The sequence below is a fragment of the Echiichthys vipera genome (assembly GCF_963691815.1).
Source record: "Echiichthys vipera genome assembly, chromosome: 15".
Lineage (NCBI taxonomy): Eukaryota > Metazoa > Chordata > Actinopteri > Perciformes > Trachinidae > Echiichthys > Echiichthys vipera.
The window spans coordinates 11445301-11587245 of record NC_139840.1 but is presented as its reverse complement, the minus strand read 5'-3'; the positions used below and the strand labels follow the sequence as shown (position 1 = coordinate 11587245).

Below are 141945 nucleotides of genomic sequence, written 5' to 3'. Positions count from 1 at the left end.
TTGCTTGCTTTCTTCCCATAGCATAAAAAATGTCACACCAAAGGTGGGCGCCCGGGAGACTCACGATGCCATCCGGCGGGCATTTGACGTGTGGCAGGGTGTGACTCCCCTACGCTTTGAGGCCGTTCCATACAGCGCACTGGAAACTGGCAGGCGTGACGTGGACATCACAATCATCTTCGCTTCAGGTTTTCACGGTGACAGCTCACCCTTCGACGGGGAGGGGGGATTCCTTGCCCACGCCTATTTCCCGGGCCCAGGCATAGGAGGGGACACACACTTTGACTCAGATGAGCCCTGGACCCTTGGGAACCCCAACCATGATGGTAAGTGACAGAAAGAGTGGGTTTAAACCTACAGTAAATTTAGAGAGCGGGAGAGAAGGTGTTAATGGTGGGAAGAAGTAAGATAAGGCTACAAAGGAGTGAGGAACGCAAAAGTAGGGAGATGCTACCGCAAGGACATTTTTAGAGGAAGAGATTAGGATTAGGAAAGGAAGTAGAGAAAGGAGGTTGTTAAATGCAGAATGTTGGCAGGTAAATAAACAAGTAAAGGGGTATAAAAAGGAATGAGTAAAGCATTGAGATACAGAATAAACAGTAGTCATCAGGAGAGACGGATAAGGACTGATGGAAAGTAAAAAGTGGAAATACGGATGGCGAGACAGGAGGGCAATATAACAGTGATGGTATCACAGGGTAGTGGATGAGGGATGCTCAACCAAAAACAAAGAATATGGAGATGTCTTTGATCAGGCTGTGCTCTGTAAATACGCCCCACCCCATCTGTCAGGATTTTGATGTTTTTTTTCCCTGCATAATAAGCTCTTCAGATGACAGGACAGAAAGCTTTGCTATTTTAAGACATTGGTTGCTGGCACATGATTATGGCCATTCTGTTTTTAGTGAATTTGATGTATACTTCAAGGTTGTATGCCTCAAGAGAGGGGACAGAAAACCCAAAAAGTGCCAGATATACATGTATCCATCCATTACAAAATGTGAAAATAATGTGATTGTTGTTATGTTATGTTATGTTATGACATGTTATGATATGTTATGTTATGTTATGTTATGTTATGTTATGTTATGTTATGATATGTTATGTTATGTTATGTTATGTTATGTTATGTTATGTTATGTTATGTTATGTTATGTTATGTTATTATGGGTATGTGGTAAAGTTAGCTTAGTTTCTAATTGGTTATAACATGTTGCGCTGTGTTATTTGTTTTGTTATTTGATATTATGTCATCATGAGTATATTAGGGTAAATTAGGTTAGATTAGTATGGATTTAATGTTAAGTTTATGATAGGTTAAGTAAGGTTATTATGGATTATGTTATGTCATGTTATGTCATCCTATGTTATGCTATGTTTATAATAGGTTAAGGAAGGTTATTATGGATTATGTTATGATGTGTTATGTTATGCCATTTTATGTTATGTTATGTTTATGATAGGTTTAGTAAGGTTATTAAGGATTATGTTTTGTCATGTCATGTTCAGAATCAGAATCAGAAATACTTTAATAATCCCAGGGGGAAATTGTTTTTTGTTTCAAACTCCAGCTACTCAAACAACATATTTAACAACAACAATATTATACAGATAACATATTTGTAAAAACTGAAATATAAAACAGTACATATATAACTATATATATAAAAGATATCAATATTACAATGGTAATGTATATACAGATCAAACATACTGTAATAACGTGCAAAGTACGGTACAAATGTGCAAAGAAACAGATAGTAATGTTATATTGTGTTATGTTATGTTGTGGGTAATGTTTATGATAGGTCAGATAAATTAGAATATCTCTCATGTTATATCATGTTATGCTATGTTTTGTTATGTTTTGCTGTGTTCTGATCAGTTATATTAGACTATGTTATGTTGTGTTATTTCATTTTATTATGGGTACATTAGGTTCGTTAGGTTAGGTTATTACGAGTTATGTCGGGCGTTGTTGTTCCATCTTATGCAATGTTATATTATGTCATGTGATATTTTGGATAATCGTATGATAGATCCATATGGCCCGCATATCATGTAATGTGGGCCAACCTGCCAATGTGGATTCTGACAGTGTGCAGCATCCCAGAGAGGGAAATAAGATGCCTATCCTAGCTCTCCATCCACACACACTTTAATTGCTTTACCTACTGGGCGCCAGGCTTGTCAGAGCACCACCAGGCTGCTAATACCCATGTACCATACACTTATATTCCATCGTCCCATTAGTGAAAGAGGAGGGTAACAGCTAACATTGTGTTTGTTCTGGGAAACTGCTTGCCACCCATCAGCTCCCCTCCCTCTCACTCTTTTGTTCTCTTACTCCAGTGGTAATTGTCTCAGACTCCCAAGTCAAATTCATGTTCATCATTGCGCAATTTCCCATGGCTATCCATGTGGAGTGCTGAGGCTGATTCTGAAAAGCTCCTGTTTCTGCTTATGTGTGTGGGAAGCTGTGCAACCTTTAATGGGCTTTCACAGCGGTGTAATTGTAAATGTTGCATGTTGACATGTGCACTAATGGTAGCTCCGACCTGACTCCTGGGAGTCTTTATGGGACATTTTTGGTTTGGTGGAAGAGGCTAGTTGTGTTAGATAAATGGGGGAAGGGGAGGTAGAACCTTTTAGCTGCTGGCTGAGGGTCAGTGGTTGGTCTGTTCAGCGCTGCTAGCAGGAGTGGATATCATGTTTTAAAGGGCAACAATCTCCCGGGGACAGCTTCAGTCACAAGCTATACGTAAATGGCATACTTCTTTCTAAATCAGGTCGACACTATGAGCTGAATGCTGCCCAGACACTGACCATGGCAATTTTCATTTTTTTTCGTTGTCTGTATGTTTTTTAAGTCTGATACAGACTAGACTCATTATGTTTCATTGTGCTGTTTGTTCAGGTTCATTGTATGAATGTTTGTATTTTCACTGTTCTCTGAGCTGTAGCTCATATGGGGCGTATCTTCTCTTATGGAGAAGAAGAAGAAAAGTGTCCTTTCAATTGACCCCCAATAGCGTTTAGTTGCACTACATTAGCTCAACTGTTGAGTTATATCTGTTCCCCTCAGCCTCCCCACGTTGGGCGGCTGATCCAACCACTGTGCCACTGGCCGCCCCAATGTCACGGTTTGAGTAAAAGCTGTAGTAAACTGCAGTCAGTTTGCCAGATATTCATGATTATCTCGATAATGGTTATTCACCACGGTCAACTAATTGTGAGCGTTTGTTATAGCGATCCACATTAAAATATAAAGTCCCATCCCTACTAAAGAGTGTGTCTGTGCCTGGGTGTATGTTTTCTTTTTCTGTTTCATCAGGTCACACTGAAGCTGTGTTTGAAACTGTCCCCTATCACAGAACTGGAGCGCTATATTGTGTGTTCGCCATTTCATAGTGGTGTTCGAATTCTCAGTGGTTGATTTCATTCACCAAAAGTCCACTATAAAAAAAAACACAAAGCACAGCTGATTTGAGTGTACGTACGATTTACCCTTCATTTTGCTCCCATATACCACAGTACAATGCCTTCTTGTTTTCCCGCAGGAGAAGAAGAAGTGTAGCTTCTGAAATCTCGTTTGCTTATTCCTTATATAGTTCAGTATTATTTAAACACTATATAATAGTGGAATAGTGAGTGAGGGAATGAGGGAACAGTTTCAAACACAGCTCCACTTCTTAAATATATTGGATGTACTGTACTGTATACCATTTATGATGGAGTGTTTTTGTATTCTCAATGTCCTCTTCCCCTCTCCAGGTAATGACCTATTCTTGGTTGCGGTTCACGAGCTGGGCCACGCCCTCGGTCTGGAACACTCTAACGACCCCACTGCTATCATGGCTCCTTTCTACCAGTACATGGATACCGAGAACTTCAAACTACCTCACGATGACCTACAGGGAATCCAGAAAATCTATGGTAACCCTTTGTTTTATACAGTACGTTAGTCTCTCTATTTAGGATTTAGAAATTGAACAAAGACAAACATCTCTTTTTCTGTGAAGTAACAAAGTTATTAGATAGAGCCCTTTAGACTGAATGAAAAATGTTGTTCAAACTGGTTTTCGGAGCTAAATAAAAAAAATATTATTAATATAGAAGCCCTGCAATGACTTTAGTCACTATTACTGTTGCTGCTGCAATATCAGTCATATTGGGTTGATTTCCAATAAGCAGCATTTGTCAGCTGTTAGAGAGGACAGCCAACATGAGTCAACGAAAAAATAATCTGTGCCAGCATTAAAGGTCAAAAAACAGCGAACACATTTTAATCTCTCAACAGGGACAGTCACAAAAATAGTTACAAATACAGAAAAAGTTTATAGAATTTGTTTGTCTTTTTAGGTCCACCAGATAGAGCACCGCAGCCTACCAGGCCCCCACCCACAGTCCCTCCTCCTCGCTTCCACCCTCCCTCGGACCCTCGTAAGCATGACCGCCACGCCAGACCCCATCGCCCTCCACAGGGGGCCAAGCCCTCCAACCCCAACTCCAAACCCAACATCTGCGATGGAGGCTTCAACACCCTGGCCATTCTCCGGCAGGAGCTTTTTGTTTTCAAGGTAAGGTAGATCAACAGCCTAAGTGAAAATGCTGGTTTTAGGCTGTTTGGGAGGAGGATGATGATGATGATGATGATGATGATGATGGTGATGAGAGGGATGACAATTCTACCATATCCATTTCTATAGGACCAGTGGTTTTGGAGGGTACGGGACAACTCAGTAGTCCCTGGCTACCCCATGCAGATCAACTACTTCTGGAAAGGCTTGCCTCACAAAATTGATGCTGTGTATGAAAACAGCGAAGGGAAGTTTGTCTTTTTCAAAGGTAATCATTTTTTATTTTATTTATAAAAGAAACTGTGGAGTTTATGCATTGGTGGAGGAAACGCACCCAGAAATGTAGCAATGCACAAACAAAGATGAGGAAGGAGACTTGCAAACTTCCTGCAAATAATGTAGGATTTATAATATTTAATGAGGAAGGAAATGCATTCAACACATAATGCATTTAGATGAAAACACTGAATGTAAATTACAAACCTTTTTTAGATATTTTATTATATTTTTCTTTTAGAATCAATTTACAATCATAAAATAAGTCGAGTTAACCACAAAAAAGAGAGAAAAAGTCTCTAAAGAAAATAAAAACAAGTCACCCTTTAACTCTTTATTTTGTGTTATATGCTGTATAGCCGTTATGATATTTTAAACTACAATAATGTAATAACTAACAAATGTAAAAAAAACAACAACACTTTTACTGCATACCACCTACAAGTGAATGTGTACGTGTGAGCCTGTTGAACATACAATATCTTTTATCATATAGCAACACAGCGGGTGACTTTGAGGTTGTTTTGTGTTCTGTATGGTAACAGAACGGGTTCAGGTCCTGCAGCCATCCGTCCATCAGACAGATTAACATGACATCTGTCACCCAGTGGGATCAGAGTGCCTCATGCTTTATTTATTTACTCAGGGGGACTTAACTGCATGTGTGTGTGTGTGTGTGTGTGTGTGTGTGTGTGTGTGTGTGTGTGTGTGTGTGTGTGTGTGTGTGTGTGTGTGTGTGTGTGTGTGTGTGTGTGTGTGTGTGTGTGTGTGTGTGTGTGTGTGTGTCTGTGTGTGTCTGTGTGTGTGTGTGTGTGTGTGTGTGTGTGTGTCTGTGTGTGTCTGTGTGTGTGTGTGTGTGTGTGTGTGTGTGTGTGTGTGTGTGTGAGAGAGAGAGAGAAAGAGAGAGAGAGAGAGAGAGAGTGTCTAGCTACTTACTGCAAGCACACCACCACAGCAGCTCTCCTCACTCTGCCTGAGGCACTTATGATCAAACTGAATAAAATGCAACAATAAGCTGAAAACAATGTCTCGACGGAGTTGCCTTCAGAGCATCATCTTGCTCTTTATTGTATTATAGATAACACTGCATAGATTTTCTGACATTTCATTTATTTTGTAAATGAGGTGATACATCTGACCTTTGAAATGAACAGAAATGAATAGACTCATTGGAGAGAGAAAAATACACAGACAGACACACACACACACACACACACACACACACACGCATGCATGCATACACACGCATACACACAGACAGACGACTTGAATGAGATGAGAGCCAGCAGTGTTTTGTCTAGTGCGATTTTTGAGGTCATCTTTATGATAATGTCTTTGTCCCAGAGTCTAACGCAGTGTGTGTATTTTAGGAAACCGTTTCTGGGTCTTCAAGGACACAACTCTCCAGCCTTCGTACCCTCAGGACATCTCACTGTTCGGGAGCGGCATGCCCACTCAGAGTATCGAGACAGCTGTCTGGTGGGAGGATGTCGCCAAAACCTACTTCTTCAAAGGAGACAGGTCTGTGTTGACCGATTACTAGCACGGTTGAAATCTTCTTTTATATATATACACATATACAAGTATAGTATGTTGAGGAATGGATCCTACAAACAAAAGAAAAAATCTGTAATTTCCTCTTTATCAATGCAACTTGTCTGTGTTTTGAACATTTAATGATTTTCTGACTGTTTCCCGTGAAATATTTAATAATTGTGCAGTTTGTTGATCAATGCATCTTTAGTTTTGACATAGATTAGTTTGCATCCTTGAAGCTCTTTAAGATGCCTATTTTACCGCTGGAAAATGCTGCTTATTATTGGCATTCACAACATTATGACCCAATTTTTGTGATGGGTTGCTGATTTTTTCTGGATATTATTTATATTATTTTGTCCCCTTGCATACATGTATGATTTATTTGTGGTTGTAGTTAGTAGTTACCTGCTGTTGGAATAGAATTGAAACCGGGATGCCTTTTCCAAACAACCAAATCAGAGAATGTGCTGTTTATCTCTGTGCGTTGCAAGGGTCTTAAAGTTTGAGAGTATGCCAGTGTGACTCACATGTTTGTTCAGCTGTCATGATAAATCATATCCTAAGAGGTCAGAGGACTCTGTGGTGAAAGATGACAAAATGCTTTGTCATGATCCTGTCATCGCTCAACCTGCTGCTGCTCATCCTGACAAACAGGACGTTCTGTCCATCGTCTCAAACATGATTTCATCACTCTATCTGTTACAGAGTGGTGATGGTTCCAATTCAAAGAAATGACAGTACATAGCTAGATTTATGTGTGTGACTGACAGTGAATGACAAGCAGATCAATCCCAGCAACCACTGAAACAAATTCAGTCAGTCAATTGGATAAACACAGTATGTTTGTGATAAGAAAAATTATTGTTTTTGGTCCGCACAATTTCAAGCCGCAGGAAATCTGTCTGTGTGGGAGAGGGGCCAGACCTATCTGCCAGAACAAATGAAACATGGGTTTGGTGGATAGTCTGGTGTCCAGTTTAGGGAAATGACCAGTCTCTCATGATGATTTGGATGCTGGTGACAGTTGACAGGGAGAGTGTCAGGACGTTAGTAGCTTTTGTATGCAAGACTGACAAATAGATCTTGTGCTTCAGCATTGATGGGTTGTGTAACAGAGTCCAGTTGTTGGAGTAATTCAACTCTCATTACTCTGTGCTGATTTGTGTGTGTGCATTTGTGCATACTCAAAAGAATGTGTAATGTCCTCCTACTTGGGACTGACCCAGATCAGCACAACATTACTGCAGGTGTCCAACAAGGGTACATGTCACTGACTGTATTTCCGTCTGTCCTGTTTTAGGTACTGGAGGTACAATGAGGACATGAGGACCATGGATCCAGGTTATCCCAAACCCATCACCGTCTGGAAGGGCATCCCTGACTCTCCACAAGGGGCTTTTGTGGATAAGGCCAACGGTATGGCAGATTTATGGACCAGTTTTACGCACTAGCATCGCATAACCTTTGTTTGTAAGACACAATGGTGTATAAAAGATCAAAAGCAACACCTTCACATACTGTACGGAGATATAGTTTGTCTGGTATGTGTTGCTATGGCTTTAGTCCTGAATGCAACATGATAGAAAGAAAACGGGAACAGGAAGTTGACTGAGCAGCATCTGTTTTCTGGTTTAATTTTCAGATTTGCCATTTAAATATTTAAAACAGTGTAAATGTTTAAACGCGTATTAGAGGTCAGAGCATCTGCGCACATTAATTCTTCATGGCATGCAAAAGGAGACTGATAACCAATGGAAAAAAAAGATCTCAATGCATACACTGCTGTTAGGCTCTACACTTTCTAGAGCTGCATCAATTAGTCGATTGAAAGACAGTGCATTGTTAACTATTTTGTTAATTAATCGTTTTGTTGTTGTTTGTGTCATATATTATAGCAAATTAGATCTTTTTTATAGCCTAATAAATGAATATGACTGAATGAGAATGATCGCTGCAGCGGTAGAGCAGTTCAGATCAGTAAAATAATATTTCTGCAAGGTTGATCTGGAACTAATTAATTGTTTTTTTACTTTAAAATATTCTGCGCCATAACCATAATGTTAAATTTGTATTTTAGTCCTTTTTATCTCTCAATGTGATCTTGTACCACGATTTATCAAGAGTTGTCATTGCTACAAATGATAATTGATACCTTTCTGTGAACTCTGTAGAAAGCCCAAAAGATTAGCCTTATTTCTAAACAAGCGTGTTTACATGGAGATTCATTAACACATTGTTTACTTTCCTGCACTATAAAATGATACATGCAACTACGCAATACTTTCTCTTTACAAAGTTAAACAGATAGATATACTTTTTTGAACTGGGGTTGTATGAGGTCACTGTATTACCTACAGTAGATATCAGTGTACACTATATTTAGAATATAATATTCCACCCTTTCCAACAGGCAACTGAAGCTGTTATTTTTGCTCTCTTCAAAAGCTACCAGACTCCACTGACAAAAACTGTAATTTTATGGTACAGATCACTCGAGTTGCTGGTCTACTGCTCCCTCAGTTGGTTAGTACAGTAGTGTTATTGTGCGACTTCTGTGTTTTAAAAGGTTAGTTCTGGTAAGCCTGTGAATGTTTGTCATTTGTCCAGGTCATCGTTATCACCAAAGCAATTTCAGTCAAAAGCAACTGGACTTGGTTATTTGTCTAGGAAGACGTTTTCTATGCAAAAGTAGAGGAAACCATCGCTAAACAGAGGAGGAGGTCTGAGACACCACTTATCTCCAATTTACAATGCAGCCCTTTCATCCCTTCCCAGGAGATTCAACAATCTAACCTAAAAGAACAACTGTTCACAAAAGGCCTCCTGTGACTCCAACGACTGTCGTTTAGACTCAATAGAGCACTAACGAAGTCGAAACAAACTTTGCACCAACGACTGTCCCTCTAACGACGGTCGTTGGCACTTGGAGCACAAAGGGTTCCAGTGACATCATCGACCTTGTGAGAGGTTAAATACCTGGATCTCCACACCAGTTAATTGGACCAGTCCCAGCCTGGTCAGATGCGTACATGAACTGATGAAGCCTCTCGGATGAGAGCTGAAACGTCTTCCTGGACAACCAAGTCCAGTTGCTTTTTACTGAATTTGCTCTGGGGATGGTTAGTTCTGATTTACCAAAGTCTCACAATAACATAAACGGACTAAATGATCGATGCAGTCGCAGACCAGTAACTCCTGTGCTCTGTGAGGTAAAATTATTTTTTTGTCAAAGTAGTCTGGTGGCTTTGAGGAGAGCATGGATGGATATAACAGCTTCAGTTCCATTGCTTAGCTTCTTTCCTGCTTCTCCAAACTGAAGGGCCTGCTTTAAAAAATCTGACCAATCCCTTTAATATATATGTAAGTAGATCTGTTGTGTCCCACATTACCTCTCTCTAGGCTTCACCTACTTTTACAAGGGAAAAGAGTACTGGAAGTTCAACAACCAGATGCTTCGTGTGGAGCCTGCCTACCCGAGATCCATCCTAAGGGACTTCATGGGTTGTGATGGTCTACCTGCCGACCCAGACTGGGACTGGAACCCCCCGGTGGCGGAGGAACGCCACTACGACAACGGCGACGTGGACGTTGTCATCAAACTGGACAGCACGGGGGGCACGGAGAAAGCAGTGGCCATTGCTATCCCCTGCGTCCTGGCGCTGTGCATGATGGTCCTCCTCTACACCGTTTTCCAGTTCAGGAGGAAGAGCACACAGCGCCACATACTGTACTGCAAGCGCTCCATGCAGGAGTGGGTCTGAGGGCCTGTTATCACACTGTATAGAGAGGGGTGTAAAGCTCTGATAGAGGGCTAGTTATTACTTGAAGCCCTGAGTACAGTAATTGGAAACACTGTAAAGGGTACAGTACATAAGGATTGCCATGTTGGCAGATTTTAAAACTGCTCGAACAAGCTGCAAGGAAGCGAAATGATCAGCAGAACTCAACTGAAGACGGAGTGAGGGAGCCACATCTCCTGTGTCCAACTAATATGTATGTATCTGCTATGACTTTTTTTCTGTATCTCGGAATGAACTCAATTAAGTGAGACAGAGTTAAGCTTCTGTAAGTGGGACCTTTGTCTATCCTCGTCTCTGCACGCCATTTAAAAAGCCCCTGTCACTTACTTCAGTGGACAAATTAGATATAGGCTTCTACTTTACTTTTATTTCTTAATTAAATCGCTCTGAGCTGTGCTGTTTTTCATTTAGGGTCCCTGTAAAAGATGATTCATTGTGTGGAGGACTGATACACAAACCAAATATGACCTTTTCTTCCAAAGAGGATTACCGCTCAATGTTGATTTTGATGGGATGTTTTGTTTGGTTTTTTCTTCCTCCACGGATCGAACATTGTGGCATCATACTCAGATATTCTTTCGCCATTGGTATTCACATCCACCCCGTCTGCTCTGTAATCTGTGGGGATAGGAAGCAGCCATTAGTAAGAGCTAGGAACTCAAGGCTGTTGTGGCAGTGTATCTCCAAAACGGGGGCCAAAAACCTCTCTGCAATATTTATGAGACTGCCTTAATCACAGATTGCTTAAACTCCCTTCTCTTTCTCTCGGTTTCTCCGGTGTGGAAGATAGATACTGAATGACACTGTAGGAACAGTATATAAAAGGCATTCGTCATAAGGCAACTTCAAAACCAGTAGTTCAATACAGTTTGATCCACAACGGGTTCATTGCTCTTGAAAATGTGCTAAGCAGTGCTAAATACCTGATGGCAAGCAGGCTATCAGCTTTCATTTACTGCCTCACCGGAGAATATGAGAGAGAAAGGGAAGGTTAGTTGTGTGTGTGTGCCTGTGTGTGCCTGTGTGTGCCTGTGTGTGTAAGAGAAAGATACAGTAATTATCCACACTAGATATGTGCTGTACTGTATTGTAGTGTCCGTTATTGAACAGCTAACATCCTGCTTCCCTTTTTTTTCGTGCTAAGTTTGGACACTAATACTCCAAACAGTGTCAGTCCATGCATTTTAATAGCTTTTTTTCTTTTCTTTTTTTTTTTTACTTTTGTACAAGGTTTGTAAGTTTACATAATATTTAACATAGCAAAGGACAAAAAGAGGTCAGGGATAAAAAAATAAAAATAAAAAAAAGTCTAATTTTAAAATGAGACACATACAGTAATTCTCATCATCTCTTGTTATCATATAGGCACATCAGCCTTGTATCAGTGGCCAGAGCTTTTGCTCAGATTCTTCATCTTCTCACGCAAGTTATTGCAAATAGGTTTTAAGGAAATGCAAATTGAAACAATTGTTGTAAAGAAGAAAATACATGTCTAAACATAAATAAGAATGAATTCACAGAAATAAAGAAACTCTGAAATTCAGGGGGAAAAAAGTTCAACCAGTTTGGCCTGTGTGCTTAGTAATGGAACCAGGCTGTTGTATGCACTGTAATTGTAATTATCAATTATTAAAAAAGAAATAAATAAACTTATGGGTTATATTAACAAATTACTAATAATGTTTATTAAAGGTACTCTAACATTGGAATTAACAGGCATATTAGAAAAACCAGAACTAAGTCTGATGACAAATATTTTCTATATCATGATCGTATGATGCATATATATACGATATCATGCATACACCATAATGTTTCAAAGAGTTTAATCAGCTGACAAGGAGAAACAATTAAGTGATATAAATCATAAGAAAACAAACTCTCTAAGGTCAGATGGAGCTAAACTGAGCAGGAGCGTTTTCTGTCCCCATGTATTGTGTTATTAATGCAATACGCACACTGGATCTTAACGAAATATATTGTCGCGCAATTGCCTTTGATTTCTGCCCTACATGTAACAATGTGGTTGTGTGGCGTAGCCTTTCTCAGAGTTTGATGGATGACCTGAATGTGAGCTTTCATGATGTGATTTGTTTTTGTTTTTTTTAACTGTACAGGATATCTGACATAATCTTCCGTTGATATCATGGCGATGCCGTTTGATGCCATATCACTGAAGGAATTAAGGGACTTTAAAATGTCTATAATCTATGAATTGTCTGACGAGGGGTAAATAGGTTGGACCCTGATTGAGGGGTAGAACCTTGATTAGATGTGGTTCTATCTTGTCATCGCTTGGAAGGGATAAAAGCAAAACCTACAGGCAAAACGTGTCATTATTAAACATAGATGTCACTCTCACATGGGTTATTCAGACACTCTTGTCCTAGGGCTGCACAATTGATCGCAATTCACTGACCTGGCAATATAAACTAGTGCAATATCCAAATTTGGGGGGGGTATTTGTGTCAACATACCATTCTGAATTAAGTATTGGGGTAATGCAGAGATTCCTCGGCCTGTAGTTGTATTCTAAACATGTGTTTGGTACAGCCATGTACGTTAATATATTTTTCAATGAAAATAAGAATAATGATAACAATTCCCTCCAATATCTTAATAATATCGTCAGAATTATCATAGATAGTTTCTTCATATGGTGCAGCCCTATCTTGTACTATTCAGTCTCTCTCCTGATATGGTTAAATGAAGCGACTGATCAGCGTTGCAGGTTTCTGTTGGATGTATTGACAGATCCAAACTGTCCTCTTTTATAAACCATGTGAAATTACTTGCTCCCAGGCAGTCCTCCCTCTTCCAATCTTCAGGTGATTGTCAAACTGCTGAAAGACAAAAAAACACACATTTTAATGGCAGGACCGTCTTTGTTTTCCCTAAAGCAGTGCTGAATTGCAGCACGTATCAGTCCATGTTGATCCACGACCACTGTAATTTAAGGTGGAGGCAAAAACTTGGCTCTGTGTTGTGAGTGACGTCTTATCAGTTTGTGTTTCAGTGAGGGTCCGGTGGCTCCAGAGAGCGTGAATTAAGGACGGCCAGCGAGGCGAGTCTGTACTGTATTTATTGCCGTATTTATTCCTCTGTGCTCAGCACTTGAAATCTTGCATTGCATTGTACCGAGGGCAAGAAGCTGTCAATAAAGTGGGTTTGAAATGCAATGGTTTTTTTTTCTAGTCATACCACTACAGAGTAATCCTCCTCCTGTTACTGCCTCGGCAACAAACAATTCATCTTGTGCGAATGCTTTTCCCGTCTTTGAGAGGTAAATCACAAACTTGAAAAGGTTACATATTTAAAATGCTCTTTCTTTTTTAACACTTCATTCACTTGAAATACCTTTTAGATATCGGCTGAGTGTATGCGGGAAATCTCAATGATCTGACCTGCCCCTGTTTATCTCCAGACTCCTGCAAGCTTTTTTTTTTTTTATCTGCCTTGACACACACCGCTAAGCATTAGGGCTAATTTGGCATGTCGTTAAAGGAAGTAAATGGGGCCGATTAGACAGCAATCGATACACCAGAGAGGCAAACGTGCGGAGCAGACATGGAGTGTTTTGCAATCATTGCAGTCAAGATCTGATACACAAATACATGCAATATATACTTCAAGGCATAGTGTATGAGAATTAAACATATGGCAAAAATATGTACATAAAGACAGAGTGTATATTGTCTGCTTGGGAGAATTTTGTTTTGAAGCCATTCATTCCATGGATAAAGAAAATGCTGTGTGTTGTAAATAAAACAAGTGCATAACAAGTGTCTCTTTGTTTTTATCGTTCATCACCTCTAATCATCTTCTCTAACAAAGTGATAGCCTGAAGGTGCACGGCAGTGGTATTTATTCCGGAAACTTGGATTTGTTTTTGCACGGTATATATTTATTCACACTGGACAGAGAAAATAACAATTGACCTTACTGTTGTGTAAAAGTTCAGTACAAAAAAGAGTTCAATATACATGAAGGAAGCCAACTTTTGGTGGGAACTGGCACACAAATCAAACAGCACAAACTGTTCTGTTTTTTTTGTAGGCATTGATCTAAGACAGACAGGAAATATGATGTGTTTACATGAAAAAAAAACTACAGACAAAGCATTAATATTGATACCAACATACTGGACAGCTCAGTGTGCGGGGCCTGTTATTCATTGTTGCATGTTGCTGATTTCTTTGAGGGGCACATTGCGTCGTTGCAGATCTCTCTGTAGCCCTCTGCATCTGTCAGTCCGCTTCCTTTTTTGAATTCAAAGAGAAATAAAAGTGCACAAACACACATTAGGCAACCAATGCACCTTTGAGTATTAGAAAAAAATGCTTTACTGTAAGTATGCATAAAGAAATAATCTTATACCGTAGATTAGATTGTAGATTAGGCAGTAGTCATTTGGACTGGTGCCATTCCCAGACCTTGTTGTAGAAAGTGACTGTGCAAATGCAATGTTAAGAGATGTTAAAATCAGGTAAGATACATTTTTTTGTATTGTCTTTGATTGTCAACAGAGCAAACTTACCCTAATTTTGCAGAAGTTGGGGGCTTCAGGAGGGGTGAACGCGAAGGTAATTTCAGTAGTTTTGCGGGTGCTGGGGGATGTGTGCCTGATTTCAAGGTATGAAGGGGACTCCCTCAACAACTTACATAAAAAAAATACACAAACATGACATTATTTTTACATACTTAATATCTAAAAAGTGAAGCTCCTAATGCTCTTTACTTGACAAATACAATTGTGTGATGTATTTAATGACACAGATAAAATGGATACAATTGTTCAACAATGTGGAGATGTTCTAATTACCTCGTACCGGCACTGCTCTTGGCTGCCCTTACACTTCTGTGTGCTCCAAGCCTTCACCTGGTTCACCAGAGCAATTGCAGGTTGAGTACAGGGACACTTAAAAAGCCTGTGACGGAGAAGGAAGTATATGACAACCAATTTAGACTGGCCGACATTACTGTCTTTAAGAGGCTTGAAGGAAGCTGGAGGGATATGATACTGGTATTATATGAATCTAGGAGAGTTAAATAGTGCTCCAAATTTAAGCAAAGGACAAACTGGCAAGCCCATTTTTAAAGGGGCCCTTTGACCTCAAAATATCTGAATGAAAAAGGGTTCTACGAGTACAAGTACAGACAAGTACAGACATGCCCTCTTTATGTTAATCCTATGCAGTTATATTTAAAAAATTAATCCTGTTCTGATCTAAAATTATGTATTTTAACATTTCTGCAATCTTGGGTCCCTATAAGCTGTTTTGGAATCACATTAAATGCAATTGTTGCAGAAATCTCCGCAAAGTTTTTTAATACTGCAAGAAGTCCATTTTTTTAGGCAGTTCCAAAACTGTTTAGAAGTACCCCAGTATGCAGAAATATTAAATTACACTATTTTAGAATAGACAAAAATAACACAAATCACAGCAGAGGATTTTCTATCATTTTCCTGAATGTCCTGATGTCTTAATCTTCATTTCAATTGTCAAGTACCAAAAAAATTGTTTGATTTAGCATCAAATTTTGTAGCACATTGTATCAACCCCAAACAAATTGCTGCAACAGCTTTTGAGACATAAGAATAGCCATCATAAAATTCCATCACAATTTTCTTAGCCCTTCGACACTCTAAACTCTCCGTGCTGCATCTCAAAATAAATTTCAACCTCTCAGCTTTCAGATGATACCACAATGTGGCAAATACTGTGGACCTGCTATATCTCCCTAAAGATCCTCCACCGCCCGAAAAGACAAAAAAAATATATATTCGGGTCATAGAGGATTAAAACAAACATTAAATATCTTTATAACACCTTACCATGCGGCTTTGCATGTTGACTGGTCGGAGGCAGCAGATTGGAGATGCAGGAGGAAAGCTGAGGCAGTGAGCAGAGCTCTGACACCCATCGTTGCAGTTGTAGAGGTGGTGTCTTCTACAGCCCCTCGCTGTGACTCCTTTTAAAGGTCCCATGAAATAAATAATTAACCAACAAGAAACAAAAAAACAGTGCATCTCCAGTGGTTAACTAAGGCCTCACATTGGGTGTAACTAAGGAGTGAAACCAATGAGTTCTGCCTGTCTTTTCACAACTATTATATCCTGCCCCTGGGGAACTCCGCCGGACTAAGGGCCTATGTGACGACCATGTAATCACAATTTACCCGTTTGATTTCAGCTGTGGACCTTTTGCTGCATGTTATTATTCATCTCACACCATCCCTCTGAAATGCACTTCTCAGTCATAGCCAACTCCAACCCCAACACTCTTTCAGCATTCAAGTCAGCCCTCAAGACTCACCTTTTCTCGCTTTGTTTTAACCTCTTACCTTTTTTTGTTTTCTGGTTGTTTTTGTTTTGTTTTGTTGCTCTTGTCAAAGCATCTTTGAGCACCTCAAAAAGCACTATATCCATTATATGTATTATTATTATTATTATAAGGATTATTATCCCTCCTCTCATTTCATCTGTGCTCTCTAATGTTGCCCTAAAATACTTAATAAATTAACTAATGCTATAATTACATGAGACCTATAAGGGTTCCATGGTACCTAAAGGTCACCCTAAGAGATTCATGTGTTTTATGTATCGTGGCTATGTGGGCATTGTATTTTGTGTCATTTGATATTTCGGCACAATTCCAATGCTCTGCTGCCCGGGGACTTAAATTATCCCGTTAAGTGAAAAACCAATAGGCTCTTAATGGTTGAGAAAAAGACTTGAACTGACTGGATGCCAATCAAAAAGATTCTGATGGCTTTATTGATCGGACTTTTCAGTTACACTGATTTGCAGAATGAAGGCCGAGACACACATTATCCAGAGGTGTCACTGGTGACTGCCAATACTTTCCACACTGTTGCGTGTTGAGAATGAAATAATGAGCTGGAAATCATATTTATTTGCGCTAAATGGATGATGCTTGTCAGGTAAGGAGCACAATGGGATGGCCAAAAGCAAGAGATGTGTCAGATGATCTTTAAGCAGATTCCTCCTAACAAAAGGGTTGTCACACACATAATTATAGACAATTGACTGACTAATCACACAAATCAGGCATGTCATACGAGTCAAGTTTTCTTTTTCTTTGGATCAAGCCCTGACTGGCAGGTCACATTTTAAACAGCCATGAAGACACATGGTGTCCTGACACCAGTCAGCCCATTACTAACACAGGGCTCACATCAGGTTCAGATCAGATGTCTAATCTTATGTGTAATCTTGTGTTTTGGGTGGGAGGATGTACAGTACAAGTTAAACGTCTATAATTACTATGTGTTGTTTTATTGTCAGGGACTACGGGCAGAAAATAGCAATTTGCCTAATATCACGGCACATTTCATTTCTTCTTGTTTTTTTGTCGTTTTTTATTTTTATTTTTTTACCTTTTTATACATGAAGATGTACCAAAAAATGTTAAATACACACCTGCCTCAGTCTACAACCCACTTGATGCATATCATATAACCTTCAGTCATCAATACATCATACTCTGTACAAGTCAAACATAAGATCACATATATATTACATGGGTAACCACAACATTCTTGAATCCTGACCTCTCTCTAATATTCACAAATGTACTTGTGAAACCAAAACGGGTGTTAATGGAAAAAAACAAAAAACAACTATACAATTTTAAATAATAATACAAATAATTAAGCAACCAAAAAGCCACATATGTAAATAAAAATAAACAAATACAATCTTAAATGTTTAAAACAAAAATATGTATTTAGAGATCTGGTATCGCTTGCATTATTAGTTTCCATCTTCTCTCAAATCTTTCTAGTTTCAGTTGTAGAGTGTGGTCTATACCTACTCTGTAAAGTGTCCTGAGATAACTTTTGTTATGATTTGGCACTGTAAATAAAATTGAATTGATCTGAAGTGTAGTATTCAGGGCTCCAGACTAACTTTTTCCACTGTGGCACTGTGGCCCCCAACTGGAAATTTTAGGGGCACACACCGTAAATCAATAATAGATGCAGAAATTCCAATATATTTTTGCTGTCACTCAGTTCGGGAACTGCTGACAGATGGCAGAGACACTCTGTCCCAGCCCGTCACATATGGAGACTATAGCACCTGTTTGTGTTACGGTGCAGACAGCAATATATCTTCTCACACTGCTTACATATTGTTCCTGTCTTATCTGTCACTATGTTGCTGTTGAGCCTCCTACAGATTGATATGGCAGTAAAATTCAGTCACACACTCTCAAATTTTGGTCGCAAAATGCCACCTTTTGGTCGCAGTCTGGAGCCCTGGTATTGCTGTATTTTTTTCCATGATAAAAACCTACTGTTGTCTCTGTCAGATCTTCGGGTAGTAGCCCAAGTATATACAGGGTTGGGCCAAGGTGTAGATAAATACCGAGAATTCTTTTTATTTCCTGCTTTCACACATTTCCAAAAGTCTATGATCTTTGGGCAATCCCAAAATATATGAGTGAAGTTCCCCACCATGCCACAATTCCTCCAACATAATCTGATGTTTTACTATATTTTGCGGTGACAGATGGGGTGTTAAAGTAACGCATCTTCACTTTCCAATCAAACTCCCTCCATGTTGGACTGTTAGTTAATTTATGTCCAGATCTGAATTTTCAGTTTTCTCCCAATCATCATCTGTTGTTATCACATTTGCCTCCTATTCCTATCCTTCTTTAACATCCATATTGTTGTCTTGTTGTCTTATTGTAGTGCTTTATATATTTTAGAGTCTTATTCTGTAAATGACATAAGCATTTCTTCAACCTTGGTTGGCTTTTTGCTTGTTCTTTTCCAGTCGCTATGTTTCGGTAGTGTCTCAGTTGCAAATATTTATAAAAATCATTATTTGGTAAATTAAATTCCTGTTTTTATTTTTCAAACGATTTCAAAATTTGCACTGTAAATTGTGCTGTATATATATTTACCGCTTGTTAGTCCCTTTCTCAAATCCTGCATCCCTATTGCCCGGTAAAAATGGTCTGGATTTTGGGATATTTTTGTAGCTTTACTTCCAGAGCTTAATATATTTAATTTCTTTTGTATTGTCGACCATATTTTCATTGTTTCTATAATCATATAATTTTTAATGTTAAGCTTCTTTTGCATCGACCTGGTTACAAATGGTAGTGACTCCAAGGACAAAGTAGGCAGGCCTTTTGCTCCGTCTCTACCCATACTGCATCTCTGTCTTTAGTTATAGTCATAATTTTAAGAGCTCTAAGTTGAGCGGCCCAGTAATAGTTCCTTAGATTTGGTCAATTTAGCCCTCCCTTATTTTTGAGGGCTAAAAGTGTCTTGTATTTAATTCTTGCTTTTTTTGTTTTGCTATAAAAAGTTTCACATACTTTTGTCCAGCGCATTAAAGGTGTAGCCAGAGATCCAAACTGGAAGTGACTGAAACAGGAACAATAGTCTTGGCAAGATATTCATTCTTATTGTTTCTACCCTCTCAATGAGAGTCAGGGGTGAACAAAAGATTTTTAATCTCCTTTATCAGTTTTTCATAATTTGCATCATTTAACTGTGAGACATTAGCACTAATGCTAACACCTAGATATCTAAACCCTTTGTCGGTCCATTTAAACCCAACCCTTTCTTTTAAGTCTGCTGGACACTTACCTGAGATCACCATAGCAACTGATTTGCTTTCATTATTCAAATATCCTGAAATTTCTCAATATTCTATAAGATTCTCCAATAGGGCTGGTATTGATAGGGATGGATCATTTAAAAGTATTACTACTTCATCCCTTATTCTGATATTTGACTGTTTTGTTTTATTGATTCGGCTTCTGGTTCAATACTTAAAGAGAACAACCGTGGACTCAAACAATCACCTTGTCTGACCCCCCCTAGAGGTAAGAAGAAATCTGAGCATAACGCTTCCCATTATATTGATGGTGTTACCTCCCCATTATCATTTATTTGAAAGTGTTCCTTTAAATTCTGCTTTATTTCTGTTATTACACTGTCACTTGGCAGAAGAGACACATTCATCCTCCTATATCTGAAAAGGTACTCATTACCTAGATCTATGGTTTGGGTAACAGGTGCATGTTCACTTATAGTAATATTTTCTATTCCACATTTCAATAATTTGTGTATATGTTGCTGTGATACATAGAAAACAATCTATTCTCCAATAGCTACAATGCAGGTTTGAATAAAATGTATAGTCTCTCCTCTTTGGATTGTTATCCCTCCATGGATCAGTAAGGCTAAGCTCTTCAGTCATGTTTTCAATACTGTATATTTTTTTATTATGCTTGGTCCCTGGTATGGGGGAAACCTGTCTAAACTGCTATTTTGTATTGTGTTAAAATCACACCCCATCAGTAACATCCCCTTTGCTTAACTGGTTATTACTTTAGCTATCTGATTAAAGAATGTCTCCTTCTTCCTCATTTGGGGTATATATGTTTAGTATTGAAATAATCATATCTCCTATAGATCCTACAATCATTACATATCGTCCAGTATTATCCTTTTTCAACCTTAATTGGTGTGCCTTTACCAATTAAAATGGCTACCCCTCTCTTTTTGCCGTATGAGGCATAGAATACCTGGTTCACCCGTTCCCTTTTTAATTTTGTATGTTCAGTGTCTGTCAGATGTGTCTTTTGTAGTAAAGCTATTGGACATTGTAACTTCTTCAGTTGGCTCAGTATCGTCTTCCTCTTAATGGGATGGTTCAGACCATGTACACTGTATGACACAGGATTATTCATAGTAGTACCAGATAAGACCTACGAGCTCTACACCTCAAACAAAAGTAAAAAATAAAACAAAACCTTGCATAATAAATAAAACAAGAAATGTACATCCATCATAACCATGATCAATGAAAAACAGGCACATGAACGTGACCCAGAGCCCCCAACAACAATAGCTCAAGTTACAAGTTTTCCTAAATGTAATGTTTAAATATGCAAATTAAGTATTGTTTTATAATAAAATAAGTTATTTGTAAACGTTTCTAGAACAGAAATAATTAAGCCAGGTTTGATATTCCATTTTCATTTTGTTGACATGTTAGAGTCAAGGGTTTTCACAGAGGGGATTTTGGATATATCTTTTTTAGAACTCCCTAAATTAAAAAAACACCCACCGGCATCAGCCTTAAAACCTAAAAACATTTTTGCCACGTTTAGTAATAAAATGTTGTATAAATCAGAATATAAATGATATATGCTCTCTGTGAAAACACTTTAGAATATAGATAATAATGAAACTGGAAGGTGCTACTGAAGTGAAGATTTCTGTCTGACAACATTTTTTTTTCGAGAAAACAGCCTGAACAACTACCTGGTGCAAACAGGCACATTAAGACTTTTTTTTTTCAATTACAAATGATCTAAAATTGTATGCTTGAATATAATAATGAGTGAATTTAGGAGAAAATCTATAGATGCAAATGGACAAAGTGTAGTAAAGTAAAAACCTAAATATGCTTTGAATGTTGTCTGTATGTCAAAGAAGATATGTTACGAAAACAAAATAGCTCATCTCTCCTTCTCAAAAGTGCATGTGCAGTACGCCTTTAGTTTTTGGTCCGTCATTGTATAGTGGATATGACTTTCCACACTGTTGCCTGTTGAGAATGAAATAATAAGCTGGAAATCACATTTATTTACAATACATATATGACGCATGTCAGGTGAGGAGCACGATGGGATGACCAATGACAAGAGCTGTGTCAGATGATCTTAGAAAGATTTCTCCAAATGAAAGGCTTGTCACACACATAAGCATAGAGAATTGGCAGACTAAACAGAAGAATCAGGCATGTCAAATGAGTCAAGGGCTTTTTTTCTGTCTTTTTCTCTTGGGTCAAGCCCTCACTGGCAGATCACATTTTAAACAGCCATGGCATGGTCTCCTGAAAAAACATTCCAACAAGGTAATGGTTTTCAGAGGTGATGGTAAATGTCAACCCTTAATGACAAAGGTTCACATTGTGAGTGAGTGAGTGAGTGAAAAAGTATGGAAGGCCAACCGGTTCAAATACATGGGAATTCTAACACGTTCACAACATGTTGAAAACACCAGAAAAGAGTTACATCATGTTGTTTTATAAGCATGTGAAGTAAAATGGATCTGGTTTTCTTTAGGGTTTCGGTTGCGTGTATTAGTGGTGATTCCCATAATGTGTTGGCATCAAGCTAACAGACATTAAAAAAAAAAAAAAAATATACACTAAATCAGTAAACGGACTAAGCATTAATTGTTTGCAACGTGGTTGTAGCAGTTATGCAAGCTATTTGAGTTATTTCTTGTTAGGATGATATCGTGACCACAATGCAAATTCCTGTTAATGGTGCATTGATTGTAATGCCAATTTTGGTAATCAGTGAGCTAACATACTTTTAAATATTCTCCTCTCTGGTAGACAAAGGGTGCTAAAATAATCCTCAGGTTTAAATCTAATGTTTCTGGCTACAGGCAACATTCATAATTGCCATGGCGTGCCCTGTTTAACAAAGTGCATGTTTAAAACATTAATAAGTTGTTGCATGATTATCCCCAAAGAAATCCAAGAGGCTTCATCAGTTAATTTATGCATCTGACCAGGCTGGGACATTTACACATCTGACCAGTGCCAGCCTGGTCAGATTTACGTATCTGACCAGTGCCAGCCTGGTCAGATACGTAAATTAACTTATGAAGCCGCTTGGATGAGAGGTGAAACGTCTTCCAAGACAAATAACCAACTTCTTTGGGGATAACGATGACCTGGACAAATGAGAACATTCACAGGCTTCATTAAATAATCATTCCTCAATTATTTGTCTCAAACAGTATCTCCACTAGTCATAGGATGTGCTACGTCAATACACAACAAATATGACCCAAGAGAAACATTTAATATCGTGAAAATCACATTATACGTAGACCTCCACTATCACTGTAACAATCTGGTCGCAATTAAACACAGTGATACAGTACGGGTCATACTAGGTTTAAACCTATCTTATTATTATATTTCAAATTGGTTTAACTGTGTTTGAGGTGTCACTTAACTCCTTTTTCAAAGATAATTAATAAAGACCAGCTGCTTCATGTGTTTGTGGGTGAATTCCTATAGGTGCGTATACTTGCGAAGTGTCCATGGCTGAAGTCACAAGATTCTTTAATTACATGGTAGTATGCAACAACAGTCGTCATAGTCATTTACAGGACAGAGGCATTTTGTTAGGTCTATATTTTCACTGTCACAGCGACTACATGAATAACAAATGATATGCATGAAATTACTGAATTCTTCATTAACATTATAGAGTCCCTGATGTCATGAATGGATCAGGAGACAAAAGGCCCCTTGACACAGACATGTAAAAGGCCCCCCACTCCTACACACTACATAACTACACACCCAAATTCAAAGAGTCTACTTTTAGTGGTTTTGTAGTAATTTGGGTCTCTTTGTAGTCCATGTGCACTTATCTTTAAATGGTTTTCTACGTGGTCGTTTTGTTTCTCTTTGTGTCAATTTTTAGTTGTTTTGTATTTCTGTAATTATTTTGCATCTCTGTTATTGTTTTGCAATGTTTGTCTCTCCGAATGCCAATGTTGTAATGATTTTGCATTTATTTTTAGACATTTTAACTTTCAATGTTGTCATTTTGTTTCTCTGTGGTAATTTTGAATCTATTTTTAATCATTTTGCGTGTCTTTTTCATAATTTTTTTGTCTCTTTGTGGTCTTTTTTTAGTCATTTAGCATCTCTTTGTGTTGGTCTTGAATCCCTGTAGTGATTTTTTGTCTCTTTGCTGTCATTTTTGGTTGTTTTGTGTATACTTGTGGTTATTAAGCATCTCTTTGAGATCATTTTGTCGTTTTTTTTTAGCAATATTTTATGAATCAGAGCCCCTGACATCACAAGCCCATGACCTTATGGGCCCCTGGGCCTGTGTCTGGTATAGGCCCGTTCAGCTATCCACGCATCCAAAGGGCAATTGGTTTTGCAGCATAGAGTCCAACGTAAAGCAAACATGAAATAACATTGGTCAGAGTAGCACAGACTCAGCAGCACTCCATCACTGACAAGCAAACATCGGAACAGCAACAAGAACAATACATGATGACTATCCTGTCATCCCCCTACATAAAAATATGACCAGCATAGCTAAATCAAATCATCCCTCAGCAACAACATAATCAGAAAAGTAGGCCTGCATATTCCTGATGGGCGAACTATCTTAGTTTAACAGGACGTTGGATGAATGAGTGTTTCTATCTGTCTGCCTCGACTGAGGGAAGTGTGAAGTGGGTGTCAGATGGTAAGGAGACAGGATGGAATTTACCCTCTTCACCACCTGACTGTCAAGCAGCTCGGACAAAAAAAGTGACTCTAAAGCTTTGTAGACTTGAATAGATGGATCTGAAATAAACATTTGTCAAACTTACCTCTTATATTAAATCATGCAGTAAGTTTTGTTTCTATTTCTGTGGCCACCCGCATATAAGAGGTAGTGAATGTAACTTTAAAGTCATCAACAGCCATGTTTATTTAGAGACACAATGTGCTTACACTGGATAATCATTAGACCTGAACAGTTTTCATTGGAAGTAGTTTCTATGAGATACATGGACATTATTTATAGTATGTTCTGGTTTATCCATAATAAACCATTATTATTATTATTATTATTATTATTATAATAATACTAATAATAAAGATAGTGCGACTTGTTGAACACTCATGGGGGAATTGCTGGGTCTCTTTGAATAATGAATGAATCAAAGAGAAGGGGTCTTAACCTACTCTATATGTAAAGTGTCTTGACATAACTTTTGTTATAATTTGGCACTTAAATTGAGTTGAATTGAATTGGATAGAGGTGGTTGCTGTTGCATGACTTAAATGTGATATTTCAAAGCTGAGAGGGCCACAAAGTGTCAGTTACCTTCACTGTACTGAGTTGGCGATCTCTGAGTATAAATATACATGTATCTCGAAACCCCTGCAAAAAAATAAAAATTTGCAAAGATGAGTGAGAAAACATTTTATTCTTTTTTATTGAGGTGAGCTGAGAATGTGAAAGAAAGCACCCCATGAAGAAGGAAAGCTGACGTCTGAACATTGTTTGTTAAGTGTCCTGTGATGTTCTTATTTCTGCAATTGAAAACGAGAGGCATGTTCCTGTGAAATTAAAGACAATGAGCACAAGACTGCCAGGTCAAACCCCTTAACCAAATCAATTTCAAGGATCTATACTGGGACTCATGACAAGCCTGATATTCTGTATAAATGTGCTTGCAAAGGAATCAGTCAGCACCCAGCACACACTCACCAACACCACTGCTCTACAGGAGGAAGGAAGCTGCTCCATTTCAACCATGAGGACTCTGCTGCTCGCCTCTGCTCTCTTTGCAGGACTGTTTGTCTCTCTGAATGCCGTCCCTGTCACTGTTCCTGTCCCTGTTCCTGCACATGCCTTCTGCAGCACACTGTGGTGAGTTAGGATTGCTGATCTGGTTCTGAGGTGTAGTCTCTTTCAGCATTTGTGTATCTGAGTGTCAGTTAAGACAATACATTTTTGTCAGGAAAGTTCAATACGATTTCAAATGAAAGCTTGAAACATTTGACTCTGACTTCTTGATGCTCTTTCTCCTTTAAAGTTGAATGTGTCAAAGCGGTGTTATTCCTCTATTTCTAGGCTCTTTGCAACACCTTGTGCTGAAATCAGCACCAAATTAGTTCAACAGATTCAAGCCTTCAGCCCTGAGTATATGGTAAGAACTTATCTTCTGTTTATGTAAATAATGTGTTAGATGAGGAAGAAAAATGAACGGAATTCAAATCTAAAATAATTACGAAAGAAATTAAAGCATTTAATGTAACGATGTGTTGTTTTTTCCTGTTCCAGCTTGTGTCAGCCACCCCTCTAACTATCAAAGCCAACCACACTTCCCTGGACACCACCATGGGACAGGAGAACATCACCATCTCCTTGAGCCCCACTTTACTGACCGGTGGCTGCCGCGTGTCTGTAAGTATTACTGAGGCTCAAAGTAAACAGTGACTAAAGTGATACAATACAAGGTTGTAATGGGTATTAAATAATACATTTGTAAGTATCAATTAAAGTTATTCACCTGCTTACTTAACAGGGCCGGTCCACTTCTCTTGGATTCACCAGCCTTCTCGACAATGGAATCAACTACTGTAACCTCTTCAACTTGCTGTCAGGTGAGTTCAGGATCAATTGACAATATGATTTGTCTCGCTCATGCATGCTTTTCCTTTTATAATTTAAAAATTCTGGTTTTATTAATGCCAACGACTTTTAAGCATGACTGTGGAATGGTCTGATTTTCCTCCATTTGTGTTTGTGAATGAATGTTTCGATTGTAGCGAGCGGCCTCAACTCAGAACCAGGCTTCATGGAGATGACCAACGAATGGGCTTGCCTGGGCTACGGACTCGCCACCTGTAAAATCCAACAAGTCTAATATTGACATTATGTCATGTGATGATTTTATCATATTTGAATAAACTGTTGTTGTTCTACTTTTGTTCTACTATTGGACTGAGAAAAAAAACAATAAAGAGTTGCCAATTTAATCAAGATCTGTGTGTGTGTGTATTTCCATCCTGTAGCTGAGCAAGGAGAGGGAGCCATCCCTTAGAAAAGACCAGATCCACATTATTCCCTTTTCTTTCACCCCATCTCTTGCTCCTCTCCTTTCCCCAAGCCTTAGGTTTGTCTGAATGGATTGTTCAAAATAGATAAAGAGAAATGTTTTTCTTGTTTGAAAGACAAATAAAGGCTGGACAGGTGGTGTAACGACCTCTTTCTTCCACCTTCTTATTTGTGTTGAATTGCTCAATGGATATTATTCTTGCTTCAAGTGCAAGCGGCTCAGGGTTTCAAGAACATCAGTGGTCAATAGTTGAATTAAGCAATAAATCACAAGAGGTTGTGGTTAACAGTGATTTTAGAAAAGCTATGAGGTGTGAGAAATGGACTCAAGGGCCTTACTGCTTTCCTGAACAAGTGATTACATAAACCTGGCAATGTTTCATAAAATAAACACAAAGCAAGAAAAAAATGCAATATCAGCAGAATGGTTGCCAAGCACTACATAGATGCAGAGGGAAGGATGCTTTAAGGTTTGGGTGGTTATTAACATTTATTTGGATGTTATCATTAATTGTGAACTATTCCAACAAAAACCTCATTGCTAGTGATGAACTCGGGATCTTTCACCAGACATAACTGCTGAAAGCACAGGGTTCACCTTTCCTGTTTTTCACAGTGGCATGAAAAAGAAAAAGCTTTAGCTCCATTTCGGTGATTGAATTACAATCGAATGCCGGATCTTTTGTGGGCACAAATGAACACTGTATGTAACCTGACTTTTAGATGAAAACTTTAAAAAGTATTACAATTAACACGTCAATTAATGTGAGAGGTCAAAATCAAAATGAACTATTTTTCATGGTGGTTAGAGACATCAATTAATGTAATGAACTGCATTAATAGAAAAAAAACCTAATATAATTCATACTATATCCAATTGGTATCCTTACACCTCCAGTACTAGCTGATAACCAAGGCTATGGAAGGAGATGTGGACACCAGTCAAAGATGGCAGCACTTTGGGGGTATGATGCATGCGCAGTGGAGCTGCACTGTTGGAGGGTTCCAGCAGATGGGGCTACAATGACAGTGATGGTTTCTTCTGAGGTGCTGTTTGGGTGCGCTGGGCTGTTTCTTCTTCTATTTCTATGATAGTGCACCACCTATTGAGCCTCATGGCAATTGCAGACCAGATTTTACTGATTGTGTGTCATACACACAATGCGCCTCCATCTTTGATTGGTGTCCTTGCCTCCTTCCATGGCCCTCTTTTACCTCCCACCTGGATAGCAACTCACCAAGCTCTGAGGCCTCTACTTGTGGGTGGTGAGGGAGCATATTGTCTTTTTGGATTTAGCCCAAGTGCTGACCATCAGAAACTCATCTGTGTGCTCCCCTCCCAGGTCTGGCTATAACAGGGTGCCCTGGTATTCGCAATCTGACCACAAAGTGTAAATTCTACTCCAAAAAGACCCCCAAAAAACTAGTCCATGATTTATCCGTGTGATTTTCTGAGCAATTCCTCAAAACTGACGAGGTAGAAGCCAGGAGAGAGATGGAGAGTGGATCGTCATCGATCGTATCTATTTTTTCTTCCCAAAACAACATTATCCCTGTCCAGATGTTTGGGACAGTCACTTAAGAAGAAGGGACGTGGATCCAACTAGAGTCTTTTCTCAGAGATGGCTCCCTCTCCATGTCCAGTTGCAAGATGGAAAAACCCTCATGCACATACACTAAGAGTGGGATTATTACATTAGCAACTTTTTATTGTTTTGTTTCTCAGTTTATAGGTAGGGGTATATACAGAATATATTCAAAAACGTGACAAAACAGCAGTTCATTCAAATCTAACAAAATCATCACATTACATAATGTCAATATTGGACTTGTTAGACTTCACAGGTGGCGAGTCCGTAGCCCAGGCAAGCCCATTCATTGGTCATCTCCATGAAGTCTGGTTCTGAGTTGAGGCCGCTCGCTACAATCAAAACATTCATTCACAAACACAAATGGATGAAAATCAGTTCAGTCCACATTCATGTTTGAAACTCATTGACATTAATAAAACAAAGATGTCTCTGAAGTTTATATTTTAATAAAACAAAGAAGCACACAAATATATAATATAAAAACGGATCATCCGGGATAGTGTCAGACATTACAAAGGAAAAGCCTGCAGGGGCGACACAAGTTGTGTTATCAAGTGATCCTGAACTCACCTGACAGCAAGTTGTAGAGGTTATTGTAGTTGAGTCCATCATCATCTGCTGTTACTGTTCAAACAAAGTATTATTATTTGGTTGTGAAGGTGTTCAAACCCACTAAGTAAGTCAATAATAACTGTACATAAACCTCTTTTTAAATTAGCATTTGTCTTCATTATTTGCCATTTATTATTTCTATTGACGTCCTCATTCATGTGATGCTCTTAAGTATTTGTATAATTGAAAAGTAGAGGCATGTTACTGCGTCATTAAAGACAATGAGCCCAAGACAGCCAGTTCAAACCCCTTAACAAAAACAATTTCAAGGATCTCACATGTGAGTTCCTGGTGGCCAGCGCTAACCTCCATGGGGCTGGATCCAAAAAGACAACATGTTCCCTCACCACCCACAAGCAGAGGCCTCAGGGCTTGGTTAGTTGATATCCAGGTATCATCTGGTACTGAAAGTGTACAAATACCTTTTATTTTTATAATGCATTACATACATTTAAGCCACTAACCCCAATGAAATACTTTTACTACCATAATACTTTTTAAAGTTTTCATTAAATGTGTTTAAAGATCTTTGAGCAGAGTAAGTCTGGTTACATGTGTTCATTTGTATTTCCTTAATAAATCAGCCAAGTCTTTAAGCATGCTGCTTTCCAATGGGTCTATATCTAACGTGTGCTAATGTTGCAGTTTTTTCTTGCTGTGTGTTTATTTTATGAAACATTGCCAGGTTAATGTGATCACCTTTTCACAAAAACAATAAGGCACTTGAGTCCATGTTTTACACTTCATAGCTTTTCTAAAATTATTGTAAACCACGACCTCTCGTGGCTTATTTCTTAATCCAACTAGAGGGCAGTGATGTTCTTGAATGGACTGACTCTATTGCAGGAAAACCTTGGACCTCTCGTACTTGAGGCAAGAATAATATCCATACAGCAATTCAACACAGCTGTGGAGGTGGAAGCCAGGGGATTAGATAAATTATTAGATGCATTTGCGTTTCATAATATTGTTTGTTATTTCCCTTGACACCCTGGTGTTTGTGATGTTCTTAAGTAGTTAGCAATTTATTTGAGTCATGTTACTGTGTCATTAAAGACAATGAGCACAAGACCCCCAGGTCAAACCAAATCAATTTCAAGGATCTTTACTGGGACTCATGACAAGCCGGATATTCTGTATAAATGTGCTTGCAAAGGAATCAGTCAGCACCCAGCACACACTCACCAACACCACTGCTCTACAGGAGGAAGGAAGCTGCTCCATTTCAACCATGAGGACTCTGCTGCTGGCCTCTGCTCTCGTTGCAGGACTGTTTGTCTCTCTGAATGCCGTCCCTGTTCCTGTTCCTGATCCTGTTCCTGTTCCTGTTCCTGTTCCTGCTACTACTCATGCCTTCTGCACTGTGCTGTGGTGAGTTAGGTTCTGAAGTATTGAGTTCAGTGTGATTTTTAGTGAAAGCTTGGCCCATTTGACTCTTCCTGTTTTCAAACTGTGTTACGCTGCTTTTCAGGCTCTTTGCAACACCTTGTGCTGAAATCAGCACCAAATTAGTTCAACAGATTCAGGCCTACAGCCCTGAGTATATGGTAAGAACGTATCTTCTGTTCTTGTAAATAAGAGAAATCAGATCTAAATTTGTAATGAAAGAAAATAAAATAGTTAGTACAACGATATTTTGTCATCGGTTCCAGCTTGTGTCAGCCACCGCTCTAACTATCAAAGCCAACCACACTTCCCTGGACACCACCATGGGACAGGAGAACATCACCATCTCCTTGAGCCCCACCATACTGACCGGTGGCTGCCGCGTGTCTGTAAGTATCACTGAGGCTTAGTGAAATCTGTGATCATGTTTTATTTAGAAAGAAAGATTATGGACAATAACCAGCACCAACTTTCTTTTAATTCATGCACGGCCACAGGCAGAGTCCACTTCTCTTGGATTCACCAAACTTCTCGATGGTGGACTCAACTACTGTAACCTCTACAACTTGCTGCCAGGTGAGTTCAGGATCACTTGATAACATGAATTATCCCAAACATGCAGGTTCTTCATTTTGTAAATGCAAAGTCTGACGCTACTTTGGATGAACAGTTTTCATATTATATATTAATGCGCTTCTACTTTTCTTTATTAACATATAAACTTCAGAGACATCTTTGTTTTATTAATGTCAATGAGTTTCAAACATGACTGTGGACTGAACTGATTTCCATCCATTTGTGTTTGTGAATGAACGTTTTTGATTGTAGCGAGCGGCCTCAACTCAGAACCAGGCTTCATGGAGATGACCAATGAATGGGCTTGCCTGGGCTACGGACTCGCCACCTGTGAAGTCTAACAAGTCTAATATTGACATTATGTCATGTGATGATTTTGTTCGATTTGAATGAACTGCTGTTGTTCTACTTAGGCCCAGTTATATCTGACTAATACTGGATATTCTGTACCCCTGTCTATTAGACTGAAAAAAACAATAAAAAAGTGTCAATTTAATGATGATGTGTATGTGTATTTTTCCATTCTGCAATAAAGTCAGCCCATTCAAGAAACTTTCAATGGTCTGTATATTCTAACATTCTCAAAATTTCAATCGTGGGATTTCTTTTTTTGACCAAGGCTACAGGGAGTTTACAAAGTGAAATTTCACATCCAAGTTACACTCACGGAGGCAATGATTTTCCACTGAGATAACATTTGTCAAGGTTAAATTTTGAAAAATATTAAAATTAACTTTTTAATCTGTAGTTGATGCGGGAGGTCAAAACGCGAACAGGGAGTTATGGTCAGTGGCATAAACTCAAGTTATGCAAGGTGCAGTAATAGAAAAACAGCACACTATACATTTAATCTTGGCAATATGCCAGACCAACTATACCTGATTATCGTTCCCTTCCCGACTGATAGCACATTTAAAGCAATTCTTATCTTTCTGACATTCCTCCTCCTCCTGTTTTTCACAGTGGCATGAAAAAGAAAAAGCTTTAGCTCCATTTCGGTGATTGTATTACAATCGAATGCCAGATCTTTTGTGGGCACAAGAGGTCTAAAACAGTGAAGAAGTCCCAGCTTCGTTTCATCATCCATTTTAAGATTTGTTCTTTTTCATTTCAAAAAATGGATGCAATAAATGGAGGGAAACATCTGAGATGCAACATCAATTCATTAATGAGATACAAATGAACACCGTATGTAGCCCGACTTGCTCTGCTCAAACATCTTTAAAACACATTTATATTAAAACTTTAAAAAGTATTACAATTAACACGTCAATTAATCTGCAGTCGATGTGAGAGGTCAAAATGAAAATGAACTATTTTTCATGGTGGTTAGGGACATCAATTAATGTTATGCACTGCAATAATAGAAAAATAACTAAGAAAATTCAAAATATATCCAATTGGTATCCTAACACCTCCCGTACTAGCTGATAACCAAGGCTATGGAAGGAGGCGTGGACACCAGTCAAAGATGGCAGTGCTTTGGGGGTATGATGCATGCGCAGTGGAGCTGCACTGTTAGAGGGTTCCAGCAGATGGGGCTACAATGAAAGTGATGGTTTCTTCTGAGGTGCTGTTTGGGTGCGCTGGGCTGTTTCTTCTTCTATTTCTATGATAGTGCACCACCTATTGAGCCTCATGGCAATTGCAGACCAGATTTTACTGATTGTGTGTCGTACACACAATGCGCCTCCATCTTTGATTGGTGTCCTTGCCTCCTTCCATGGCCCTCTTTTACCTCCCACCTGGATAGCAACTCACCAAGCTCTGAGGCCTCTACTTGTGGGTGGTGAGGGAACATGTTGTCTTTTTGGATTTAGCCCAATGGAGGGTAGTGCTGACTATCAGAAACTCATCTGTGTGCTCCCCTCCCAGGTCTGGCTATGATAGGTTGCCCTGGTATTCGCAATCTGACAACAAAGAGTGAATTCTATTCGAAAAAAACAAAAAAAAAACGAATCCATGATTTATCCGTGTGATTTTCCGAGCAATTCCTCAAAACTGACGAGGTAGAAGCCAGGAGAGAGATGGAGAGTGGATCGTCATCGATCGTATCTATTTTTTCTTCCCAAAACAACATTATCCCTGTCCAGATGTTTGGGACAGTCACTTAAGAAGAAGGGATGTGGATCCAACTAGAGTCTTTTCTCAGAGATGGATCCCTCTCCATGTCCAGTTGCAAGATGGAAAAACCCCTCATGCACATACACTAAGAGTGGGATTATTACATTAGCAACTTTTTATTGTTTTGTTTCTCAGTTTTTAGGCAGGGGTATATACAGAATATGTTCCAAAACGTGACAAAACAGCAGTTCATTCAAATCTAACAATATCATCACATTACATAATGTCAATATTGGACTTGTTAGACTTTACAGGTGGCGAGTCCGTAGCCCAGGCAAACCCATTCATTGGTCACCTCCATGAAGCCTGGTTCTGAGTTGAGGCCGCTCGCTACAATCAAAACATTAATTCACAAATACAAATGGATGGAAATCAGATCAGTTCACATTCATGCTTAAAACTCATTGGCATTAATAAAACAAAGATGTATCTGAAGATTATATTTTAATAAAACAAAGAAGCACACAAATATATAATATAAAAACGGATCATTCGGGGTAGTGTCAGACTTTACAAAGGAAAAGCCTGCAGGGGCGACACAAGTTGTGTTGTCAAGCAATCCTGAACTCACCTGACAGCAAGTTGTCGAGGTTATTGTAGTTGAGTCCATCATCATCTGCTGTTACTGTTTAAACAAAGTATTATTATTTGGTTGTGAAGGTGTTCAAACCCACTAAGTAAGTCAATAATAACTGCACATAAACCTTTCTTTAAATTAGCATTTGTCTTCATTATTTGCCATTTATTATTTCTATTGACGTCCTCATTCATGTGATGCTCTTAAGTATTTGTATAATTGAAAAGTAGAGGCATGTTACTGCGTCATTAAAGACAATGAGCCCAAGACAGCCAGGTCAAACCCCTTAACAAAAAAAAATTCAAGGAGTTCACATGTGAGTTCCTGGTGGCCAGTGCTACCCTCCATGGGGCTAGATCCAAAAAGACAACATGTTCCCTCACCACCCACAAGCAGAGGCCTCAGGGCTTGGTGAGTTGATATCCAGGTATCATCTGGTACTGAAGGTGTAAGGGTACCAATCAGATATAGTCTTCTTTTATTTTTGTAATGCATTACATACATTTATGCCACTAATCAAAATGAAAATTAGCTGTGTATTCTCATTTTGACTGACATTAACTACAGATGAATTAAACATGTTAATTGTAATACTTTTTAAAGTTTTCATATAAATGTGTTTAAAGATCTTTAAGCAGAGCAGGTCTGGTTACATGTGTTCATTTGCATTTCCTTAATAAATCAGCCAAGTCTTTAAGCATGCTGCTTTCCAATGGGTCTACATCTAACGTGTGCTAATGTTGCAGTTTTTTCTTGCTGTGTGTTTATTTTCTGAAACATTGCCAGGTTAATGTGATCACCATTTCACAAAAACAATAAGGCACTTGAGTCCATGTTTCACACTTCATAGCTTTTCTAAAATTATTGTAAACCACGACCTCTCGTGGCTTATTTCTTAATCCAACTAAAGACCACTGATGTTCTTCAATGGACTGACTCTATTGCAGGAAAACCTTGGACCTCTCGTACTTGAGGCAAGAATAATATCCATACAGCAATTCAACACAGCTGTGGAGGTGGAAGCCAGGGGATTAGATAAATTATTAGATGCATTTGCATTTCATCATATTGTTTGTTATTTCCCTTGACACCCTGTTGTGTGTGATGTTCTTAAGTAGTTAGCAATTGATCATTTGAGTCACGTTACTGTGTCATTAAAGACAATGAGCACAAGACTGCCAGGTCAAACCAAATCAATTTCAAGGATCTTTACTGGGACTCATGACAAGCCTGATATTCTGTATAAATGTGCTTGCAAAGGAATCAGTCAGCACCCAGCACACACTCACCAACACCACTGCTCTACAGGAGGAAGGAAGCTGCTCCATTTCAACCATGAGGACTCTGCTGCTCGCCTCTGCTCTCTTTGCAGGACTGTTTGTCTCTCTGAATGCCGTCCCTGTTCCTGATCCTGTTCCTGTTCCTGTTCCTGTTCCTGCTACTACTCATGCCTTCTGCACTGTGCTGTGGTGAGTTAGGTTCTGAAGTATTGAGTTCAGTGTGATTTTTAGTGAAAGCTTGGCCCATTTGACTCTTCCTGTTTCAAGCATGAATGTGTCCAAACTGTGTTACACTGCTTTTCAGGCTCTTTGCAACACCTTGTGCTGAAATCAGTACCAAATTAGTTCAACAGATTCAAGCCTACAGCCCTGAGTATATGGTAAGAACTTATCTTCTGTGTGTGTAAAAAACAGAAATCAGATCTAATTTTGTAATGAAAGAAATTCAAATAGTTAGTGCAACGATATTTTATCTTCTGTTCCAGCTTGTGTCAGCCACCGCTCTAACTATCAAAGCCAACCACACTTCCCTGGACACCACCATGGGACAGGAGAACATCACCATCTCCTTGAGCCCCACCATACTGACCGCTGGCTGCCGCGTGTCTGTAAGTATCACTGAGGCTTAGTGAAATCTGTGATCATGTTTTATTTAGAAAGAAAGATATGGACAATAACCAGCACCATCTTTCTTTTAATTCATGCACGGCCACAGGCAGAGTCCACTTCTCTTGGATTCACCAAACTTCTCGATGGTGGACTCAACTACTGTAACCTCTACGACTTGCTGTCAGGTGAGTTCAGGATCACTTGATAACATGAATTATCCCAAACATGCAGGTTTTTCATTTTGTAAATGCAAAGTCTGACGCTACTTTGGATGAACAGTTTTCATATTATATATGAATGTGCTTCTTTGTTTTATTAAAATATAAACTTCAGAGACATCTTTGTTTTATTAATGTCAATGAGTTTCAAACATGACTGTGGACTGAACTGATTTCCATCCATTTGTGTTTGTGAATGAACGTTTTGATTGTAGCGAGCGGCCTCAACTCAGAACCAGGCTTCATGGAGATGACCAATGAATGGGCTTGCCTGGGCTACGGACTCACCACCTGTGAAGTCTAACAAGTCCAATATTGACATTTGATGATTTTGTTAGATTTGAATGAACTGCTGTTGTTCTACTTAGGCCCAGTTATATCTGAACAATACTGGATATATTCTGTACCCCTGTCTATTAGACTGAAAAAAACAATAAAAAAAAGTGTCAATTGAATGATGATGTGTATGTGTATTTTTCCATTCTGCAATAAAGTCAGCCCATTCAAGAAACTTTCAATGGTCTGTATATTCTAACATTCTCAAAATTTCAATCTTGGGTTTTCTTTTTTTGACCAAGGCTACAGGGAGTTTACAAAGTGAAATTTCACGTCCAAGTTACACTCACGGAGGCTATGATTTTCCCCCCGAGATAACATTTGTCAAAGTTAAATTTTGAAAAATATTAAAATTAACTTTTTAATCTGTAGTTGATGTGGGAGGTTAAAATGCGAACAGGGAGTTATGGGCAGTGGCATTAACTAAAATTCGGCTCTGCTTTGCTGCTATGGCGGAGGCTAATGCAGCTTCATCCGGAGCTAAAAAGAGATGAGATGGTCTCCAAGTTTCAGTTATGACTTACTATAGTTTTTTAATACTATACTATTTGTGCAAGGAAGATTAGCGTTAGCGTCAGCACTAACGTCACCGGTAGTGTAAACAAATCAGCGGTTTCACTTGGGCAGCTCACATTCTCAACGCACGCGTTGGGGGAGGAGGGAGAGTCAAAGGTCAGGCAGGGGGAAGAGGGTGAGACTTTGTAGGGAGGCGCAGTTGTTCATGTTCAAATTTGTGCTGTGCAGCATGCCAGAAAGGCAAGAATAGCTTTATCCGCCAGTTTCCAAAACTGTGGATCAGCACACAAAGGCCTCTGCTCTCACCTAACCTCTCGCTCGCAACGCGTTGCACGGCCTTGACGTCTCCTTTGAGGATGATGTGCCTACATGGCTAGCCTGTTTGCAAGGGGAAAAAATGGCATTGTACTGTCTTGCTTTCAACTCCACATAACAGACATGATTATTTTAACCCAAACCAAAACCTTTCTCTAAACCAAACCTGATAGTTTTCATGCCTAAACCAAGTTACGTTAATCGTTTTAGCTTGATTGAACTCACAACGTTACAATCACATGTTTAAACTGCACCATCAAAATCGGAGCTTCAAAAGGTGTCGGCATGTGACAAGTAAGGGAAATGAGAACATTTTGCAGCTGCAAGGAAACGTTGAGCTTCAATGTATCTGTGTTTTTGTGCAGATGCCAACATTTTACCCTGGCGACTGGGATGACAAAGCAGCAGTGGGGTGATAACGTGTTGTCTTTGAGGACTTAACCCAAGCCCCCACCACAGCGACTTCTTGGTTGATCCAATTAGGAAGTGCCAAAAATTGCACTTCGCCGAGTGTCCACTGGGGGCAGGTTTCATAATAGATCAATTTCTCATTGACCCCAATGTTAAACAGTCCATTTTCACAGAATAATTAAACCTGTTCAAGGCCTGGTACAAACAAACATTATAGTCTGTATGTTTAGTTCATCTCTCCATGACAACACTGAGGGGGGTGAATTTTTTTGTACCCGGCTAGTTTTTATTTTATTGGAGGTTAAAGTGTATGAATAATTAGGGGCGCAACCTCTTGAGTGAGAGCTAGCTGCTAGTCCTCAATTCTCCTCGAAGATACACGTCAGCCAGAGGGTCGTATCTCCCTCCCCCCAACGTCACATCAATGCCCTTTTTTGGTAAGAGAAAATGAGGTGGAGTCACAGTCTGACAAGATGGCGACTCCCATATGTGAGTAGAATTGGATCAGATTGAGAGAACTGTCCTCGCCTTAGAGGCTACATACATTTTTTATACAGTCTATGACTTAACCCCATTGAGTGGCCCTGGCCGCCAGCAACTCACATGTGAGCTTTAAGAGAGTGCCCCGGTTTTCATATTGAAGGTGCTATGTATATTATGTGTGTGTATACACCTTTTTGATCCTTTGAGCACTAATTAAACACAAGCACTGCAATTATGGTCACATAAATGAAGGATAAAGGATATCTTAAAAACCCAAAGCAACAATAATCCTGTCCAGCTACTTGGAACAGACCACTCAGACAAACTAAAGACTTGGAGAAAGGAAAGAAAGAAAGTCATGGGGTGAAAGAAAGGGGATCTAACTACACACACACACACACACACACACACACACACACACAAACAGAATAAGGAAATAGCTTGTTTTTTTCTCAGTTTATAGGCAGGGGGTATATATGGAACAATGTGCGATTCAAATGTCACAAAATAATTACATGTACATGATATCTGTATTAGACTTGTTAGACTTTACAGGTGGCGAGTCCGTAGCTCAGGCAAGCCCATTCATTGGTCATCTCCATGAAGCCTGGTTCTGAGTTGAGGCCGCTCGCTACAATCAAAACATTCATTCACAAACACAAATGGATGAAAATCAGACCATTCCACAGTCATGCTTTAAAGTCCTTGGCATTAATAAAACCAGAATTTTAAATTATAAAAGGAAAAGCATGCATGAGCGAGACAAATCATATTTTCAAGTGATCCTGAACTCACCTGACAGCAAGTTGTAGAGGTTACAGTAGTTGAGTCCACCATCGAGAAGGCTGGTGAATCCAAGAGAAGTGGACTCTGCCTGTGGCCGTGCATGAATTAAAAGAAAGTTGGTGCTGGTTATTGTTGGCAGAGAAAACACACCAACCAAAGGAATTATTTTACTTTTGCAATAAAACATTATCACAGACTTTTTATATATAATTCCTGATCACATCTTGTTGTAAAGTTAAACTACAATTTTAGCAAACAAACTTACTGATGAGCTTCTCTGATACTTACAGACACGCGGCAGCCTCCGGTCAGTATGGTGGGACTCAAGGTGAAGGTGATGTTCTCCTTTCCCACAGTGGTGTCCAAGGAAGTGTGGTTTGCATTGATAGTTAGAGCGGTGGCTGACACAAGCTGGAACAGAAAAAAACAACATCATGCTTTAGTTTCTTTCATAACGATATTAGATTCGATTTCCATTCATTTTTCTTCCTCATCTAACACATCATTTACATAAACAGAAGATAAGTTCTTACCATATACTCAGGGCTGAAGGCTTGAATCTGTTGAACTAATTTGGTGCTGATTTCCACACAGGGTGTTGCAAAGAGCCTAGAAAAAGAGAAACGTTTGGATACATTTTTCCTTGAAACAAGAAAAAACAACACTTAAAATGTATTTAGCTTTCGTTTGAAAATGAACTCTCAGAAATCCAAACTTACCAGATTACTCGGCAGTAGGCATGGGGAGGAACACTGACAGAAACAGGAATGGCAAACAGTCCTGCAAAGAGAGCAGAGGCCAGCAGCAGAGTCCTCATGGTTGAAACGGAGCAGCTTTTTTCCTCCTGTAGAGCAGTGGTGTTGGTGAGTGTGTGCTGGGTGCTGGGTGCCCATTTATACAAAATACCAGGCTTATCATAAGTCCCAGTAAAGATCCTTAAAATTGAATTGGCTAAGGGTGTGACTTGTGCCTTGTGCTTTTTGTTTTTTATTATCTTTGCCATCCCTAAGCTCGAAGGGAGATCATGTGTTCCGTTGTGTCTGTGTGCGTGTCTGTCTGCAGCTTATCTTGCATATTCCTGAACCTGACCCGTAAACCAAATATATCTTGTGAGTATTGATGATTGTATGCAGGATGATACATGCCTTTCATTTTCTTTTTCTTGATTATTTCTTTTTTTTATCCAAAGAGTACAACTGATGATTGACAGTAAAGGTGAGAGACAGAGAGAGCGGAGGGATGACATGCAGAAAAGAGCCGCGTGTCAGTCAAGCCAAAATAAAATGTTGGCATTGTACCTTTCTGCAAACCCCCTATATGTTGACTCAGTGTTTTTCTGAACCACTGTAAGCCCATTCTTATTCCCTACCTGTCACTTACCTACACTTTTGATGCTTTGATGGTCACAGTTTTAAACATATAATTAACGTTGTGAATTCAAACATTATTAATGTTACTTAGGTTTAGGCATCAAAACAACATGGTAAGGTTTAGGAAAAGATAATAGTTTATGTTCAAATAAGTACATCCATTACATAATCAAGTTTCATTTTGACATGGGACGGGACAGGAATGGAAGAGGACACGAACTGCTGTCACGTGTGTGTGTTTGTGTGTTTGAGGCCTGTTATACCACTTGCTCTGTATGTGTAATATCAACGTCTATGATTTCACTCTTGGGTCATTTGAAGGGCCCGGTAACATTGCATCCAGACATAAACGTTTGATGTCAATGTTTTGTGGTTTGCAGAAATGTACAACATTTTTTTTTCTGGTGACCAGACTGATGTTCATTTGTTTGGTATAAAGTACTTCCAATGCGTGAGATTGTGTCCAGAATGGTGAAAAAGAAGAAAGAAAGCTGACTTGTATTAGGGCCAATACAACAATTTTTTCGACTTTGAATCTCTTTAAATCTGTGACTTTTTTCCCGTAGATTTGCCACTTTGATTTCATAAATCTGCAACTTTTTTTCTCAAAATATTACAGTCTGTATTTTATTTTTTTTCATACTTGGCCCAAATACGCTGTCGTACACCGGGACTTCATTGCCATCCCTGTTTTACCAAGTATTTATAAAATGTTTTTCCAGGGGCATATAAATGAAATAACGTGATGACTTTAGGTATTTGTACAGTTTAAAATAATAGGCATTTTATTGTGTAATTAAAGAAAATCAGTATCAGACACACAAATCATGCGCATAAACAAATCAATTTCAAGGATCTTTTCTGGGACTCATGACAAGCCAGATATTTCGTATAAATGGTCTTCTGAAGGGAATCTGCCAACAACTGGCACACACTCACCAACACCACTGCACCACAGGAGGAAGCAAGCTGCTCCATTTCAACCATGAGGACTCTTCTGCTCGCCTCTGCTCTCTTTGCAGGACTGTTTGGCTCTCAGAATGCCCTACCTGTCACTTTTCCTGTTCCTATCCCTTACCACGCCTTCTGCCGAGCACTGTGGTAAGTTAGTATTGCTCATCTGGTTCTGAAGTGGCAGCTGCTTTGTGTTCAAACGTGAATTTGTCCCAACTATGGTACTTCTCTTTTTACAGGCTCTTTGCAATACCTTGTGCTAAAATTCGCACCAAAGTAGTTCAACAGATTCAAGCCTTCAGCCCTGAGTATATGGTGAGATAAGATGACGTTTCACATGGGTACAACATATTTTTTTTATTAATTAATATATTCAGTATAATAACATGTTGTTTTCTTTTCTAGCTTGTGTCAGCCGCCCCTCTAACTATCAAAGCCAACCACACTTCTATGGACACCCCTGAGGGACATGAGAGCATCATCTTCGCCTTGAGCCCCACCGTAATGGCAGGTGGTTGCCGTATGTCTGTAAGTATCAGTGAGGCCCATTCTTTAGCAGTGGCTTCTATATTTACAGTGTATATATATATATATACTGGGTGGGTATTTGCCAACAAAGCATCTGTCTTCTGTCTACTCTGGAACATTATAATAATGTTACAGGCATAACTGACAGATATAGACTGTTCTCTTAATATTTCATACAACGGCAGGCTTGGCAGACTTTTGATTGCACTTTTGTCAGTTCACAACTTTACAGAACCCACTTTGTTTTAATTCATGTATTTAATGATCTACTGACATATCTGAAAAAGACAGGGAATTATGTTGACAGATCATTTTCAGTACAATAACAAAATAAATCCTTTCTGTGCTCGCATTCTGGCAACATGCATGTTCTCCCCGTGTCTGCGTGGGTTTTCTCCGGGTTCTCCGGTTTCCTCCCACAATCCAAAGACATGCACGTTTTAATTGATGACTCTAAAATTGCCTGTAGGTGTGAATGGTTGTCTGTCTCTGTTCGTCTCTATGTGCCCTGCGATAGACTGGCGTCCTGTCCAGGGTGTACCCCGCCTCACGCCCGATGTCAGCTGGGATCGGCTCCAGCACCCCCGCGACCCCGACCCCGGGATAAGCGGTTGAAGATGAATAATAGAGTTGTTAGGAATAGTGTTTAGATTGTACTATAAATTAGCATGTATTAATTAAGGTTATTTACTTACCTACAAGGCCCAGTCCACTTCTCTTGGATTCACCAGACTTCTTGATGGTGGACTCAACTACTGTAACCTCTACAACTTGTTGTCAGGTGAGTTCAGGGCCACTTGACAACATGAATTTTCCTTCCCATGTGTGCTTTTCATTTTATAACATATAAGTGTGATTCTACTTTGCTTTATTATAATATAAACATCAGGGACATTTTTGTTTTATTAGTACCAATGAGTTAAAAACATGAATGATCTAATTTCCATGCATTTGTGTTTATGAATGAATGTTTTGATTGTAGCGAGCGGCCTCACCTCTGAACCAGGCTTCATGGAGATGACCAATGAATGGGCTTGCCTGGGCTACGGACTCGCCACCTGTAAAGTCTAAACAGCTTTAATGTTGACATATTAACATTCAACACATCATGTCAGGATTTCGACTAATCTACTGTATGCATCCTTGAGAATAATACCAATAAAAAAAATTGAAATTTTATTATATGTGCATATGTGTGTTTGAGTTTTACATTTTACATTTTTCGGACAGATGATTAAACGCTTTGCATTCTGCATTTTTTTATTATAGTGGTGAGGGTGGTGTACGGGGGATTTTCAGGGGCAGGTGGCAGGTCAACAGTAGATACCACATATTAGTGGTATACATCATCTGAAAGCTGGTGAGCTGAAGAATAATTTAAGATGCAGCTCAGAACAGTTGGCATTTCTGTAAAGGGGAAACTTATGGGTAACCATTGAACCAGGCTAGCTTGACGTGATTGGTACAAATGGATTCTTTAGATCATCCAGTTTCAGAAGATATCAACATATTTACTATAGCTTAAAAAGTCCACCATAGCCTCTGAAGACAAAAAGTCCACAAGCTGTCCGGACGTTAATTCATACTGTTGCTACAATAATGCCCTCTGATCCTTAAAACATATACCTTTGCTAGGTAGTATCATAGAGTTTTCATGGCATGCCCTGCTGATACATTGTTGGTTTCAATGTAAATTCATTCTTTTAGGCTAGCACTACTAATGCTGAGGGTAATTAAGGACAGGGAATGATGAAGTGGGTTTACTCAGCAGTGGCAGGACATTAAGAGACGGATAGAATAGCACGTCATCCAGTTAAAGTGGGGCAACGCAGACGATGAAGCTCTGATACTTCCTTTATGCAGTCTTAAGATGACACACTGTTACTTAGATTTGAATATATGGAATTTTGCTGTTAGATGACAGGCCAACCAACAATTTTCCATTCTTTTAGTTGTTTACAGGGCTGCTCTCTCCTGGTAAACAGCCTCTTTTGCTTCTTTAGCCTAAGAGACCCACCAATTACCCGTTTTCTGTGTTTTTTAGGGGGGCATGGGATCTTTAGAAGTGGTGTATAACATCTGAAAGATGAGAACCTGAAGATTCATTTAAGATGAAGCTCAAAACCCAGTTCACATAGAACCCACTTTCAATTAGATTTTGAGGTGAGACGTCAGGGGACCACTTTCAAAATGGCCATACCAGTTTTTCCCTCTGCAAAATGCCAAGGTACAAATTAATTCCTTTGATCATCTAGTTTCATATGATCCCAATATCTCCACTTCAGCTTTAAAATGGAGCCCGCTTAAGCCTCTTTAAAGGCAGTAATGTCAGCTGAGACCGCTGGCATCACTTCGTGTCTCGTGGCAAATATAAATAGAATGAATAAATAGTAAAATAAATAGTATTGCTGCTTACAGCAATGCTGTGTGTATGTGTGAGTGTGTGTGTGTGTGTGTGTGTGTGTGTGTGTGTGTGGGGGGGGGGGTTATATGGTTAGACTCGTCTGGACTGAGTGTTTGTTTCTGAGACTTGTGGTTCAAAAGTTACGTTTTTTTTGTTAACCATTTGGCCAAATTGCACCAAATTCGACATAGCATGTCATTGTGCACCCAACAATACACCCACCAAGTGTGAAAAAGATGGACAGATAGATGAACAGCTCTGGATATAAATGCAAAGGATGCAGACAGATATTCCTTGCCTTATAGTTAGAAAAATCTGTATATAAGGATATTTTTCCAAATTTAACTTTTGGTTTTTGCTCCACACATGTTTCATATTTTGAATAAAATATTTTGTAATACCAGATCATCCACCTCAGACCCTGGGCATCACTATTACTTGCATCATAGTAAATAACCTATACTGTAACACTTAACATACACATACGCAAAACTCTGCATTATCTCTAATTGCTGTGACTAAAGGCATGAGAGAGTCTCATTGCTTAAAGACCAAAAGTTAATTATCTGATATGATCAACTTCAGTCTACTGGCCAATCTTATTGGCCATTGTGACAAGCCTGTAAATCTGACTTCCTTGGCAATATATCTACTCAGTCACAATCTAATATTTTGCAGTGATACTTGAATCTCAAACAACTGGCACACTCTCCCTTGTCACGTTGAAGAGACCCACCTCGATGCAACCATGAGGCCTCTGCTTCTGATGCTGGCCTCTGTTCTCGTTATAGGACTGTTAAGCTCTGAAGCTGCCAGCCCTGTACGTGTTTCTGTTCCTTACAATTCTTTCTGCAAAACACAAAAGACTCACTAATCGGTCTTTATCACATGGTTTCTTTGTGTCTTTGTATTCAAGCACAGAAATAAAGGATGTTACCTAGCAGTGCCAAACATTAGAAATCATGAAAGCATCAGTTGGAAGAAAAGTATTGCGATTTTCTGTCATTTCACAAATAATGTGTCCATACTGTGATAATTGCTCTCTTCCTTATGACAGAATATCTCTTCCATGTACTCGCTCGATGTGATGTAATATTTCTTCAGACTGGCCTCGATATTTTCCCAGGAATTTGTGTTTGACATGCAGATGACATGGCCGGTCCATCTAAGTTGGTACTGCAATACTGCAGCGGTGATTCTGGCCATGTTGGCCTTTTAAAAGCATCTCAACTCAAAGTGATTCCTTGTTTCTGTAGCTGAACAACAGACAAGCTGATCTTTTTTCAAACAATAAACTACGGTAGAAAATAACTGAACTGACGGAACTGCAGGCTAACAGTGTGCTACCTCATCGGAGTCTCGTGCATTGACTCTCATAAGGGTTTTTTTATCCTCCTCGGCTCACGGCTTATTGGGTTGAACCTTGATTTGCCCGTGACTACCAGGTCCGCCTGCGGATGTATCTGCCTTTATCCGCGGCTATCTGCTACTCTTTGCTTCATGTTTACTTTATTTTTTGCTACCAACTCTCTCTGTCTGATCTGGTCTGCTCTACGCAAGTCAGTCTCGTGTCTGAGAGAAAATGGTCTGCCTGCAGGTGCAGATTTCATGCGATACGTGACCTAGGTTCACGGGGGAAAAAGTCACTAACGGGGCAACCTTTTATATGCATCTATGAGAGGAACACTGCCAAGTACTGAAGGTTTACCGGAACTGTCGAAGTGACAAATACAGTGTTAGTAACTTTTCATGCTGGTTACATATGCAACAGCCAGCCCTAGCACATGCAGCATGTTTCAATCATCCATGCCTCTACTTTTCACAATCCAAGGCATGTTTTTGATACTATGAAATGCAAAAGTTCTTTTGATAGTTGGTCCTTTTTGGAAGTTAAGTGTCACATTCAGATTTTATTATACGACACACAAGTCATGACAAAACATTATTCAAAGTGCATTCAACAGAATACAAATGTAAGATACAAGCATTTGTGCATGTATAATGTTCTTTTTCCTGCTGTTTCTGTTGACAAAGATGTCACCATCATCGTCATCACCAGATAATGAATTCACTCGCTTTTATATTCTGTAAAATTGTTATATTCTGCATGATGGTCACAAGTCAAATGACTTTTCTCACTTGGATAGATACACTCAAAGGGAAACATCAGAGTCAGGAGGCTTGACAGTCAGTGGAAGACAGCAGGTGGTTTTGCAATTTCCCAGCTTGGGATCAATAAAGTATTTCTATTCTATTCTATTTTATATACAGAATAATAAAAAATGAAATATGCTCCGCAGCAGCTTTTAATCATTTTTGTTCACTCACTCACTCACTCACTCACTCACTCACTCACTCACTCACTCACTCACTCTTCTTCAACCACTTTTCCCTATGGGTGGGGTGGGGGTGGGTGGGGGGGGCTGATCCCAGCTGACATGACATCCGGCGTAAGGCGGGGTACACCTTCTGTAGCCAATCTATCACAGGGATACATTTTGTTATTCTTGCTTATTTATATAATGAGTGATTATTTATATAATGACTACAAAAAACATTGATATTTCAAAGCTTCCTCGTGTGAAACTGGAAACATGCAGGCTACCAAAAAGCCCACAGGAAAACATAACTAACCATCAGTAAGCATAATAAATGTTATGTTACGCAAACACACTACTCCCCAAACATGGTTTCTCTCTCTGATATCCAGCTGTAACCAAGTGAATGAACACATTTGCATAAAATAACAGTACAGTAAACCAGTAGTACTCTTTTGCCATGTGTTGTTTAATTTCCTGCACAAAACATTCCCTATATATCCTATTTTCCTACCTTTTATGTGTGATATAGTTGAACTGGAAAGGAAAGGAAGAGCACATGCATAGATAGTGGCAAAATAATAACATGATTGAACTGCACATACATGTTATTCCCTCAAGTCCAACAATATTATTAACATGAACAGTGCTAAAAGTGCTAAAAGGCTATAACACAAGTTTGTGATGTCTAACGTGTGGAGCTGCTCCATAGACGATGAATTGTCAAAGATGTTATACGGTGAATGACGCTCCCAGAGGAATGTTCTGAGTATATGGGGACATTTTATGTTTCTGGAGAACAATACGATAGAATAAAGCTGATTGAGGTATATGAAAATGAATCTCTCATTCATTGTTGATGGAGCAGCTCCAGACTTCATAACTGATATCATAAGTTTGAGACTTCTCTGGTTTCTGGCTTTGACAGAGACTAACTCAGGTTCCCAAATGTTAATTGAACTTACCCTGGCCATGGAAATAACATTTTGGCATTCTTAATTTAGGTGGTGTTCCCCTTTAAACAAAGAAACCAGAAAAACAGTTTGGTTAAACATGTTGTATTATAGCATTTTCCCTTCCAAAGAACCTGATTGTCTGACGTCATTATGTCGATGATTGGCCTGAGATATTTTTTCCCCATGTGGTCCAGCTTGTGTCAGTCACACTTACAGCTATGATCTGGATATTATTATTATGGGCAGTCATGGTCGATATTTTAACTTTCAACCATATTTGAGGCCGGCTGCAGGCTAAACGAGGTCTAGAAATGACAGGCATTTCTTTTGAGAGGGAAATCAATGAAAATGGAGCATGGATAATTGTTATAGTGTTCACAAGTCTTGTGAATAGCGTGACAGAACGTAACGACAGAGTTTTGCACAACGTGCTTTTGTATGAATAATCAGTTTTACAGTCATTCGCAGGGAAGCCTTTTCACCTCACCCTGTTTAACAGTCTGGTTAAAAAGAGGAAAGAAACAGGCACACAAGTTTCTCCCATTGCTACTCAAGTTAAAATTACCTTTTTAAAGTCTTGTTTTAGCATGACATGATGACTACACTTGGGTCATGTGTTGTTCAAGTTGTTCTTTAGGCACTTACAGTCTTCAGACCTGATAGTGCAACATTTTTAAGTGTTTTTTGGAGCTTTGTACAAATCTTGTGTGTACATGTGATGTATTTTCTAGATACTTGATTCTGTGGTTTACTCTGCATTATTGTTTATATACACAGCCACACAGTCATTCACTAACACGCTGAGTATATTATTATTTAATTATCTGTACTGATCTTTTGTTAGTTTGTCTGTGTTTATCCAGTATATATTGTATGTGTATTCAAACCAAGGAAGCCGATTAGGACCAAGGGACCCGACCTATTTGAAGGTGTGTCTCTGTACTATATTTTTTGTCTGAAGAAGAACTTGACGCTCAAAATGTCCCTTGGTGGTAATTAAATAAATTGATGTTCATGGAATCTAGTGTGTGGAATCTACTCTTCTGTCTTTTACATGCATTTAGGGCCTGAATGTGCATATCTATGTAAATCCCTTCACACCAGACTCTTAATAGATTTTTAAACTGATATAATGAAATTTGTTTGATTTTTTTTCATGCAACTTCTAAGAAATAAATGTGGAGGACTATCAATTCTCCAAAACAATATAAAACCCCATAAACCAAACTTTATTTTTTGCACCATAATGTGAACTTTTACCCTAACTTGTGCATCCTAAACAAGGTGTCACAGTAGTTGCATACATGTAACTATCTTTAGTTTAACTTTAACTTTTCATATGATTAGCCATTGGAAATGGTATGACAGTGTCATGTGTGACGACGGAGAAGGGGACCCAAATGCAGACAAGGAACTCAGGAGATGGTATTAACAAATTTAATAAAACTTATTTACAAAAAGGTGCACTAACACAAAGGAAAAACACGAAGAACTAGATACAAACTGACACGATGAATGGACACAAGAGGAACAGGTACACAGGGAGACACCAGGGTAAGTAGAGGTTATGATCCGGCACTGAGTAAGGCTCAGTACCGGATTGATATACAGAGTGGCAGGTGATTAGTGCCAACAAGTATCACCTGCCAGGAAAACAAACTCAAACCAGAAAACAGAAAGAAAGCACATACAGAAAAACACAGACAGAGGGAGACAAAAAACAACGATTAAAGAGGAGAGGGAGAGACTGTCCAGAACCAATCACAACAGACAGTTAGTGTTCTGCTCACATCTTTGCACATCTGGATTCTTTTTTTGTTTAGTCTCTTGCAACATGTTCTTTGACGTTCATAAACTTCCCACCATACTTCAGGCTCAGAGATGTTGGCCACAATAATGTTATTGCGTTCAAAGTCTTACATTTAGTCAAACAGTAACATTTCCTGGTACTTGCTATATAGTTTAATTGTTAACATGCTTTAGCAGCCTGTGTTAGTCACTTCCTTAAGTGGCATAGGTGCCAAATATTAACTACTTTATACACTTTACTGTAATTACATTTAATCAGGTCTCATCATGTCAGTTCCACAATATTATTTAAAACCATGGTTTGGGTGGATCCTTGACTCTGATTGGCTACAAGGTTAGCATTAAATCCTGATAATGGACACTGATAATGGATAATGGTAGTCAAACTCTGTTCAACATTCTAAATTAGCGTGCTGGCTACACAGTATTGCATAGTATAGCATGTTTCTAAAATGAGTGCCACACCTTGCAAGAAGTACACTGCCCCTCTGAACTCATCTCACATCGCATATGCTATTTAACTCGTTACTTCAGGCTGCAGCCGATAGTAACGTTATACATGGCCAAACTCTTGATGTTGATTTGGGGATGATGACATAGCTGGATAGCTTGCTAATCGTGTTGTTTAACATACTGTCCAATTATATTAACTTTTTTAAACGTTAGCTTTCTGGCTCTAGCTGGGGTTTTATGAGCTTGGCGGACTAGAAAAATGTTGCAAAGTCATAACTACGGTTTGTCTATTTACTAGAGTAATGAACAGTGTTTCCATTGCATAAGAATCTCACAGTTTATTTTGTTTATTTGTTTCAGGGACCATGTACAAAGTTCATTGGTTACATAGTGTAAAAAGATGATTTGTACCAGATTCTAGCTAAAAGCTCATTTCCATCTGCAGTCCCTGGGCAGGATGGTAATGATTGGTCCATGTATTAGTCAAACCCTCAGGTGCTACCAGGGAAACTGTTTGGAAAACTTTAGATTTTGATGATGGCTAAACATTTACCAATGTGAATGAATGGTATTCTTTCTTTTTTTTTAAGTGACCATGGTATAAGCACGATAATGCCCTTGGACGTGTCCATAATCGGGAATTAATGGACTCAACTGTACGTCAGACAGTTCTAGTCTCCCTGTCATCCATTAATTCCAGATAATGGACACATCGTTTGGCATTATCCATAACATATGTCATGTGTCCCACAAGCAAACTGATCATTTAAAAACAAAAATGATGGCATAAAGAATAAGAACACAAATGTGCTTTCGCAAAAAAAAAAAAACACAACATTTTTCCATCACAAATGAAGCTTTTATTTTGTAAATCCATTCTTTTTTCTGTATGATAGGACAAACCTTTCAACCAGGACAAAACACACATATTTCACAATCATTTGCAGGCAGAGAGTCCGACTCCAAGGCAGAGCCACTCGTTAGTGAACTCGATGAAACCTGGAGCTTTGGTGAGTCCACTTCCTTTACAGACAGGAAACAAAAAAGATAATAAGTAAAAATCTACGGACACACACACAGTTCTCAACTAATACATTTCTGACTCTGATTAGAAAATCTCCCAATCGTATAAGTGTCAGAATATTGCTGACAGTTTGACTTAAATGAAGTTTTACTAATTTCAGAATATAAGATCACTGATATATCACTTACCTTGAATTACGTTGCGGAGGTTACAGTAGTTGGTGCCATTATCAAACAGGCTGAACCAGAATGCAGAAATGGATGAACCCTGTACAGCAACCAAATAAAACATATTATAGCATTTTAATAGCATAAAATAACGTATAAACCGCCTTAATTTGTATTTCCTCTCATATTAACATAGTATAAGTATTGGATATAAAATGATTTATCTCACCTCTACATGGCAGCCCATGCTCATCGATGTGCCGATCATGGTGAAGTTTACACTCTCGATCTGGCCGACTGCAGAGGTGTGGTTGGCCTGAATTAGAGCTGCAGTCACTGGACCGAGCTGGATTAGAACCATAAAAAGAGCATTTTTCAAAACAGTATTAACTATACACACAGATTAACATGACAGTCACCAAAATAAAATAAATGTCTCTTCAAGTTTCTCACTTTGTATGAGCCCATGGCTTTAATCTGAGTCACGATGGCCATGTTAACTTGATCACACGGCACTCCGAGCAACCTGGGAACATAAAATATGTCAAATATGTCCATGTCGATCTGACTATATTTGTATATTTATATATATATATATATATATATATATATAAACTTATTTGCCATTTTTTCATTATATCTTACATTACATCTTATATTTATATCCCCACACATTCAATCTGCATTAACCCTCAGCTGAAGGAACAAATCCAACCAACACTTGATCACAAATAGATGAAGTATTACCAGACAATCTTGCAGAAGGCATGCGTTGTTTCAGCTGGTCCACCATTTGTGACGATGCACATCCCCAAAAAGAGAGCGCAAGCCACAACCAAAGTCCTCACAGCCATGATGAAGTTTGATTCTTGTTCCAGAGCTCTCACAGGACTGTGTGGATGTTCCAGCGGTAAGTGTTTTTATAAAGGACTGCATGAAAAGGAACAACTTGAGGACCACTGGCTTGTCATGTGGATCCGTGGAAAAGTGATTTGCATGTCACTTCACATGAGCTGCACGGCATCTTTCACACCAGCAGGAGGTTAGATTTAACAACCTGATCTGGGAATTTAGAAACATGTTTTCTTTTATTATTCATTTATTTATTATCCTCTTATTTGAGTTAATCATTTAAATATTTGTTTACACGTCTTTAGATCAACTGCTACTCTTCGATTATTGTTGTTATTGCTTTATTCTGGCTCCTACTGAAGAAGAATATCTGCAATTATTTATAGTTGAGATGCTGGAACCAGTAAATTTGCTTTTAAAAAGTGATTTAAACAATTAACCAACTATTAAAATTGTTACAAATACATTTTAGGACTGTAGACTAAATAGTTCAGCTCTTGCCAGTTTTGATTCTTAATTCTCAGGAAAAAAACACATATTTCCTTTCCCTACATTTGAAAAATATCTCAATAAAAATAACATACAGAATCCTACATACATTAAGTTGGAATATAGATGTAACTAGGATCTAAGAAGCAACTATTTTCTATTCACTACTTTAAGAGCAATTCAGGGTTTAAATAAGGCATTACATTTAGCTGTTACTTCCTGGTTCGGGAAGGGCCATAATCCCCCTGGCTTGTACACAAAGTGAGGACCATGAATAGATCCAGAAAGGGTTTGGTGTTCAAGAATTTGACCTGGCTTAGTTACCCAACAATAGAGGTTGAATGAGAAAAACTTATTGCAGCAATCTGGTGGAAAGTTTTCCCAGAAGGCTGGTGGCTACCATAGCAGTATATTAATGCCGACGGTTTTGGAATGAGACGGTCTACAGCTTATAATTCATCAACTTAAACGAAACAAATTGCACCCCTCTTCACTGTAGTTGATGCTTTATTTATTGTGCATTTTAAAGTTCACAGGGAGAGAAGTAAACGGAGGAAGTTACAGTAGTTACTTGACATTCTCACGCACTCTAATTGTATAACAATGGAATTGAAGCGTAAAGTTAATCCCATGTTCTTGTCTGTTTTCCCATCCTTTGAGGAAGCCCCTGTAAACATCATAGTAATTAAGGGTGAGGTTTGCAATTCGACACAGGTTCATTGTTCTCGTAATTCATTTTCTCACTGTTTGTTGCTGAGACAAACCAATTTTACAACGCTTGAGGCCCTGGGCTGCCTAAGGCCTTTACTGTCATTTAAATTGACTAAAGGCTTCCCAGTCCTCCCTCAGGTAAGAACTATGTGCAATAGTGCTGCTACAGCAGTGGCCGAATGTAACTAAATGCATTTACTCAAGTGCTGTATAGCTTACATTTGAGGGGAATTTTCTTCTCATGCCACTTTATACTTAATATTGTGCTTTTTACTTCACTACATTTGACCCCATTCAATGTTTAACATCTCTAAAAACATGGTTGACATTTTTTTTGCATCATATTTAATGACCTTTCCTAATTGTATGGGGATAAATGTAATAATTAACACAAGATGGTACTTACAGATAATATACTTTTTTAACTCACTAAACACACAAACAAATATCCCTCGATCCAATCTTAGGTCAATCTGAATTTTTTTTTCTCTGTATTTTTGAAATCACTTTATAAACCTTTTTAATGAAATTCCTTCACTAGGCAACATCCTTGGTCCTTTATAACTTCCTGTCAGCTGATGTCATTCACATTCACTGCAACAAGAATCAAACTTTGGCACATTTCAAATGTTTATGTTTACATCTTTGAAAGGTCTAGGTATTAAGGATGTTTAAGAAGATGTTTGGGGTGCTGTGTTTAATTTAAAATGTCATTGAGGTAGTCATCAAATACACATAGAGTACCTGACATAAAAAAACTTGAGTAACAACTTTGATTATGAGCATTTTCTGGATGTTTAAATTGCTGGGGTCAAATTGACCACAAGGACAAGCGGTGATTGTAAAATTTGAGGGTAAAAGGGGGGTTAAGTTACTTAATAAATCATTTAAATGAGTAGTTGATTAATTGATGAATCAACTGAAAACTAATCGGCATCTGTTTTGATAATTGTGTAAATACTGTCCCTTTTTCAAATAATGTTGAAGTTTGGACTGTGAGAGTGTCAATTTGGGCTCTAATTATAATTATAGTAACCATTTCTCAACATTTTCAGTTTTACAAATCAAATGATAATTCAAGGAAATAAGCAGCAGATACCTCCGCACCGTGTGAAAAATCTGATGCGCTGCCACAGAAGATGTGCCTCCTCTCTGTCTGCAGAGGGCACCAGACCACAACACTCCACCGATCCTTGGAAATCTGTCACAGTGATATCCACACTCTTTTTCTTTAGGTTTCAAACACTGTCTGCCTTGATGAAATATGTTCTTGATGAAAATGTATATTGCTGAAGGATGTTCAAAAATATAAATGCAGAGAGGAACAAAAAGGGGTGGAGTTTAAAGTGAGTTCAAGGGTGAGTTTAGGGCATACAGGCATGACATGGCAGCCCAGGCTGGGAGAGGTGACGGGGGAGGTGTGTTTCAGTCATCCCTCTCCTTGAGAAACCCCCCTGTGTCTGTGTCTATATGAAAACACACCTCCCCCGTCACCTCTCCCAGCCTGGGCTGCCATGTCATGCCTGTATGCCCTAAACTCACCCTTGAACTCACTTTAAACCCCCCTGTGTCTGTGTCTATATGAAACATGTCAGCCATGCAGCGAGACAATCATCTCCTGTCACTAACGAGGAGCCTAACACTCATTTACCCTAAAACTTTGTCAAATATTTGATTTGGTAAATTCAGTTTGCATTCCTCGTTCTTCTTTCTTTTGCCACAGTCACAGTGGCTGACTGTATCGATTTCGTCTTTCATCTTATTATCAGCAGTGGGACTTAGTTGTTGTTAACACATTAGCGCTCTTTACTTTGAGTTGACCAGTTTTATTTCACAGAACTGAAAATTTAATGTTTTATGGAGAATTATATCAGTTGTACATTTTCTACTTATTCCTGAAGACAAACTATAAGCGTCAGACAGCAAAGCCCGTATGGGGTTCACACAGTTCATTCATTTTTTTATTATTATGACACAGTTACAAATTGTCACCGCATGTGGCCCAGACCTCATCTTTCACTTGTCAGCCAAAAAAAAGAACATGACTTTGTATATCACAGTTGCTGTTCTGATCTACAGAGTAGTCATCTTGCCAACAAACAGGCTCCACAGTATGTGGATGGTCATTTGCTCAGGCGTTTGCAGGGATGGTCAGTGGTGACTGTTCACAGGATACTTCCCTGCAACAGAACGAATGCTGCTGTGGCGACCATCTGCTGAGCGAGGAGCACAGTGACAGAGAGACTGACAGTCTGTCACTCAAACCCTGCATCATCTTCACATGTTCTCCAAAAACTATAATATCATCCAATTTTTAGAGGCCAGCTGGTTGCAGTTATATGTTAACAATTTGCCTGTGATTTCATTTGTGTAAAAAGACTTGATCTGTGCCTTCATGTCTGAAATTCGTGGTTTATAATGAGTCATCTATAATAAAGGGGGATGAGTTGCATAAGAAAGAATCATCTATGTATTAACAACTTATTAACGTTTACAAGTGCAGATTTGATGGATCATTGTAACCCTTTATCCACAACCATTTATCAATGACTTTGGATGACATTTATAGTGAGGCTACAGATAACTTATCTACCTTGTAACCTAAATTGTGTTCTTATTAATGACGTATGGACTTACTCATCTATAAAGTCAATTATTACCAATGAATGGACCTATAGGTTTAAAAGGTCTTAATACTGGCTTTTCAGGTATTGTTTACATTTGTTGCTATTGTTAAGTTAACATTCATAACATTTATAATAGCAATAAAGACTATTTTAAATGCTCCCCATACCTGTAGCCTAATCTTTATACTATTTTAGTTTTGTCTGCCAACACGAATGTTAATTAATAACCTAAACACACGTTAATGAGAAATAATAAATAAACAACAGGTTTCCGAACACGTATTGAAAAAATATTGTTTATGTTAATGTTTAACAACAAACTTTGATTTATTGACATTGGGTTCTGCTGTCATCCCGTCAGCTGAGCCGTTCTCTCGCGATGCTTCACACCTCTCGTGCTTAATACTGTAACGGATCCTCTGCTGGAGCTCGGCTGGTGGTTGAAGTGAAGCAGAAGGAGCAGAAATAAGGTCAGCGGACTGCAAGCGGCTTGGATCCATTTTTGGACTGAAGGCAATGACATTTCGTGCTGCAGCTCTGAGTTTACTGCTGTTTTCGACGAATTACACTTTGAACTAAAACGTTGCTCTTTGTAAGTTAAGTTAACGACTGCCATTTGTTTTTGCTAACCGAGCAAGTAGCTGGAGAGGGGAGAAATAAACTCAGCTTGCAGGTGGACGCTGTGCTTATTATTTCTGGGTCCAAATGTCCCTCTGCCCCCTGCTGCGTGCACCCGGGAGGCGACGTCAGTCTCTTTTAGACACGCGGAAGTTAGTTTGCGATTCGCCATTTAAGGAATTAGAGTTAATTTACATGGTTATAAATATTAGGAAGCCTAAAGCATTAAAACTGTCTGAAACCCATGTTGAATAGGAGATTTCACTGTTTGTTTGTTTGTTTTCACATGTAGACTACATTGAACCAGGTCACATCTGAACTAGATTATCCCAGAGATGCTAACAATTATTTAAAACATAGTTTCTAATTTTTTAAAGTGTTATTCTATTTGTGAAATTGCAAAAAAATTTAAAGGGACACTTCATCCCCTTTTCTCCCCACATTGGACCAGGTCCAGAACAAAAACAAACTCATACCTAGACATGTCAAATCTGGATTAGATTATCCCAGATTATTATTATTAGTCTAAAATAGAACATATTTTCAGATTTGTGAAATTGTTGATCTTTTGTGAAAAATGAAAAAGAAGGCAGAGTTTTTTCCCCCACATTGGACCAGGTCCAGACAGTTCTGGACAGTTCTGGACCTGGTCTAATCTAATCTACTTGTCAAAAATGTGAGGAAAAGTTTTCACAAATGTCAAAATGGGTTTCAGACAGATTGATGATTTACCAAAATGTCTGACAGGCTTTCGCAACAGTAAGAGGTGAAGAAAACAGAGCAATGTAAGTTCATTTCCCCTTAAGTGGCAAATTCAGCGTCTCTTTTTTACAAACCCTCTCCTGTCTGATCTGTAACAATGTTGCCAAAAGTTTATCAGATCTGAAATTTGACTCATAAAAAAATAAATGATTATTTGTCATTTCAGGTTGTTGGAAACCCTGAACACCAGTCATGGCAGACTTGAGTGGGAAGGTCCAGACCGTCCTGGGTCTTGTGGATCCAGACCAGTTGGGCCGCACCATGACCCACGAGCACCTTACCATGACGTTTGAGTGCTGCTACTTCCCCCCTCCTCCGGGTGAAGAGGCAGAGGCTGAGAACCCGTTCCAGATGCAGCACATGCACTGGCTGAGACAGAACCCCTACAGCTGCCACGAGAACCTGCTGCTGCAGCAGGAGACAGGCGCTGTGCGGGACGAGCTGCTGGCCTACAGGAAGGCAGGCGGGGGCACGATAGTGGAAAACACCACCACAGGCATCGACCGGGACCTGCCCACCCTCAAGCAGCTGTCCAAGGACACCGGGGTCCACGTCATTGCAGGAGCAGGGTACTATGTGGACTGCACCCACACCGAGGCCACCAAGAGAATGAGTGTGGAGAAGGTGAGGCCCTGTCGCAGAGTAGCAGCAGCCAGTTTGGCCCAAATCTTTTTTTTTTAAACAACTTGAACTATATTGTGGAAACTTAATCAGCATGCGTGTCTTGAGTTGGACACTGGAGCTGAATGGCTCAGTCATAAGACAGGAAAAAAACATCATGCATCAATTTGTTGTTCTGACAATTTCATGCATCACCCATTCTCTCAGCACGTTCTGTGTTTATGTTCAAGCATTTCTTCTGTATCTTTTGATTGATTTGAGCCGGTCTCTAGCGGCTCTGATGTCCCTTTCACTAATCCTCATGGAGTTTTAGATATCATTCACACCAAACATGTGCTCTGTTCATGTGCATCAAGTGACAAAACTAAGAAGTCACGAAAGAGCTGTTTTAAAGACCCTAAAAGTGACTGTTTTGATAAAGTCCTCATTTCCTGCCCGTCAGCTCACAGACATCATTGTCAGCGAGGTGCTCAATGGAGCGGACGGCACAAAAATCCGCTGCGGAGTGATCGGAGAGATCGGCACCAGCTGGCCCATTACGGAGAGTGAGACGAAGGTGCTTAGAGCCACAGCTCACGCTCAGACCCAACTCGGCTGCCCCGTCATCATCCATCCGGGCAGGAATCCCGGTGCTCCAGCTGAAGTCGTGCGGATTCTTCAGGAGGCCGGGGGTGACATCAGCAAAACAGTCATGTCACACCTGGACAGGTGAGAAGTCTCTGGAAACAGTTCGTTTAGGGGAATAAAAGGATTTTTGACAGTGACTGAGTTCCAAATCACATACTTATTCTTTTTTTACTTTTAGTACAAACTACAGCTGCCCTTACGAAGTATGCACTGTTGCATGCAGTACTACTTGTTCATAACATTGTGCTGTGAACTTTTACCCTCTTGCTTATATATGCTATACTATATGCTGTACTATATCGCATAGTACAGTGCAGGGAGTGCAATAAGGCTGTTAGGTATTACGTTTTTATTAGTTAGAATCAAAGTTAGGGCCTTGTAAGCCTCTCTAATTCATGTCCCACATCCCCTCCCTGACATTTTTTCCCAATACTAAAAATAAATATCACTCATTTGTTTCACCATATCTTACGTGAATATCTCTCTAGCTCTGTATGCACTGGAAGGCCAATGGTGTGTGCCTGTTTGGTGTCATTAGACGACCGAGCAGATTTCCTTGGACTTCTGACCTGAATCCAGCACACAGTGTGACAAGCCTTAGAGACAGTTACAGGCTGCAGATTTTTGTCATTTTATTGTTGACAGTACCAATACCGGTATCCTTTAAAGTGATACCGATACCAATAGAGTACTTCATTTGAAAAAATCCATTTCTATTTTATGCATTTATTTTTTTTTAGACACCACAGGCGTGCAGTACGCTTCCATCTCAGCACGCTGAACTGCCAACTCTTTTAAATACACCACGCTTGACTTCAACACACCACAGACTGTATGGATTGTAGTTGAAGGTCGTGGGCCAATCACACATCAGATTAAATCAAAAAAGGCTTGCAAGCAAAACCATACAAGTAGTATTTTGGTTGTAGTTCTGGGTACAAAAATGATTGAATGCAGGCTTCAGTTGACTGGAGAAGTTTACTTGTCAGTACCTAAAGTATTAAACCCCTAGCTACTACAGAATGAGCTTGTTTCACAGTTATTGTGTTATGTTTTAATGGTGTTAAAGTAATCTTTTAGAGTCACACTAATAGCTTAAATGAGGCTGATGTTTCCAGCACTATAAGATGGATAGCATTTATTGCATGCGTCATCAAACCATCTTCAGAGGCATGTATTAACAAAATCAGGAGGCTTATTATTTTAAATTCAGATTATCAATAAATGTGAAAATTGGAGGTAATGGGAATACAAAACAGATTATTTTTTTGTTGTTTTTAGAAGGAATCCAGTGCATAATCAGCTTATTTGCACTTTGTCTCTTCACTTTCCATCACTTGAAACATTTTGTGAGCTGCTCTTGTTCAAGGAACTCTGCCGTAAATGGCGCTGATCAGTATCCTCCTGCCACTAGAAAAATAACTTTTAATGTATTGGGAACAAATCTCAGTAGAAATTGGTTTAAGCAGATTATTGTTTGATGAAAATGACCCTTGTTTCTATGAGTAAAATATTTATATGCAAAAAATTAAAAAAGGAAAGGTTTATGATATTCAATTTGAGAATGAAAAACGTTCCTGACTGAAATTTTGTGATGTCTAATGTCGATCACATGCTATTTTAACTGTCTTCATTCAAAACCTTTACCTAAATGTGGTGTTTGATAAGATAGATCAATAATTCTACATTTAATCCTATACTATTTCACAGATCTTCTCTTCACAACAACATATTTTAGGCCCTGCTATGTTGGTTGCTGGTATTCTCCTTTCTTAGGAAAGTAATTGCATTGAATTATACTCCTGAAGTATATATAAATATTGTATCCAACTTAAAAAAGAAAAGAAAAACAACATCTTCGGATATGCAGCATGTGTTACCTTCATTTCAGTTCTCTTCTCTTCCTGCAGGACTATATTTGATGATGGTGAGCTGCTTGAGTTCGCGAAGTTGGGGAGTTACCTGGAGTATGATCTGTTTGGAACAGAGATGCTGAACTACCCGTATAACCTGGAGGTGGACATGCCCAGTGACAGCCAGAGAGTGAAGACGTGAGTAACACTGTTCAGGGTTAAACTCGTTTTGTGTGCAGAATTTTTTTTTTCTTATGATTAGACATACCACGTGCCAATAAACAAAGAGTGTGACCACGTTGATGTGTCCACACTCGACATTTTAAATATGACAGTGTCTCAAATATGCGATCGGATCCATCTTGAAGGTGGCCTGTTATGCTTTTATGTTCTACTTAAACATGCTGTAATGTTCAAAAGTAAACTAAAGTAAACTTTATTGAACCACATTCACCTTTCTACTTTCAGTCTGTCCATATACACTTCTGCCCTTACTACAAGCCTGACTCAGAAGTTGGAAGTTCCTAATTTCCGGTTACAAGTGAACGCAGCATAACTGTTAGTTCCGATCTCGGCCAGCAGACCAACCGCTGTCAACAGCGTCACTAACACGGTGGCTTATTTACATCCAGAATGTCATCACAGATACGCAGATTTTAATACGCTGCAAAAGGGCAAGTAGAAGCGCTTTCATTAGTGGGTCATATGATCAATAATTATTGTTTTGAAAAGCGCAATTAAACAGATGAAAATCTTACAGAGTACATCTTTAAGTCCCCCCTCCCGGCCCCAGTCTGCTCCGATTAGTCAGCTTCGGCATATTCGCTTTCGCCATCTCTGTACCGTCCATCATTGCATCCGGGGAATGGCTGTTACGGGGTACATTTTCTACTGGTTAAAATCATTATTAAAACTACACAACCGGACATGTTCCAGTACGAATGTGATCTGAAAGTGGGGAGAAATTGCACGTCTGCAACTAAGTTACCAGAGTAGTGTAGCATGTAGCAGTGTATTAAATGTAAACACTGCAGTCATGTCAAATATATGACAGAAAATAAGGAAAAGCAAAATAGGTCCACAATTCCTTCGAGAATATCTCTTGATATATTCATTCATATTGTAAGCAAAATGTTGCTTTTGTGTTTTACTTTGTTGAGACAAGAGTGTGTCCTGCGGTTTTGACACATAAACTGTGAGACACTAATCTCCCACTGCAGCGTAGGGAGGTGTGTGTGTCAACAGGAGTGATGAATGACATACAAAATAAAAACGATTGCCAACACATGAAGGCAGATTGGCAACAACAGTATTTTCTGTAACAAAAAGTGGGTCGTGTTACGTTTAAGGCCCCAGCATTTTTCACGGTTTCTTTGTTCACACTCAGCTTGGCGTTCCTCGCAAAAGAGGGCTACGAGGACAAGATAGTGGTTGCACACGACATCCACACCAAGAACCGTCTCAGTAAGTACGGCGGCCACGGCTACTCTCACATCCTGAAGAACATTGTGCCGAAGATGCTGATGAGGGGCTTCTCGCAGAACCAGGTGGATAAGATCCTCATCGACAACCCAAAACGCTGGCTGACCTTCAAATAAAGCACCCAAAAAAAGCGTTCCATCATAGCAATCGTTTTACCTTTATGATGACGACTGATTACTTTGAGATCTTAAATGATAAATGACAATCAGTCATTTATCATTTTTTCGGACACTCAAACCAATGAGCTTACGCTGTTTGTGTGTTAATTTGTCTTTATTGTCAGCATTCTTAATTTTTCAGCAAAGCAAAACGTTTTGTCACCTCGTCTTTCCAATGGAAAATAATTAGTGGCTGTTATTTCGTCCAGCTGAAATAGTTTTTACAGAGGTCCTTATTAATTAGATCTTGATTTTATATTTGTGATAATACATTATTCACTTTGAAAGCAAATAGTACAAAGGCCTCATTAGCCGTTTTGTTGTGGTTCCATTTATGTCACACAAAGCAAGCTGTTTTCATTATTGCAGAAATGTGAATGCAATCTAAAACAAATGTTCTCCTTCCTATGGAGGTGTTGTCTTGTTTTCACATACATGGTGCTAATTGTTGTTTTTTTTCAATATGCCAATGATGCTTTCTTTGAACTTTTAAGTTCAGTTTCTGTAAACACGTTAAATGGGAGGAAAATAATGAGCGTGTCAGTTTCATTAACAGCATCAGTACGCCACTTCGCTCTTGACACAATGCGCACGTGTTAGATGAGTTGTCCTGTTTCCCCTCAGTGGGTGTCCGGGTGTCTATGGGAGGCTGACCGGATGAAGGACACGTTCTCCTCTCATCTGGGAACAGGTGGCCTCACAGGGTGACTTCACCACATGATCAATGGCACGATCGCCACAAGCGACTGCGCACCGTGAAAAACGACAGAACTTTGATGAATCTTCTGAGAGGATTAAAAAAAGTGAGCGAGATGATTTAATTCGACATGATTGGTTTTTGACACATTAGTCGACAGTTTTTATCAGGAAGGGGGGCCTTCACAATCAGCAGGCAGATTGACATACATCAAGGAAAAATTTTTGTCAGTGTGACTGTCCAGTTTTTGTAATGGTGTGACTAACCGCCAGACTACCCTGTCGCCCCAACCAGCTGTCATATTGAGACAAGAAAAAATGAGTTACAATGATCAATTTGCTTCAATACAAACATCAGAATGGCCCTTTTTACAGAAGTGTTTTATGCTGCACAGACTTGAAATGTCATTTTTTTTAAAGCATGCATCACCACAGCTTTTAACATTTTAACTAAAAAATGCAACAACTGTCAAATATTTTTTGAAAATAAAGCACACATGGGCTAAATACACTGTGAAAAAGAGTGGTGATTTGTGTAGCCTATAATTTTGGCATCTACATTTAAGTGCTAAAGGTCAATACATTAAACTTCCAGTCTACACTCATTATGTGTCACCACAGCATGATGTACAGTATGTTTGACATATAGCTGAACTTAATTTGTAAAGCTAAAAAATTCAGTCAAGGTGCAATTCAACGGGACACACTTAATTCATTATTGTGTAGTTACACTGAGCTATTCGCTTTTGCAAAGTACAGTTGTGTTTTGTTATTCGAATAAAGTCCTCCACATCTTTCTGGATTCTTTAAATATGGAAATGGTGAGCTCTGCCCCTAATAAGCCAACTCACATTGTATTGAGCATGAGCAGTTAAGCAAGGTACACGCAGAGCAGACCCCCCCCCCCATTCAGCGGATCTTTTTCCCCCGTGTTTTAATCAGCGTACAACATGAAGCCGGAGAAGGTGCTGTACTTGTTGTTGTTGCCCCCGTGCGCCTTTCCCCCGTCCAGCTTTATGTAAATCTCGTCTCCTGGCTCAAGGTGCAGGACAACACTGTTGCTGGCGTAGTCGTAGTTCTGGTCGGCGTCTTGAGCGATGGCACTGGCTCTCACCTGGAGGGGGGGGAAACGGACATTTCTGCTGATGAAATGTGTGCTTTATTTTTTTAATCAGAACAACGGACAGCGCCATGCATGTCTTTAAATGTCAGGAAAATGTATTCTTGGGGTCTCCTTGGCAGTGTAACCGTGCGTAAAACCTGTGCGTAAAATGCAAAAAGTACACATGTATTCATCAAATTATGTTTTGTCACTATGCATTATAAACACAGACTAATTAGTGCAGCTAAATCGAATCAAAATATTGTTACGTCATTATATAATGAAGCGTCCTACCTGGTTGTTTTTACAGAGGTCAGCCCACATGCTGGTTCCATCTCCGCCTCGCATCAGCACATGGTAAACAAAATAGTAAATCCCCGGTATTGAGCAGGTGAATTTCCCTGAAGAGGGATCATAGTGGTTGCCCAAATTTGTGACTACGTCGTCGAATTTCAACACCTCATATCCCTCGTGCTGCTTCTTCAGTCCTGCATAAAACGCAATCTTTGGGATTGTGTTGTAAGTGGCAGCGCTGATGGCACCGTTAGGCCCATTTGCCCCAGGAGCTCCGGGTGGACCCGGTGCCCCTCTCTCTCCGGGCGGACCAGAAGGTCCAGGTGGCCCGGGCTCGCCGACCGGACCCCTCGGACCCATCCTCCCGACGCGTCCCGGCTCTCCTTGAGGACCTTGGATGAACGTCGGAAGCGACTGAACCAGACGGTTGTCTTTGATCGGATTGGTTGCCTTGGCCGTAGCCGTGGCCGCGGTCCCGTGGGAGTCGCACACCATTTGACAAGACCCGAGCATCTCGTAGCGGGCAGGCGTCCCGGCCGTGTTCACCACGACCGGGATCAGAACCACCAGCACCAGCACCAGCGCGACACCACAAACACCAGTTGCGATCATCTGCGCTCTGCGGATTCGCTGTGTTCTCCGGAGTGGATGGTCTTCCAGCCTGCTTGTGGGAGGTATTTTTGCAGAGGGAATTATTGCTTTTGCTCTTCTTTTAAGTCGCAACTTTTGGAGATAAAAAGTCCTTTAAATGTTTATGCGGAAAAGTAACCATCCACAACTTTTACGCGCTGCAGTATCCGTCCAACTGATTCATCTCCACTTTTTCTCTGCAAGAATAACAACACCAAACGACTTTCTGAGATGAAAACTACACAATGCGCGTTATATGCAGCATAAAGTCAGCTGCCCAAGTTTCTGCCTACCATGGTGCCACGGGAGAGAATGGGCTAGAAATGATCCGTTACCCCGCTTGTGTTTGGAGAGTGAGGGGAGGGGTGGAGGTGATGGATGGGATAGAATCCATGCATTTCTTCAATCAAAAGAGAGAAAGAGAAACAAATATACAAACAGTGGTGCAACTTTGAACCTCTGAAACGTAATTAAATTATGCATTTGTTTGTGGAGTCAGAAAGCTATACTTTATATCATTCAGGGTTTTAAGGCATTACGTTGTCAGTTGGTGACTGTAACGTTACATCCCACAACACCTTATTAGCACTCATCAAAACAGCTCTAAAGGTCTTAAGCATAATTAGGCCCATTAAAGACAAAAAGCTATACTCTTGGGCACCTGGTCACACCTCAGTGGCTCCCTGTGTCCAATTTATCATTTGGAGAAAATCTATAGAGCCAGTGAAAGGAAGGAGGGAGTCACTAGGAGCTGGCAGTGAGGGATGACTTTACACAAATATACTGATGAAATGATTGAATGCTGAAGCATCTAGAAGGAAAACAGGGTGAGATGACTTAATTAATAACCAATGAGAATTCACCAGTAAGTTAAAAAAAAAAAACTAAATTGTTGCTTGTAGTATTGTAATATTAACCTAAAGAAGTCGTAGTCGAAATTTACAACTGAATTTTCTGTTATTCATAAAAATGATTCAAAAACATAGATTTTTTTTTAAAGATTCCAAACAAAATGTCACATCTGCATAAAACCAGTGTTTTTTTGTAAGGTTTGAGCGATGAAGGGCTAATTCTGGTTGAGGAGGGCGGGCGATGATGTTGCTCACGAATGCAGAGGCTGTCACTCTGCGTCGATGCCACCTCTCTGCCAGGTGGAGAGATAGATGGAGTGGGAGGGGAAAACACAGATCACATTGTTTGTTCGGGAGGAGCGAAGCTTTGATTGGAGCCCAAATGAGATTCTACGAGAGTCCCACATTCAAACAGCGTGTTTGCTGAATCGTGATCTCAAAAAGTGCCTCACAGAACATTTAAAGAGATAAAGAGTGGAAATCCCTGTAAATGAACAAAAAATGAGTTACTTTAATATTTTAAGATTTTATTCTGTCGCAGAATAATCGAATATTTGCAATGTGTAAATGTGCATACTTTTAAGTTAGACACTCAAAGCAAAGGTTTTATTTAGAGCCATAAACCTATTTAAGTGTAAATCCGGCGCAAAATCATCGCATAGTCTTTTTCAGCACTAACATACATCAGATAAGCCATCAAGACAGTTTTTGCTCATGTATGAACTATTAATGGAGAAATCCCGGAGAGTCGCTAACAGCTGGACGTGGCTAACACTGAGTAGCTCGGGGCAGTGCGGTGAAGGCATAACGGCTTCAACAATTAAGCACCAACAACATAGTAAGCGAACCCAGTGTTTATTTAAAGAGTGTTTTGAAAGACTTACCAACTGGCCCCGGTACCAGCTCCTCTTGTAGTAAAGTCCATTCAAATCGATTACCAAATGTAATCAAGGAGGAAGGAGCCCGTTGGTGCTTTGTTTTATGTGTAGGGACTCTTATCATGCTACTACAGAGGTTTGGTGTTATTTTGATTAAAAAAGCAGTTTGAATGCCTTCACCGCATTTTAACATCTGGGTCTACGGGGATCGACTCGCTTTTGGAGCCAGCCTCAAGTGGCCATTTGAGAACCTACAGTTTGACTTCATTTCTCTGCCCCGGAGGATGCTGTCTGTTTAAAATACATTCTCTTTTTTATAAAAAGGCTTTTTTTTTGTGGGATAGGTGTAAAGTGAAAAATAGAATAGTATATAATAGAATAGTATGTTAAGGCACACTCACACACACATACACACACAATCCCAGTGACATACTGTAGCAGCTATGAGTCAGTGAGCACTTGTTAGCGGTCAGGCTCTTTCCCTCCAGTTGGCACGAGCCTCCAGTGAGTCAGGAGGACTTGTCGACCAGGAGCCAAAGCGAACAGCAGTGTCAAAATCCACCAAAAGCTGTGGGAACGCAACTTGTATTAGAAAGCTTTTCACAGTATGACACTGAATGAGTCAGAGTGCACTTTTTTATTATTTGTGTTTTTGTTTTGTGCTTTAAAAATAACAATTGCCCAAAGTTGATTTTTAATCGCTCTTTTTCCAGCACAAGAGCTTAGTTACTCCACTGAAAGATTCCTCTGGTGGTGGAGAGCTCTGACAGGTTGTTTTGAGTCTCGACTTTGGAGTTCATTTTTATAACCAGTCAGGCAGGAGTCCTCGGGGAGCCTGATGATTTTTGACATCCGGACAAGCAGATGTTCAGAAGACATGAATAAAACATACAGCCCATCTGACCACAGACCGAAGACTTTCTGAGTGTCTAATGAAATATGAGGCGTGATTTCAATTCCCCCTCAAAAAAATAAAATCCTTCTGTCAGATAAGCGTGATGCTGCATGAAATATGTATGACATTTATGTAGCCTGACCTGAGTGGCTAAACAGGGTTCAGATGTGTTTATGACAATCAAAACTTCGACAGCTTTGTCAAAGGATCTGTGCGGTGAATGGGAAGGGAAATTGAATGAACCTCTCATTACCGGCCAGGAATACAAAAAGAAACATTATGTGACCGTTTACACCCAAGTGTTTATCAGCTGCTAAAGCAGCATGTGTGCCTTGCAGCGGTAAGACGCATGTCCCTCTGTACTTCTCACACCTTCTGTTCGTTCAGAATTTGAGAGTTTCGTTTACTTTTTCCACAAAAAAAGAAAAAAAAAAACAGTGACTAGGCTGGGCTCAACAGTTCAGCTCAGCAGGGGGGAGGGGGGTAACAGAATGCGTTACCACACCACCCACTCAAAGCTGGTCCTGTACTGAATTTAAGCTGCAGAAGCAATCACAATAACTCAGGGGGGACTTTAGTTTCATATCGGAGAGCGCGTTTTTTCATTCAAGTAAAAATCAAAAGGGGTTATTTCGTTTGATTGCTCCCTGTGGACGGACGAATAATAACTTTAAAACCTTTATTTTGATTAGTGTGCTTGTTCTCGCGTTAGATCGCTGTTGTTCTTTTCATTTACTTTGAACAGCGTGGGAGGGAGTGTAAACTTCTTGTGATTCATAAAGGAATAAAAGCAACAAGTAAGGTCTAAAAATACATCTATAGTTAATGTTTTCCACACAAGAATCAAATACAACACAGATTATTCAGAGCTTCACGTACAGTTAAGCTCCTACAGTAGGATTAGTAAGTCATGTGTCACTAACAAGGACCATGCCAATTAAGATATGGGTTTACAATTATGACTAATATAGATGGAGAGCCATGATGATGTTGCCCAGGGACTACTTTTGCCAAAATCCCCACTTTTGGGGGATTTCTTTTTTTTTTTTTTTAAATGAACAAACTTATTAATTAAATTAACTTTGCACAATGACTGCCTCTATACCTGCATTACGGATGAATAAGAAAGGTTACTACATTTAACAGCTGCACCTGCATTTAAGTTATGAATGATTTGGTTACATTTAAAAGAGTTTATTTAACAGCTGGAACCTCTTCCATCATGAAGTCACTCAAATGTTGGAATGATACATGAATTGTGGTGGAAATGTAACTGTTGAGAAGAAATCAACTGTGTCGACGGACTGACCACGAAGCAGTTGAAAATGGATGTATTTATGAGACATTTCATATGGGATCAGACATCTCACATGATGTGTCCGGACACATGAAATAACATTTGCAGAAATAGGAACTGTAACAGGGCAAAAGTTTAACAGAAAGCTGCTTTAAGACGGGCCGGTGGTTTCATGTGTGGATTCAGATGTGTTCTGTGCTATGAATCGCATGGTCAGTGGAATTTACCTAAAATGATCGACACGCAAAGCTCTACATAAATGGTTATAAATGATCCTATACAATGCATTTGCATAATCTCCTCTTCACATGAATGAATTCATTTTCATTGTGAATTAGAAAATAGCCAGCGGGCCACCCGGCACCCCCTGGCTTAAGGGTTCAGAGGGAGGGATATCGGTTGAAGGGTTGATGGTCAAGGGATGGAGAGATATCGGGCTGATGGATGGAGGGAGAAATCTGAGTTGTGGACGGATTGATGGTGGTGGACCGGTGTCGCTGAAGGTGGGCCAGAAGAGAGCCGAGATTCTGAGCGGGGGAGCCATCTCTTTGTGCACCTAGACTATGAATGTGCCCTCAGTGGTTCAAGGATTGAAGCAAAGGGAGAGAAGGGCGGGATAATAGAAAATAAATGTGTTTTGGGGCGGGATGCCAAAAAGGGAAAGGAATGGATTAGGTGTGCTTAAATTCTTCCGTGCAGAAATGGGATGTATTTGAGGCGTGGTGTTTGCTCCTGAACCAAGTTCTAAAACTTCATATTGCTCTTGGGAGTGGATTTATTGATTTATTTAAAATATTTCAGAATAATAAAGGCGAACATAGAAGAAATACTTTTGATTACTGATATTCTTACTCTTCTTCAGCAGTTTTTTTTTTACCAGCTGCGACAGTAATGCTGTTTTAACCATGTGAGCCTTTGTGCGTGTGCGTGTGCGTGTGCGTGTGCGTGTGCGTGTGCGTGAGGGTGTCATCATAGGAAAATGCAGTCCTGAAGGCACCTAGCGGGAACTGTAGCAGTAACTACCACAGTTACGGTTTTAGGTATTTGGCATTTAATATCTGTCTATCTGTCTGTAGCCTGGTTTTATTGACGCAATAGCATCGTAAATGTTACAAATGTGTAGCTGACATCAAAATGAAGGCCAAGTTCAAAGACATGAGGTCTGAGCAAGGGCGTCAGAAATAGGGGGGGTACAAATTAGCGAAGGGAGCATTGCTCCATTTTATTTCTGCCCCTGGCCTGTTGTGGCTGCTGTGATCCCTCTAGTCATGTTTTCATTTAATTTGTCCTTTATTCAACCAGGCCCAAATGTCATTGAGAACTAATCTCTATTTCAAGACAGATCTGGCCATGAGGCAGCATAAAAAATGCTACAAAAATAAATACAAACATAAACGGGCTAATAAAACAGGCTCAACTACAAAAGAGCGTAGACAATGTCTAGTTAAGATGCAGTACAGTATGCTGCACAGACTGCAAACCATCCTTTGGGTCAGATCGGGTCATTTTTTACTGAAATTTGAGTCACTGCACTTAATTTTCTTAAAATAAGTGAATGAACTGGCAATACAAGTAAGAATATTTCTCTTGTTTTCCATGGGGGTTTCAGGTCTAGTGCAGCAACCCTTCCTCAAGAGATTCAACCCAGATTAAACCCTGTAATATATAATTACCCTGCAAAATACCACATAAAGAAGAAAAACACATTTTAAATAATGTAATTCCACTGCATGTTTTATTGAACTATCAAACAGTATAGAAAAGTAATTCAAATGAGTTCCACTCAACCAATAAAAATGCTGCCTATGGTTTTGTGGTAATAATGATGACATTGTACAACCCAGAAAGGGTCCATTCAGTACTTTTCTTACATTCAAATTTGAATGCAGGATTTTCACCTAATCAGGCCACTGCTTCGTCTTAAGCAAAGGGTCTTAATACATTTTTCTCTGCTAGCTAAGGAAGCTGAGGACTGGCTGATAAACCATGACATACTTAAAGGGTCAATGTCATATTGCAAATGATAGAGATGCTTCAAATAGTCTCTTGTATGGCTTTATATTTGTTAGACACATATAAATGAAATAAGAAAACACTGTGGACGTTTGGCGGTGTGTGTAACTGTCTGAGGAAATGCACCACCCCACATTCCAGGAGTGTTTTTGATTGCTCGCAATAAAACTTTATGTATTGCAACCTGGAATATAGGATTACAACAAAGGATTATAACACAACCAAATCCCCCCGTGAAACCAAAAAAAAAAATAAGTAGATTGATTTTCATCGAGATGTCAATCGATGCACCGTTTCGCTCATGCCGTCAGCAGGCGGAGTGTCACATTTTCTGCCGATGAGATTGAGCGGCAGCGAGGGGCTTAGTGGCAAATACAATCGAGGAGTGTAAACATACCGAGGGCCGCAAGAGGCCGATCAATGCCTCTAGTCTGGGATTGATTAATTACCCCAAGAAAGAGACTGAGGTGTGAGGACACCAGAGAAACCTGATCAGAACAAGATTTATCACCCAATCTCTTTATCATCACTCCCTTCTCGCTTCGTACTTTTTTTGTTGTTGTAAAAGCTGCCCTTCTCCATTCGCTGACTTGACTGTGTCATGTGAACGCGTGAATGACTTGGCATCATGTTGTACTGTCGAGGTTAAAGAAAAAGAATGGTAACCTACATTTTAGGATAAAGGCTGCAAATATCGAATAAACCTTTATGATCCCATTGAATTATACCAGTAGGGGCTATAAAACCTTTAGAGCTCAGCAAAAAATGATTTTGATGATTTAAAAAAATATATATATATGCCTTTTAAACTCCTTGAATCCATTTTTCAAAACTAATCAAACTGAATCTTCTTCGTTTGTTTGTTCATTTTGAAAAAAAATCACTGTTCCGAGTTCAAGAATTAACTTTCGGCATTCACAAGAAACTGTTCTACATCAAAACATACTGTATCATCATTGAAAAGAAGAAATATTTACATGAAGGCCGCAACATTTTTGCAGTTTTGTTTCCAGAGGCACCTTAAATGAAAAGGTCAACAATTTGGGAAAGAGCCTTCTGGCGGATATTTGGCTTAGAAAATGTACACTACCTTTCTGTTAAAGAGATATTTTTCTCATTTAAATCCAGTTCTGTGTCATGGGAATGTGAGCAGTGCGTATAGTAGGTATGTGGCAGAGATCCCCGCATCAGAGGAACGGAGCATCAGAGGTACATCGGATAAAACAAATCCAAATCTGATTTCCAGATTTCGTTGGACCTCCGATGCTCGGCTCCGAAAGGATTTCCACCACAGAAGAAGGGCAAACACTGTTCATCTAGATTTTAGATGCTAAAAAGATGCTAGCTCATACACGCTACTCACCAAAGTCACCAAACGTATCTGGCATGAGTACTGCACAAGCAAATTAGCTAACGTTAGCTATGTGATGGTTAGTGTAAAGGTTACAGCTTGTTATTTATGAGGTGAAAACGTATAAATTCAAATTCAAACTGTCTGTGTGCCTATGTAGTATGCATGGATGTACTGGGTACAGCGCTCAAGGCGGGGCCCTATTTAAGTTATTCAGTGGTGCATGAAGCCAAACTGCGTCTCGTAATACCTGCATATCGCATAGACTTCCGCTTGCTGAGCCGACCACTTACAGTTTAGCACTTGATTGAGGATTAAATGGCGTAATCGTGTGGCTCTTCTAGACTTTGATAACAAAATCTTATCAGACTGAGTGGATCAAATTCTGATAGTTCAAGGGGTCGTTTTGCAAGGAATGTGACTAAACCATGTGCTAAGTTGGAAAATATCTCTGGTGCAGAGGACATTACATGACAGATAGTGTTTCCCCATTTGCAATACTAAACTAAGCTAAGCTAACTAGCCTCTGGCGCTATCGTGCTGTTTTCGATGGAGCGACATGAGAGTGGTTGCAATCTTCTCATCTAAACAAACAAAAAGCTGGCAAAAATATTCTGCAGGCAGTGTGTTTCTCTTGAGCTCTCTTCGTTAATTCGTTTTTGGGTTTGTTTCAGATGATAATAACGTGATGATGAAAGAGGCTCTCATCCAGAAACAACCACAACCAGTCATGACACAGAAAGATTTTTGTTCCTCAGATCTACAATTCCAACAACAACAACTAACTGCAAATCATTGTGTTCAACACAGTGATTGCAACCACAGAGTTAGCTCAGCCTTAATTAGGAACAACACTTCATACTATACCTTCAAAGCAACAATGCAGCTGTTGATTGGAGAGGCTGATGGTTCCTCTCAGAAAACCCACTGAAGGTGATAATTGACGCACCTAAGTTGATGCCCTGGCAGAACAAAAACGGCAACATTATGGGAAAAGGTCGCTTTATTCATGTAGGCAGTAGTTTTGTGTGCAACAGATGTTTTCAGTGCGTATGCTTCTCACAATGCATCAGGTACATTTTTGCAGCCTACTGATGACATACAGGACAAAGAAATAAACATGGGCTGTTTAGTGTGTCTGCATACTTTTTTAGTAGACTTCCTTATTGACCAACTGTGACACTGCTCTGTATAAATCCTCCTGACATGATAAACTCTCTGATTCATTCAAGCAAAAAAAAAATAACACAACACAACAAACATAAACAAAAATGCAATCATGTTAAAAAAGACAAATTCAAAACTTCCATCCACCATCCTCATTCAGAATAACCCGAAGAAGTTGACTTTCCACGTCAGCCATTCAGTCATTTTGTCTGGGACTGTGGGTGTTTTAGCTGTTACACATGGTTGGCGTTTTATAAGTTGATTTCATTGTTTCTAGACTTTCTAGTACGTTAAAATGTGATTCTTTTTTCCCTGAGGGATAAATGTGTTGAGTTTTTGTTATCCATTTAATTTAATTTAATTGTTGAACAGTTTGAGTGGAAATACTTAAGATATCGAATACCTTTGGTTTGAGTCTTTTGTGACATTTTCGCTCACCTTTCATTCCCATGCTAAATGCCAGCCAAAGTCAAGACTTGAACCAGCTGAAAGACTTTCATGGTCATCACTGTCCGCAGAAACAGAAAAAAAACAACACAATATAATTGTTAATTCACGAAGGCTGCAGAGTCTCAGTAAGCTGTTCAGGTCAGCCACATGGATCCTGTCATATAAGACTGTACACAGTGAATAAAGACTGGTCATTCTCATAACCAGGACGGCCTCATGACAGCGCCGCTGCCTGACGCATGACGGTCTCCCTGACTGTCCCCTTACATCCTCACCCAAACTAATGATGACCTTTGATTTCCAAAAGATGTCAGGAGATGAGAGAAAAAAAATGCAAACCCACCCAATTAATTTAGGGTGAAGAGGACTGGAACGTGTGAGCGTGTCATGCTGCTGGAGTGAATGGTGAGAAGCTCCAGGAAAGACAAGGCTCTGTATAATTAGGATTCAGGGGGCCCATTGTCAAAGATAATTAAAGCTGACAGCCACTGTGGAGTAGAGAGGAAGAGAGCGGAAAACACCTTTAAACTACATGCTTCACTTTAACACACTTCCTACATAGTCTTTCGATCTACTGCACACACACACACACACACACACACACACACACACACACGTACGCGCATAACCTGCAATCCATCATCCCAGTTTGCTCGGAAAGTGCAATCTAGGCAATAAAATAGATGACAGACAGTAAAGGCAGTTGTTGTATCTACACGTACAGTGTTTTGAGCCTGAAAATCAAGCTGAACAACATTATTATTAAAGACAGACGCAGACGGGTGTGTGTGTGTGTGTGTCTCTTGAGGAGCAGCCTCAGTCTTTATTGCTACATTACTCAGCTAATTATGAGTTCAGCCTCTTCTAATAAGAAGTAGTCCATGAATTGATTTAGCGTACAATCTTTAACTGTTATACTTTTCTTGTACAAACAATACAGCGTGACTACCACTATGTAAATGTGTATGCATTATATAAGTATATGTCTAATAAATGTATCTTTGAGCTGCATAAAGTCAAAAAACAACCAAGAAGCGTCAGATTTGAAGTAGAGTGAGGCCTCTTCCTGTAGCTCTCCCTCTCCTCTCTCTGCCAGGAGCCTCTCCCACCACACAAGCAAGTAATGACAATACTTCACACAGTACTATCATTCATTTCTTCCCCATGCCATTATAATGTCATTTCTATGGGGATTACCATTCCTTTTATCTACTTTAACTTGTGGATCTTTGAGGTGACATACTGTGATTCATACTGTTGCTTTAAAAGGGCCGACTCGATATTCAGAACATTAATATAGCAGTACAAACGACACAAATAGTTATGTAAATATGTACTGCAGCGTTCTGAGCAGAGAATGAAGTCACTCTCCCTCTGTGTGGCCTTTCCTTGAGTATTTTGAGCTTTACTATTAAAGAAACATCAACCTGTGTGGGATTTGGATTTTTGTTTAGCGATTTGGTGACACTACAGCTTAGGAGCGCAGTTTTCTTATAGTAGGGTGACCAGACGTGACCAGATGTCCCCGGTTTTCACTGTGACTGAAAGACCTGAAAATGGAATATAGGAAAAAATGAAAAAAAGTAAATGTTGACCAAACCACACGTATAGTTGCGCACCCTACTGCTCACAGGCTAAAGCCACAGTGGTTTGATATCTCCAGTTCAGAAGATAAGGAAGCGTGGTAGACAGTGGTTTGACATAATTCAATGAAATGGTTTAGATGCATATTAGGTTTTTTATTCTGAATATCAAATGAATGTTTAATATCAAACTGACTTCTTACTGGTCATGTTTTGGAGGTTTTTACGCCTCTGAACCAAAAATGTCCCTGAATTTTGTCTCAGAAATCTGGTCACCTTATCTTATACAGCCCTGTTGTAGCTGCACACGTGCATTTGTTATACGTTTTCATGATCAAAAAGTAGCTAACATAGCCAAACATCAAGCCAGTGCAACTACAAAAGACAAGCAAGCCAGTTTATAGTCTATTACTTAGCAATCAAACTGCAAGATTGCTCAGCATCTGCCCTGCAGCCCTGCAAATCTCCCTGCAACGACTAATAGCCAGTCTAACATTTACACTTGTCCGTCGGCCTCTTGCTCGGTCACTCTCTCCTCTTCTCTTCTTAACTTCCTCTGTCAATGTCCTCTTCAGTCTCTTCGCCTCTGCCATGCTGTCCGCAGAGAACCTGGTAGAGTTGAGGCAGAGAAATCGCAGAACATAAGAGGGAAAACCAGGAAATGTTTTCTCCATCTAATATCTGGTTGGTTATCTAAGTGCCATAAAGCATTATTACTTTTCACTCAACAAAGTTTCAAAGTGCAAGAACAGGTGTTGTGTAGGGTGGGAATGACAGAGGCACCATCCTAGTCAGTGTAGCATCAAAATGTTTTTGAAGCTGTTATTTTAAGGTACAATGGTTCCATAATGTTGCTTTAATGCTGCACTTGTCAATATTTTTATATCAAATGACAATGTGTAATGGAAGGGGTTGCTGTCAGTACTCACAGGGAAATTATCTCAAAATTGTGTAGCTTCCCCCAGATCTACTGAGCTTTATATAGAACATGTTTTGGTTTTACAGCTGCAACTTTTGTTTTTGGTTCATTCACTTTTACCACTCGATTCATTCGATTCAGCCTTTTGAGCCAATGAATAAGCAAAGGGATTGTTGGACATACTGAGGTGGCCTGAAACACAACTTTAAACAATGGGCGCAGTGTGTTCATTTCTTAACTTACTTTTGTAATAAAAACACATTTTTATATGATACATGCTAACATGTAGTGCAACAATAGCTCAAGTAGACTACAGGGCATGAGTGAGAAGTGAAGTAAAGTGACAGTGTTAGTTCCACTGCAATATTAGCACAGGTTTGCTAAAATGACACATGGTCATACCAGACCAAATCCGGCAGTAGCAGAACAAAGTTTCCCTGCTTTTAAACTCAAATTTTCAGTTTTAAGAGGAAATATTTTCCATCAAACATTACGTAGCCTCACTTTAATTTAACCTTGCTGTTTTTTAAATGAGTAACATTTTGTAAGTGAAAGATTATTTTTCTGGTCTTAAATAGTATAATGAATAGAGAAGGGAAATGAATGATCACTTGCACAGTTGTATAAACTGAGGTTATAAAATGACAAACTATGTTTTCTTTTCAAGTATCAGAAGGACTCTTATTGCCTGAGACCTGCCTGATGAAATAATGGAGATTTGAAGTGACACATCTTCAGTTTAATATTAAAAAGAACCACAGTGCCATGACAGATTTCAATGAACGCTCACGGTCAAAGGGAAAATGACCCATTCGTCTTAATATGAACTCTAAACACACCTGGCAGCTCTTTCCAAAATAACAACACACAATATTGACCATTACATTTATTTTGATTTTACAAAATCATCTCTGAATCATCATGCAAATGGGGACTTTTCTTCATATTCTCCTTGTCAAGTACTGCCTGCAGGAATGTAATATTTCAACCAGTTGTACACGTAAGCAGCATCACATTTACCTTCAATTTTACCTTTTTAGTTTAGCTTGGTATTCACAAAGACATCCTGTCTATCATATTAGCAAATACACAGACCTACAGTACATATATCCTTCAAAGTTGAAACCATATTTTTCTTACCAAACATTACACACGTCTCAGTTTCTGCTTTTCCAGTTTTGTTTTGTTTTCTAACACAAAACAGTGCCTTGTATACCATCTAGCGAACGTCCAAATGAGATAGCAGTAGAGGCTGCAGTGCGTCATCACAGAGACTACCAGAGCAGCCGTAGAAAAGGCACTTAGTAGTGACAGATGAATTCTGATTGGCTTAGTTCATTTTGTCGTGGTCGGTGGGTTCCTCTCTTTTTAACAGAGGAAGACACGTGGCAATTTAAGAATATTGCTGAGTGAATTTCTGGTGGAACTCCTTGACTTTGTTCAGCAGGATCGTCAGCTTGTCTGTTGGTGGCAAGATGGTCATTCTGGGGGGGGGGTGAAAGACAAACATTAACGGTGTGATTGAGTGATGCAACAACAACAGATGCTTTGGCTAAGAGTCAAGGATCAGTATAGATTTTGAAGAAGAAAACCACTTCAGAATGTTAAGAATAATCTTGGAAAGTAATTCAATAACGAGGGAGAGTGCAAAAGGTACATGTGGTAACGACAATCATTCCTTGGATTACGTGACACTGATGGCTTCATCCATCTGGTAAAGTGACATTAGGTCAATCTTCCTTACTTCATTCAGACATGACAGGACAGAAATAGTCACAATTCTCGCGCAATATTATAACCATGCAGTTGGCATGAATGAAAATCAAAAATACAGGAAGAGACTGTTGGTCAGAAAATACATTTAAGATTGTTTTTTGTATTTTTATAACCGCTTGTGACTTTTGCAGAACTTAGACGCTCATTTAAAACCAACATTAAGGATGTCAGGGGTCAGCTGGTCCACCTCAAAAGGTCAGACCACCGTGAACACTTAAATCAGGTGGTAAGCAAGATGTGGGGACTTGGCTAGGGTTTTGAGGAGTTGTATCATTTATTCACCAACAAAAACACACTGCACTGCTACACACAGCACGTAACTGCTAATTCCATGCTCACCATCGCACAGACGCTCTCTTTCTCTCTCTCTCTTTCTCGACCACACACTTGCTAACGTCATGCACGGAAACCTACGCACATATACTTTTATTTATTTATTGATTTGTTTATTTCGGGCATGTCAGTTAGATAGATCATCATCACACATTATCTTGGTTTACAATTCACATGACGGAAAGGGAAAGCGGGAGAAGCAAAAGCTTATCTAGTTCCGCCCCTGTTACCCGCAGAATGCATTATCTTCATCATACAATACTACTTTCTCGTGCCCTTTGACATAACATGTTTCGACAGCAGGCTGTAGTCAGAGCTGCCGTCCAGCTCTAGACAGGCAAAGAGAAACAGTGTCCATATTGGTCCATCATGAGTGAGCAAAAAAGGAAAGAGTAAAATAAATCGGAGGAAAGCCAAAACAGAAAAGAAAAAAGAAAACACCCTGCTTATGCACTAGTTGACCTTTGCCTCGTAGTGTGCTTTTCAGAATCAGCTATTATTTGGGTACAAGTGTTTTTTTGTTTTGTCTCCCATCCTGTCTCAACACGGTGTCTGCTGACTCCTGCCTTTTACCTTTATCCTATATCCTATATCATTCTGTAATGATTCAAAATTTAATTTACATACTTTGTTTTGAAGACACTGTCAGACGCTGATTTGTTTTTTACCTCGCTGCTTAGTTCATTCCACTGTCTGACCCCCGTTACTGACATAGTGAAGGGTTTTAATGAAGTTCGTACCTTTCTCTGCCTGAAAATCATGTACCCTCTCAGATTGTGCCCCTCCACTCTGTCTAAAAACATTTTTTGCAGGTTGCGGGGGAAGCTTTTGTTGGAGGCCTTATAGATCATCTGTACTGTTCGAAAGCTTATTTAAATCATATAATTTTAGTATTTTTGATTTGATAAATAATTGACTTGTATGTGCCCAATAATTGGCTTATTGTAGAATTCTCAAAGCTCTTTTTTGGAGTATTAGCAGGGGATGTGTGTTGCCTTTATAAGTGTGTCCCCACACCCCTGCACAGTAATGTAATACAGCAGATGAAGTGACTTCTGATTTAGTAGTTTTTGTGCTTTCCAAAGTATGGACACACTCCTGGCCAGCTTACTTTTTTAAATGTCTTATGTATGGCTTCCAATTTAACATGTCATCGATAGTCACTCCCAGCACCTTATTCCCACTAACCCTTTCAATATTCACTCCATTAACTTGAATGTTAATACTCTAGTTGCAGCCTTTTTTCTCATACAGCATGTATTTAATTTTCTCTAGATTTAGTGATAGTTTATTTATATTAAACCACATGAAGCTTGGCCATTTCATTATTGACTGTTTCCACTAATTGGTTCAAATCATCCCTAGAACAGAAAATATCAGTATCATCCGTGAATATTATTAATTTCAGAATATTAGATACTTTGCATATGTCATTTATATATAGTATAAACAGCTTTGGACCCAGAACTGGCCCCTGTGGGACCCCACAAACTATGTCCAAGCAAGTTGATGTATTATCATCTGATTTAAGAAATTGAGATCTCTTGTGTAGCTCTTGACCCATTCCAGTACAATACCATATCTCTCCAGTTTACCTATCAAAATATCATAAATATCATGGTAAATGGTGTCCCATGCTTTTTTCAGATCAATGAAGATTCCAATTGAGTGTAGTTTCTGGTCAATAGCATCAGTAATGATTTCCAGACTCAGTTAAAGCTAGAGCAGTCGAGTGGTTTCGTCTGAATCTATATTTGCTGTCATATAGCAGATTGTGTTTGTTGATGAAGTGGCCGAGCCTATTGTTAAATAGTTTCTCTAAGATTTTAGACAGTTGTGACAATATGTAACAATACATTATATACAGGTTATTCCTTAAAGCGAGGCTTTCCAAACTTAAGAATGCCATTGCCCAATTTTATATCCCAAAACCTTCTGTGGCCTGTGGACATTCTGGATCAAAAATAGGTCAGATAAATGAAGAACAACACATCATTTAAATCCCATAGCTTTGCTTTATTAGTTCTGTTTAAAAAAAATGTAAATCTCTAATCATAAATATTTTTTGGTAAAGTCACAACGTTTTATTATTTATTTTAAATGACCTCAGGTTGCTGCGGCACACACTTAGTTTGCTGCTTTAAAGGCATTTGCTACTTGTATAACATCTTAAAAATACTTTTTCTGATGCTGATGCTTAAACAGGGCGGTCCACAGGTGCACCTGCGATCTGAACCAACATTAGTCTAAAAGGGGCTTTAATGTCAAATTCACATTTATTTTACAACAAAGAAATACGCACAGATACTTTGGCCTAGACCTTTTCAGTTACAAAAGAAGCTACAGCTGAAACGATTAGTCGAGTGATCCATTTGTCAATCATCAAAAGATTAATTAGAAACTCTTTTGATAATCAGCAACTAGGGCATAAGGGAACTGTGATGTCACTTTTTTCTGATGTTTTAAAGATCAAACTATAAATATTTAAATCGAAAAGTAATCAGCAGATTGGAAAATAATGAAAATAGTGTGTGTGTGTGTGTGTGTGTGTGTGTGTGTGTGTGTGCGTGTGCGTCTGCGTGTGCGTCTGCATGTGTGTGTTGTACCTAAAGTGGTAGGTTCCATCTTTCTGACCAAAGCCGCTTCCAGGTACGAGGCAGATCCCCGTCTCCTCCAGCATCTTCATGCAGTAAAACATATCTGGCTGCTGACCATTGTCCTAACAGAGAGGAAAAGAAAACATACATGAAGCTGAATATTCCAATTTTAAGTAGGAAGTGTTAGATCAAGAATAAAGCTACTTTTTTTTCACAAGTTCCCTGTGACTATAGCAGCGCAGCACGGTAGCCATGTATAACAGATCACTGTGACTCACAGTATAACTGTTACATATAAGTACTACATGTATTGTTCGCAGCATCCCTACCATTGTCCCATTATATTCTGTTTTTCATTCATAATTTCAATTTACTATAAAGGATTTTCTATAAGTACAAAATCAAATACATTTAAAGCACAAATGGACCAAATGATTGTGCTTCTGTACTTCTAAAAAAAACGGTAATTGTATTCTACAGTTTCAAAGTTTCAACGTTTGTGTCCATGTTCTTGGAGTTATCTTCAGTTCAAGACATTTCCTTTGGCAGTACAAAGATAAATGGAGGTTCATGTAAACAACATAGGATCGAAATCTTTTGTAAAAACCTTTTTTGAAATCATTTTTAAAGTGTCTCCTTAGAGGAAGTGGAGTATTGAGATCAAGCTCAGAGGACTGCACCGGAGCTTATTTTAAACTGCCAATGCTAAATGTGGAGTGTTGCTAAAGAAGCTCTGTCGCAGGCAAAAAGAAAGCAATGCTACAACTGTGTGACCAAGGGTGGGCAGAGTCATTGGGATTGATCATGTGTCAGTAGGTCAGCTGTATTCTGACCTTATCCTCTGCACGGCTTATCAGATTCTCAGTGGCTCGACTGATCAGCCCTCCCTGAAATTCTTACTGAGCAGTCAACCTTGGGACAGAATTAAAACCACAAGCTATAGGAAATCATTTGTTCCCTTTAGCAAACAGGGGGTGTGGGTGCACAGTGTGATGACCCTGGTTAAAGAGCTATTTCATCAGGCATAGAAGTATGAGATGTTAGTCTTGTGTATGAGTGAGTATTAGTGGATCAAGGGCTGTTGAGGTCATGGTGGAAAATAATAATAATGATAATAACTGTACCAAATGATGAGTAGATTAGTGAGAGTGATGAGTAAAAAACAAAAAATAAACCTTGTATAACTAACATCTATTCATTCTTCATCAATGTAATTTCCTTGAAGTGTCAACACACTTGATTGATTACTGAAACATTTATGAAAGGACTGTGGGTAAAGGACTGACCGTCGCTTCTTTGACTGCCTTTTCAGGGATGGTTATGCAAGGGAAGGAGTACATAGCACCCTGCACAGGATTGCAGCTGATGCCTTCGACGGTATTGAGGACCTGCTCTGTAAGCTTGGCCTTCTCTGCTAAGGTGCTTAAGGTGGCTGTGCGCTCCTGGATGTGGGAGAGATAATAGAGAAAATGCAGAGATGACAGGGAAAGAAAAAGAGATGTTACAAGAATGAAGAAAAACCACACCTTGTGATGCATGTGACTGACTATATTAAAGTATTATCTTAAGTCAGTATTTGTTAAGCAGGTGTGGAGGAAAATCTTGGCGGGAAAAAATACCTTTGTAAATCCTTAAAATAGTGTTTGTGACCATTTCTGGAAAGAGTTGTTTAAGTTGGACATGAAAAGATGGCCTGACAATGTCTCTGTTTTTTTCTACTAAAGCTTGAATTTCTCCATACTTCTGTGAGCTCCACAAGACAGACGAATAGCCATGCCAGATATTTTACCCTAAAGCCCAGTTCAGACCAAATAATTACAATGAGGACAAACTGTTGTAGAACGTCGGAGGGAAAAGTTGCATTGGTGTGAACTCACCCGTCTAAACTTGACTCGAGCCGGGCTGACTCAGCTTTTCAAGTTGGCAGCGGATGGCTTTAAAAACGCAAGGCATGTCACCCGTTTCCACAGCCAATCAGCTTGTAGAGAAGTCAGCCGGTCAAGTCGGTTACAATCTGTCAGCTGGTTAAAATGGCAGCGTTTTGGACGGAGGAAAGAGAGGATACCTCATCAATTTGTTTGAGGAGCAGCTGTGTCTGTATGACACAAGCCTTAAAATTAGCATTTCTTTTTAATTTTTGCCGCTTCCTCACGACTAGAAGCCTCTCACTATAACTGTCCTCATTCATATTTTAAAACGCTACAAATTAGAACGTTAGTATAGATAGTCGTTGCCATGTAGACAATATACCATCTCGTCTAGTCGCATTGGTGTAATGGTGCAACTGGTTTCGTTGCAGATCTTTGGTCTGAACTGGGTTTTAGTGTAACCAGATCTAATGAACACCATTAGGTAAACAAACAATCATCTTACTCCCAGAATATTTTCAAACCGAGATTATGATGCTCACGGGTTTTCTCAAGTCACTTACTCATTTGACTCATTGACTTATTTCCAAAGCAGCTTTGTGCATAGTGTAACTTTCTCAAAACTATTGTGATACATTGACTATGATAATGGTCAAGTTAGCGTAAAAAAATCTTAGAATCAACCACAGGAATGACGACCCCGACCCCGGGATAAGCAGTTGAAGATGAATGAAAAATGTATTTTTCACAAAACAGTAATATAATAGGATATAACAGGATATAGTGCATATTCACTATATTACAAAGTGATTTCAGTGATTTTCAGAGTGCAGTACAGTGTGCAGTCGAGGCGATTTTAACACAGCAGCATACGTCCATATAGCAGACATTATTCTATAAAAGTTTTTTTTTAAAAAAGGTTGAACCGTCAGAAAAAGATAGTAATTCAAAACAGCCCATTAAAGCAACAAAAAAAACTGATCTCTAGGTAAAACCCATAATCAATAAAGTAGCAATATAGCAGTATACTAATGAGCATATGGCAAAGATAATATCATAATAGTGGTGTCAGTGTACTGATATGAACAACAAAAGATCATGTTGCAGTATATTGTGTATTGATTCATTTGTCACACCCCTTCTGCTTGTTGGATGTAGACTCTATACCTTGATAAAGTTGGCATACGAGGGCTCCCCAGGCTGCGGGGGGTTGACCACCAGGTCCATTAGAGCCTGTCCAGGAACAGGAGGACACAGACGGACAGACACCAGCTTGGTCAGCTGGGCCTTCACCTCATTGTCCATGTTGATGATCTCCATGTAGCCTCCACGGAAACCGCACCTGAGAGGGACAGGAAAACATTAGGATGTGACACAAAAATGACGTAAGAAAGAAAACCAAAAACTATATTATTTTAAAATGACCTACTCTCCCATGTAACATTTGGAGGTGGAGTGGAAAGACGCCAGTTCCACTGTATTTGAGTATTCTGGTCCCATGTCAAAAAGAACCTTCTTAAAAGAGTGGAACTGGCAACCGTCAGCATACACATTATCCTGGTACACCTGTGAGATGAAGACAGAACGACGGATGTCACAGGGCACGTGAACAAAACAATGAAGCAGACAGATGTTGAAAGAGACAGTACCTCATCAGCCATGAGGAAGAGTCTTTCCTTTGCTGCAAACCGGATTACGTCCTCAATGCACTGTCTGCTCTGAACCTGACCTGTGAATGAGAAGGAAGCTCATTAAGGAGACTGGTTTGAAGTGCTGGTTAGCCAGGCCGTTATGTCCATTTGCTGCCATCTAGTGGCTCTATGAAATGTGTGCTTCTTATAGAGATACTTATAAGGTAACAAAATGATGTGTATAACTCATTACTAGTTATACTAGTTATACTGTGCAGAACTCAGTACTAACAATCTAGTCTCTTAGGCACTAGAAAATGAAGGACACTCTACCGGTGGGGTTTCCAGGGTTGATGATGCACAAGGCGCGGGGGTTGCAGTGGCGCCGGGCCTCATCCAGGGCACGCTGCAGCTCGCTGATGTCCATACTCCAGCACTTTTCCTCATTTAGGTAATAGTTGATCTGTACGGCGCCAAGTTCGGCCAGCGCTGCTGAGTACAGGGGATACTGAGGGATGGAGATCATGACACCCGTACGGGTCGCACCCTCGCCACACACCAGCAGCTTCAGCATGGTCTTAAAGTGCAGAATAAGAGGGCCAAGAAAGATTTGTCAGCTGTATATTTCATTTAGACTCTACACAATAATTGAAATGAAACAGTACGAGCAGGAAAAATCATTCTTAAACTCATAGACAGATAGCCCATAGACAACCAATGACAAGTGGTTGTATGTTATACCTGATTTTTAAAGGGTTAGGATCTACAAATGTTTGGGCCACTAATTTCAGCACTTTTTAAAAATCTTTTTGATCTTGAATAAATGCTACATTTTGGTCTCACAGGTGTTTATTTTCCAGCTAGTTGCAGCTTTCATTTATTTAGATATGGCCAACATCTTCCTATTTTTGTATACTCCTGTGTGAATTAAATATACGACTAATAAAAAGTACTGAGTCTTTTCTCACTTTATTAAGAACTTAAGTGCAAAGTGTTTTTCAACATTGCTATAGAAATGATGTGGAAAAATATATTAAAAGACTTTTTTTTATATCCTTTTGACAATACACGTCTTCCTTCCTCTGTCACCCCCTGGGTCACGGGAAGATGGACTTTGTCTCAACACGATACCTGCACACGTATGCGAGATCATGGCTTATGTGATCCAGTTGACATTAATCGCATTGAACTGTTTGGTGATGTAAAGTTTGATTTAAAAAAGTTATCAAATGATTTTACCTAAAATATTTTCTGAGACGTTTGAGTTAATGTGCACGTAATTGTCAATTCAGACAACGATATTGTGTATCAGGAGATCGCAAAATCAACTCAATTGAAAGACGATAAATTATTTTACAGAATATTGGCACAGTACTAATTTAGAAGTTTACTTGACCATGTGTGATGTATTATACAGATATATATCTAAAATCTAATTTCCCAGTCCCAAGGGCAGTTGAACAATAATACAAACAGAAAAAGCTTGTGTGATGTTCCCTTTAAAAAGAGTGAACCCACTCATGAAGGGTTCACTCCTAAATAGATCCGCTTTGTTAGTTCAATGTAATGTTAATACATTTCCTGCAAAAGGATCTTGACATGAGGTCACTTTTAACCTACAAACAAACATGATTTTAAATAAAATAGAGACACAAAGTCAGTGTGTTATACCACAATGCCGTCACTGGCCCCCGTGGTGAGGTAAATGTCGTCTGGGTCGCAGGGCACGCCGCCATCTCTTCGCTCAATGTAGAGAGCGACATCCTGACGCACAGAGTCTATGCCCTGACTGGCACTGTAGGAACCTAAGGGAGATTTAAATGGAGATGATTCATGTTGCTATGACAACTTAAGGCATTAACAAAGCACTACCAGAAAGCATCACATAACACACATACAATGAGAAAGACTGTAATTAGCAACTGAGGCGTTGTAGAAAGCTCATTGTGCTTGTCCAGAAAAGCAACACACCCATACTGTTCCCTCCACAGGACTGCAGAATGCGGCGTGCTCTACTTTTAGCATCCTCTGGGAATGTGCTGTCATTCAACAGTTCAGGGTAGGAGCACAGCGCCAAGACCTTGAAACAAAGAGAGGTGCGAGAAGAGGAGTGAAGGGGATAGTATGCAAAAGCCTGCACAAATGACTGCATAACACTGGAGAAAATGATTGACACCAACTTAGTTAAGGGGGGAGAAATCTGTTTCATAGACACTGACAAATCCGAGGAGAGGTGCTAAATTTAGACCAGAGGTTGGGGGTAAGGATTAGTAGCCGACCTGTCGGAAGAAAGTGATTGGCTGCTGGCCCATAGCATGCGCATCACCAATGTTGGCCTTGATGACCTCAGCGAAGGGCTTCTTGATTCCCTGCAGAGCATTAACAAAACATATATATTATTAGACATCTGAAGAATGAACAAAAGTGTTAACAATGAGAGCCTTTTTTCACTTTGTATACAAGAATTAATATATTTTAAATCTACACTGACTGCCCATTTACAAACCTGACTAGAATTGTCAAGGAGAAAAGGCTTGGCTGAGAACACTCTGCACCTAAACAACCTTGGCATCATGCCCACACAGGCGTAAACACATACCTAAGTTTTCCAGAAAGAGAATGCCACAAGAGACTGAGAGCCTGTATTAGATTGGCTGGACTGAATCAGTGTCTTTCCTGCCCGGAGGTGTATAAAGAAATGATGGAAATGTAGATATCCACCAAGCTCAGATGCTCAGTTACATATTAGATATAATGTCCCTTCTGTATCATGTCCCAAATAAGGGGCACAGACTCTCTGCTACGCCAGACTACATGCAGGCCAAAGTGAAGTGTGCTACATTTACCTTTATATTAGCACATACAGAATATATACAGGCACAAAACTATCTCAGGCAAATTCTTCTTCATATTATTAGTAAGTAATAGAGATAAATACCTATTGGAAGTCTATTTTCTTCAGTTTCAGCGCACCAATTAAATGCACACTGTGGAGTTTTCCAAATCAGTTGATGACGAGCTGAAGGGAACCAAAATCTAGCCGCTCTTTGGCTTAATAAAAGTTTGGGACAAAAATGCAAAAAATAGCACTTCATTCATTGGTCAGATGTGTCTGGGGCGTCGCAATACCGTAGATTGTGAACTGCTCTCTGATTGATCAGAATTGCCATGCTGGCACAGGCTGAGAATGTAAACAAAGTGACAGCAGACAACGCACTGACCACAAGTAATATCACAATGCAGAGACAACTGCGGGGCATGATTTTGACGTTGGTCCTCGGTTATTGTTATTGTTGTTGTTATTGTTGTTGTGGTAACAGGGGAGGTACTTAGTCATTATATAAACCACGTAGGCGCCTACAGGAGCTGTGTTGGTCCAAAAATGTGCAGTGCTTTCTGCAGTTAGTGCGGACCCAGTTCCGGTCAACTTCTCACCACAAACGAACAGCACCAGATTTCGTTTGGAAGCAGACCTAGTCCAGGTCTCGGTCCACTTATTTGGTCCACTTCTGGTGCGCACCAGAATACGGTCACTGCCTTCCCACCTGCACAAACGAACCGTTGCTACTGAGGGAACGTACTCAAGTTCAATTCAACCAAACTAAATAAGGCTGGTGTGAAAGCGCTCTAAGAGTGAGTCATTGAAAGTTAAAATCTCTGCACAACTGAATGGGTGCGTCAGAGGGAAGTGTAGTCTCAAAAAGACAATAAGGAATGCTCCAGCACACTATCCGCTTATAGCTAGAAATCTTTGATGATACAATGTTTCGGTCTTTGTGTGCCTCTAGCGCAGAGAGAATCAGTTGATTCGTAGCTTGTTCCTGATAGGACTAATTGAAAGTGTTACGGCTACCCTGTGTTAAAACTATCCCAGTCTCCCCTATTCCTAAAAAATGTATAACACCTAAAAAAAAGGATACAAAAACTGTGTTTTAATGAAAATAAGTGAATATAAATGTAAAGGTTTGAAACTCCACAGGGTACCCTTCATTTTAAGGATTCACATGATGGTACCCCCCCCCCCCCCCCCCTTTTATAATGCAATGGGACATAGCACAGACAATAACACAAATAATGAGACATAATAAATAGAGGTTATGATTTAAATTTGGTAGATTTTTGTTGTTCTTGTTAGTTGTGTGTGTTTTGTTTGTGTGCATGTATAGTAGTGGCTTGTGTAAGTGTGTCAAAATGCTCACACATACTAGTGTATTTGCAACAGCCTTAACGCAGATAGTAGGTGCAAACGACGAAGGAGGCGAAGTTTCAACCTGTGCAAACTGCTTTATCGTACTGATACCATTATCACTGTGACATATAAACACAGAGACATACATAAAACTTGTGACTGCCTTAGTGTAGACTGGGAAAAACACCGGATGTATGGCGGCAAAGCAGCAGTAAACAACATCAAAAACAAATATTCCAGGCCAATAATATAATGTTACTATGAATCTCTTGAGCAGCTGAGACCACTGACAGGGGACAAACAGCAATGCAGGTCTGTAAGACACGTGCACAAACACAAGCCGCAGACACACATGCTGTTAATGCCAGATGTTAGGACCAGCGTGACACTGCAGAAAAGCCACAAATTGAACCTCACACTGACACCCTGCGGAAATCAAAACAGCATGTTTATTTGATTGTCCAATCCAGCTCAGATTATAGGAGGCTTCAGTCTCCGGCTGTCTCATTGGTCACACATTGGAGGCGTCTCTCAGTCTGGACCAATAATATGACAAGGGGTGAATAACACCCCTAGGTCAAAGTACCGCCCATTCATGATGGGGATATTTTAAAAGCACACTGACCTCTGCTCCTGAGAACTGACTCGAAAAGGCCTGTGCCTTTTGTCCTCAATCGCTGATAATACAGCCCAGCAAACAAAACAGAAGGGGAAACTGTGCTCTTGATATAAAGCTCAGGCAGTATATCTTTTTCACTGCCATGGCTTTACAAAGGAAATTCATTAATGACGTTTATCAGTGAAGGTCCTTGTTAATATGATTGTGAATTAAGCTGTTAAATCTATAAGGTATTATTAAACTGCAAATTCCCTTTGCATATAATATGACTGAGTCATTTAAGTATTTTTAGTTCTCAGTAAGCTGATACTAAATACACTCAATATTCAGATCAATAATTTGAAATGCAAACTCATCATGAATTCTACAATGGAAAACATTTTGGCGGTTTGCATATTGTTTGAAATCTGGCAGAATATGTAGAAAGAATCTCACATTATTTTTGCCCTAATAAAAGAGTCGCTATGGAGACAGACCTCAGCGCTGAGGTCTGTCTCCATAGCGACTCCCTCAATAAGGTCCCCATTCTCTGTAACAGCTAGCAGCTCATTAGGAGAAACAAAGACCACAATGTAATAACTGGATGTGTAGCCTTTATTTGTGCATTTTTTGTTTCTATTCCCTGACAAATCTGACAATTGACACAGCTAGAATTTGGAAAATAACAAGAACAAGGTCGCAGCTGTACCGTAAATGAATAGAAAGGATCTCAATTCCAAAAAAACAATGAAACTGGAGTAGGATTTCATAGTGTGCATTCACGTGTCTGTGTTTAATGTGTTGATAAAATCTAGGATAACACTGTGTGACCCGTTTCCCAAAGAAATGCAACACCATCCAAACTGCAAGGGAGGAGTTTGTAAATGAAGGGGAATGTGTTTTTGCCAAAAGAGCGACAGTTAAAGTCTTCAAGATGCAAAGTCTGTAGATGATTATTTGCCTTGTGGCTGGGCGCTGTGCTACTGCAGTCAGTGAGCATAAATGCTCATCCTGTCCTAGATGGAAATGTGATGAATAAGACGTTCTTTCGCAGTTGTAAGAGGTATGGTAATTAACTGGACTTAACAAGCCGAATCCAACTGCAATTGCTTCTGTTTTTTGATTGATCCAAATATCAATTTAATAACGCCTGATCAAACTCTTCTACAGTGCATAAGTATTTATAGGGGATTGGCTGCAAATAAGCATTGGTCAAAGCAAACAGAAGAACAAATCTTGGTGCCAGTGAGTGAATCATCTGGTTTAAATGGTCACCACTGTCATTATAGTCCCAGCTGGCCCTTTCACCCATGCAAGAACCTGCTCGCAAAGCTCATCCCTTCCTGAGCAAAGCACTCAAGAGAGAACAGTTTTCACACCAGACTGCACTCGGTACACTAACAGCTGGTTGCCACGTCACCCTAAATTGAGTGAGAGGAAGGAAAAGGGAGAAATACACAAATAGTCTGTATTTGTATTGCAAATATGCTGGAAAGGACCAATATCTTGGCAAAAAAAACCCCAACTAAATCACTTTATACAATGGATTAAAAAAGCTGACACAATAGCTGCAACATATTCGTATTGATTTCTACATCTTTGAGAAGACCATCCACTACAAAGATAACAGTGTATGCTTGTTTCCCAGCTGTTAAAATGGTACAGTAGTGGACAGAAATCCAAGTTGGACATTTTTGACATTGACTGTCAGGGGTTATGTGAGGCAACATATGTGCATCACTAGTAGGTCAGACAGTGAAAACAGATAGAAACAAGACACCAAAACAGTCTCTGGTTTAGACTATGAACTGAAGATGTCTCTCTAATCAACTGTGGTATGGAGATAGGGCTTAACAACAAGTTAGACATTAACGTCATACTAGTACGAGATTGTCTGACAGGATCAGCCTCCTCAGGAATTACTGACTGATTGTTGGACTTTGAAAAGAAGGTGCGTCAGCTGCTCAACACATGATAACTCGCAGTTTTATTTAAGGACAATGTTTAGATAGGAACAGTGAAAGTAAAACCAGGAATGGAAACCTGCTGAGCTGCTTATGTCTGATGCAAATGCTGACTGATCATATTCAGCCAAATAGCACAAGCACAAGCCCCATTTCAAATGGATCACATCTACCAGGGATTTCCTTTAAATACCAACATTTAAAAGTTCCAAGAAATACATGACAACAGATTGTTATGGCAAATCCTGACTGATGTGAACACCGAGTTTTCAGTAAAAAAATAAACTGTAAAGTGACTTTCAAAGTGCAGTACACTAGCCTTCTATATTTCTTCTGATATTCTGGTTAATGCGGGTCTACAAAAAAGGTGTCTGCCAGTCTGACCAATAGAAGAAGCCTATAACAGTGTGATTTAATGAAAGACAGCGTGGAGTGAGTGGAGTATACAGTGAAAGATCAAATGCAAAGTATGGTCCATATAGGATACAGTCACTATCATCAGACGGGCTGTACAAACCTCCCTGAGCTCCCTCTCCAGCTCCACAGCCCGCTGCACGATGGGCCCCCGCACGGCGTACTCCACCTTCTTCACCGTGGGGTTCATGGTGTCGATGGTCAAAACTTTGGCCCGGGACAACACTCCATTCTCGGACATCTTCTCTTTCGGGAGCCCACGCCGGGTCGCACTCAGACTCGATAAAGCTCTGCCGGGAGAGTAGGACGACATAGTGGGAGAGGTGAGTGAGCGGACCCCGGGACCACCACCGGGCCGCTGCGCCCCGCTGCTACCGACTAACAATTCGTTTCGCCCCCGGCCTAAAAGTCGGACGTTTCTGAGCGACAGCAACTGCATCCTTGTGGGTGACATGTTACACGACCTTCTTTCAACAAGTTGGGTAACTTTTAAAGCCTCTGCGCTGGTGCACAGCGAGCTGCACCACGGAGGTTGCTTCACTCGAGACGAGTCAAATCAAAAGTTGTGCAAGTGGCGCCACCGCGCTCCAAAAACGACTCAGCGCTCAGACCTTCGGCCCTGCAGAGGTAAAAGTTAAAGTACGGATGGGGCTTCGATCAATTTGTGATGAAATCCCAGGATGTTTCCTGGTTGGATCCACACACACTGACTACGCGTTTCGCTATGAAATGAAATTATTGGGGTCCCTCCCTGCGCACATGGCAACATTATAGCCCAGCGAGCGTATCCCTCCCCTTTGTGTGGCTTCATCGTTATCCCACCCCCTCTCGTCCCGTTATCGTACACACCGTGGGGCTGTCAATCCGGGTCGGTTCTCCGGGTGCCGGGCTGCTTGGGGCTACGTGGCTCAGGTGGATTTCTCGAGTAAACCGGATGCAGCCTCCAACTTTAGTCCCGAGCTCACTGCAGGGCTGCGCCTCATCTTTTTTGTTCTGAGCGCTTTGGGTGGAGACTTTGGAGGTTTCCTTGGGGGACAAACTGATTATGAATGCTCCTCCTATTTTGACTGCAGCCCACTTAGGTTATGTTATATATTTTGAGGTGTTTTAATTCATATTCCTCTGACGTTATCTGTAATAACGGAATCAGAATGATGTTTAAAATGCTATAATCACATGAATTTGAAATGAACATGGAGAACAGAGCATAAGTGATTAGAAACTGAAACGGTGCCTTGCCTTCACACTGAAAAGTGGAGCTGCAATAAGTATCTTGGAATTGACAGTGCAGTTATAAACACTGCAATTTTTATCAAGTAATCGTGTGACAATGGTGTGCGTATTTTGTCAGTCGTCATTGTCATTATGTAGTGTGGGATACAGATAGTTTTGGTTATTCGCAGAATGCAATGGTTGTTTTTTGCATAACGTGAATCTGATACACTGTATAGAGCAGCAGTAGAGTGCACTTATATACTCCATCAGATAAGTTTAGATTCAAATATTAATAATAAAACTGTCTGTTTAGTCGCATTTGACCTTTTTTTGGCAAGTGTTCACAGTTTTTATGTTCGGTTGCACAGTTGTTGCTTTACTGTGAAATGTTCAGCAGAGGACAAACATTGTCACATTAGTGGAAGAAAAATGTGAATAGATCACTTGAGAGGACAAGATCCAAAGTAGACAACTATATTTAAGATTACAACTACATAATGTTTGAGGCCAAAGTATTCAAATGTCAAAATAACAAACAGCAGGCACTTATTTATCCCAGTGTGACATTTTCACACGATTGTCTAATACATTTAATGTAATGATACAGTGCAATCCTGGTGATAATGTTAGTATTGAGTCATTCTGACCAGCTTCCATTACTGCGGCAGGACAGCCTTGAAACCAGTGAAGTTAGACACAACTGTGCAACAGTGACAGGATTAAATACTTGAGCAGTAGTTTAGAAAAAATACCCGGTGAGACCATGAACAGTGATATTTTTTTCTATTGTGCATCTGTCTGTTAATCAGTACAAAAGATGGACAGATGGAAGCTGATTTTTACACCTCTAGATGTGTTAGTCAACAAGTAACTGTATGTCTGCAGTCATTCATATAAGAAACATTTAAATAGCAGCTAATTCATCTGTAAGCATTTATCGTTAGGTCAAAGATGGTGGGTTTCGATTAAAACCCAGTGGCTGCAACTATATCAGAGAGAGTCTGTGTGGCCACCGTACGCAGTGCAAAAGTAGGCACGGACAGTGGGATGAGCAGGAAGAGCTGGTGCTGTGGAGTCTGAAGTCCATAGCTCTTGCACTCATCTGTAACTAGATAGCACTGGAGTGGCTGGTGGGAGAATCCAAGGACAAAGTCTTCAGTGTTGCCTCCCTGAGCCCTCTCCTCAGGGGAGTCACCCAAGGTCTCCTCTTTGGTGAAGTAGCGTGTTGTGCTGAAGATGTAGAAAAGCTTCAGCAGCTCCCAGCAGCGGGTCTTGGAGGGTAAAGGAGGGTCACCGAGCGGATGATTTGTGGAAGCCCGCACACAGGAGACTGAGCGACGTGTTTCACGGTTGATAAGAAGAAGTGCCATCACATCAGGGCGCAGGGATACAGATCCTGGTAGGCAGCGCTCTCCAACGGTCAGACAGTCTCTCAGGGTCTCCACAAGTGGTGTCCAGAAACGACCCACCAGCACACTCTCTGCTCTGTGCAGGGAAGGGGTTGGGCCGCACAGCACGCACACATTTGCACCTGGGAGCAGCTGAAAGCGAAGTAGGCGGTGGGCCACAGTGGGGCTGCCCTGGGGAAGAAAAATTGGGTAATCACAAGAGGCTGAGCCGGAGGCTGAGAGGGACCGTATCAAAGCAGAGAGCAGCACGACTTCCTGCGGTGCCAGGCGCCACCACTTCTCAGTTGCTGCGGCTATCCTCCCATGGACGAAGAGGCAGCTAAATTCACTGTCTGCAGCCTGAGCAAAGCCATCCACGGCCTCTTGAAGAAGGGTTGGGTTTGGAGGCAGCAGTACATCAGCGCAGTGTGTCAGGTTACCCAGGATGCTCTCTTGCCTCTCCTCCAACAGCTGATCAATGAGTCTGAAGCAGGACCGCAAGTCCCTCTTCAGCCTCTCAACATTCCTGACATTGGTCAGCTCATCCTGCCCCAGCACCAGCACCATGCAGCTCCACACATTCTCAAGGAGGCGTTGTAAGCAGACCTCCTCCTCTTTGCTGCTGCTTCCTGCACCACCTTGTCCACCTCCACTCACGGCGATAAGCATCACACTATCCTGGAAAACTCTCCACACCACTTTGCCCCCACCTTCCGTCTCACAGCAGGACACCACTACTCCCTGGCCAGCCCCGAACATGTGGACACCATTGAGGGAGCCGATGACAGAGAAGGGCAGCTGTTTGGAGGCTCCTCTGGTGAAAAGAGGAACCCCGCTGCTGGCCGTGAGGCAGAGGAGTTGAGTGGACCCATGCTGGAGCATCATCATGCTAGCTGTGGCTCGCTCTCGTATTTACTCTTACTGGTATCGTTATTATTGAGCCAGTCAACTAACGGTCTTTACTGAGCTATTTGTACGATGACAGAAACGGACCAGCTAACCGTTAGCGTTAACTAAGCACTTGACGAACCGTTAGCATCACGTAACGTTAAACCATGTTCCTGCGGCTGACTGAAAACGTGTACAATGACAAGACAATAGATAACATGCAGCAAACCTATCTATCTATAATGCCCGCACCAGACATGTCGACGGTTCACCAACCATAGCTTTTGTTAGCTTACCGTATCTAAACATGCTAGGTTAACAAAAGAAGTTACCGTCGTTTCCACAGTAACGCTGTCCCATGATTCATTCTTCACACTGGTAAAAAAGGTTTCATTCGGCTGGTCGAGCTGCAGTTGGGATTTACGAGCTCCCGTAAAACCGCTGAAGAGGCGGGACAAGAAGACCGACCTGGGTTCAGTCCCCGGAGCTCATGGAAGCGTCACCGAGGCAGCGCGCAGCCGTTGGTTCAGCTCTCGCGAGAGCAACGAGATCCACATTATTCCTAAGAAAAGAATTTATCATGGTATTTACAGTTTATATACTAGAAGATTTTTAAGGAAATGCGATTATATGGCTTAGCTTTCAATTTTTAAACTAGGAAAAGGAACATTACTGCCTCATATACTATATATATTATTTATAAAGTATGATGCTGAACTTTTCTACAACTGGAACTGGAAGTTGTGAAAATATAAATAGCATTTCATCATAGGTGATAGTTGGATGACAGTGTGCTTCATTTGAATACTAGATAATATGCATTATTATAAGCACACAATCTAGATTTAATATTTCAAATTAAGCATCTTGTTTTGATCATTTCCTACTGTAATTTGTAGGTACTTGTGTTGTATTCTAGACCATTTCAGTTGTAAACAAAAACATTTGAAATGTGAAGACAATTTAAGAAGGACCCAGGATGTCTCCTGTTGCAATAGAATTCCAATAGAAAGGTCTATTTCCATGTAATGCTACTTTATACTTCTACTCTATAAAGCCCCACGTTTAATATTAAATAAATTACATAAATTTCCATATTAATAGACATATACAGTACACAGTGAAAGAACAAATAGTGAAAAAAACTTATTTTAAAGTGTTTTCAATTTTTGTCATTTTTCAATAACTTTTACTTCTTAATTAATTTCATGTCACTTATACTTCACTTACACGACAGTGAGCCAGCATGCACAATACCAGGACTCCTAAACCAAAGCAGCTGAATGGCATTCAACCATCAATTCTATTTACACCTGTACTTTTCCTACTGAGACATGTCAAAAGGTCTTCAGTGGAATATACTATGTAGTATATTTTACAAAGTAAAGCTACATACTTCTTTCTCCACTGGTCATTTAAAACTGATTTTATAGCCAGGAAGAAAAACTTTTTTTTTAACCTCGGTTTTTGTCTTTGTTTAGTATTGAAATATAAAACTGTACATTTCCGTCTTTCATTATTTATATAAATACAATGCCTTATTATTATATACACATCACATGCTTATAATATAAAGGATACATTAAATTACTTCTGACAGCATAATGTAGACAGTTATGTCTGTCATGCAAGGTTGTCAAATAATTTGCTGACTAAAAAAAACGAAAACAATCAAATCAATAACACTTTTTTAGTAAAGAATGTTTTTTAATTCATTAAATACAAAAAAGTCCAGAACACTGATGACTAAAATAGAACAATAGAAAAGGCACGATTATTTACTCGAAAATCACACTGTGCCATGAAAAATAAAACTGTCTCCTTTCTTCTACTGTGGTTGAAAATAGATGGTCATCTTCCTGACATGATTCCAATGAGTTCTACACTCCAGAGATCCTGTGGCAGTATAATGGCTTGGCATGAGGAGCAGTGTTGAGGTCAACTTTTCCCTGTAGCATCAGAATGAAGGCCTGCTGGAAAATAAAATAAAACCAGAGGCCCAAACAGAAAATACAGAGGATTTGAATTAACTGAAGTTGGTTAGTCTTGTAAAGAAATGTTACAAGTTCCAATTGTTTTGGGATGAGGTTTTCCAAATGAACCTTATTTGTACAAATAGAGATGCCTTAAGGGGATAAGATGAGAGAGCATATCTTAAAAATGTGCGGCTAATGTGAAAAAAAAAACACATGTCCAAGTGCAAGCTCAGTTATTACACAAATTTAATTCATTCTTTTAATGAATTAAATTTTTTTAATTTCATTTTCGATGGTAGTTTTAAGCCTTATCGTATTCTACAGCTGCATATATATTGTATTAACTATTGTAAATTATTGCAACAGTTTGAAGTACTAGCAAACATTCATCATATTGTACGCTTGTCTCAAAATTCATTAGAAGAAATCCTAACCGGTTCATCATCTTCCAGAAATAACATCTACTGATTGTGCTGTACACAGTATGTATGAGTATTTGCGTGAATAGATCAACAGGGTGGCGGACTCACCTATGAACACAGTGGGTTTTTTTTCACAAGAAGGAGCAGACCTTCTGCGGCCTGAAAGGGTTGGTGCTGGACGACACACCGGTGAGCAGAGGGTCCTGCAAGGCGTTCTGCATGCAAAACTGTTGAAGGTCTGCAGCTGCCTGGGAGACCTGATGAGCAAAGAGAAACCAAAATGTAAACCATGGCATAAGGTTATGTGTGGGTCTCTACAGACAGGTTAATGGGACACTGCGTCCATTTTACACTTGGACTCAGCCACTGAAAACAGTTGATATGAAAGACTGCACTGAATTGCATGATGTAAATTGTATTACTTAAGTGTTTTTTAAGCTCAACCCATACTAGAGATGAAAAGTCAGGATATGTAGGCCTCCTGCTGCTTCAGTTTCTACCATTTTTTATCGTTCACTTGGGAGTCCCCTAATTTTATGGAAATAAGTTACTTCATTTGCTGTAACACATTAAAAGAAATGCCCATCTGTACAAGGAACTTGAACCATGATGAGGAAATAAAATACAACCGGTGGTGTAAGAAGTATTAAGAGCTTTTAAAAAGTAATAGTAATACCACACTGTAGAAATACTCTGTTACAAGTAAAAGTCCTACATTCAAAATTATACTTAAGTAAAAATAAAAAAAACCGCATTGGCATCAAAATGTACGTGAAGTGGAAAAAGTTCTTATACAGACTACATTTCAGTCAATTTCGTTTTTCAATATTATATTATTAGCCCATAATTATGGATAGATTAATGTAAATAATATATCACTTCAATGTTGCAGCTGTAAAGATAGGGCTATCTTATCAACTTTATATACTGCTTTGTAGCTCAATCTACAACATATGTCATTAAATTTGCTGATAATATTTTGTATTAATAATCTGAATTTGTAAAGTAACTACTACCTAAATGAATCTGTAAAGTAACTACTATCAAAGTTGCCAACTAAATGTAGCGGAGTGCAATATTTCCTCTGAAATGTGGAGTAGAATCAAAAAGTAGCATTGAGCATTGAACTACGACAAGTACCTCAAAGTTGTACTCTACTTGAGGTAATGTACTTACTTTACACCAGTGAATATAGCCCACTACTTTCCTAAATTGACGAAAGTGCTGCTGCACTATTGCAAATGTTAGTTGAAACATTTCAAACCAACCCATAACGAAGACCCTCTGGATAAATAGCTTTTGAACAGACGCGCATTATTTCTGTTTAAATCCAGTGACATTGTGTCTAGTCAATGAGTTTTCAAAGCTTTCTTTTCAGCCCTTCTTTATAACTTGATTGGAGTAAAAATCATGGAAACATTGAGGGGTCTGCTCATGTTAAGTCAACAGACAAATATTAACTATCACAAGCTGGAGGTCTCGACATTAATGATAAAGATAGGGAGTGATAAATGTCAACACTTCCCTTCAGTCCAAACAACGCCCTGCTGCTGCTGCGCCTCTGTGGCGGCTAGCTTAGCGGCTAGCCTCTGACACGTAGCTTAGCATCGTTAGCGGTTTGGGGTAACGGTTGAAATTTCCCTCCCTTTCGTTACTTAGCCGAAAAAAACCCTCAATAAGCAACACACGTTACCTTCACTCTGTTTATGCTCGCCTCGAAGCGGAGCTGCTGTACGACTTTCTTCATGGCTACGAGATTAGATGAACCCGACATTCTCGATGTTTTAGTGTAAAATGAACGCTAGGGCGGTGGGTGGGATTCTGGGCTGGATGCTGAGACAAAAGCAAAGATGATCACTTCCGGATTCCGGTTGTTAAAACTTGTGACTTCAGCTCACGTTTACAGCCGCCAGTTGGCGCCAAATCACACACACAGATCAAACCCTTTCATTAAAAAAAATATTTATTGTGCCGTTTACACCAGCTGAACAGATCATTATAAATCTCAGTCAATATATGTTCCCGTTAAATCATAATTTATACATCTAGAATATGTAAACATTAAAGTTAATTTTAAACTAAAACACACTATAGTCCACATGTAAAAAGAGATTCTTACTCCGATATGTTCAAATCACTACTTGGCAGATACCCTCCTTTAAATATAGCTTCAAATCTGAATTGTCAGTGTTGATTGTTTGTACAGCAATGGAAGAATCGTTAAAGTGCTTTCTTTGTTTGATCGGCTTTGGTGAATGACATGTGCATGTCCGTAAAGCAATATAACAAAAATGTTGCAAAAATAAAATGCAGTGTTCATCAATGGTGATGGACTTCAACCATGAATCAATTGATGCTAAAGTCCATTGCCAAATCACAGAAAAATGCACCATAAGTTCTTCAAATAGGGCTGTTCTCATCTTCACCCAAAGAGAAGATACTCAAGTCTCCACATCGAGCTCGGTTTTTTGATTTGACCCGAATATCTCCATCTTCAATGCTGCTGGACTCTTGCCAACGTCCTCGATTTGAATGTCTGGAGGAACTGAAATGAAAAATAAATAAATAAATAAAACAACACACAAAAAAGAATAATACGTATAAAATGGCACCAACTCTACCTGCAACAGGGTCTGATCCTCAAAATATATTTTTCATACTTTCAAGACACTTCAGTAGCTGTCTGCTAATAGATCTGCTACTTGAAGATTAAATTGTCATATCCTACATTGGCTTAACACATTCCTTGTAAAATTAATTTTAAATTACATTCCAGCACTGAAAACATGCTTAAGAAACAAAAATGATAATGCTCATTACTCATGATCTTCACATTCTACCAACCAGAGACCATCTTGTGATGGCACCACACCAGCTGTGACACCAAAGGGCCATGGGAGTAAAGTGGTGGTTTTGCAAGGGCACTGTCCACTTAGATTTGCCCAAGACAACTGTAACTGTTTTGTTTTTTTGAAATACAAACAAGTCAGAGCGTCACCCTATCCAAAACCACACTCCAGCGCTGAGGAGATGGGTCTTGCTATGTGAGACTATACCAATAACAAATAATAGTAATTAAAGGGATAGTTTGGCTTTTTTGAAGTGGGGTTGTATAAGGTACATATACATAGTCAGTGTGTTGGAGGACGTCGCCAGTTTAGAGAAGCAGACAACACAGAAGCTGCATCAAAACGTACTTTAGACATCTAAAAGAAAAAGACACACCTAAGAAAAAAAAAATCTATATCTGTTTAAGTGTATGCTATATTTAGAATATGTTTTACTGCTTTACCTTGCTGTCAGACAACCCTTTCTTTTGGCACTACATTTTCTCAACGTATTCCTATGCATAAGCTCAACTTTGCCTCACACTGTATTAGACCGCAGATCGGCTGTTTGGGTCAGACTTTCCATGGTTTATGAAATAAACCAATACAAGAAAACAAAAGTGAGTGATTATAGCAGCGACAATGAGCGGGTGTGCCTCTTGACTAAAATACGCATAGCTGGTCTGCAGCAGTGCATTGCTTAGCTATAATGTCGTAATCCTGTCTGCTTCTCCAAACTTAGCAGCGTGCCAACATTTATCTACTGTAGGTAATAACTGATTTATACCTGCTGTCTGGTATCAGGCGGAGTGTCCGGTAAAGTTCGGTGGTAGATGGCACAGTAGCACTTTGTGTTGGTTTTGGAGTGGAGAACGTGGCGTAAGTTGATGATTTGACAAGCTGAGCTTTCGTGGAAGACATCCTCATCTCTGGCTCACTTCCTGAAATGCAGCAGATATTCAAATAAATGTGAATGAAAACACTTATTTGTAAAGTCATAATTTTTTGTATATCATAACTAGCATACTTTATTCATCAGCATTTGATAGCAGTTAGTCATACCTAAATCATACTGATTGTAGCGTACTGTCTACTCCGGTTCGCTGTAGTTTTCTCGCACATTTTCTCTAAATCATGTTATCATTTGTGTTTACATCACTATGCCTAACCTGACTATTGCCAGATGACTTTCGTTCCGCCTTGCTTCAGTCTTGATTCCACCTAGCCTTAACCATCTGGGATCGCTCCTTTGCAGAGGGATTTCAGGGTCCACACAAAATGGTCAGGCCAATCAGGACCGCCGGGCGGGGTTTTATAGATGTGACGTAGCGGAAAAGCCACTGTTTTTGATTCAGACAACAATGGTGGCTCAGATCCAGGAAGCAGGCGTCAACATCGATGCTGCTGTTTCCTCCGTGTTGTCCAATCAAGCAAATATTTCTTCTTTAAGAGAACGGCTCTGAAGGCTTTTTTATTGGTGGGAACGATGTTTTCGCCCGTCGCTCTCATCCGCGTTAACGGTTGGTTTCGTTGTGAGTGGCTGAAGTAGCACCTCAATAAAGATGACGGACATGTGGTTTACCCAATCATATGCAAGGATTTTTGATAAGGCCTAGTCTCCTGAAATCACTTTGCGATGGAGCGATCCCAGATAGATGAGTGAAGCAAGGCGGAACAAATTTCATCTGGCGAGAGTCAGGTTACATCACGCCCCCCTCTCTTAACTGCAGAGTTATTTATTTTTTTGAGCACACCAACTTACTGATTGATAAGGCACTTTGACCGTCAGACGAGGAACACCTTCTACGGTCTGTAAAGGGAGTCATGTTCAAAAACTGATTCTTGACCCAAGAAGCGCGATCCTCCTCAAAGGCTTTTTTCTGTGGAGTACACAAAGATTAAAAAGATCACACAAAGATTAAAAAGGAATGCAGTAATTGCACTGGCATTATACTGTGTGTTGAATGCTAATGCTGTACCTCTCGCCCCAGGCGAATAGCGGCCTCTGTGAAGTTCTTCCTCTCCCTCTCAAAGTTCCTCTTCTGTTCCTCAAAGAGCCTCCATTCCTCTTTGAGACGCTCCTTCTCCTCCAGGGTGTAGCAGTCATTAAGGAGAGCTGCTGTCTCATCATCAAATGATGTGTTGAGTTGTTGCTGGATGGGCAGAAACAGACACAAAATTCTTCTTTAGAATTTCTAAAAATAATAATAATAATAATCATCACCATCAACAATAGACAGATGCTTACCCATCTGCAGTTTAATGCCATGATTTGCATCTTATATTGGTATAAAACTCTGCTAAGTAAATGTTTAACCTTCACAGGAGTGCTGACCATCTCTTCTATTATTAAAATAAAAAAATAAAGCAGAAGCTGACCTGGAGGAGCTGTTGCTGTGCATGAATGAACTCTTTGCACTGCTGCACTTCACACCTCATCCTCTCCATCTCATCCTCGTGGGTCTCCCGGGGTATCACCTCTTTATTAGACTCCAGCTGACTCTGCACCAGCAAGGCTTGGCAAACAAACACAGCAGCAGTTGATGATCTCAATTTCCTTCTAGACATACTAATTCATGTCTGAAACGGCTTATATTCCATGTCTTACACGGCTTACATTTTTACCAGATTTATCTTTTTAGTTACTTCACGTTAAATTGTTTGAGAAAACCTTGTATCTATAAAACTAAATGCAACAATAACCAGTTACTTTTGCAGCGTTTTAAGGTATGTGACAGTGCTGCATGTACCTTGGCTGTCTAACTTCTCCATGTGGCTCCTCAGTTTCCTCCACTGCTGGCGGATGCTGTTGGTGAGCTGCTCCCTGGCGTGCTCACAGGATTGGTCCAGAGTTTCCCTGCTAGAGTCACCCGCCTTCTCCTCCCCATCTGGATCAGCCTGACCATAAACAGCAGAAATAAACAGGATCATTTTTTCAACATGCAAGCACCATGTCTCATTACATGTGTGACACGTGCTTGTTTTTCACAGGTAATTCACCAAGTGTCTTTGTGCAGTAGTAACATCAGAACAAAAAAAAAATACCTGCTCCTGACTGTCATCAGCAGATGCTCCTCTGGCAGAGGGCTTGCGTGGACTGAGGATATAGATCATCTCCTTTTTCATCTGCTGGAGGACTTTCTTAAGCTCAGCATTCTCCAGCATCAAGGACCTCTGACTCGCCTCGTAGTCATTAAGCAAGGACTTGTACATGTCACTCTCATGGCTGCAGAGAGCAATTCACAAATACATTTATCTGATTGATGATTACACATTCTGCTAATTATGTCAAGAAATGTCAAGAGGGCATAATACCATAATACCTAGCTGTTGCTTTTGCGGTCTTCCAGTGGCTCCTTTTTCCATCCGACCGTCCCAAACAATTTAGTACATCAATAGCTATTTGGGGAAAATAGCATTAATTAACTTGTTCTGAAGTTCCCAGAAAATATTTTTGCTCAAGACTAGCATACCTACCAAGTTTTTTATCCTTTCTGTCCACCAGAAGCTGACTGAGGCGTTCCTTGAGCTTTGCAGCCTCTCTCTCTTTTCTCTTTGAGTCGTGATTGTACTGAGAGGCACGGCTGGAAATTATACTCTGGAGCTTCTGAACCTGTGTGAAGGATCAATGAATCATGAGTTGGACGGGCCCATGCATACTGTATGCATTTGCACATTTATAAAAAAACAAAAGACACGAGTGTTGCTCAAAAGTATACCTCATCCTTTTCAGTTTTCAAGCAGCTCTGCAAAGTCTTTATTTTGAGCTGTAGCTGCCTCTCTGTCTCATGTAGACCCGATTTCTCCCTTATGGATAGTTCCAACTGATCCTGGAAAGAAATACACATCAACCTAAAGAGTCATTAAGATGCCGTAAATACATCAACAATATTCACATGTGTGTTGCCTTTCTCATTTATTTCTTTTGGTTGAAGTTGAAAATGTTTAGTACACCAAAGTGCCCCATGTGCCACTCCTACCTCTACACTTATTATGATACAAATAACTTTGACTTCTTCACTGGTAGGTTTAGACATAAGAGGTATATTATGCCTAGCAAGCAAAGACAACTGCTGAAATAAAAGACCATGACCACGACTGTGCTATCCAAAAGCATAGAAAGCAGGAAGACGTCCAGGCACAGTACTTTGTAAAAGTATGTCCTTGCTTGGTTTCTGTAGTATTAGTTGTCATATTCATTTTTTTTTTGGTTGATGTTTCATTTCTGCCTACTAGTGGCCAGTAACATCTATTACTGCACCTTACAGACTGACATAATAGTCAGTAGTACAAGACACTCTTGTATTGAAACTGGTCTGAGACAGCCATAACCCTGAGACACCCCCCTCCCCCCCACACCCGTCATACACACCTTGAGTCTGGAATTATTCATCTGAATGTGGTCCAAGGTGGTGGATTTTTTCAGCTGTTCTTTCTCAAGCTCTTCTAAAGTGCACATATTGCGTCTGTGAAATTGCACTAGCTCATACATGGCATTCAGAGCTGGCACGGTGTTCAGGCCGGCTCCCCCTGGTGAGCTGGCCCCAATACATGTGGAGGAAAGGCCCAGTGAGTCCAGCTCCTGTGAAAGAAAGAGGAATTATGTCACCATTATAGTGAACGATCTCTACAGGACTTAAGAATGTCAAGTGCATGCAAATAATATATTGCACCAATGAGCATTTAGCAGGGCATTGCTGTACCTGATTGATGTATGAAATGCACTGAGGAATATTATCCTCTGTGCAAAAGGCACTTATCACATTGTAGGAGCTTTTGGTGAGGGGCAAAGAAGAGTACATCGACAAAAGGTTGTTCTGTCTCGAGGGGGACATTGTATCTTGCGATATGCTGGAAATCTCATAGTTTCCTAAAAGCAGAGAACAAAAACAGTGAAGTGATATCCACTGACATTATAATTAATAATATAATTGACATCTACTGTGGGTTCTCGCACATAGAGGCTTGAATGAGGTCACTGTTCTAAAATGAGAACAAAAATATGGGTCACCTCTAGCAGATCCCAAAACAGCATAGCTGATGAGCCTTTCTATTCTTGATATATTCTACCAAATATATCCCATTAAGCAGAGCAACTTACCCACAGATGTCCCTATTGGCACAGTTGTCCACCACTCTCCCATATCATCGACACATCAGGACACGGGGAGGCAAGGTCATGAGTTACCAACCGGGAGGTAGATTAGGGCGGTGGATCACAGTCTCCCACTATAACTGAGCCCTGCAATGGATGCATAAAAGCCATGAGATAGCCCAGCAATAGATTATCTGGGCTGCTGCTTCACCCACACAGGATTAACTGCACCATGTGCGCCAGTGGGGCTTAGTTTGGGGTTTAAGAGAGCCCTCCTATTGGTCACTGGCAACTGATTTACAGGGTGGTAAAATGATCCCAGCAAAAAAGCCAAAAGATTAACAAAGAGGGGAATCCATTACAGACAGGCTGAATCCAAGAGAGCACATATACAGTATATATATTGTTGTGCCTCCAGGACAATATTATGGTCTTGACATGCTCTGCTGAAACAAGCTAAACGAGATATCTACCACTCCCACAGCTTCACAATGTACTGAAATGTCCCAACTTTTGTCAAGCCCATTGTGTTAATGAACAAAAGGGAGTGATGTTAAGTAAGGCGACGGTAAAATCTTAGCACCATATTGTGCGTAGGTGAGGAGGACTAACAACTGCCAGTAGAAGTGTCAGCTTTTCAATGTGCAGCCCCGCTCGGTTCTGTTATTGGCAATGTTGTTATCTAACTCACCAGAGGACATGCACAACTTTTATCTGAGGTTGCACAAACTAAGGCGGAGATGGCGTCAAACGTGCTCCGGCTTAATTCAGTCGGTTAACCCTGACGTTACGTTAGTTTATCATGTCTTCATAACGTTAAATCAACAATAGAAGTTCGTTAACGCACTTTACACGATGACGGTAACTAACGTCAACGTTTGGAAGGTTCGCCAACGTTAGTGTGCTAACGTTAAACCTTATTACAAGCTTTGGTAACGCTAGTTAGTTGCCTAGTAACGTTATAAGTAACTTCAGCTAAAGTGAGATTAGGTAACTTAGCCTAAACGTCCTTATTTGTAACATGAATTTAATGCTGACAAATACGTGAAATCGAAATTTAAGCATGGCTAATTCAAACATACTCACGGGTACAGCGTGAAGTGGGCTAACTTAATCCGACAGTGGTTGAGTTAAGTGTTGTCAAAATTAATAAAATGCTCCTTCGTCAAACACGTTCACCTTGACGGCAGCAAAAACAAGCACAAACCACCTAGTTGCACCTGCAGAGAGACAGGGATGCCCGGACCGTAACGCTCGCTGCTGTAAACGGACTGAGTTGTTTTTTTCAAAGTCTATTTCTCGGCTGGCTTCAAACCAAACGCCATTTTTATTGGAGGCTTTGTTGTTAAGCAACCAGTATCTGAGCTGTGCATTGGATGAACACGTGTCAGTGGACGATTATGCAAATGAGAGGCGCTGTCAGGTGTCATAAAGCACTGCAATGGCACCCCCTGTGGCAGCAAGAGGTAAGACAACATCTCATCTAAGTACATTTACTTACCTTAATGAATATATTACCCAGTTTAGATTTGTTTGCATTATATAACAACGAGAGACTTTTGACATATTGTGGGGTATATAGTATTTTCATGGGCCTAGTTGTCAGTCAAAAATATGTAAATATAGGCTAATATATAAAAGTAGAATAGCCCATAAATAGAATGAGTCAGTCATCGACTTAATCGGCAAAAAAACAAGACAATCCATGTTCCATCATATATCAATATTGAGAAAAATGTACAGAACAACAAGATACTAGAATGGAGGAAATGCAACCAAATACAATTAACCTTAGAATAATTCAGTAGCTTTTTTCATTACAAAAAAAGCATAACACAGCATAATCAAATACTCCATGCAGTCGCGACTCTTTTATTCAGGTTAATGATACGCTAACTCGTTGTCCACGCCATCTTCTCACTTCACCCAAAGCAGCAGCATGGAGACAGGCAGCAGGCAGCTGGCTCCTCATCAGTCTGGTATCTTCCAGACTCAGGTTGGTCCCTGCACTCTGCTATGAAAGCCTGAAGCTGGGACACTGGCACCTTGTCCTGCTGGTGATGCTGGAAAATAACCATTGTTTGATATAGTTTTAAGACCTGAAAACCTGTCTTTACAGTGAGATCAAAGAATATTTCTCAGTATGGTGAATCCAGGTGAGTCACACTGACCTTAATGGTCTCATAGGTGTCAGTAATGAGAGCTATGAACAGGCTGAGCACCATGTAGATGAAGAGGGAGATAAATGAGTAGAGGTAAACTCTGCTGAAAAGCCACACCATGTAGCCCTCGTGTCTCATTTTCAGGAAGGTGGCGTACATGTCGTCCCCGTTGATGAGTGAGAAGAGGCACTCTGTCACCTTGTCGAGCGTTCGAAACTGCAAAGAAATGTTGATAATATTTCAGTCTCACCAGAACAGAGCTCCCTGGTGTGTGGGGGTATTTATTAGGCCACACTGACACTTGAAAAAGATTGATTGTGATTATAATTCCCATACTTTATCATGGTAAGGCCCAAGGACGATCCACCCACAGAAACAGTACCCAAGGTAGATCATGGCTGCACAACAGGAGAATCGGATCACATTTGGGAACGCCGCCCTTAGGGTTAAGATTAATATCTACAGAGGAATAAAAGTTGTCAAGTCCTCTGGATATGCATTTTTTAAGATGTTGGCTGATGTGTTATGCAAAAAAAAAGGCATGGGGGTTCTTACATTGTATTTCTTAAAGAAACTAAAGTAACGAATCACTCCAACCCAAACGAGCATTGTGGCTGTACCCAGCAAGATACTGCAGACGTCGTAGTTTGTCAGGTACTGCAAGAGAAAAGAAAGTACAAAAACATAGATAGACTAATATCAAATGCGTACAAGCAAAGGGCCTATAGTCTTTACCCATTCCCTTTACCCCCAGTCCAGCATACATCTCATAAAAAATATAGCAAATAAAGCTCAACAAAAACAAACCTTTGTCTGTATTCCTATTTTAAGTGCTGACCCAGCGATGGTCAATGTATCACTCACAATAATGAGGATATACCAGCCATTCACAAACTCCATGCGGTCTGACCAAGACACAATCTTATTGTAGTAGGCATGGAAGAATATGTTGAACTCCTGCATGAGAGAAATACAGATATTGTAAAACAAATACACAACAGACCAGGAGTCATACCTATACATGGCAGTTGGATTGCTCAATTTCTAATTGAAATATTTTTTATAGTGGATAGTTGACGTGTTTTATTGATGAAGAGGTGCTGACTCATATCATCTGAGCAGTATAAAATACTGGCTACGGTCCTGACCCGTCAATAATAACAATAAGTCAAAAATGTCCCACAATGCAACACTCTCAAATGTTTGATCAAACAGGAAAAGGATGAATATTAAGTCTGAATACTACAGAAGCCCAGAGAGGCCAATGAGATGTATATTTTTTGGGATAATCCCAAAAAAGTTTTGGCAGGACATTTTTAGTTTTCTTTGTCAGGATCATTTGATCATTTGAGCCACAAGGTTATTTTCTTGTTTGTCTGTTTGCTTGTTTGTTTGTTTGTTTGTTTGTTTGTTTCAGCCAGAGGGGGTTCAAGTGTACCCACAGACTGCAATAAGTGAACCACTACCCTGTTTTCTAAATAAGACTAAAATTATTCATGTTTTCTTTCAGGTGAGTTTTAATTTTTGCCTGCTTTCTAAACACAAGGTACATAAATTGTGTGCAAGCAAGTTGTGTAAACCTTTTTTCAGCTGTTCTTAAAACATAAACCCAGCAGAGAAAAAACTATTTCGATCAGATTTAGAAAATGAATTACCAGATTTTATTTTGCCTTTCCGGGGCTTCTGTAGGCTGACAAGATTAAAACTCTGACAGGAAAAACTGAGTCCTTTATTATTAATTCATGTATGCACTGTTGGGTTAAAGGTAGTCAAATTTAAACTGATAAAATTATTTATTTATTTCAATATTTAACACTGGAATTAGTGTTAAGCTCCACAAATTAAGAAAAAAAAATACAGAGGAGATGACCTCAGTGACCTGCAGCTACAGTGTTGCATCTGCTGCTGGTTTGCATATTATGTCTTGTGCAATTTATGAGTGAATGAATGGCCTTATGTTCATAATAACTTACAAACTGGAGTTGGACGCCATTGATTACAGATCGCGTGCAGAGGATGAGAGAGATGAAGCAGGCGAGGATGACCACAGAATCAAACAACAGGAGGAGGTAGTCGTTCTTACTGGCTAGAAACCAGAGCCACAGATTTCAGGTTGCATGAACAGCTTGTTTTTGTTACTGCTGCCTCTACAGAGCTGACACATACAGTGTTGTTTTCTTGTAGTCGGGTCAGCAGTCATGCTGAGGTGTCAGGAGTTACAGTAACAACCCCTTGAAGTAATAAGGCGGGGTTTTATAATTTTTGTTTAGCTGGGTCACATTATATGGATGATTGGGATGACACTGATTTAAAGGGAAACTTACAAGTGCCTTCCACATTCCAGTCTCTGCATTCATTAATTGTTACGTTATTTTCAACATCAACCTTTATCCTTCCACTGTGCGCACGGTTGTCGAACATGATCTGTATAAAAACAAAGATGTTTTGAAAGAAATTATTTATGAGCATGCGAATGATCCTAAAAGCAGTGTCAGAAGAAGTGCTCAGACCCTTTACTTAAGTACAAGTAGTAATACCACACTGTAGAAATACCCTGTAACAAGTAAAAGTCCTGCATTCAGAATGTTACTTACAGCAATTCTTACCTTTCTGGCATTTTTACACTTTTTTGTAATCTGAAAATGCTCCTAATAATCGTATGGCACACTAGAATGTAAAAGAAATCCACCAGGTGTTGAAACTCATCATTATTTAAAGCTTGAATATGTAGAATCTTTATTTAATGCTATGTATTTTTTTAAAAGAATACACCCACAGGGCGTTTTGAGGCGTACAGAGTGAAAGTACTGCTTTTCCATAGAGAAATATATATTTTGTTTGAATTAATATTTAAAAAATGATTTCAACAGGTTTGACAATGACTTTCTGTAACTTCCTGAAACACACCTTGCGACTATGATCTTGAGACACTAGATGGCGGTGTTCTGCTCATGCTCCATAATCAACCTTTAATTATCATATATTTCTGATAAAAGTCTGATAATTTTTTTCGGTCCAAATAAAATGATTCGCCAAGCTTCCTGCCTGTCCCTTCCAGGACAGTGTCCCTTCCAGCTGCCTGCTGCTGTCACCGCACGCATCGGGGCAGGAGGGAGCTTCAGATGTCAGGCAGGGGGAATAGGGTGGGACTTTGGAGGGAGTTGTTCATCTTTACTAAGTGCTTTGTGACATGCCAGAAAGATACAAATTGCTTCAAGTAAAAGTACAACAGTATTACCATCAAAATGTACAGTACATAAAAGTACAAAAAGTACTCATTATGCAGAATGGCCTATTTCAGAATATTAGAATAATATATTACAGATTCATGTAAATATAAGTTTAATGGTGCATCTGATAAAGGTAGAGCTAATTGTATTTACTCTATAATCTATAACAATATATTTTATTTCATTTGTTGACAATATTTTGTATTAATAATCTGAATCTGTAAAGTAACAAGTAACTAAAGTTACCAAATAAATATACAGTAAAGTAAAAAGTGCAATATTTCCTCTGAAATGTAGTGGAGTAGAAGTAAAAAGTAGATTAAAATGGAACACTCAAGTAAAGCACAAGTATCTCAAAATTGCAATTGATTACAGTACTTGATTAAAATGAACTCAGTTACTTTCCACCACTGCCTAAAAGCTCAGATGAGTGTTTGCCATTTTTTCCCAGACATTTTTACCAACCATTGTATGGAAGTCGTAACAGTCTGGTAGCTCGTGGTGCCGCACAGTCTGTAGATTGATTGTTTTCAGAGCAAGGTAGATGTTCACCGATAGCAGCCTGCAGGAAACAAACTCATATTAGCAGGCAGCGCTGTCGTCACCTGGCACAAAAGCAGCATTTTCAGTTTAGTCACCTTTTGAAATCTAAAGAGAAGTTCACATGTGTGGCCAAACCGCTGCTGTCCAACGACTGCACAGGATATATGGAAATACAGTCTGTGAGGAGGAAATAGAGAGAGATAGTTTTCATTTGATAGTTCAACAGAGGAATTACTCAGAGTTTATTCCCCTGAATGCTTCCTCTTTGTATGGAGTCACAAGTAAATCCACATTGTGATTATTTTCCATGAATCAGCTTCCATGAATAACATCAAACAATATGGTTACAACTCATGGTAGCAATTAGACAGGTTCCACCACCTACTCGATTTGCTGATTAAATATCCTGTGCTTTTGTACCTTTATCAATATGTGGATCGATGTCAAAGGTCTCATTTCCAGGATCGATGCTGCTGTTTCTGTAAAACTCTTTACAAACAGACAGAGGAGTGTATCTGCCGTTGACACTCTCATACGCCAGATTACCCACAGTCAGGTTTTGGAGATTAATGTACTAAAAAGAAGAAAAATAGGGACAGAAGAGTTGAAACACACACTTCATGCATGAAATCACTGTGTGATATAGTCTTAAAGCCCCTGGACACCCACACAGATGATATCAGTTATTCTGGCTGATTAGACCTCTGCTTGGGTTGAAGGTTGGTGGGGGGCGGTAGTAGCAGCTCAGTCCATAGGTGACTGGGCTAGGAACCAGAGGGTTGCTGGTTCGAGTCCCTGCGTGGACCATGAATGGAGTGTGGACTGGTGGCTGGAGAGGTGCCAGTTCATCTCCTGGGCACTACCGAGGTGCTGTTGAGCAAGGCAGCGAAGCCCCAACTGCTCGGGGCGCCGGTCACTGGCAGCCCCTTCGCTCTAACATCTCTCCATTGGTTGCATGTATATAGGTCCTGTGTGTGTATTTCGGGCCTCTGTGTGTGTAAAATTAAAAATAATAGAGTGAAAATTTAATTTCCCCATTTGCGGGACTAATAAAATTATTCATCTTCTTTGATATGAATTTGATGGGAATTTATGCGGTCATAAATGTGCGTCTACCAATAAGAAAGGTAAGGTGTACTTTGTTACCGCCTTAACAGGGGAAACAAAGCTAACAGGGACTTGGGAAGATGTCAATGATTCACAGACACACCGACACAGACCTCAACTAGTTGAAAACACCTGTGTGTGTGTTCAGGGGCTTTAAAACTTAAATGTCAGTACCCTGTTGATAATGTAGTGGATGTGCTCGTACACATCTGCTTTCGTGTACAGCGCGTAGCTTCCCATCTGGTGATCCTTGTATCCTTTTAGAAACAGATGTCTGAACGTCATCAGATTTTCATCTTTGAAGGTGACCATCATTTCGTTGCTGAGGCCGAAAGAGACTAACTGAAACATAGACAGGGGAAGAAAATGATACGCTTGAGACAAACAACTGACTCGGTGCACATTCATGCCTGATGATGAAAGATAATAAAGAATTTTGTGTAGTACCTGGACTGTGATGATGGCAATTTTTAATATTTGTAACATCAGCTTCCACGGTTTGCGGCCCCTGGCTCTGTATTTCTCACAGGGGTTCATGAAGAAGTATTTGAGCCTCCGCCTGAAGTCCTCCACCACTTTCGACCCCAGGGTCCGAGTGGGAGTGCTCCATCTGCAGTGGCTGTTTAGCCTCCTCTCCTCTGACCTTGATGCCAACAGCGACTCAGAGTCCTCCATTATACTAAAGTACAGAATAGAAATAGACTATTTTTAAGATGTCGCCAATGTGTTTCTACGTATATGTCAGACATGTCGTAGATTAAGGCAAGGGTTCAGCCATTCCATTCATGCTGATGTATATCAAACTGGTTCTCCTGCATGTGCTCACTGCTGTTATTCTCTCAACCCTCTCTAAAATCTCAGTCTGCACGCTAACATACGCTAGAATTTTCTACAAATAGACAAAAAGTTTTTTATTTAAAATGTAATAATTAAAAAGCTTAATTTCGACATATTTAGCTTATCCACAGATTATTGTAGCAGACCTGCATGCAAGAGCAATAATGTACCTGACAGCAAATGCAGAAATCTGGCCCCTTGTGAAACAAATGACTTGCAGAAAAAACACCAAAGAGAAATTCATTCATTTCAAAGTCACTTAGGCTACTTTGTAGATATTACTGTAGTGTAATTATACAACATTTTTACAACACCTCAATGGGATATATATTTAGTACAGAGAGTAAATGCACCAAATGTGTGGAAAAGAGTCAAAATATATACAATATAATAATAAATCAATTACCTGTGCACCAACGAGCCACAGAGCAACTAGTTTAACGGCGCTTCTCCACCGCCTTATGAAGACCAGACAGGCGCAGTCACACCAGCCTTCACCACAATGACATGCCATGTCATTCCTCTGCGTCATTTTAGGCTTTTCCAGTTTTTCCAAAACAGTTACAGAATCTGTGCACGCGGAGAAGCTGATGCTAGATGTACTTCTGCAATGAGTGTTGCAGGAACTATCAAGATTCCAAGATACATTTTTTACTGACCACATTACTAGAAAGCAAATAGGCAGCGGCATGAAGGATGCATTGGTGTTACCTTGATATGTCCCCCTAATCTCAGATTAAATCAGAAAATAAACCGCACTTTCTTTCCTAAAAACACCGCACAGTCATCAATGAAAAAAAGGAAACGAGTTGAATTCATGTAGAAAACCTTAAGTAGTCAACAGATTATCGTATATGACCAGTGAACAAAGTAATGAGCGGGACATGGATTGTTTATATTGTGTTTTATGACTTCTGTAGTGACAAAAATGTAATACAACTTCATGTTGACTTAATGCTGCACAGAATGAACTGGAAATCCTGCTTTGGAGTTTCAGCGCCCTAGTCAAAGGCACACAGAGATCGGACCGGCTCATCAAACATACATTATGCTCAAGTCATTCCAGTGTATAAAACTTTTCACAATGCACCTAAACTAATAGCTGCTGTGTTTTCACACTGAACAGTTCATCAGGAAATCACACCTTGGGGTAAAAGAACAGGAGTAGAGAAGGGCACGAGTGGGCGAGTGTTGAAAACTATTAGAAACTAAGTACTGAAAGCTGGCATTAACTTTTTTTTCATCAGATAGTTTCAAATATAAAATCAGAACTTTGCCAATTTAAACTGTGTGGTACTGTATCTAGGCAAAGTTATCGTACACCTGCGTATATTTAAAGAACGTTTAACATTTGCGAAGAGTGGCTTATTTTGTTGAATTACAAAAATGGAGGGTTGTAGAAAAATATGTGTATATTCTTGAGACAACAAAGAGAGAGTGCTTGTATGAGTTGAGTGGCTGAGGATGCTGCTGGTTTGTCCCTTAAACTGCACGACAAGCGTCTTATTGTGCGGTAAGATCAAAAGATGCTCCTATTTGACGTTGGAGTGAGAGACCGCGACCGGAGGGGCTGGAAATTTGGGTCCCCTCCGCTACTGGTGCACCCAGGCGCTCCGCCGTCTATGCTGGAGGGGGATTCGAGCTTCACCTCCTCCGGCAGCGGAGGAGCTCCTGGGTCTCCGGGCTTTGGGAGGCTGGAGGAGGCTGTGGAGGAAACTACGCCAATGCTGACACCGGCCACAGAAGGCAAGTCTCCAGGTTTCTGTAACGATGGCAGATTGACTGAGCCTGCTACGTCTGAAGAGGAAGGGCTTCCTTCTCCGTCCGGGTGGAAGAGCAGGGTGGGGTTGTTTGAAAACGACGTGGGGATGTCACTGGTCATGCTCGGAGTGCTGGGGCTGACGTCAGACGAGAAACTGGAAGCCCCTGCTGTGGAGGGACAGATGAGGAAGGGAAAAGTGTACAGGGTATTTGAATTAAAGCATCAAGAGCATATAGAAGATTTGAAATACACAACAGATTTCACCATGACTCGGCCTATTAACCTTTGAGAGACTCGATCTTCTCGTTTTTGGCCTTTTGCACCTCGTCCGTGATTTTGGTGATGATGAAGTTTTGTGTGCGCAACTCCCTTATGGACTCAACCAAGGCATCCAGGCCCCGGGGGTTCTCGGCCAGTATGTCCAACAACATACCCGTCCTCTTGGTCTGCGTGGTCCTGCAGCAGATTTCCTCTGCGTCGTCTCGCGTCAGGATCCTGCGAGAACGCAGATAGTCAATGTGGCGTTCAGCTTTTATCTTGCCGCAGAGGTAGTGCCACAGTCTGGTCAGCACCTGAAAAATGCACAGCAGCCAATGTAAGAGAGGCCAAAAGGGGACTAAGTGAGCCGTAGAGGCTGTAAACAAGAGGGCTAACTCATTGCATACAGGGAAGGGAAGGCTGAGAATCTGTAGGTTTTCAATCAAACAAGGACTACAGTCAGGGTTGCAGATTTGATGTCAGGACTTTTGCCCGTACGCAACTCATACCATGCCACCATAAATCACAACTTCGTAGAGGCTCACCATATCATTCAAAAAGTACTGTACGAGGAATCATTTACTGTGCTTACCTTTCTTGTTTATTTGTTCTCAACAGCGTATCACTGCTTACTTAACTGTTATATTAGTAAATCATAATTTTAAGGGTCTCAGGCATGGAAAGTCCACTCACTCCCAGTTCTTCTCACCATCTTCCTTTTCTCCCAGTGTGTGGGACTACTTTATACGTGATTAACTGATATGGATGAATATCAAAATATGAAGCCCTTTTTTAAAAGCCTGCTGATCATCAGCGTCTGTAAGAAACTACCCGTTCATTTGTGTCGTAGTGGAGGAGAGCAGAGATGGAATATATTTGCACCATTTGAATCATTTCTTTATAGATGTAGATCAAAAATGTAAAGAATGTGAAGTCTGGAAATAAATGAGGAAATAATGATTGTTAGGGGGGGAGGGTGTATAAGAAGCAGATGGTCTGGAATCAGTTCTCTTACCTGGCCTGCTTTGTCCTGCTCATAGTGCACATAGTTAGTTTATCTGTGTTTAAGCTTCTGGTATTTGGTAGGGCACACTGGGCGGACCCTGTCTGCATTTTTATAACAGAAACTGCCCTCACAGTCACAGAGAAGGCGTGTTAGGGCTGTTTCCTCCTTTTAACAAGCCAACAACGCCAAACAACATACACATTAAAAGTGTCAGCAGAGCAATAAATATCTATTTATTTTATTTTACACACACCTCACATTATTATTAGAATAATTACTTATTAGGAAGCGAAATGTATCTTTAGTCCTCGTACTCACGTCTTTTTTAATCTCTGCCATCTCCTCCTCGGTGAGGTGAGGAACATCCATCCCTTTCACCCGCAAAGTGACAAGTACAGGTGTTCCGGGTAGACGAGTGGCGACTAAGTTAAGTTAATAAGATAGTAATAACGAAACGAACTAACTCGACTAAACCAACTAATCGTTAACAAACTTGACTCTTCATTATGTGTCGTTAAAAGGTGCCCCAGTCACTGTCCATTGAACTTTTGTTTCGGAAAAATCCCCGGATGGACTTCCTGATTCTGTCGAGGTTTACGTAACACGAGAAGAAGAGAAGTACACACACACACACACACGCACACGCACACACGCACACGCGCACACGCACACACACACACACACACACACACATATACACACACACACACGCACACAAACACACACACACACGCACACAAACACACACACACACACACACACACACACACACACACACACACACACACACACACACACACACACACAGCAGAGTCTCGTTCCTATAGACGGTTTATGCAGTTAGGTGTCTAAAATAAAAAATAAAATAAAACGTCCTCTCACTTGTTTCCAAGTCAATGTTTGTGATACAGGTGGAGCGCTGTTCTGAGGTGGGCCACCAGGGGGCGCTGCTGGATCTCTCCCCACTCTCTCTCTCTCTCTCTCTCTCTCTCTCTCTCTCTCTCTCTCTCTCTCTCTCTCTCTCTCTCTCTCTGTCTCTCTCTGTCTCTCTCCCCACTCTCTCTCTCTCTCTCTCTCTCTCTCTCTCTCTCTCTCTCTCTCTCTCTCTCTCTGCTCCATTCTAGTAGTAGAGCTATAGTGAGGAATTACAATATCATAATAGAAATACTTATAAAACAGAAATAAAAATCAGAAATATGTAGATTTTACAACATGTAGTAACAATAAAATGGAAAAAGAGAAGTAAGAATACACACGCAATGTAATAAGGAAAATTAAAATGTACATCATACTACAATAAATAGCAATAATTGCCAATATATGGAAAATAGACAGTTAATTTGAAAAAAAAAAACATAGACAAAAAAAACAGAAATGTAAGTTAGGACATGACAGTAATTTTTCCAACTGAAATATCGACATATCATTACTTTAAAAAAAAATCTAAATATTATACATTTTCAAAATATGACTTTCCAAAAAAGTGGTTCATCTTGTCTCTAATGAAGGAGGGTAAGCTGAGCCTTTTGGCCACATTGTAAAGTGTGCCAGAGAAGCTTAAAGCAGTAGCGGTTTGAGGTTTTAGAGGTTAGTCATAGTCGTAGGTTGAGTCATTTTAGGAGCGCTTCTCTGTGTGCCAGCCACAAGGTGATGGTATGCATTACCTGGGAAAATAATTATTAAACGCCGGGTTCACTAACTACGTTGTTGGTGCATCATTTTATGTGTAGGGACCCTAATCATGCTACTGCAGAGGTTTGGTGCTATGTTGAGCGATATTAGTGGTTAAAAAATGCCATTTTGGATGAGTTCACCGCACCGCCCCAAGCTAATCAGTGTTTGCCCTTCGGGGCTGTTAGCGTCTCCCCATGATTTCTCTATATATGGTTGATCAACAAAAAAAACTGTCTTGATGGCTTATTTGATGTATTTTCCTACCGAAAAAGATCATGGGGTCCATTTTTGCTTGACTTATACTTTAATATACATAGTGAGTAACTGTAACTACAACTATCTCAAACTTGTACTTAAGTGGATGTACTTAGTTCCACTGAATGTCACCTATATTAAACCAGTTTTGAAGTCTTTTTTATAGACTCATCACACATTAGTTGTGAGTTCCATACTATATGTTCATTCGAGTGAAGCTAAAAGCTCATGGCATACCATGGCCCTAGATATTAGAAAGATAGCAACAGTTATGTAGTAGCCCTAGTAATTGCAAACTGTTATGGGGGATCGGCGGGGAAAGTGTGAATCAAAGCATTGACAACAAAGTGTCCTCATAATGGAACACTAGTGCACTGCAGTGCATGAGAAGAACCAAAATAACACTCCAGTAAACATGAAATAAATTGCAAAATGGCAAAACAACATATTCAATTCCCTCTAATTATTATATGCCACAAACCAGGTGCTCCCTGAGGAGACCGTTGTCAGGCTTGTTTTGTCATGTCTTGCGATGTAATATGTATGTGTGGCTGGAAAACACCAAGCAGTAAGCAATGCTAATTTTAAATCAGGCCACAAACTTCCCTCGCTTGCTCGAAGGTTCTTCTTTGTAATGATAATGATTTGAAATAGAGGGGAGTTGCAGAATCCACTTACTACGTAAGTGCTGTTGCATCTCAGCAATTTCTGGAGGAGAAATGGCAGCAGAGAAATGGCCTTTAAATGTCAGGTGTTAAAAGGTCAAACACTATGTGGATCAGCCTCTTTACGCTTTTGGTAAATTGGCACAAAGCATCTGCAGAAATGCCCACTTTTCTCCATAAAAGCTTCTTGGTGATTCACATCATTCCTGTTCAACAGCAGAGAGCAGTTACCCTGGAAGTGATGCTGAATCGGCTGTGAAGGATTCATTTGACAGACTTGTGAGTGGCCTCAACAGTGAATGAGACAAAAGAAAGAGGAAAAGTCATTTATTGAAATGATGAAATGAACTGCTTTTGCAATCTGCACGACGCTTAAATGCAGTACAGTGTACGACCCGCGCTCACATAACAGCCAAAATAAGCTGGTCTCAGACTCATTATGGTTTCACAATGGGAAGATATTTCTGCCTTTCGGTTCTCTGCAGCCAATCTTTATGCCACACAGAATTCAAATCCCATATTTTGTTTATTTTTCCCTTTCTCGCACTTGTATTTTAGCATAAAATTGCTTTTTAAACCTTTCTTCTTTTCTTTGTCCTCTTATCACGTATCTGCCCCACCCACTTTTCCCTTGAATGTCATCTTCAAGGACATATAGGGACATGTATTGAACTAAAACTAGTGTTGATTTAATTAAGCAGGATGCTGCACAGTATCAAGTATCATATAAAATAATGGGTAAAAAGGATTACAGTCTCCGATGGGATAATCTGCAGGATTAAGGTTGCATAACATTTCTTATGGCTAAATCCGTCTTTACTCGTTGCTATGGATGACCACAGAAACTTGGCAGCAAGATGAAAGAAAATGCTTCAAACATGGACTTTTTTTCATTCTGTAAAATATTCATTTCTTATGGCTGTTAGACACACATACACTAACTGTTACCTACTTTGGAAAATGTCAAATGCTCTGATGCAGAGACATAAAATGCAGATGCTGGAAATTTAAGATAAATGTTGAACACACACACAAGCTTAAGCATTACTCTCTACATTACCACAGGGATCTCTCAGTCGTAGTAATAGTACTATGATGTAGCCTAACATTGGCCACAATACTTTTATTTCCCATCATAATTCAACTGTTTTATTTCTTAATAATAACCAAACAAATATGAAGTCCTGAAATCAGCCAGAGACAATTGTTAAATGTAATAAAATTCCAATTGAATTTCTCAAAATATTAATCTTTTACGTGGCTGGAGGCGTTATGTTTTTCCGCCTTGTCTCTCCGTCACTGAATGCGATATCTCAGAAATCCGTGGAACAATGTCCACTTGTACTCAAGGATGAACTGATTACATTTTGTTGGTCAAAGGTCAAGGTCAATGTGACCTCACAAAAACTTTTTTTTTATTCCCACGCTAATATGACAACATTTCACGCAAATATCTATTAGGGTAAAATGATGAAGTGATGACATTTTATATGGAAGAAGGTCAAAAGTCTACTCGGTGGCACGAGGCATCCGTGTTTTGCGAAAAAATAGACTTAATACCTTCTAACAAATTCTTTTCACTAGTCTTCACCACATACAATATGTCATGTAGGTTTGGACAGTGTGGATATAAAGTCCAACTGGACTAGTTAAGAGTTGCTCCGTGAGACTGGGGTATGGGTGTTACAATGTTACACAGCTCAGCTCAACAGGAACTTTTCCAACTTCCCCAGCTGCCTTATGTTATATATCCGACATGTTCCGGTTCTGCAAATTCCTTATATTATAGCTTTGGAGGTAAAAGTTTCCACTCCAAAAAGCCCAAGAGTCAGCAACGATTTCCAGGCATCTGTGAATGCATCAAGCTCACGCATGTTCGCCCATTCGTCTGCCCGAACTGGCGCTGATTCAAACTGGCCCTTGTAACCCCAGTTAGATAAGAGGGGGAGCCCATGCCAGTCTACCCTGCTCAACCTCTTGTTCTCACAGGTTATAATGAAAGGAGAGGCATTTTACCCTGATAACTTTCTTTGATGTGGATATACAGTAAGAGGATGTTTTTTTCTTTTTATCCTGGCAGCTATTTCAAAGAAACCTCCAATGTTCATCCTGAGTGGAATGTTGCTCTGGGCATTTCTCGAGTTTTCTTCTTTCTTTTTTCCTTTTTTTGTGTGGTGCGTTCTCATTGAGGCTGAACATGGATACCTATGGTTCAAACATTCCACAAGGCTGTTGTCTCCATTTAAAAAAGATTTATATATATATGTAAGTCAAACAAACTCTTATCCATCCACACCCTTACAGGTGACTGAGGCGCATTTCATCTGTGACTTTTAACACCAGGCAGGTTAGAGAATACAAACACTGATCACAGACAATGTGCAACAGTCTAAACACTGCTTCGACTGAGATCGAAATTCAGTTGGTCATAGAAATATGTAGCTTTTCTTCAATATTTATATCAGAACTTGTGGTGCCCTGATGTTGACTCTCTCATGGGGCTGCTCTCACATGCATGGGGGCTGATGATGAAAAATGAGGTTGTCCTTTACATAACCCTATTTCATCAGTAGTCTTTCTGTCCTTCCTTTCCCCATCATCTTAACAGGCAAAGTGTCATTGGGTTTATGGGAGACTGGCCGAGAAGGTGGCATAAAAACATGTTAACAATAATAAATACAATACAAACAGCAATACAAAGCAGTATAATTCATCGCTTGAATAGCATGCAGTTCAGTTACAGAATGTCATGCAGCCACTTGTATTTGTTCTGTTTCATTACATAGAAATAATCATTTCAGGAAGTGGTTTACTTCATGATAAAAGAGTTCATGATCACAGAACAGATATAATCACATGGTTACTGGAGAAAAGGCGCCGAAAGAATGAGAGTTGGACTGAGTTGTCTCAATGAATGAGAGGAAAGGAGGAGGAGGTGGGGGACTTCTTATGGGAGGACTCGCGGAGAAGCATTCCTCTCATAGTTTCGGGACACCTCTTCAGCCCAATCGACGTCAGATCTGCTCGGAGGGTATAAAAGGAGATGGGGACTCCGAAAGAGGGAGAGCAAGCACTTGTCAATTCAATACCAAGTCCGGTGTTTGAAAGAGAGATTCGTTTTTTTTTGCAGTCAGGAAAGATAACTTCGACTTCTGAAGATGTGGAAAATCTTTGTGATCCTCTGCCTTCCCCTGGTGAGGAAATAATCACTGTTCATTGATAAGCTGATTGTCTAGCTGTTATAAGAGGACCATTTTTGGAAGCAAACATTTGATTAGAAATGTCTGTTTTATCTCAGGTGTCAGCCTCGTGCCCAAAGGACTGTCGGTGCCTCCCTGACACCCCCAGATGTGCGGCAGGAGTCGGACTTGTGCTGGATGGCTGTGGATGCTGTAAAGTGTGTGCGCGGCAGCTCTTTGAAGACTGCAGTGAGATACAGCTGTGCGACCACACAAAGGGTCTGGAGTGCAACTTTGGAGGGGGATACGGATCTGCTAAGGGCATCTGTCGAGGTACAATGATTTGCTTTGTTTGATATGCATTTACTCACTCTGTCTTTTTACTCTCATTTAAAACCACACTACACTCTCTGTTTCTCTAAAACAGCCAAGTCAGACGGAAGAACGTGCGAGTACAACAACAAGATTTATCAGCACGGGGAAATCATCCGTCCAAACTGCAAACACCAGTGCACTTGCATGGACGGTGCCGTTGGATGTGTCTCCCTCTGCCCACATCAGCTCACGCTGCCCAGACTGGGTTGTGCCAAGCCCACGCGGGTCAAGGTACAGGGACGGTGCTGTGAACAACTCGTATGCCCAGAGGAGGCAAAGACAGAGAGCTCTGCGCTGAAGAAATACAGAAAAAAGCATGACAAAGACAGATCGACTGACGACAACCCTACCAACAGGAATGAGCTGGCTCCTGTGTGGAGAGGAGAATCAAATACTTTACCTGGTGAGCGGTTTTGCAGAGTGTCCTTTCTTGAGACATGGCTAATTACAAATGTGGGACGTGTGCATGACATGTTTTGCCTTTCAAATCTTCTGAACCTAAGTTTGTTTTTGTTTTTTTCTGTGCAGCTTTCAGGAGTCACCCAATGGACCACATGTTGGTCAGAGCGGTCAAGTGTGTGCCTCACACCACAGCTTGGTCACCCTGCTCCAAATCCTGTGGCACTGGAGTGTCCACCAGGGTGATCAATGGCAACACCCAGTGCAAACTGGTGAAAGAGACTCGGATCTGTGAAGTACGGCCATGCAACCAAATGACCTCTACCCGATTAAAGGTACATTCCACACTTTTAATGTCATAAATTTTGGATACAACTTGCTTATTCAGTTTGATGGTGGTCTGTAATCCTAATTGAATGTAAGCACTACTTTTTTTACATCATAATCATACATTATATTGAATTTTACTCATGCTTTTGTCCTCCCTCCAACAGAAAGGTCAGAAATGTGACCACATAGAAAAGGCCAGCCGACCAGTTAAACTGTCCTACATGGACTGCCGTAGCCTGAAAAAGTTCCAGCTGAGGTACTGCGGGTCCTGCTCGGACGGACGATGCTGCAGGCCTCACCGAACCCAGACGGCGCCTGTCCACTTCCGATGCAAGAACGGCGAGATCATCAACAGGATGGTGATGATGATTGAGTCTTGCAAGTGTAACCTAAACTGCAGCAGCAACAGCAACGAAGAAGCACCCGCCCGCTACAGAAGTTTTAACGATATCCACACCCTGAAAATGTAAAGTTGTGAACAGAAGAAGTGCTGACTGAGAGAAAAATGTGCACTTGTGCAGGTTGCAGACATCTGCAGAATGAATTTCATGAAGTATATCGCTCATGATTTTGCTTCATAAAATTGGAGCCTTGTGGTTTGCTTCTTTCTGAAGCAGTCTTTTTAACATTGTGAATTCTTTTATTTTTCTACTTAACATGAACATATTTAAGCCTCCTTGACAAGACATGCCACATGACGACATGGAAATTGTGTAAAAACTATGGCAGCTACTAAATCAGTCATTTCCCATATGTCGCCATGCTTTTGTTGATTACTTATTCATTTTATTTATTTGAATACTTCATTCTTCATTCAGTGTATTGTTCAACCATGTACAGTAATGTTGGCTGGTTTGATATCCTCTCATTTTCAAAATATGACAGAAGGCTGGAAATATACTGTGCTGTATGTAAGTTTGACCTATTAACTGCAGAATTGTTTTAACTTTTAACTTTTCACAAATAAACACATAAAATATTGCAGTTTTCCAATTTTGCCATTTTTTTAAAGGAAAAATGCACACCAAAAATGGAGCTCGCAATAGTCTGAAAAAAGGGAAATTCTCATGGAGGTCTGCTGTAACAGTTTTAAGTAGAAATGAGCAATACTGTTTAATCTGGCTGACCCACTTTTGAGACGACCTACACGCCACTGAATAGTTTAGGGAATGAGTGTAATGTAAACCTCAGAGGGGTTTCCCTGCTGTTGCACAGATGGTGGGCACAAGCTGTAGGATTCTGTTTCATGAAAACAGTAATAGAATAATCTTAAAAGAGATAAACATCCAGAACGGAGGACAGTCCCCCATGTAGAGTCCTTCATTTTGTAATGTGCTGCTCCCAATATTGAATGCCAAGTCCCTTTATTCTGGGGTGTATTTCAAAAGCAAGCACGGTGAAGGTGAATTGGATATTAATGTAATGTTGTTTCAATCCGCAGCATGTGTGAATGCAAATATTCAGGGTTTATTTTCCATCCAACAAAGTTAGTCCAACAAATAGGTCATCCAGCTCATTTGAGTCTAATAAGCACATAAGCTCAGGGTGTGTCATGACACCAAACAAATTGCCAGAAGTCACATGTAAGCTTATTTTCCAGCGAGAAGCAAAGAAATGTAAATTCCCAAAGCGTGATCAATAGAATTACGTAAACGGGCAAGACCAAGAGAGCGAGAACAAGAGCAGAGGAAAAACAGGAGTACTGACGCACACAGAGATGAAATGGTTCCATCCCCTGACGGAGACCACAACAAAAGAGCTTTGTCTGTGAGAACTTGAGAGGAGAACCGCTTGCTCGGGGGGTTTACATCGACAAGAACACATCACTCAGGTTTGGTATTACCATAGATACAGTATGGGACCATAACCAACAACAGCAACAGGACAAGAAGATGAATACAGTGCACGCTGCAACAGATACCCGTGTTCTTGTGTGTGCGTCTACACCTTAGTAATATAAAAACTTCCATTATAAACACATGAGATCAAACCAGCAGCAGTGTTATTTGGAAATATCCCAGCGTTGCATTTATCTCAGTAATTATGTTTGCAGCCCGAAAGGCAAGAGCTTCAAAACTGGCAGCTAAACAATTGGTTTTCTGTAACATTCACCAAAGTATCAAAGTATCAAAACATAAAAACATTTAATATACGTCACGTTTTCTATTTTATTACAAAAACACAGGTGTTCACAGCATCAGCAGGATGACTAATAAGCATTTTGAGTGTGGGGGCTTAAGGCTACACATTTCCCAATCATATCAGACAGAATTACAATGGTTTGAATGGAAAGTTTGAGCATATTTCACATTGGAAACCATGATTTATTCTACCACAGATAAACTTGGCAGGGACACGTGCACCATAACATTTTGTTTTCAAGCACTAGTGTTGGTTAATAGTTTGAATGATTTAGTGAAGACTCAAGAAATGCAATAAAAGGTATTAAGTTTATTTTTTGGCACACATTTTGAACCCGACAGCACAGAACAGCCATACAATCACCACAGTTTGAAGATGAGTGTCACCAGTTCAGTATTGAACCAAATGTCTCCCCTTCTGTTCCTGAGTTATGGTGTTGAATAATGGACAGAAATATGGTGATGCCACAGTGAAATTGATCTTTTGAATATAAAACGTCGTCACTTCATCATTTTTATCCCATTACACGTGTTAAATATTCATAATTAGCGTGGGAATTCTTAAGGACAAAAACAGATTCTGTGAGGTCTCACTGACCTTTGACTTCTGAAATCTAATCTGTTCATCCTGGAATTCCAGCGAACATTTGTGCCAAATGGGAAGACATTGCCTCCAGGCGTTGGCGCTGAGATGCCGCATTCATGAGAGACACATGTGAGAGCAGTGACCTTGACCTTTGACCTCCCAAAGTCAAAATCAGTTCAACCTTAAGTCCAAGTAGACATTTGTGCAACATTTGAGTACATTTTCTCCAGGGGTTCCTGAGATATCACAAGAATGAGATCAATGGCTGGATGGACAACCTGAAAAAAGAATGCGTCTATCGTAGAGGCGTAAAAGCCAGTTGCACAGAGAGAGAACTAATCAAATGCCCAATTCAGACGGGATTAGTTTTACATTGGGTAAGGTCATTTTTACCTAGGGTTTTAGTCCCGTCAGAATGCACCATGTCAATAATTATTCCAGAGAATGTCAAGAAAAATAACACCGTATATTTTTTATTCATTACTTTAGTCTATGGAACATCACAATAGCACCTGCGACGGTTACTCAGAGCCCAATGTGACTTCTTAGGATTTCTTTTATACAACCAACAGTCCAAATCCCAAAGGTATTCAATATGTAGTGATAAAAACAGAGAAAATCCTTACATTTGTGAAGCTGGAACCAAACTTTACTCAACAGTCCTAAACTAAATGCAACAGGCTCCTTTTGTCATATGGGAATAAGACACAGTTGCACCAAATGTTCACAGTCTAACATTTGCAAACCCATGAGAATATCATGTAATGTCTTTTGGGACACAAGCTAAAAAACCATATCAAAGTCTCACAAAAACAGCAGATTTCCCTGAGATCCAAAGCGTATAAATACTACAGTACACAAATAAATAAATAAATACAAGAAATTTTAGGAAAACATGATGTTTACAGTCATTCATCAAACATGGTCTTATAAGAGTTTTTCAGGAAATCAATGTAGTTCTGAATGCTTTGCTTGTGGCTCTCGGATTGGTCCAGGCTGAGCTGCAGGTCCTTGAGACGCACCTCGAACTGCTTCTCTGCCTGCAGGTTAAAAAACAGACTGTCAATGTCAGTTATTTATTCCACATCAACACATATGAGATCACATCGAGGATGAATTTGGTAGCATCTGAGCATGCTCCGTTACAGCCATTGGCTTTAAATGCTCAAGAAAAGCGTGATACTCACAGTGAGCTTGCTCTGTTGAAGAAGCCTCAGCTCGTTATCCCGTCGGCTGTTCTCTGCTTCCAGCTCCATGATTTTGGTCTGAAGGGCCTCTTCTCTGGCAACTGCCTTGTCTTTTACCTTATTGACCTGGACAATTGAAACCTTTTAAATTATAATCACGTGGTGGTCAAGAGTATAAATATAGACTGTTTTTCAATCTGTGACTGAACAGATATGTCTTTATATGAATATGTCATGAATTATTGAAAGCTTAAAACTATGAAGTGGGGTGTAGTTAAACACAAAAAGAGATACATTTATAGGAAAAACACTTGATGCTTTGTCATTTTTTGTTGATGTCTTGATCTTTTTCTTGCTGATCTACTACAGACTGTCTCTGTACCTGCTGTTTGACGTCTGATAAAGCTGCCTCCAGCTGACGGCTGAGGGCATGGCACTCTGACGAGCGCTGGTCCAGCTGCCGGTTACTGTAGCCAAGACCTTCCTCCTGAGCTGTGAGCCTCCGTACCAGCTCCAGGTTCTCCTGCTGCAGCTTGTCCATCTTCCTGCAACCACGTTCAATAATTTACATTTCTGAACCCATATAAAAAGGAGACGCAAACGGTCAAATCTGAACAGACACAAAAGGATGTCTTACATTTGGAGATGCTTCACTTTCTCGTGTAGTTGTAAATTGGCATCGTGAATGGTCTCCTTCGTCTCCACAGATGATCGCAGCAATTGTATCTGACTCTCCATCTGTATAAGAAAATGTAAAGTTCAGAGTAATCTGTGTTGATTACAAGTGACAGGAGCAGAAAAAGGCGGATTTCACATCACATGCAAAATGGCAAAAAATAATGCAATCTTGCAAACACTAAACGAGCAGATTCTGGACACCAATTCATTATTGCTGATAGAAACGTGGGAGAAAAGGACTCAGACAGCACAAAACACATCACAAACAGGTATGAAGGGAAGGTTGGTTGCTACCTAATTTTTTCCACAGCAATTTAGAGCTTTTATCACAAACATCAAACTCACAGATGCGGTGACAGTCACATGATTGCACTACCGCCTAGTGGTCAGATGCATGGGAAAATGAGTATTTGGAATTCTGACGCCACAGCTCACGTTGCACACCTTAACCTGCAGTTGCCTAACGGACTCTGACTTTTCTGAGCACTTCCTCTCCGAGCGTCGCAGGTTCTCCTGGCACTCGAAGAGACTCTGCTCAGCTGCACTCAGTAACTCAGGGTAAGACTTCAGTTCGTCCACACGCCCCTGCAGCTCCTGCCTCACCTGGGCTCCAGAGGATGGCAGAAGGAGTGGGGTGTTGGGAACAGACAAAATATTAGACTATAGATTCACCACATCTCTCAAAGAGATGCTGACAGATGTGAATACTTTAAACGTGCAGAATGGGCCAAGATTCATATTCAGGCTGAGCTTCCGCAGTTGTTAGTTGGAATATTTTGCTACCCAGAGTTATTGTAAAAAAACATCTAACAGCTTAGTGACTGGCAATTCAAGAGCTGGAGAAAAAGTGCTGCAGAGCAGGTAAAGAACAAAAACGCAGTTCTGTTAGAGTTTTTTAGTAAAATAACAAAAATAAAGAAATTAGTATTTTTGAATATCACATATATTGTTAAGAAAACATACTGGCATTCATTAAGAATGGTGCAAATTAAAAGAGTTTAAAACTTTCACAAAATATAGTAAAGAACTCTACATGGAGAGACAGGAGGTTACCTTCTCAACTTCTGTGTCTTTTCCGTCTCGTGTCTCCGCTGTCTCTCTTAAAATATTTGCATAGTTTATCCTCAGCTCATCCAAATCAGCTTGAAGCTCTGCAGCCTAGAACAAATGCAGAACAGTATGACCAAACCTGCTGTGTTCTTCCCTACGCCTGCAAACCACCATTATCGATCTATCATTCATTCAACAACCTCAAGAGACTACATTCAGTGTTCTCTTGACTTTAATTAAAATGCTTGTTAGAATAAGCCGATGCAATCACTGCGATCATCCTCTTTTTTGTGAAGGACTTTTCAAAGCAAAAATGGTAAACAGTGTTAGAAAAGCACGGACCTTGACTAATTTATGGCATGAAAATAAAAAGGATCAAAGGATTAACAGTTGCCTGGAAATCAAACTCAACAGTTAAGATTCTTAAAACTTGTTAGTGTTTCACTGTGTGTTCCGAGGCCCGAGGTCCAGTGCTTTTCCCCCCACAGTGTTATTAATCATAACAACCAAAACATAGTTGCAAAGCAGTACTATATTAGTAATATTCATTATGTGTGGGTTTGTTAATTTGCAAAGATGCACTTTATGAACATGTTTGTATATGGGAAGTCTTTGTTGACTACAGAGCTCATTATCTTTATTTTTCAAATTCAAAAATCTACTGAGGGAACCATAATACTCCGGGTTGGAGCTCTAAAATAAATAAAACAAAAAAAGAGACATTTTACAAAAACTATAAAAATGAATATGCAGATGACAAACCTGATATTGGCACTGTTCAGCCTGATGTTGCCTCTCCTGAGACACAACCTTTTCCTCTATAAGGGCGGACTCACAATCAGCCAGCTGCTGCTCAAACTGAGCAACAGATGCCTGTGATCACACACACATTAAAATTGTTTTAGTGACCGATGAGAGGGAGCGAGAAATGTTTTCAAACTTTAAAGCTATGATAAACTTAGACAAACAGAGGAGGAGCTCCACAGAATTGACAAATGTTACACACTGACTGGTTTATCTGTCAGCCACCTGCAGGCTACCAAATGGTTGAATCAATAATTATTGACAACATTTTTATGCAGCAAATGTTTTACTTTTACAGGAACGATTCTGGCGCTCTTGTACCTTGAGTGCTGCATTGTTGACGACGAGGTCTCCATTTTCAGCGCTGAGTTTTTCGACACGTTGCATCACAATTTCATTATCTGCAGCGAGCTCTACCTTCTCCTTCTGAAGCCTCGCAGTCATGTCCGCAATTTGACTTAAATAGACATTAAAAAACCATCAGTGAGGTAGTTGCCATATATGTGTACTTTTTTTCCACTGTGTGGTGTGTGGCAAAGAGAAGTGACCGACCTTTTTAACAACTCTATTTGAGCTTCAAGTTTGTCTTTCTCATCCATCTCACATTCTGTTTGCAGTTTCTTGGAGTCTCTTTCTAAACAGGCATTGGCCAGCTGAGCATCCTGTACGCCAACCAAGAAAAGAAAGTAAAAGCAAGATTAGAAACAATGAGACTGTGTGTAGAAAAGACACTATTTTAACAACATCTAATCATAAGCATTTTGACTTTGTACCTTTTCCCTTAATTGTGCATAGCATTTCTCTATAGCGGCTTCAAATCTCTCAGCTCTCACTTTCTGCGCTCGGGTGGCTTTCTTGAAAGATTCTTTGTCCTGTGCCGCCTTGTCAGTCAAAGAGGCGATGGATCGTTTCAAATCATCGATCTCCATCTTTTGCTCGGTCAAGGTTCTCTCCATAGTCTGGGGGGGGGGATAAGCTATAATATTACACATTTCTTTAAAGCGGTTTGTCTAGAGTAGTAGGCTGATAAAAAGGTGTACCCGTAGCTGTACTGTTAGACGGCTGTTTTCGGCTTCCTTGTTGCGCAACTGCCCCTGCAGGTGAGTACGAGTCGCCTCCACAGACTTGGTCATTTGAACTGCACTCTTCATGTTCTCCTGTGAAGACCATAGACAAATGCTTTAAAATGCATTCTCTATCATTTTTAGAGTCTGCAAGCGCATTCAAGGGAAAACTTCTGGTGTGCTTACCAGCTCTTCTCTCCGCAGATCCATCAATTCCTTAACTTTTCTTTCCGTCTCACTCAAATCTCTTTTTAGATGCTTTAGGACAAAAGTTACAGCAATCAGTATGATTTGAGATGGGGATTTGCATTATTATTATTATTATGAGTTCTTTTATGCAATAAAATTGCCATTTTATTTTAAAATGTATCCAGTCTCATACAGTAGATGCCTTTATGTCATATCTTTCAGTCATCACATTAATTTATTACCAAATTTGGTCACTATCAAACCAGTACTTAGTTCAAAAGATGAATCGTTTTCACATAATAAATCTTAAACCACAATTTAAGCACAATGCTTAATTATCTTATACTTAAATTAAGTTATTTCCTCTTGAGTTGTTACATACATTCACAGTACCTCATTTTCACTCTCAGCCTGTGTGATCTTCTTCAATAAGATTTCTATTTGGTGGTTGGCATTGATTCGATCAGTCTATATGGAAAAAAGACATTTTCATTTCCAAGAAACATTTCAGAGTTTCACTTGCTGTTACAAACTAGCTACAGTACTTCTACTAACATAGACCCATGGATAACTATCGTCCTGAGCAATATGCAGTAGAAGGTGGAAGTATTGTAACCAACCTCTTCATCTTGGAGCTGTTTCAGTTTCTGTCGAACAGACTTATTTGTTCGTCTAAAATCCTCCAACTTCTCAAGCAGAAGTCCTCTCTGCCTTTTAATTCTGTGCTTATCAGTAGTAGACTGTCTCGAAACCTTAATTGCAAGATTTAAAAAATAAATAAAAGTTAGAATAATGGGTCGTGAGAGGTTTCCTGTATTGAGCTCAACTTGGTGCATGTGAAATTGCAACTAACATACAGCAAATTCATCTTCTATGGCATCTTTAAAAGACACAAGTTGAATGGCAGCAGAGTTGGCGGCTGCCTCTGCATCCATCAATGTTTTCAGGTAAGGGCTTTTTCCATGGGCAAAGTCTCCACGACTAATTGAAAAACAGGAAGAACATACATTAGGCTGTGGCAGCTGGTGAGTGGATGTTTAGACTGTACTGTATGTTCAATAGGGTCCCACCAATTTATGTCGGCCTCTGGGGTTCTTGTATGGAGACTGCTGAGTGCTCTGCTCCTTCTCCCCAGCTCATGAGAGCTAGCTAAATCACCGCAGCTCAGAGTGGCATCCTCCCTGGTAGAGCTGAAACCAAGGGGGGTACTATGGAATTCATCCCCTGGAGACATCTCTCTTAGCACTGACAAAGCAACAAACATCACAAGTTACTAACTACCATAGCAGGACGTCTTTTTTAACTAGCTTAATAATACTGCATAGCCTAGCTTGTACATTATTGTTATACACGCACATGTGAAGGACAGTGAGAGTAGGTTGTCAACTAAGCTTACTCCATAGCAACAGACAGTCGACTGTGGTTAAGTGTCTGCTACGTTAAGCTTCAGCTACGTTATACTTAAGACAGAAAGTATCATGCATATTATACCAAGCAAAGCCACTGACATATATATTATGGCTATTGGAAGTAAAACAAAGCATTTCCTTACAAAACAACACCACTGAAATTGTAAATATTACTTACGCCTTGTGTCGGTTGTAAATGAAGCTCCTCCAAACTAAACAAGACCCTCCCTCTTACAAGATCGAACATGATTGGTCAACTCTGAGGCAACGTAATGACACCAACGTATTTACTCGCTGCCGATTTGTTCCTCGGTGACATAGTGGGCGGGGCTAAGTTTGATTAAGGTTGCGAACAGCCAATGAACAAAAGAAGGCAAAGAGACTGGTTGAAACCATAGAAACGAAAAGGAAGTTTACTGCCGTTGTAGCTCAATCCATCTGTGGGTATCGAGGTTATGCGTATTATTGATATTGTGTACATTTTGTAGCAGATAAGATAGATAGCAGAGTGTCAGATATACACTCAGAGTGTGTTCAACTTGTTGTAAGTACTTCTTCAGTCGAAGTTAGCTGGACAGCTAACGTTAACCTTAATGCTCGGCGAGTGGAAATGTTCAAAGCAAAAATACTCTTCATTGGTCCCAGTCAGGTAAGTAAATGGCTTCCCCCCACTGTAGCGTATATTTTACTATTACATAGATACAAGCTGTATGTGCTTAGCATGTAATGCGTCAGCTAAAACCCCTATAGATGTGTCAGAAACCATCAGAAATGTATGCTTGGGTCAAAAACCCGTAAACGTTTTCAAATGTGACTAGTTTTACATGTGTATGTTTATGTTAACTGAAGCACACAGTCGTGGTGAAACATAGTGTGCTACTCAATTACTTACAATTGTAAATTCATCCTTCTAAAATTGTTTGTAAAGCTACTTTATACTTTTCCACGCCACTAGATTTATGGGGCAGCTGTGATTTCTATTAAGGGTTTTGCAGGTTATTATTTTACATAAAATATATGAACAGCTTGTTGTAGATTAAACTACCTAACTGTGTGTGAATCGTTTTTTTGTAATAATGATCTATCATTAAAAGGCATAATTACATCAAAAGATGCAATTCTACCTGCATTATGATTAATTAGTGTACCTGAAGTACATTTTGTATGTGTCGCAATGGCTATATGGTGATCAGCAGTCTGACAAGCTGACTAAAGTAGCACACATTTGTCTTATCACCGAAGAAAGCACAGGTGTAACTTGTTACATCAATGACAACTCTGTTCCATGGGTGTTCCACCTGCCATACTGCATGCACAGCCACAAATCAACTGGAATGAAGCCTTTATTAGGTAATTAATTACACCTGTGCATTTGCTGCTGTGACTTCAATGGCTGCTAGAAAAATAAAATTATGACACTACTCTATGATACTTTGGTAAAATTTAACCGTCACAGTCGTCATTTTTGACCTGACAGGAAAAAGCTCACGTGTAACTGATAACATGACTGATGACACCAAACCACCTGTCCCAGAGTAAGCCATGATGGCATAATGCCACAGCCCTCCAACTGAACACTTAAAAAAACAGAATGCATTCATTGTTATTAATAACACTTGTTCCTTTCCCGCTGACAATTCAAAATGTCCGCTTTGTAAAAGGCTTTTTAGTGGTACAGTTAACTTGCATCTCAAAAGAAGAAAGTATATGTGTGTCTAATGATTGTAACTTATGTCTATTCTAAAATCATCTGTCTGTTTTTCAGAGTGGGAAAACCGTTCTTGCAAATTTTCTCTCAGACACAACAGAAAATGTGGCAGGACAATACAGACCTACTCAAGGAGTAAGGTACAAACCCTGCGTCAATGTTATTGTTTTTTACATTATAGTTACATGTTAAATCCCCAAGAAGAGGCAAACATTATTGAGGGTGTCATTTTAAATTGAGTGTAAAATCAATTACCTCTTTGAGTACATGATTAAAGCAATATGTCTATTTTGCCTCGAGAGATGTTGAAAATGCACCTTTTTTTCTACCGTTTCAAGGATAGTGGAATTTGAATCACAACCTGAAGGCAGCGGTGACAACGCAAAATGTGATGTTGAACTTTGGGACTGTTCAGGAGATTATAAGTAAGTTAAATATCAAACATTTTCAACTATCAAAGGCTTATATATTACCATCTTATTTCATGATACTTAAAAAAACCCATTACTTTCCATAATTATTACTTCTTAATGTACAATACTTAGATGGAGATTTACAATACATTCTCTTTATACAGATTTGAATCATGCTGGCCTACTGTGATAAAGGACTCCAGCGGGGTGGTGATAATTTTTAATCCAGATGTTCCAAATCACCTCAAAGAAATAGAGACATGGTATTCGATGTTCATCTCCTCTCAAAGTTTGCAGGACAAGCAGTGTTTACTCATGGCTCATCACAAGCCCAAAAGTGGAGTAGAAGATGGACGGCTGCCTTTAGGTATTTCCACTGCAGGCCTAACCAAATCTGTTGTATGAATTATTATTACTATTTCTGGGCTTACATGTTCATTCTTTTTGATGCAGCCCCACATTTGGGCAGATTGCCGCTTATTAACTCCAACCTGGAGGAGGAACCAGAGGACGTGAGGCAAGCTTTCCGCAGATACTTGGGAAATGTTGTCAATGCAATGTCGGAAAGTCGAGAGCGAGAGGAGATGGCCATCTTTACATAGCAGCAAAATCTATAAAATGTGCAGCTTGACTGAGAAATACTTTGTTGGCATCGATAATCTCTGTTCAAGTGACATTCATGAACACTAAAGTTATTTGGCTGTACATTACATTTTCCAAAACTCCTTGCAAACTTTTTTAGCAAAATATTTTCTGACAGTTAGTCATTCTACAGTGGCGTCTTGTTGTTCTTCTTTTTTGTGTGTCTTATAGCTTGTGTGTGTATATGTCTTGATGGATAATGTATGTCTTGTGAATAAAATATGACCAAACTCATTCTGAAAAAGAACACTCAAGAGACACTAAATATACATCTGACTATACATTGTTTATTTTAGATTTTGGTGCAAGCTGTCAAGAATTATAAGTGCAAAATGAGAGAGCAGTACAATTTTTAGACATTTAGACATCATATCCAACAATGCCTCCTTTGCCAATGCACTCTCCGATGTAGAACCACATCAGCACCTCAGTGGCAACAAGTCCATTCCTTAAGGCATCCTACAAAACAAAACAAAAACTAATTTAACAAAAGAAAATGGCTTGAATGACAGTCTAGGCTTAGATAACGAGTGATTAATGAGTCTTGACAATGTAACAGGAAATAATTGCATTCATTTCATTAGATTTATTGTGCATGAAGTTTGTGTAATTGCTAACTTTTGACATTATCAAGGTAATGGTTTTTGTCATCTTGGTGTTTTTATTTGCCCTTTTTTTTATCTTCCTATACTGGTAGTTAGTTAATATGGCCCAGTTTACTTATATGGTCTCATACAGTTATTTAGCCATTTCTATTGTACACTATATTCCTAGAACAAACTACAGATTATCTGTACTTAATTCATGCAGGTGTACTCCTTGTCTAATTACGCCTACAATTCACTCACATTCTTCCATTCATTCACATATTGCTGACTTCTCCACAAAGGGTTCACTCACACATCAATGAAAGCCAGGTTATTCTCAAACGTGTGCGGACTCACCTTTACTGTGGTTTGCCCCAGGCGCCCTGACTGGTAGCTTTTAATGAGGCCCGATGCTGCCTCTATAGCTTTGGGGATCTCAGCAGGGGACGGTGGGACGAGCTCCACCCGGGCGTAGTGCCAGAAGGTCGCTAGTCGGGGTTTGGAGTACGTGACAGCGGCTGCAAGTGAGACACACACACACAAAAGTGTTAACCAAGGAGCATCAACTCAAAAAGCCACCGAGCCATTTCGCCTTTATTTTTTATAACCATCTACAACCAAACTGAAAAAGTTTCTGAAGACCACCTGCTGCAGTAGACACCTGTGGTTGTCACCTGAGTTTACCAGAGGTCACACAGTAGTTGTGCAGCTGCTAACAAGCTATAACTATGTGACATAGCTCGTGCTTCACGGTTTAGTACGCCAACCCAGAAGTGGTAAAAAAAAAACAAAAAAAAAAAAAAACGAGAGAACTTACCACCAACTAAAGTTGGAACTTTTGCAACGAGTTTCTGCACCGCCTGAGCCATGTTGAAGTGCAGCGGCGCCCACAGACACCAGAAGAAGAGTGGCTTCTTTTTGTTTATTGGCGGGTTGCAAACATAACTTTCTTTGGTGCATACCGCCACCAACTGTAACGGAGTATGTAACACTATCATCTACGTCTTTTTACAAAAAAAGAAAGAGGAAATAAAATAAATAGATACAAAAAAAGAATAATCATAACTGTAAAGAGAGAGAGAGAGAGAGAGAGAGAGAGAGAGAGAGAGAGAGAGAGGTGGGAGGGGGAGGTTAGGTTATATAAATGCTAAATTATTTTAAATAATCCTCCTGTCTCTTTTCAATTCTTGATCAATGCCTTCTGTGTAACACACACACCCTCTCCTGTTGTTCTCTATGGTTGTTCCCAGTATGTCACCCAGGCTTCACACTCTCTGCACTCTACCAGCCAACCTCATTCTCTCCTCCGTGAATCTCTCACACTCCACCCATATTTTAAAAATACAATGAGAACAAAATAAAGCACATAAAAGTTCAGTACCGATCAATCAAACGCACAGGAGAACAGATTTTTATTTAAAAGAGTTAAAAGAGACACATTTCTATCAAACTGATTCAGTAAAGTCGCTTGAATGATTCTTGTTTTAAACAAAGGGAATTGTTTTGATCTTGCAGTGTTTCCTTCTAACCATCGTTATAGATGTTCAGAGGAAACAGCTGAACGATCTACATTTACAATACAGCACACATTAAGGGTTTCTCATTTAAGACATGAGTACACGCACTAACATGCCTTTGTACTGTAGTTTTTTCATTAGGCCTACAAGACTGCCGTGAGGATGTCATCCAATGATATGAAGATTAAAGAATCACCTCACAAAATGGGATATAACAGGATACTTGTGTATTTTTGTGGGAAAGTGGGAGAAAGAAAGGAGCAAACGGCAAACACAAAGCATGCACTCTGTGTGTATAACATGGATGACTAAACCATTACTCACTCTCCTCTGACTCAGCCTGAGCCAAAATAAAACTGGTGTAACAAGGTGCAAAAGAAAATCCCAAGGCAAACACCAACTAGACTATGATCTGTTTGCAAGCTGTAAAGAAAGTGTGATACCTGCAAGATACATGTCAGGTCAATTTTATTTCTATAGCCCAATATCCCAGTGCAGTGTCATCACACTTTTAAAGGATAATTCACTAGATGGTGCTCTCTAATAGGTTACAATGCCGAATAGAGTTATAGAGATAGATGAGAACAGGAAACTGTATTTGCTTTAAACTCCAGCCGTACGCTGAATTAGCTTTTGTTCAGCTAAAGCATTGCTTGAACAGTGGTTAATTAAGTTTTACAACACTCTCATCGGCCAGCTCTTTCAGCCATTGGATCATTCCACCCAGGTGCAAAACTGAGCTTTGCACCTCTGCCTTCAGAGTGTACAACAGCACGGACTATGACCTCTCTCTCACACACACACACACACACACACACACACACACACACGCACACGCACACGCACACGCACACGCACACGCACACGCACACGCACACACACACACACACACACACACACACACACACACACACTTACACTTCACTCGAAGCACAAACCTTTCCCTCTCCATTGTCTCTCTGCTGGACTGATTAATATATACCTTGCCATACTTACCATATGGTCTGTTCTATACTATGTTATATTGGTGCACTATACTTATATACTTTATTCTATACTATTTTACTACACTTCATCATATGTCTCATATCCGTCACTAAATAATATTGCACTGTATTGCCACTGTCAATACATTACGTCATATTATATTATTCATGACAAACACTAGTACTACTACAAAATGAGTACCACTACTTAATAATATAAAATATTAGCCTGACTGTTTACATAGACCTGTTGATTCTGCTGCTAATCCCACCTCTGTATCTTCATCAGCACCACCTATTTTGCCATGTAATTTTGTTCCAAAATATGATTTTATAGTTTCTATCTATATTCTAATATTCTAATGTATCTAGTTTATGTACCTCTTTATTATTGCCATTACTTTCAATACATATTTAATTTGTATTGCTGCGACAACAGAATCTACTCACTGGGGATGAATAAATGTATCTTATCTTTATTCCCACTCACCTGTGTGTTTATCCTCATGTCTCTTGTTGCTTTATGCACTTTAATGTAAAGCACACTAAACTTACATGGGATGCAATGTAATAGAATTGCCTTGCCTTGCCATGCCTCATGGGGGAGTCGTTCATCTCCTGATGCCAACAGAGCGTTTGGTGATTTCATCATTTCAAACCATGTTTCAAACTCATGCTGCACAGGCACTGTTTGAACTGTATCTTGAGCTCAACTCAAGTTGCCACGGTTTCCGAAAATACTCAACGTGTCAGCTTGACTTAGGGGGGAAATGAATTAAAAAGAAAAAAAGGCATAAATGTGTTTCCATTTGAAGTAGCCATTAAAATGTCTCCTTGGATTGTGTGGAAGAGTGGATCTAACTTTGAGGGTATTAAAGAGTCACTTTAGGTGGTATATTTTTAAATATCAATGTTAAGCGGTGAAACAGTACCAGTGATTTACTGCGATGCACAGTATAAATCACCACTCTCATTTCTAAATATGAAGCTAGCTTGCAGACAGTTATTTAAAGACTTCAAGCAGGGAAAAACAGCAAGATTGAGTCTGCGGACAAGTTATTTTATTTTTTGCCTACCAACATTGGAAATCGCTGCGAGAAATAGTCCAACACATAACCCCAAGTAGAACCACATCTTGTTGTTCTAACATTTGTGTTTTTGTACACAATATAAAGTGTTTTTCTGCTCTAGAGGTTCTGTGGATTATCTGAATTATCTGTTCAAATGGATTTGAACAGATAATTGGATCTGCTGTAGTTTCAGCAGTTTTTTTAATGGGTGGTTCCCAAGCAGCAATGTGCGGGGCTGAAAATGGAGCCAATGTAAAAGTGTCAAAAACTTAAGTTTCTTACATAGATACTTGAGGATTGCTCCAAAAGCGAGCCAATCCCAAAGACCCCCCATGTTAAAATGTCCAACTTTATGGCAGAAATAAACACGTTTACTGCCTGGTATAAAAAACGCTTTTGGTCTCTAATTTCCAAATTCCAAAACTATTTAGTTTATATTAGGACAGGTGGGTGTCATCACAGGAGACTGCAGACTTCAGTGGGCCTCAGCTCCATCCATGCTCCACCTCTTGTCATATTTGTGGAGTCACGCACTGTCACCGTGGTGACGGATAGAGTGGCCCACACTGAGCTTCATTTTTGCTCTTCAGAAACCTATGGTTGTCTTTATGGAGACAAGATACATGTTGTATACAGTGTAAGGTAAGGTGGGTCCGGTTTTGTTTGTTATGCACACATGAGGGATGTGATACACTATTCTACTGACCTACAGTAATTTGCCAAGAAACTTAACAACGTGTCAGACTGCAAGAAGTAATAGTAAATGTAACTAACAAAAGATTTAAAATGTTGAAATAATAGTTTTAGGAGGATATTGATTCAACACATTTGTTAGACCTCGCAGAGACACACAATTTTGGTGAGTTACAGTGAATGTAAACATAACTGTTGTTTGATCACTAAAACAAAACAAAAGAATTTCCGTAGGGCAGCTTTAATGCATAGACATGATAGTGGTTTCAATCTTCTTCCAGGTTCTCGGCAAGAAAGCAAATAGGTGTAATTCTCGAAATGTAGAGCAATTTATTTTAGTTAAGAGCAAAATACATGCAATGAATATAGCTGCTGGGTTTTAGCTGACGCGTTTAACTTTCTGAATGGTAGATAAGGGAAATGAAGTGCAACGTTTCCCTCAGTAGTGATTAGTTCTAAGGACTGTGTGAGTCAGAGAAACAGACTGATAGAAATGTACATAGAGACAGGAAGACAAAATGAGACAGGCAGGGAGGCTGCAGTGACTAAGTAGATCTTGCCTTTAATGGTCTAAAACTGCTCATACATTAGACTAAAACAAATTACATCACCACCTAGGCCTTGGCAATCAACACGAATACACACACATTTGGTGATAGAGGAGCCGCACCGGCCATGTAATCAGTCTTAGTCCAGAACGAACATCATCCAGTTCTGAGTGTGGATCTGTGGGGAAAGGCCACGTTGATTGCCAAGAGTGAGCTGATGAAGTCATTTGTTTTAATCTCACTTGTGGCTGCTTCAGAATTTGAGACACCAAACAGATCCATTGAGTGCATTCCTCCTGTTCTTACTAATTATCATCTCATCATCATTATCCTAATCATTGTTCCTTGTCATTTTCATCTGTCTGTGACTGTCTGTTTTCCCTGTCTCTGGCCCTGTTCGTATATCTTTTATCCACATATCCCGGTTGTTGATGCGGTTCACAACATTTACAAAGAGTTATTTCATGCACGCTCTGATCAGATTTGGCTTCACTGCTTGCACATTTTATCTGTGTTCATACAGCTAGCGAACATAATTATTGGGTGTGTTTACATATTGGATAAAAAAAAAAAAATGCACAAAACACCAATGCTGGGATGCGTACACACACACCACCTGCTGCAAGTTCACTTGTGATCTGATCATTTTGAATGCGTGTGTGAGCAGGGTTCCTGATTTTATTCTTTGTGTCAAGTGAAATCTTGTGTGTTTAGTTTTCACTTGAAGCTGCTATAATCAATATTTTTTATATAACAGAGGATCAAATTGTGATATGTAATGCCAAGGGGTGAGAGATCTATCACATAGCATGATTGATGGATTTTATTTTCTTTATTTTTGGAGTCCTGTGTTATTATTTCAAAATTATGTTGGATCCCTCTCACTGTCACTCATAAATACGTCACTTCTCTCCAGAAAACCACCAGCTCTGAGAGACAGCAATGTTTTCAGACTTGGGTGTTATGATTTAATGCTGAATGTTTCACGCTGAGCTGCAACCTGCTTCAGCACACAATGGTGACACTGTGTGATGATGCCAGGCGCACTGCACCATCTGCAAACAGCAGATATCCCACTGTAATATCAGCCAGATGCTCTCTAAACCTAAATTAAACTTGTCAGTGAATATTAGGAGAACAGCGAACACAACCAATTGTCAGAGTAAGGAGTGCAAATGGGGCCAATTCTGGCAGAGATCCCAGCACCTCGTTCACTGTGGATGGTTGAGCGTGTTATCAGCAGTAATGTGACCATTATGCCAGACCACAGAGGTAATAAGAATTATGAGCCCCACTGCTGAGGTCTTGACTTACAGATAGATTGTTGTTCGGGCTCCAAGTGAGACGAGCAAACTGAAATGAAGTTTCTCCACAGGTGCCTTTTCCTCTGTGAGTACTGTGGGCACTGTAGAAGGCCTTGGAGTAATTTCCTTCATAATAGAAAGAGCCAGGTGTTGTAGTGGTCGAGCTAGGATATTTTTTCCCATGGATGAAGAGACGCCAGTGCAGAAACACAGAGAAGATTGATGTCACGGCTAAGAAAATAGGTTGATGGATAAGTGTATGAGTAGACTTTGTTGTTGCTACACAGTAGGAACTATTACAGTTCTGGTCAAAGCAGAATACGGCACAGTAAGGACCAAGTTTTTTGTTTTGTTTTTCAACTCAGGGTTATTAATCAGCATCATTTAGGCTATGAAGTCTGGAGGTTGGGAAGTATAGTGATCAACCATTCTTATCACTAAACCTGATTATTGGCTTTCATCTAAATTCTTTAAAATTGTCAATTTGGCTGCTAAGCGATTAAACAAAATCCCTGGGGGTTGAGGAATGATGACATCAACCTTTGTAGTATCTCAGGCTAGAACCGATTATTTGACTATTCAGATATTTGATTGTTGGCCTTGGTATAATCGTTTTAAATTTTTAGTGTTTTATTTTCAAAGTTATAGAATAACTGAAAGACACATGTCGCAGCACAGTATTTCCATTTCAGCTCAACTCAGAGTCTTTACCGGCAGTATTAGCTGCTGTGCTTCAGCGATGTTCGGCTTTAAGAAACGTTGCATGCAGGCTGAAACTCACCACGGTGTTCTGAGAAGGAGAGTGTGGACCTCTTTTCTTCA

General features: G+C 39.8%; 14 protein-coding genes across 20 annotated transcripts in view; 4 read left to right on the top strand and 10 right to left on the bottom strand.

Moving 5' to 3' along the window:
• Positions 1–10156, top strand: part of mmp16b (matrix metallopeptidase 16b (membrane-inserted)) — a gene marked incomplete at both ends in the record, with an annotated part of 15267 nt that extends 5111 nt beyond the window's left edge. The window contains 7 exons of the mRNA XM_083929014.1: positions 22–326; positions 3775–3936; positions 4363–4580; positions 4710–4848; positions 6227–6377; positions 7696–7811; positions 9795–10156. Coding sequence (XP_083785140.1) covers positions 22–326; positions 3775–3936; positions 4363–4580; positions 4710–4848; positions 6227–6377; positions 7696–7811; positions 9795–10156 — 1453 coding nt within the window. The remainder of the gene's footprint in view (positions 1–21; positions 327–3774; positions 3937–4362; positions 4581–4709; positions 4849–6226; positions 6378–7695; positions 7812–9794) is intronic.
• A 28274-nt stretch (positions 10157–38430) lies between these two features.
• LOC310957870 (uncharacterized protein) lies at positions 38431–41054 on the bottom strand (the record flags this gene model as incomplete). Its single annotated transcript, XM_083928608.1, has 6 exons — positions 40984–41054; positions 39394–39518; positions 39208–39283; positions 38963–39085; positions 38684–38762; positions 38431–38519 (listed from the first exon to the last, which is right to left on the bottom strand). Exons 1-6 carry the CDS (start codon positions 41029–41031, stop codon positions 38431–38433), a joined length of 540 nt encoding a protein of 179 aa, XP_083784734.1. The 5' UTR covers positions 41032–41054.
• Positions 41055–55733: 14679 nt separating this feature from the next.
• pter (phosphotriesterase related) lies at positions 55734–62618 on the top strand. Of its 2 annotated transcripts, none has more exons than XM_083929149.1 (5): positions 55734–55806; positions 56883–57340; positions 57780–58045; positions 59875–60015; positions 61205–62618. In XM_083929149.1, exons 2-5 carry the CDS (start codon positions 56909–56911, stop codon positions 61413–61415), a joined length of 1050 nt encoding a protein of 349 aa, XP_083785275.1. In that variant the 5' UTR covers positions 55734–55806; positions 56883–56908; the 3' UTR covers positions 61416–62618. The 2 variants fall into 2 exon arrangements, with proteins under 2 accessions (XP_083785275.1, XP_083785276.1); XM_083929150.1 differs by having other exon boundaries at positions 55781–55928.
• Positions 62619–63087: 469 nt separating this feature from the next.
• On the bottom strand, positions 63088–64161 carry c1ql3b (complement component 1, q subcomponent-like 3b; the record flags this gene model as incomplete). Its single annotated transcript, XM_083928707.1, has 2 exons — positions 63088–63267; positions 63550–64161. The coding sequence occupies 2 exons, from the start codon at positions 64159–64161 to the stop codon at positions 63088–63090; spliced, it is 792 nt and encodes a 263-aa protein (XP_083784833.1).
• A 12146-nt stretch (positions 64162–76307) lies between these two features.
• On the bottom strand, positions 76308–94911 carry gpt (glutamic--pyruvic transaminase). 3 transcript variants are annotated; one of them, XM_083927858.1, is made up of 12 exons: positions 94777–94911; positions 91057–91243; positions 86068–86157; positions 85760–85868; positions 85460–85593; positions 84122–84365; positions 83807–83886; positions 83587–83723; positions 83325–83499; positions 81576–81731; positions 80299–80411; positions 76308–77067 (listed from the first exon to the last, which is right to left on the bottom strand). In XM_083927858.1, exons 1-12 carry the CDS (start codon positions 94809–94811, stop codon positions 76977–76979), a joined length of 1551 nt encoding a protein of 516 aa, XP_083783984.1. In that variant the 5' UTR covers positions 94812–94911; the 3' UTR covers positions 76308–76976. The 3 variants fall into 3 exon arrangements, with proteins under 3 accessions (XP_083783984.1, XP_083783985.1, XP_083783983.1); XM_083927859.1 differs by lacking the exon at positions 94777–94911 and adding an exon at positions 91803–91932; XM_083927857.1 differs by lacking the exon at positions 94777–94911 and having other exon boundaries at positions 91057–91667.
• Positions 93046–94444, bottom strand: fuz (fuzzy planar cell polarity protein; the record flags this gene model as incomplete). Its single annotated transcript, XM_083928868.1, has 1 exon — positions 93046–94444. The coding sequence occupies one exon, from the start codon at positions 94442–94444 to the stop codon at positions 93134–93136; it is 1311 nt and encodes a 436-aa protein (XP_083784994.1). The 3' UTR covers positions 93046–93133.
• Positions 94912–96138: 1227 nt separating the features above from the next.
• LOC310957429 (guanine nucleotide-binding protein G(I)/G(S)/G(O) subunit gamma-5-like) lies at positions 96139–98636 on the bottom strand. Of its 2 annotated transcripts, none has more exons than XM_083927986.1 (3): positions 98536–98636; positions 96951–97099; positions 96139–96417 (listed from the first exon to the last, which is right to left on the bottom strand). In XM_083927986.1, exons 1-2 carry the CDS (start codon positions 98614–98616, stop codon positions 96974–96976), a joined length of 207 nt encoding a protein of 68 aa, XP_083784112.1. In that variant the 5' UTR covers positions 98617–98636; the 3' UTR covers positions 96139–96417; positions 96951–96973. The 2 variants fall into 2 exon arrangements, with proteins under 2 accessions (XP_083784112.1, XP_083784113.1); XM_083927987.1 differs by having other exon boundaries at positions 96139–96414.
• A 248-nt stretch (positions 98637–98884) lies between these two features.
• Positions 98885–105984, bottom strand: ssx2ipa (synovial sarcoma, X breakpoint 2 interacting protein a). The gene is made up of 14 exons (XM_083929005.1): positions 105852–105984; positions 104772–104912; positions 104374–104540; positions 104043–104252; positions 103390–103500; positions 103148–103283; positions 102994–103069; positions 102716–102896; positions 102421–102568; positions 102050–102186; positions 101650–101823; positions 101433–101550; positions 100458–100611; positions 98885–99387 (listed from the first exon to the last, which is right to left on the bottom strand). Exons 2-14 carry the CDS (start codon positions 104812–104814, stop codon positions 99243–99245), a joined length of 1800 nt encoding a protein of 599 aa, XP_083785131.1. The 5' UTR covers positions 104815–104912; positions 105852–105984; the 3' UTR covers positions 98885–99242.
• A 703-nt stretch (positions 105985–106687) lies between these two features.
• On the bottom strand, positions 106688–112482 carry mcoln3a (mucolipin TRP cation channel 3a; the record flags this gene model as incomplete). The annotated part of the gene is made up of 12 exons (XM_083929006.1): positions 106688–106828; positions 106937–107143; positions 107264–107386; positions 107483–107584; positions 107735–107884; positions 108901–109013; positions 109252–109351; positions 110623–110719; positions 110796–110877; positions 111121–111274; positions 111982–112149; positions 112255–112482. The coding sequence occupies 12 exons, from the start codon at positions 112480–112482 to the stop codon at positions 106688–106690; spliced, it is 1665 nt and encodes a 554-aa protein (XP_083785132.1).
• Positions 112483–113572: 1090 nt separating this feature from the next.
• On the bottom strand, positions 113573–116200 carry bcl10 (BCL10 immune signaling adaptor). 3 transcript variants are annotated; one of them, XM_083929007.1, is made up of 3 exons: positions 115989–116200; positions 114690–114978; positions 113573–114573 (listed from the first exon to the last, which is right to left on the bottom strand). In XM_083929007.1, exons 1-3 carry the CDS (start codon positions 116037–116039, stop codon positions 114164–114166), a joined length of 750 nt encoding a protein of 249 aa, XP_083785133.1. In that variant the 5' UTR covers positions 116040–116200; the 3' UTR covers positions 113573–114163. The 3 variants fall into 3 exon arrangements, with proteins under 3 accessions (XP_083785133.1, XP_083785134.1, XP_083785135.1); XM_083929008.1 differs by having other exon boundaries at positions 113573–114570; XM_083929009.1 differs by having other exon boundaries at positions 114840–114978.
• Positions 116201–121333: 5133 nt separating this feature from the next.
• LOC310958031 (CCN family member 1-like) lies at positions 121334–123398 on the top strand. Its single transcript, XM_083928819.1, has 5 exons — positions 121334–121458; positions 121563–121776; positions 121871–122221; positions 122347–122552; positions 122712–123398. Exons 1-5 carry the CDS (start codon positions 121423–121425, stop codon positions 123015–123017), a joined length of 1113 nt encoding a protein of 370 aa, XP_083784945.1. The 5' UTR covers positions 121334–121422; the 3' UTR covers positions 123018–123398.
• Positions 123399–125994: 2596 nt separating this feature from the next.
• Positions 125995–131480, bottom strand: LOC310957869 (outer dense fiber protein 2-like; the record flags this gene model as incomplete). Its single annotated transcript, XM_083928607.1, has 16 exons — positions 125995–126314; positions 126462–126587; positions 126844–127006; positions 127099–127199; positions 127584–127742; positions 128193–128297; positions 128952–129062; positions 129315–129450; positions 129546–129655; positions 129767–129952; positions 130034–130150; positions 130244–130315; positions 130640–130714; positions 130867–130998; positions 131104–131227; positions 131317–131480. The coding sequence occupies 16 exons, from the start codon at positions 131478–131480 to the stop codon at positions 126183–126185; spliced, it is 2013 nt and encodes a 670-aa protein (XP_083784733.1). The 3' UTR covers positions 125995–126182.
• Positions 131481–132155: 675 nt separating this feature from the next.
• Positions 132156–134493, top strand: ift22 (intraflagellar transport 22 homolog (Chlamydomonas)). Its single transcript, XM_083929010.1, has 5 exons — positions 132156–132304; positions 133421–133503; positions 133702–133788; positions 133941–134143; positions 134230–134493. The coding sequence occupies exons 1-5, from the start codon at positions 132266–132268 to the stop codon at positions 134376–134378; spliced, it is 561 nt and encodes a 186-aa protein (XP_083785136.1). The 5' UTR covers positions 132156–132265; the 3' UTR covers positions 134379–134493.
• Positions 134494–134695: 202 nt separating this feature from the next.
• LOC310957375 (ATP synthase subunit g, mitochondrial-like) lies at positions 134696–135918 on the bottom strand. The gene is made up of 3 exons (XM_083927917.1): positions 135823–135918; positions 135363–135523; positions 134696–134877 (listed from the first exon to the last, which is right to left on the bottom strand). The coding sequence occupies exons 1-3, from the start codon at positions 135872–135874 to the stop codon at positions 134779–134781; spliced, it is 312 nt and encodes a 103-aa protein (XP_083784043.1). The 5' UTR covers positions 135875–135918; the 3' UTR covers positions 134696–134778.
• Between the last annotated feature and the right edge of the window lie 6027 nt (positions 135919–141945).

Bases quoted from the DNA above. Each gene is read 5' to 3' on its own strand.
- pter (XM_083929149.1), top strand. From the start codon at position 56,909: ATGGCAGACTTGAGTGGGAAGGTCCAGACCGTCCTGGGTCTTGTGGAT. The intron at 58,046-59,874 runs GTGAGAAGTCTC...CTCTTCCTGCAG, and splicing joins GTCATGTCACACCTGGACAG to GACTATATTTGATGATGGTG. The intron at 60,016-61,204 runs GTGAGTAACACT...GTTCACACTCAG, and splicing joins GACAGCCAGAGAGTGAAGAC to CTTGGCGTTCCTCGCAAAAG.
- gpt (XM_083927857.1), bottom strand. From the start codon at position 91,407: ATGTCACCCACAAGGATGCAGTTGCTGTCGCTCAGAAACGTCCGACTT. The intron at 85,869-86,067 runs GTCGGCTACTAA...CTTTGTTTCAAG, and splicing joins CAATCACTTTCTTCCGACAG to GTCTTGGCGCTGTGCTCCTA. The intron at 80,412-81,575 runs GTCAGTCCTTTA...CCTCTCTGTTAG, and splicing joins AGGCAGTCAAAGAAGCGACG to GACAATGGTCAGCAGCCAGA.
- LOC310957429 (XM_083927986.1), bottom strand. From the start codon at position 98,616: ATGTCGGGTTCATCTAATCTCGTAGCCATGAAGAAAGTCGTACAGCAG. The intron at 97,100-98,535 runs GTAACGTGTGTT...TTTGCTCATCAG, and splicing joins CGAGCATAAACAGAGTGAAG to GTCTCCCAGGCAGCTGCAGA.
- ssx2ipa (XM_083929005.1), bottom strand. From the start codon at position 104,814: ATGGGAGAGTGGTGGACAACTGTGCCAATAGGGACATCTGTGG. The intron at 104,541-104,771 runs GTAAGTTGCTCT...CTCTGCTTTTAG, and splicing joins GCCAATAGGGACATCTGTGG to GAAACTATGAGATTTCCAGC. The intron at 103,501-104,042 runs GTGTGTATGACG...ATTTCTTTCCAG, and splicing joins TGAATAATTCCAGACTCAAG to GATCAGTTGGAACTATCCAT.
- bcl10 (XM_083929007.1), bottom strand. From the start codon at position 116,039: ATGGATGTTCCTCACCTCACCGAGGAGGAGATGGCAGAGATTAAAAAA. The intron at 114,979-115,988 runs GTGAGTACGAGG...TGCATTTTTCAG, and splicing joins TGGCAGAGATTAAAAAAGAC to GTGCTGACCAGACTGTGGCA. The intron at 114,574-114,689 runs GTTAATAGGCCG...GTCCCTCCACAG, and splicing joins GAAGATCGAGTCTCTCAAAG to CAGGGGCTTCCAGTTTCTCG.
- LOC310958031 (XM_083928819.1), top strand. From the start codon at position 121,423: ATGTGGAAAATCTTTGTGATCCTCTGCCTTCCCCTG. The intron at 121,459-121,562 runs GTGAGGAAATAA...GTTTTATCTCAG, and splicing joins TGATCCTCTGCCTTCCCCTG to GTGTCAGCCTCGTGCCCAAA. The intron at 122,553-122,711 runs GTACATTCCACA...TCCCTCCAACAG, and splicing joins TGACCTCTACCCGATTAAAG to AAAGGTCAGAAATGTGACCA.
- ift22 (XM_083929010.1), top strand. From the start codon at position 132,266: ATGTTCAAAGCAAAAATACTCTTCATTGGTCCCAGTCAG. The intron at 132,305-133,420 runs GTAAGTAAATGG...TCTGTTTTTCAG, and splicing joins TCTTCATTGGTCCCAGTCAG to AGTGGGAAAACCGTTCTTGC. The intron at 133,789-133,940 runs GTAAGTTAAATA...CTCTTTATACAG, and splicing joins GACTGTTCAGGAGATTATAA to ATTTGAATCATGCTGGCCTA.
- LOC310957375 (XM_083927917.1), bottom strand. From the start codon at position 135,874: ATGGCTCAGGCGGTGCAGAAACTCGTTGCAAAAGTTCCAACTTTAGTT. The intron at 135,524-135,822 runs GTAAGTTCTCTC...TCTCACTTGCAG, and splicing joins AGTTCCAACTTTAGTTGGTG to CCGCTGTCACGTACTCCAAA. The intron at 134,878-135,362 runs GTGAGTCCGCAC...TTTGTTTTGTAG, and splicing joins TGGGGCAAACCACAGTAAAG to GATGCCTTAAGGAATGGACT.